Genomic DNA, 132723 nt, shown 5'->3' on the forward strand with positions numbered 1-132723 from the left:
TTAATTTATGTGCTCTTCAATTCATACTTTTGGTTTTTCGCTGTTGGATAGTGTATTATTCATTTCGTCGTTTATAAGATATGCTTAAAATTCGACGTTTAATAACCAAGTTATCGTGAAATAAACACCTTTAAAATAAGTTTAACAACCTTGCTCTCTATTAACCGGACAAAAGTGGGCGTTTGTTCGACAGGGATTTCAGATCGTACCAGAAAATCCGTAGCTTAATTGTCTTGCTTCAAACAAAAAACCAGTCCAAAATAAACGAGAAGAACAATGCATAAGAAATTATGGCAAAAATTGTAGAATAAGATGACATATATTGTTCTTAATTTCAGTGGAATTTCCGAATCAGTTTCACTCCTAGGGAGGGGGCCTCGTAATACATTCTCTTGCTTACATTGATGGTAGTCGTGGTCTGAGGCATGTGGCTCATCAATTAAGTTTCCGATACAATCTTTTTCCGATTGATTAAGAAGTCGTCCGCCGTTGTTAAACTACCGTTTTATCTAGTTTAAAAATGTCGACACAATGCTCCCTTACGACACTGTTCGCTATCGTGATGGGATTGAATGATAAACAAAAATGCGCGAAATAGATAGCCTGGCTCGGGTGATGGGTTTGAATGCTAAACAAAATGCTCGAAATAGATAGCCCGGCTCAGGTCATTGCGCTCCCACTCTTGCAATGGTAAGATTTCTTGACGCGACTTCCGCTTGCAATCGAAAACGTTATGTGGAAACGGGGAAAACAACACGAAATAGTAGCTTTACAGCTCGGTCGATAAAAGCGTGGTTTTTGAAGCTAACCCACCCTTGCTCTCTGCAATGCAACCACATGGCTTCTTTGACTGCTCACCGGCCATCGATGTTTCCTCGTAGTGCAACTGATCTGGAGCTCAAGGACGACATGGCAACAAAGCCTATCCAAAACAGGATGATCACGAAGCTTTGAGTTGATCACTGCAGCCTGCAAAATGTTCGAAAACATCAAATAACCAAGCCATTGGCTTAACATTACTAAACAAGCATGAATATTTGTATCCGCTTGCTCTCCATCAAGTACTGCCCTCGAAGCTTTGTGACACGTTTAAACTCTTGCTTAATCATAATATGATATTGAATTATGAATAATTGAATCGATTAATAACATTTAAACTACTATTATACTAGAAACCGAAACGGGTGACCTGATGAACAAACATGGTCGAGGCAAAAACGTAATGGTGGTAGCCCAGAGTAGCCAAACCTTTCTATAAAAGGTAACTTTAGAGTCCAAATCCTCCTACCAAAGTATCGAAACAAGCAATGTTACAGGATTACACGAGAAAGTTCGGTAAACAGTCTGAGCCGATATTGTTGCGGAAGACGGCTATCGGATAGAGCAAAATCGCAACTGATAATTTGAGAAAATAAAAATGAAGATAAAAGAGACACAAAATTTACGTGAAAACCCCCTGAATAATATAGGGTAAAAACCACGGGCAACGGTAGAAGAATTTCACTATAAGAAAATAGGAATTACAACTTCTCTCATCTACCAAGGAGAAAACAATGATAATTCTCTCTTGATAAAAAGAAGAAAACAACTCTCAAGAAACTCTCTAAATTCTCTCTAGTATTGGAAGAAAGCTAGAATTCTTTGGGATGATTTTGAAGCTAAATGAGCTAGGATATTTATAGTTGAAACTTAAGGACTGATCTTATACCCTAAATTACAATGACTAAAATTAATTATCCCATTACCCAATTTCAACAAAAATTAGGTGCCTAATTTTTGACTTTGACAAAGCACCATTTAGTGCCTAATTTGGTGCCTAAATTATTTGACTTTTAACAATCTCCCATTTGAAGATTTGATTGGAATAATCATATCTTCACACCATTCTTTCTACCTTGTACCTTCATGTTGCTTACGTTTCTGACAGGCCACAGGAGGATCGACACCAGGTAAATTTATCAGCATTGATTGCCTTCGTCATGAAATCTGCTATGTTGTCTTTGGTATGGATTTTCTGCATATCTACCGTTCCTTCTTCCACTTTTTCACGAATGAAATGGTACTGAACTCGTATGTGCTTTGTCCTTGAATGAAATGCTGGATTCCTTGCTAGATGCAAGGCGCTTTGACTGTCACAAAACAGAGAGACATACTCTTGATTGTGCCCAAGCTCCTCCAATAGCATCTTCAACCAAATTGCTTCTTTACTGGCTTTTGTAGCTGCTACATATTATGCCTCTGTTGTGGATGTAGCCACAACTGACTGCAATTTTGAAACTCAGCTTACAGCTCCACCAGCAATTTTGAACACATATCCTGTAGTAGATTTGCTTTTATCCAAATCCCCTGCATAGTCAGAATCTACATAACCATTGATTAGTAAGTTTGATCCTCCGTAACATAATGCAACATTTGAGGTCTCTTTGATGTATATGAGGATCCTCTTTACAATATTCCAATGCTCTTTGCATGGATTTGCCATGTACCGACTAACCACTCCCACTGCTTGTGCAATGTCTGGTCTTGTGTATATCATAGCGAACATTAAACTTCCCACTACTGATGCATACGATACTCGAGACATCTTCATCCTCTCTTCTTCACTGCTAGGACTCATACTGGAGGATAATTTGAAGTTAATAGGAAGAGGGGTATAAATTGGCTTACAATCTTGCATGTTGAATCCTGACAAGATCTTCTTCAAGTAATTCTTTTGTGAAAGCCAAATCTTCCTATTACTTCTGTCTCGGTGAATTTACATCCCTAGAATCTTGTTTGCTGATCCCAAGTCCTTCATTTCAAATTCCCTAGCCAGTTGTGCCTTCAATTCTTCAATATAATCTTTGTTGGGTCCTGCAACCAACATGTCATCCACATATAACAGCAATATAACAAAATCGTTATCACCAGACCTCTTAAAATAAGCACAAGGGTCTGCATTAAGTATGTTGTATCCAAGGCACATAATGAAGGAATCAAATCTCTTATACCAACACCTCGGCGCCTGCTTTAAACCGTACAAAGATTTGTTCAACCTGCAAACCAAGTTATTCTTTTCTTTTTCTTCAAAACCTTCAGGCTGGAGCATGTAAATCTATTCTTCAAGATTTCAATGAAGAAAAGTTGTTTTAACATCTAGCTGCTCTAGATGTAAGTTCAATGTAGCACACATTGCCAAAACTACTCGAACTGTTGTTAGTCGAACCACAGGAGAAAATATTTCATTGAAATCAATACATTCTTTTTGAGCATATCCTTTGACCACCAGTCTTGCACGATACCTCTCAACTTGATCGTCACCATTTCGCTTGATTTTGAGGACCCATTTGTTACCAATTGGCTTCCTTCCTTGTGGTAGTGACGCAAGGTCCCATGTATTATTTTTATGAAGGGCTTCGATTTCTTCTTGCATCGCCATCATCCACAGTGAAGCATCTGAGCTGTTTATTGCCTCCTGGTATGTTGATGGCTCACCGTCCTCTGTTAAAAGGCAGTATGCAATATTACCTTCTATAACATAATCTGAGTGCCAATTGGGACGTCTTCTCAAACGATCTGATTGACGAGTTGTTGGAGCTTCTGAACTCTCTGGTTCTTGTTCATCATGTATTGGTTCTGCTTCAGAAGAATCTCATTCTTCAAACTCTTTTTCCACATGTATCTGAGTAGTCTCTGACTTTTCAGCGCTATCATCGTCTTCTTTTCTTTGTAGTTTATCTTATACAAAGATAACATCTCTACTAATGATCACTTTACGGGCAGTGGGATCCCACAAGCGATACCCCTTTACTCCATCAGCATACCCCAAGAATTTGCATTTCCTGGATTTTGGATCCAACTTTGAAATTTCTTGGGAGTTGTACATCATGTACACTATACTTCCAAATATATGGAGGTTTGAATAATCAGCTGGTTTTCCAGTCCACATCTCCATTGGTGTATTCAGCTCTATTGCAGTTGATGGAGCTCGATTCACCAAATAACAGGCGGTATTGACTGCTTCTGCCCAGAATGATTTTTCTAGGCCTGCATCCCTCAACATTGCTCTTGTTCTTTCTAACAAGGTTCTGTTCATCCGCTCTGCCACTCCATTTTGTTGAGGAGTGTTCGCCACTGTGAACTGTCTTTTGATGCCTTCTTTCCTGCAAAAGTCATCAAATTCTTCGCTTGTGTATTCTCCTCCATTATATGTTCTGAAACACTTGATCTTATTTCTAGAATCAAGTTCCACCCGCGCTTTGAAGATTTTGAAAGTTGAAAACACGTCTGACTTCTTCTTAATAGGGTGCACCCAACATCTCCTGGAGTAGTCATCAATAAATGAGACAAAGTATTTTGCTCCACCTAGGAACGTTACTGGTGCTTGCCATACGTCAGAATGAACTAATTCTAGAACACTTTTGCCTCTAGAATTTGATGTGTTGAATTTCAACCGGTGCTGCTTACTTGTTATGCAATGCTCACACAAAGGAAGTGATACATTTGTTAAGCCTGGAAGTAGCTTTTGCTCCACAAGGACTTTCATTCTTTGTTCTGACATGTGTCCAAGTTTCTGATGCCATAGCATTGCTGAATCTGAACTACATGAGGCAACAGAGGCTTCTGCTTCTACCAAAGTCTCTCCCTTCAGCATGTACAAGTTTGCAGCTATTTTTTCGCCTTTCAGCACCACAAGCTATCCACGGAACACTTTCATGATTCCTTTCCGTGTTTCAATCTTGCTTGCATTATTATCCAACAATCCGTAGGATAATAAATTTTTCTTCAGGCCTTTCACTTACCGCACATCTCGAACAACTTTAATTGTTCCGTCATACATCTTCAATTTGATGGTTCCCACGCCAACGATCTCTAAGGCATGATCATTGCAACTATAAACAGATCCTCTTGAGACAGGTTCATAATGATGGAACCATTCTCTTCTTGAGGTCATGTGATATGTTGCTCCCGAATCAATGAGCCATATATCTGCAAATCGTTTTCTTCCTTCCACGGTGGTTGACGCTTCACAACATAGAGCATCTCCATCATCTGAAGTGTTTGCGGTATTGCCTTGTGGATTGGAGTTTTTATTTAGACTCCAACAATCATTCTTCAAATGACCCTTCTTTCCACAGTTGTAACACTTTAAATTCTTCTTGCTCCTCGACTTCGATCTACCATGTTTGTGACTGCTGCTTTGGCCACGTTCTGTTGATCTCCCTCTCATCGTTGTCAACGCTTCTGCTTGTTGCAGATTTACTTGTCTGTCTTCCTTGTTCTTGCGCCGATTTTCTTCTTGTAGAACAGCAGCTGCAACATCATCAAAGACTAGACTAGTGACATTACTGTTTGTCAAGTTGATGATGAGTTGATCATACGAATCCGGTAGACTTTGAAGTAAAAGTTCAACACGTTCTTGTTCTCATATTTTACAGCTTAAGGATGTAAGCTGAGAAAATAAAGTATTCAGTGTATTTAAGTGCTTCGTCACTGAAGTAGATTCTGGCATACGGAGAGTGTACAATTTTCTCTTAAGGAAAATTTTATTGTGCAGCGATATGGCCTCGTACAATTTGGTGAGATGGTCTCATATCTCCTTAGCTGTCTTCTTCTCCTTGATGCTTGACAATACTTCATCTGCTAATGCTAGATGAAAGTTTGCCATATCATTCCCGTCCATTTCGATCCATTTGTTGTCATCTGTGAAATCCACTGGCCTTTCACTGATAGTTGTTAGACAATCGTCTTTCCTCAGGATGGCCTTCATCTTCAATTTCCACAATGAGAAATTTCTCCCATTGAATTTTTCAATATCAAATTTCGTTGCCATAGCTTCTATTATTGATAGCTCCCACTATTTCACTATTGTGAATAGTTTTCTAGAACCTTAAAGAATGGGTAATAACTTCTTACTTTCTTATGTTGGAGGATCCACCTTTTGGTGGCAACCACAAAGACAATAAGCAGATATTACACACTCTAATCTGGCTCGAATACCAATTGTTGTGGAAGACGGCTATCAGATAGAGTAAAATCGCAACTGATAATTTGAGAAAATAAAAATGAAGATAAAAGAGACACAAAATTTACGTAAAAAACCCCTGAATAATATAGGGTAAAAACCACGGGCAACGGTAGAAGAATTTCACTATGAGAAAATAGGAATTACAACTTCTCTCATCTACCAAGGAGAAAACAATGATAATTCTCTCTTGATAAAAAGGAGAAAACAACTCTCAAGAAACTCTCTAAATTCTCTCTAGTATTGGAAGAAAGCTAGAATGCTTTAGGATGATTTTGAAGCTAAATGAGCTAGGGTATTTATAGTTGAAACTTAAGGACTGATCATATAAATACCCTAAATTACAATGACTAAAATTAATTATCCCATTACCCAATTTCAACAAAAATTAGATGCCTAATTTTTGACTTTGACAAAGCACCATTTAGTGCCTAATTTGGTGCCTAAATTATTTGACTTTTAACAAATATGAAGTAAAAGCACGCCGATTGTGGGCAAGAAGGTCACGAGAACGTCCCGGTAGTTTTCCAAGGATTACATTCTTGACACGAGTTGCAGCCGTTTAACCTGATGAACGTGTAGCTAGTTCAAAGTACACTGCAGCTTTCATCATTCCCCCTTCCTGTGTATTATCATTGCAGCTCACATCGGTTTGGATAGCACAAACACAACAGTATTGCCACACAATTATGCCATTGAGAAGGAAGATATAGATCACAACCCCACAGACAAAAAAAATGGTAGACTTGAAACAGAATCAATCTTCCATTAACACATCAAATTTTGTGCATATACTTATCTCAGCCATTATTGTTTATATATTTAAACAAAGATGTCGCTAAGTTTAGACGAACGGCGGAGTCCGCAAAAGAGTCGATCCGAGACTATTTGAGTAATTGGAGGGGGACAAGAGAAGGCGGTTCACGAGGAATCGTATATCGAGCTCAGAAAAGCGATCGGGTCTTTGGCCAGTTTCGACTCCAAGGAAGGTCCCTCTGCTCCATTACGGGAAGAGATTAAGATTGAAATATTGAATGATTTGAACGCAGATTTGTAGCATATACCGTGAGGCATAAAAATCTTGGTCGTGTACACTTGAATAAAATTCGATTTGGCTCGAATTATTTTCTTTGACTTTTGATTTATTCAAGTGAAGTTGCTTGAGTTTAACTTTGAGTTTTGATTAATCTATGTAAAAGAGAAAACAATTGCCTTTATTGATAAAATTAACTGGATTTTGTATGATCGCTACCTATCTAGTTCCTATACATTCCGAAACAAATAAAACTAAAACCAGACGCTCGATAAAACTAAAACAATTGATTTAAAATTTTAGCCAAATTAATAGAATGTATAATTATTGAGGACCAAATATGTAATTATAATAAGTTTTTTAACTGCCACATCTTCTCCATTATAAGTTAATGGCTAGTGGCTTAATTGAAGCATTTAAATAGTTGAGTGATCTGATTGATCAAATCTAAACATTGGTGGTCAAAGTGAAATGAGGCAATAATTGGGTGGTCACCAGTGTAGTTTGCCCTATTTTTAATTTTCTTCCGCATTACCTTTGGCGAGAGTGATAGGTTGTTCACAAAGTGTGTATGTGCTTTTGTTACGAAACATATATTGTGTGGTTGCTTTTGTTATGGACAGTGGCACTTATACCACTGTATATATAAGCACTCAAGTATGCTCTCCTCCAACGTTCTATTCTCCTCCTCCAAGTCAAAACAAAAGCATGGAAGGTTTCGTTTCTTCATCTATTCTCCTCCTCATCCTATTCTTTCCTATCATCACGCACATCCCTCTGTCGACAAATTCATGATGGATTGTTGGCGATAGAGGACGACGAGTGAAACTGGCATGTGTGAACTGGTTGTCTCGCTCGGAATTGATGGTCGCCAAAGGGCTCATCAAGCAGCCTATGTCAACAGTGTTAGGTATACCTGGCCAGTCTACCTGATCACCCATGACACCTTGGCATCACTCACTGTTAGACAAATCATTTCAATGACTCGGCTTCGTTGAATCCAAGCCAACAACCCCTCAATCATTGCAAGAAAAAGGACATGAAAAATCTGCGATACCTTGCAAGCTTTGATGAGGGGAACATCGATGATGGAAGGGTTGTCAGTTTGGATTACCGCGATGGATACAATGAAGCGGGATCGTTGAAATGATTGTCTAACGGTGAGGGATGCCAACATGTCACCGGTGATGAGATAGACTGGCCAATTGTACCTATCGCAGTTGAACCCCATTGACACAATCCATTTGGCAATTGTATCCATAGGCTGCTTGCTGAGCCCTTCGGCAACCATCAATTCCAAGTGAGATGACCAGTTTACACACGCCAGTTTCACGCGTCGTCCTCCCTCGCCAACAATCTATCGTGAATTCATCGACAGAGGGAGGGACACTACGATGGGAAATAATAGGAAGACTAGGAGAATAGGCGATGAAACATAACTTGCCATGCTTTGGTTTTGACTTCAAGGAGAACTTACTTGAGTGTGGCTTATTTATACAATGGCAATGGGTGACCAGACGAAAACCGTGTTCACCCTCCTTGCATTGGAAGAGTCTCTGGTTAGCTTTTGGAAGACTCTTACATTCCGATCAAGAGAAGCAACAGAGGGACAAGATTTCATTCCGAGCAAACCCGGGACCTGAAGGACTCTTGTGGATTTTCGATTCTGGTGGTTAGGTGTTTATTGTTCACATACACTATACTAAGATTTTAGATGCATGCTTTATATATTACTTAAATATCAAACCACGGGTCTACATGTTAAATCTAAAATTAGAATGTTTGGAATATGATAGGGTTTAGGAGAATATAATATTACTCGAAAGTAAATTTAATTAGATTGTTCTTATGATATTTTTCATGACAAGCTAATTTGTTTTTATTTAAATAAACTATATTTACAATAGGGTAAACTACAGAGTTGATCACTTTTATTTCAGTTTTATAAACATATGGTCACTCGTTTCAAAAACATTATATTCGGAAAAGGAATCACACGGAAACGAATCATGGATATGCAATACCTCCACCATGATCATCTGCCATAAGAACTATACAGGCATACTTGACAACCCCAATGAGAGTAAGAATCCAAAGCTTGATGCTATAGATCCCCAAGAAGTCTTCTTTAGTTGGAGAATTCAAATGCATGGATGGATATACATACAATGGGGATTTCACAAGCCCTCCAAACACAACTCCTAAAGTCTTGTATGCAAGCAGCAGATGGCTCCATTTACTACTCTCCCTGATTTTCCAAGAAAAATCAGGTCAACATACACACAAATTTGATTTCAAAACCCATTGGATTTCTAAACCCAAAGATTAAATCCATTAAATTTCTAAACCCAGAGATTGAATCCATAGCAAAAAAGTGTAACGGACATGACATGAGAAGTGGGTGTAACCGTAAGAGAAAACTACCTTGTTGTTGGAAGAGTGAAGCACTAGTGTGTCGGTGGTGGTGGTGGTGTGGTGAGGGAACTAGTGGTGTCGGAAGCATAAGCAATAACAAGTCAAAGGGTTAAAACAAAAATTAAACCATTTCATTAGCGTGTCACATCATCAAATCGTTAAATTATTAGCGACTGATTAGAGTATTTGACCACATCTTAATTAAACCGAAACGAAAGTGACCACATCTTAATTAAAACGAAACGAAAGTGACTACGAATTAACTTTTTTGAATCGAGTGACCATATGTTTAAAAAATGAAACAAAAGTGGCCAATTTTATAGTTTTCCCTTTACAATATTAACCGAAGGTGGCATCAGAACGAACAATATCAAGTATATATTCCGAACAATCATAAGAGAAATAAATAACGGATCGAATGGAGGCAACCCAACGAACGAGGGTGTCGGCTGCAACATTCTCTGATCGCCGGACATTTCAAAGATGGATGTGGTCATTTTTGTCGAGCATTCGTCGCGCTTCAACGACGTCCACTTCATTCTGAAATCAAGCGCCTCTCAGGAAGAAGACGAATTTCATGAATGAAATGGTTGCTACGATTTCATGTAGCCCATGACTAGACTCACCTTATCTAAATTTTGGGGAAAAATATATTTAACATATAATTATTATATCGCACGTATATTTTAAACAATTCTCATAAGTATTATTATTATTATTTACATATAATATGAAAAAAATAATGTTGTGGCCTCGAGTCACAAATATATTGTCTTTCAATGTATTTTACTTTTAATAACCTAAAGTTAGATTTGAATTCTGATTTAATTGTCAGATTATATTAATTATATTGACTAATCTCGTTTATATTTTAGGGATATGTGATAAATTTTATTTTCGGTTGTTAAAATTATATTTTTATACTATTAACTATGTTGATGATAGAATTGTGGCGGTGACAACTTTCGACGACTTACTCTGGGTGGAGAGTCGGTGGGATCCTAAAAGATAGTTATATCTCTCTAAAATAATTCTTCTTTCATAATTTTAAACTTTAAAACCTACCCAATATTTATAGAGTCAAATATTTAGTCACCAAGAAACATAAGTTTATAATACTTCGTACTAAAATAAATATTTACTGGCGATTGGGAATGGAGTGAATTGGGTTGGGAGGGTCACCCTTACCACTGCAGTATCCGATCCAGATTAGTTAATCAATAGATCGGACACCAGTGGTTATACAAAAATAAATATTTACTATTTAAATAAATGAATTACAACTATAATTAACGTAAAAATTCATCTTAATTTTTTAATTAAATTTTGAGTTGATATCCAACAATATCGTTTTAGTCATAGAAAGTTGCTAAATGCAATAAATCTCAAAATTATACATGAAAATTGGTCAAGTGTATAAACTTTGAATTTTTGTACAATTATGTACTTGAACTTTTGATTTGGTTGAATTTTAACAAACATGTAAGACTATTGTGATGTAATACCATTTGACGTTTTTACAAGTTGGGTGTATTCACTGTCGTTAAGAGGTGGTTTTTATTTGAAGGTCTTTAGTTGGGAAATTTTCTCATCGATTCCCAAGAATCAAAGGTCGGTAGGATGTAGAGGAGTTTTAAGATCTTCTTGTAGAGTCATGATCGCCTTGATCTGTAGGCAAATCTCAGTTGTTCGTTTCCAGAGTATGCAAGTGTTAAAGAGGTGAAGTAGCTCTATTTGAGTAACTGAAGGGGGGAACAAGAGAAGGCGGTTTCTCGAGGAATCGTATATCAAGCTCGGAAAGGCGATCGGGTCTTTGGCCAGTTTCGACTCCAAGGAAGGTCCCTCTCCTCAATTACCGGGAGAGATTAAGACTGAAATATTGAATGATTTGAACACAGGTCTGTAGCATATACCGTGAGGCATAAAAATCTTGGTCGTGTACGCTTGAATAAAATTCGATTTGGCTCGAATTATTTTCTTTTTCTTTTGATTTATTCAGGTGAAGTTGCTTGAGTTTAACTTTGAGTTTTGATTAATCTATGTAAAAGAGAAAACAATTGCCTTTATTGATAAAATTAACTGGATCTTGTATGATCGCTACCTATCTAATTCCTATTCATTCGAAACAAATAAAACTAAAACCAGACGCTCGATAGAACTAAACGCTTGTGCTGCTCCTTGTGCTATCCACGAGTTTGAACCATTGGCTCGAAGGGTCGCATGTGTTGTCTTTATTTATACATTTGCAACTGCTTGTGATGATAGTGTTGTCCGACGCTACGTCGAGACAAACGGATTTGCCATCCCTGAGTTTAGCCGAGAGATGCATCTTGGAATCTGATATCATTTCCCACTTCGAATTCGAGCTGGTGCAGAAGATGCCGAGCTTCGCCGATGTCCCGGATTCGTCAGCTTGTAAACATAAATGTGTCCTTGTTGCTAGTAAAGTCTTATGGGGGGAATAACTCCAAGCGTAGGACTCGGAGCAGGGACCTAACCGCAACCGGTGGGCGAATGGTTTCCTTGTGATACAGAGCCCCGTTAAGGGGTGGAAGATAACTTTGTGCGGTTTGGCTTCCGACAAACCTGGACCTGCATATGTCGTTGCGGAATAGTAAAAGATTTGCATCAAATTTTTGGTTGACATCATCAATCTCGAATAAAACAAAAACTAATATACGTCGACTTACCTCGGAAAGGAGCTTGGAGACCTGAAATTCTTTGTATAAAGCTCGAATTTCTGGGTGCGCACCAGTTATAATCCAAGACTCCGTAGTACTCGTTTAACCCGACAACTCCTGCTCTCACATAGTAGCTCCCGGTGAGTGTCCACAAGGCCCAATCCAGGTCAAGCTCAGCTGCCACGCCAAAGAAGCAATTCAAGTACCTATTGCCATTGACATTGGCTCCTGTTTGGTCGATCCCGAACTCGCTAATGAACAACGGGTATCCTTGATCAACCAAATACCCAGACGTCTTCAACATGTAAGTCGCAACTCTGCCACAAACTTCGTTTGGGTTTCCGGTCACCCATGTTCGCGGCCCATCGGAGAATCCATACCAATGCGCCTCGAATACTAGTTTCCCACTGAACGTGAGTTTTACGAATTGAGTCTTGATGAATGACAAGTCTCTGTCAAAATCAAATCCAGAAAGTATAACGAGGACATCCGGGTTTGCCGAGTGCACTGCTTCGGCTCCTTTCTGCATGTACTTGTACCAGTCGTTGACGTTCTGTTTCGGGCCTCTTAGCTCGTTCCTCAAGCTCATGCCGACTACGTTGGTGACACCGTTGAATAAGGTGGCCATCCGAGTCAGCCCGGTGATCCATTGATCCGGGTTGAAGTACTTGTCACCGAAGAAACCGTTATCGTCTAAATTATTGCAGCACCAACCGGGTTTGCTGATGTGATTGTCAAGTATGACCATCAAATTGTTTTCCCCTAAGCTTGACACCACTGCCTGGAATATAAACACCAATTAATAATTGAATGGCGTAGATTAAGTTTGAGACGTTTATTCAATTGTAATAGGAGAGTTGAAAAATATGTGATACCTGGTAAGCTTTGATGAGGGGAACATCGATGATGGAAGGGTTGTTGGCTTGAATTCCAGCGATGGATTCAACGAAACCGAGTCGTTGAAACGACTGTCTAACCGTAAGTGATGCTAAGGAGTCATTGGTGATCAGATAGACCGGCCAAGTGTACCTGACGCAGTTGAATCCCATGGACGCAATCCGTTTGGCGATCGTATCCATAGGCTGCTTGCTGAGCCCTTCGGCAACCATCAGTTCCGAGTGAGCTGACCAGTTCACGCACGCCAGCTTTACACGTCGTCCTCCCTCATCAACAATCCAACGTGAATTCGTTGACAAGGGCAGGGGCATGACGATGGGAGAGAACATGAAGAGGAGGAGAATAGCCGAGGAAACAAAACTTGCCATACTGCTTTTGTTTCGACTTTGAAGGAGAATAGACGTTGAAGGAGAAGTTACTTGGGTGGCTTGTTTATATAGTGGTGTACGTGTATCCATAACAAAAGTAGAGACCTATTCTAATTACACTTGTTAATTACAAAAGCACAGCCCTATTCTAATTCTAATTAAACTCTAACATATCTATTTATTAAGATATATTATCTGTAATCATAAAAGATTGATTTGGACATCCCAAAACGGGATAAGTACACAGTTCAACTCCGACCACCTTGGAATAAAATATTAATTTGGTTTTGCACTTTACTGTTTATTGTACATCTATTGTTTGGTTCAATGATAACATCTGCTGTTTACTCTTTAATTTATGTGCTCTTCAATTCATACTTTTGGTTTTTCGCTGTTGGATAGTGTATTATTCATTTCGTCGTTTACAAGATATGCTTAAAATTCGACGTTTAATAACCAAGTTATCGTGAAATAAACACCTTTAAAATAAGTTTAACAGCCTTGCTCTCTACTAACCCGACAAAAGAGGGCGTGTTTTATTTTTTGTTCGACACGGATTTCAGATCGTACCAGAAAATCCATAGCTTAATCATCTTGCTTCAAACAAAAAACCAGTCCAAAATAAACGAGAAGAACAATGTATAAGAAATGATGGCAAAAATTGTAGAATAAGATGACATATTGTTCTTAATTTCGGTGGAATTTCCGAATCAGTTTCACTCCTAGGGAGTGGGCCTGGTCATACATTCTCTTACTTACGTTGATGGCAGTCGTGGTCTGAGGCATGTGGCTCATAAAAAGTTTCTGATACAATCTTTTTCCGATTGATTATGAAGTCGTCCGCCGTTGTTAAACTACCGTTTTATATAGTTTAAAAATGTCGACACAATGCTCCCTTACGTCTACCGGTGGGCGAATGGTTTCCTTGTGATACAGAGCCCCGTTAAGGGGTGGAAGATAAATTTGTGCAGTTTGCCTTCCGGCAAACCTGGACCCGCATATGTCGTTGCAGAATAACAAAAGATTTGCATCAAATTTTCGGTTGACATCATCAATCTCGAATAAAAAGAAACTAATATACGTCACTTACCTAGGAAAGGAGCTTGGAGAGCTGAAATTCTTTGTATGAAGCTCGAATTTCTGGGTGCACACCAGTTATAATCCAAGACTCCGTAGTTCTCGTTTAACCCCACAACTCCTGCTCTCACATAGTAGCTCCCGGTGAGTGTCCACAAGGCCCAATCCAGGTCGAGCTCAGCTGCCACGCCCAAGAAGCAATTCAAGTACCTATTGCCATTGACATTGGCTCCTGTTTGGTCGATCCCAAACTCGCCCAAGGTCACGAGATCGTCTCGGTAGTTGATTTGAGGCCTGCAACTATTTATGATATAGTCTATGGTCCAAACAACATAGGCATGTTGACGCCATTTTCATCCAGCATTTAGTTTTATTTTATTTTCGAAATGCATAGAATTAGATTCCAGTTGATTTGATCAATAAATTCAATTATTTACTAGAAAAAAACAGTATTCAATTCAAAGAATCGGTTGGCCTAAACAAAACATTTGAATTGAGATCTTAGATAGACCAGCATGGATGATGTAAGCAAAGATCCCCGACATACCAAAATCAGATTCTAACCCTGAAATTAGCATTCAATTGATGATTGAGGTCAAATTCAATCCCCTCACGGAGAAGCAAAAAATAGATTCCTATCCTCATGTTAACTTACAGCCACAATTTGATGCGTATATACAGGCAAAAGTAGTATGATCTCGACGAGTTGATTTAAAAGGAACACTACTGGTGATTTCCGAGTAGAGGTGAGGCAAGGCTCGGCCATTTCAACTGGCTCTTCAAAACTTGTTCGACACTGGTTGTTCAAATCCATAGCAAAATGTTTTAGATGGATGACAAGTCAGCCTTTCTCTGTTTTGAATTTAGAATATAGCAAAATGTGTCTTCGTGCATGTTTGTAAGTGCACAAATATATATATTCCAACTCCTGCTTTTTTATTGATGAAATGGAAACAGGGGTTTACTTAATCCATCATAACAACAAAATTGGACCATAAATTACTCTACTGGGAACTAATCATAACAACAAAATTAGACCAAGTGTATGATACCTGTGAGATTTCATTCTCCACCTTTTTGACTATAATGGATTTTATTTTTACTTAAAAATACTTATTTTGATGCATTTCCCCTTGAAGAAATAAAGTTGAATTTCATAGACAAGAGAATTATGAAAAGATCCAGAATCCAATAGATTTGAAAACAAAAACAGGAGGAGAATCAACTAATAAATATACCAGGAGACAGGTAGCGCAATGCTTGCAAGTAAATAAACGCACAGCGCTGTTTAAAATTGGCTAAAAATGAATTAATCTATGCTTCGGAAACATGAACGTCCCTCACTGAAAATCTGAGAGCGTTCACCAGTAAGAAGCAACTTAAAACACACATAAAAGACGAGAAAATCAAATTGCAGAAACAAATTTTTGAAGAACAGATCTGATTGATATTTGAGCTTTTTTTAAAAAAAAATGGCAGATCCAACACATTACAAGCTACAATTCGCAGTGAAAGCGTGTAGCGTGCGGGATTTTTAAAATGAATCGTTGGAGATGAAGGTGATTTACGCTTTCGTTGACGCGCCCTTTGGGATTCTGATAACTTATAACAGCCACTGAAGAACGCAACGCCTAAAGCGATTGAATTGGAAAAAAAAGATTGAAACAAAATCAGAGATAACATCAAGAGGATTGAGCCATAATTTGAAGGGCAGAGTTCGCGTTGCGGGGCAGCAAATTGATGTGTGAAACGCGAAGGGTGGACTTTTATAGTGGTGGTTGGGAAACTGAAAATCATAAGAGTTCGTTTGGTTCACATAATATAAGATTACTAATGAGAATAAAAGATTACTAGGGAATATAATTACTAGGAATGTTGTATTTTGTGTTTGGTTGATTTAGCAGGAATGTAATATTACTGTGTTTGGTTAAAGGAATAAAAGATTATTGAAATATATAATTGACCAAATTGTCCTTATTATATATTTATTTTTTTAACTAGTTGAAAAATATTTATATATTTTATTTAAAATATTTAAATTCATAAAATTTATATAAATTTTTTTACAAAATTAAAAATATAAAAAGGTTTAATGAAAGGGTAAAATTTTATTTTAACTCTTGAACTTCATATAAAATTTTAATTATAGCTTTTTTTGTAAATCTAAAATAGTTTAAGAATAAATTTGTAATTTAACATTCGTAGAATTTTTATTATTCAATGATAGAATAAGAATATTTTTGAAGAAGAAAAATTTAAGGGCATTTTAATCCAAAACGCCGGTAATCCAACAATACCTAAGGAAAGTGAGGTAATGACATTCCCGATAATATACCCAAAAAAATCTACTATTAGTAATGAAAGATTACCGGTAATAAAATTATCGGCCAACCAAACGGGACAATGTGGATTTCATTCCCATGATAATCCTATATTCTCTCAACCAAACACATCCTAATTGTTTCCAAAAAGCAATTAATCTTGAGTTTACTTAACGGATCGCATGATGGGCCCAGAATTAAAAAGTTCTGGGCTCTTGAGGCAAAATAGGAAATTGATGTAAAAGTAGAAAAAATAGGGTAAAATAAATAAATGAGATTCCTACTATAGGCATTGTTTTTTTAGTACCTTAATTATTCAAAGTTGTAAAATAGCTCTTTAATTATAGGAGACTATGTTGTTTAATCTTGACTTTTAAAAGTTATAAAATTGTCATTCAACTATTCATATGTTCTAAGCTCGTTCTTTTTTTGTTAAAGAATTGGAAGTTGTATTTTATGAATCGAATATTCGTTTACATTATTTCGTACAACTAATGTTTATCATATCATGTCGTCGAACTAATTCTTAAAAGCAACGACTATGTCAATAAATAACATTAACAACTATGTCAATATTGATGTATCCAAGCACATCATATTTATGTCAATGCATTTATGATTGTTAACAGTTGAACGATTGGTTTATTATAAAGAGAAAATAACCTCATTGACCAAAAATGCTTTATAATATACGATTTTAACCAACTTTTTTTGGATTTGCCAAAATGACCAACTAAATCGCAATGCGATCGATAATTCGTAACGCGATCTCCGGTATCGCAAATCAGTTTCCAGATTCGCAACGCGAACTTCGACTATCGCAATGCGAACTTGGACTATCGCAATGCGAATATGTAAATCGCAATGCGATAGTCGAAGTTCGCATTGCGATAGTCGACTATCGCATTGCGATTTACATATTCGCATTGCGATAGTCCAAGTTCGCGTTGCGATTTATTCCAAATTCGCAACGACTGGTGGTATTGCATTTGTTTCTTAATAATTTTCTCTAAAAAGATAGTATTCGCGCGGACGTGTCGAAGACACGTATGACCACGACCACGACCACGACCACGACCACGACCACTACCCGACCCGAGACGGACGGCGGCGGCGACAGCGCTCGAGAGTCCCCCTTGTTCTCTATCACTCAACAAGGAAGTGGGAAAGCCAAGCCTTAAATACCATTCCCAATAGTGTTTCCAATACTATGTGGGATTGAGCATTACCAACACTTGTTTCCAATACAATGTGATTATTCAAGAAACAATTAACAATCATGCACCTTAAAACAACTGAATCAGCAACCAATTGCATTAGTATTATACGATTAAATATGTCATAATTAAAAGTCAATCTACAATCAATCGCGATTATTGCAATTTTAAGCAAAACATTCAAAAATAATATCACTATTTAAGGCTCAATCCCACATAGTATTGGGAACAAGTGTTGGTAATGCTCAATCCCACATAGTATTGGAAACACTATTGGGAATGGTATTTAAGGCTTGGCTTTCCCACTTCCTTGTTGAGTGATAGAGAACAAGGGGGACTCTCGGCCGCCGCCGCCGTCCGTCTCGGGTCAGGTCGGGTCGTGGTCGTGGTCGTGGTAATACGTGTCTTCGACACGTCCGCGCGAATACTATCTTTTTAGAGAAAATTCTTAAGAAACAAATGCAATACCACCAGTCGTTGCGATTTTGGACTATCGCAACGAATTTGGAATAAATCGCAACGCGAATTTCGACTATCGAATTGCGATTTACATATTCGCATTGCGATAGTCGACTATCGCATTGCGATTTACATATTCGCATTGCGATAGTCCAAGTTCGCAAGTTCGCATTGCGATAGTCGAAGTTCGCGTTGCGATAGTCCAAGTTCGCATTGCGACAGTCGACTATCGCATTGCGATTTACATATTCGCATTGCGATAGTCCAAGTTCGCATTGCGATAGTCGAAGTTCGTATTGCGATAGTCGAAGTTCGCATTGCGATAGTCGAAGTTCGCGTTGCGAATCTGGAAACTGATTTGCGATATCGGAGATCGCGTTGCGAATTATCGATCACATTGCGATTTAGTTGGTCATTTTGACAAATCCAAAAAAAGTTGATTAAAATCATATATTATAAGGCATTTTTGGTCACTGAGGTTATTTTCTCTATTATAAAACAATAATATTAATAATTGTCTCATTATTTTTAAAATTCAAGTATTAAAAACAAAAAAAAATTATTAATACTCAAATAATCATTTATGCAGTTCACCTTTAATTAATACACATAGGATGGTCTACTGATCATGCGGCGTCGTCTAGCAATTCGGATCTTTAAGTAAAGCATTGAATGTCGATTTAGGAACTGGGTGATCAAAATTTGCTGAGAATCCTAGCCTCGAAAGACCAGTCCGAGCAGCCGGTGAAGCGGAGAAGACAAAGAAATGGTGAGAGTAGCCACTTACTTCGCGATGTCATTAGGCGCCTTCGTTTTCTGGCAATCGATGGAAAAAGTCCACGTTTGGATCGCCCTCCATCAAGACGAGAAGGTCCAGCAAAACCCCTTTTCTTTCATTTCGATTTTTAAATAAATGTTTTTGATTTGTTATTGTAGATTGATTAAAATTTGAGGGGAAAAAACCCTAGATTGTTTCATTATTATGTTTTGGCATGCTGTTGTGCTTGCAGAAAGAGAGATTGGAAAGCGAAGCGGAGATTAGGAGAATGAGGGAAGAGCTGCTTCAGCAAGCCAAGCTGAATAAGCGTCTCGCCTAAATTCTGCGTTTCAAGTCTTTGACTTGTTCTTGTCATTTTGTTTTAGCTCCGATTTGTTTTAATTTAGTCTCGGTGGAATTGTGGCGAAGAACCATAATAGTTTCCTTTTAAAATGAGCTGGATAAGATAACCCCATGATATGCCCATGGACGAATTGTTGTTTCCTTCTATGAATGCCGATCTGTTTGAAATTGATGAGTTTTCTGTTTGTTTTGTGCTTCTCAAATGTTCATTTGTTATGATAAAGATGAATTGGGAAATGATGAATTCCATTACATTGGTTATTGAATGCATTTCGTTCCTAATTTTGTAGGACTTTGACTGTCGCTCTTTCTTGTGGGATGAGTGAGAATCAGAGTCTAGTTTTTGTTTTCAGATGAAGTCTTAACTTATTCAAAGTATGATAGGGGGGAAGAAAAAAATTTGTACATTCTTTTGCTACCTTACTAGCTGACCTGTTGCTCTGAGTTTTCATTTTTTTTAAGTCTTCGTGTCCGACACATATGCGGACATCATTATGTCGATATAATCCCAAATATATGAAAAAAAAACTTCTCAAGGAGTTGAACATTATTATGTCAGTCAGATGCTCTAATTCAACACTTATATCCGAGTCTGAGTGATTTAGCTTGATGATATTTGATAATGTACACCACCTTCCTACTCCAACTTGATTTTTCAGTCTTTAGTCCTTACCTGAAACTAGCCAGCTGTTTTTGTTGGCCACCAGTTCTTTTCCATTTTCATGCAGGTAGTATTTGAATGTTTAGACACGACAAATTCTACAAAGCAAATATTACTTTATTTGATATGGGGTATGTTATATTTAATCAAAGGCTTACGGATACTCTTAAGTCTAGCCTGAAAAGTACACGTAAATAAATACTTGAGTTTCTTAATGTTGTCATCTTTTGATGTTGTTTGTTATAGACTTATAGTCGAGCGTCAGAGATCAGATCTTGCCTAAAAACACATTTATATTGGCATTATCGTACCTAGGTCTGTTTTTAAGATATTGAAAACACTTTCTGATATAACAATCATATTCTCTGTTAGACGTGTGGTATTACCGTCAACAACTTTGCCATACTAATTTTGTTCATTGTGAACGATTAATGGGTTACTACCTTGCTAACATGTTTAGACAAAGCATACCTTGCTGGTGCAGAATCTGCTAAGAACTTGCTAGTTCGTTTTTGTTTAAGCAGTTCGTACCAACTGCTAAAACCAGACTGTTGTAAGTTCACTTCTAAGCATTCTTTTCAAGGCAATCTTTTAGAATTCATTTTCGATCTTGAGCCATGTACCTTTTTTACCATCGTGATGTCTGTATAGGCATTGGATTTTGTTATGTCTTCTTTCAAAGCTAACTAACCTCGTGTTGCTTCTTGGCATGCTCTACCATGTATTTTGACCGTTGCGAAGTAGATGTGTTTCAGACTTTCAGTCATTGATCTCTATTTGTTTATTATAGCAATGAAATGCCTTGGATATGCATGGATCAGTCCTTGGATATCACTCTAAAGAATATATTCTTATTTTCCTACCAATGTTCGATTAAGTGGTATGAGATAAAAATGAGTGGTAACTAGTAAGCTTTTGAATGTATGCTCTTTCTGATGAAAATAACAGATGTGCTGCACATTCCCTGCATAATATCATTTTTTCTGCTCTTCACTACTATCCAAATGTTACATATGAGTATCACGTGTATATGCAACGCGTATAAATTTCAGATCTTCGGAAGAAAAGTTGTGGCAGCTTTTAAGCATTGTTTATCTCCAGGACTTGCAAGAAATCATGATCTGAATCGACTGGCAACCACCAAGTACGTAATCAACTTGTCTGCTACGAACAAGTTAAAGCAAAGGCAGCGTGGGTTAGCATGTAATTGTGGTATTTACACACAAAAGTGTAATAAACTGCCTATCAAAACAGGTGCAAATTTGTTTTCTTCAAAATCTGTGTATCCTTTTTACCTTAATTTCTGCTTAAAGTTTTGTAAAGTTAAGATGCCAACACCCTACCTTTATTACCATAAAAGGGCACGCTTCCATCTCTGGACAAACAAGGAATTAAATCTTCGTAGAGGATTCACCTAATATGGATATGTGGAAATTAATAGTGGTTGTGTTTTCCTTGGCTCTGGCCTTTTGGCTAGCCGAGAGCTTCGATTATCATGAGAGTGATTTGGCTTCGGAAGAGAGCCTGTGGGATTTGTATGAGAGATGGAGGAGCCACCATACAATCTCCCGTGACGCAAAGGAGAAGCAAAAGCGTTTCAATGTGTTCAAGGAGAATCTGAAACACATCCACAACGTGAACCAGATGGACAGGCCTTATAAGTTGAAACTGAACAAGTTTGCAGATATGACAAACTATGAGTTCATGAGTACAAGGAGCTCGAAGATTAGCCATTACCGGATGTTACATGGTCCGAGGCGGATGACTGATTTCCAGCACTGCGAAGTTGACAACCTTCCTCAGTCCATTGATTGGAGGAAGAAAGGAGCAGTTACTGGTATCAAGGACCAAGGCAAATGTGGTAAGGAATGGTTATTATCATTTAATGTCTATTTAAATTCAACAGACACTTCACAAATCAACACAAATCACATGTTGATCTGAAGTAACTCGAGGTCATTGATGTTGCAGGAAGCTGTTGGGCATTTTCAACTGTAGTTGCAGTGGAGGGTGTAAACAAAATCAAAACGGGGGAGCTTGTTAATTTATCTGAACAAGAGCTAGTTGATTGTGATAAGGAGAACCAAGGATGTGATGGAGGATTGATGGAACAAGCATTCGAGTTCATCAAGCAAAGTGATGGACTAACTACTGAGAAAATCTACCCATACGAAGCCAAAGACGAGTCCTGTGACTCGGCCAAGGTAACAAAAGAAAGCTCTTAATACTGTTTATATACATATATGATGATGAGTTTGAATATGCCTGGATGCCGATTTTCAGTTGAATGGTCCTGTGGTGATCATTGATGGCTATGAAATGGTACCAGAAAAGGATGAGAAAGCTCTGATGAAAGCTGTTGCAAAACAACCTGTGTCTATTGCTATAGATGCCGGTGGCAAGGATTTCCAGTTCTACTCGGAGGTAATAGAAATCTTCAAACCATAAAACTGATAAAGATTAAATTACACGGTTTGGGACCGATTTACGTATTTGTTCGGCAGGGCATATTCATTGGAGACTGTGGCACGGAGCTGAACCATGGGGTGGCAGTGGTAGGCTACGGCGCAACTCATGACGGGACAAAGTACTGGATTGTGAAGAACTCGTGGGGCGAAGACTGGGGAGAAAAGGGTTACATAAGGATGCGACGAGACGTCGAAGCTCAAGAAGGCCTTTGTGGTTTAACCTTGGAAGCCTCTTACCCTGTCAAGTTGCATTCCAACAACGATAGGAAAGCTTCCCAACAGGCCAAGGATGAACTCTGAATTCAGCACATCGTTTTGCTGGTCAAGTTTGTTATAGATGCTGCAGTGAGTGATGTTGCAGTGTTATGGTATACAAGTTAGGTGTTTTACTATGTTATGTTGTTGTGAAATGCTTTGAAATGATAATAAAACTTGATAGCTAAATTTTATATAATTCTTTTTAAATTTTATGTCATTTTTTTTCTTCTATCAAATTCGATTGAACTCCAATTTGAACCAAAAATTTTCAATATTATATATATACATACGTATATAAAACTCGAAGTCAATAACAGTTTTATGCAATTAATCACATGTAAAATCATAAATAGAGCAAATAGGCTTTTCTCAAATAGAATAGAAAGTCTTAATTTATGATTTTATTATTAAATTATATTCATACCAACAATTGGTTGGTCTAGTGGGATGAAACACTAGATCCCTTAAGTAAGATCAGGAGTCTGAATCTTGACATTTGTGAATGGAGCAAGCTAGGTGGGGATGGTCGCTCTCGCCTATGTAGTACCGGATTCGGGTTAGTTGATCAGCAGATCAGAATAGTTATAAAAATGAGATTATAAAAAATTTAATGGGTAAACTATGCATTTAGTACTTAAACTATCAATTTTGGTCCGTTTTAGTACCTAAACTTCCAATTTTTTCAAAATCATACCTAAAGTTTAATTTTTTGTTTCATTTTAGTACCTCATCGTTAAAAACTTAGAGTGTTTAGTACTTCAACTATAAGTTTTGGTCAGTTTTAGTATCTAAGCTTTCAATTTTTTTTAAAAAAATAACGTTAAAATTTGAATTGGGGTACTAAAATGAAACAAAAATTAAACTTTGGGTCTGATTTTGAAAAAATTAAAAGTTTGTATACTAAAATGGACCAAACTGATAATTTAGGTAATAAACACGGAATTTACCCAAAATATCAAATACTCTCAATTGTCAGAGTATTTGAACACTTTTCAGAATATTTGTTTCAAAGACACTCAATCATTTAACAACGAATTGAAATCTATGGTGATAATAATCACCTCTTTAACCAGTGATATAGTTTGGTTCGCGCAATTATGAATTGAAGTTAACTAACTATTGTTTGAGAAACTTTGATTATAAGAACATTGTTATACCATTAATAAATATATATCAACATAATTCGTCGGAAATTTTATCTATCATTATCGACAAACTATCCTACTCTTACGCTTATGACTTAAGGGACAAGACAATAATCTTATCATTCTTCTCCAACACTTGCATTGTCCATCATAATGAAGAAATTTTTTAATCAATACATGTGATGTTATTAATAGGGTGACGTGGCACATATAGAAAAACAGCATGTTCACTATTATACGATCATTAGCAAATTTTAATGGATAATGATTTAACTAAAGCATATTTGTCATGTGGTGAAAGGATTCGCCCATGTGCCATAGCCGTCATAGCAATTTGTTTGTTTTGCAGACGCCGATTGACACGTGTTTGATTGGTTTTTAATATATATCCATCTAAGTTATCGTGTAATGATTTGGCTAAATAAATTCATTTTTTAAAACGTGAAAATATTATAAATAATTAACATTTTCACAATTTTAATCATAGTTTATCACTAAATTAAAATAAAATATTTAAATCTTTATTCTTGAAATGATAACATGTCCATGAAAATTGTCTTAGTACTTACATGGCAGTGATACATGCATGCATCCTTGTCCCTAAGATCTGTCTAGGTGATCGAGTTATCATGTTTACTAGAACATTTTCGAAAATCGAACATGCGTTATCCCCGACATCATGATCTAAAGTGTCTACATTTGCACGAACCAAATTATCTATATGGTTAAAAGAATCGTTATTGTTCTAAGAGAATATAAGTTTGAGCACTAACGACTGTAAAGATGGTTAAATATTTATTATCAAATAGTTGAGAGTAATCACCTTAACTTAATAAAAAAAACATCTCCCTTTGTTTACACGTAACCTTGAACGTAAATAGAAAATACTAATAAATTGTTTAAGTTATATGAAAATTTTTAAAAAAAATTTAGGAAGGTGATCGCTCACTCCCCGTGAATCCCTCAGTCCATCCCGGCATGCATCCTCTTCATAGTTTAACCAAGGGCCAACCACCATGAAAACGACAAACCCTAGCTAGAGTCTGCAACTTTTTCTTTGGGGAATGCCAATGTTGATTGAGCTGGAAAATTAAGGTCCACCCAAAGCTTACAATATATCCTTGTATTGAATAAGGTAAGTTGGAGAAAGAACAATCCAGGGTGTTTTCATTATTATTTTTTTGAGAGTAATGAAAGGTGGTTGCATGTTAATTGAGTTGGAGAACATGCTGAAAGCAAACTACCCCCATTTAAGTACACACTAACACTTGGCTATTTCTTATTCATTCCTCCCCATTCCCTTGCACACCTTCCATGAAACTCCCCATTTATGTGTTCCCCCTCACCCCTTTCGTGTTGTCCTTATATGTGATCATTCCTTCAATGCCCCCATCACCGGTCGAAAGCATGCCCGAGTTCGATATTTCATTGGTAAAGCGCCGTTCGAGGCGTAGGAGGTCCGTTTCGATGAAGAGGGGGGAGCGGATAGACGTTCGTAAAAGGGGTTCGAATCCGTTCTGGAGGAAGGTAGAGGCGTTGAAGGAGCTGATTCCGGATAGGGAAGCCGTGGATTTGGACGGTCTGTTCAGGGAGACGGCTGAGTATATTACGTGTCTGCAAATGAGGGTCAAGGTGATGAGGATTATGGTGGAAGTTTTGACAGGTTCTGATGAGTGATGATATTCATTTGTAAAGGCTGATGATGATATTCATGTTCTTTCATTTTTCTCTTTTATGTTGTTCAATAGTAATACGAGTTTGTTTTCATTATAAATATGGGGATATGGATTTATGTGGTTAAGATTTACTTGTAGCCTTGATCATTTTGTTTGTGTGGATATGAATTCGAATTGAATTTGAAAATATTTTATACGTTTTAAGGTTTTATCTTGACTAATCCGGATCGACCGGCATCCCACACTTAGTTTTGATAGGTGAGTCTCCAAGTAAATATTTTTAGTATACATAAGAACTCGAACTTTAGACTTTACTTAAATGATATCAAATTGTTTACCACTTAAGCCAACTCAATCCCGTTGGTTTTGAATATATAAATATTGTAAGGATAAATTTATATTAATACTATCATTTCACATTGATTATCAAAATTATTTTTTATTACCGGAGTTTATGTCATTTAATAAATCTAGCAGTTGTCACTTTTCTGTTTATCATTATTTTTAGACTTAAATATAAAATAAGTTTTCAAACTATATCGTTTTCACGAATAAATGCTTAAAGTATTTTTTGACTCACTGTGATGCCTAACGTTACAAACGTTGCCACTTTAAGTACTCAGGCCCTCAACAATATTATTTCATCCGTTAAGTGACATGTGTCAAGGTATAGTAATTTTGAAATAATTTAAAAAAAATTAAAAATATTATATTTATATAAAAACCCTATTTTTTCTTCTAAAATTACAAAAAAAACTAAAATCCCTAAAATCCTCAAAACCTAACCATAACCCTAATTCCAGCACCATTTCCGACCACGACCACTGCCTCCAACACCTTCCTTGCCATCTCTATAGTCATTCGACACCGTCATTGCTGTGGAGTCGTTGTGGTCTTTGCGATGGTAGTTGTTTTATCTCGTTCGACGGGGTATTTTCGGGGTTGATTTCGTCACTTTTATGGCGATTGCTCATCAGAGAATAGGTCTTCGGTGGAGGCATGTCCAGTTGGAAGTCTAGTCGACAACAATGACATCAACAGGTGACAGCGAGCACGTTGTAGGGACTATATTTAGGATTTTTAAAGTTTGGGGGAGGTTTTCAAGTTTTTTAAAAATTTTGGGGTTTTTTAAATATACTTTTTATTTTTTAAATAAAAATTTCAAAATACTAGATCGTGACACATGTCATTTAACGGAGGAAATTACCGTCACTGATGGCCCGAACACCTAAAATGGTAAAGTTTATATCGTTGAGCACCATAATAAGTAAAAATATTTTAGACACCTATTCGTGAAAAATTATATAGTTTGGACACTTATTTTATATTTAAGCCTTATTTTTTATTATCGTTCAACGAAATTGTTGGTCGAAAAAATTATCAAACTAATTTTCTTCTTTTTTATCATTCTTTTTTGGTTCAAACTTGTTAAAAAAATATTACAATTTCTTCAACTTCTGTCCAAAAGTAAAAAAAAAATTATAGTATGATACTATTAACCATCAAATAAACTTAAAATCAAATTATGTTAATATTTTGGTCAAATATAATCTTTTCATAATTGAAATTGATCAATTAGTCAAAAACTTAACATTTACGGTGACCACCCTAAAATTTTTGACGTGCCACATCTTATTCTTTTTAACGGTAATAAATATAATGAAAATGGATTAAAATTTAATGACTATAACATAAATTCTAAAATAGTTATGTGAAAAAAAGCTTAATGCCCAAATAAGTGTCTAAATTATATCTTTTGTGTTAAATAAGTGTATACATTTTTTTGGCCAAACCGGGTGCCTAACGTTACAAACGTTAGTACTTTAGGTACTCGAGCCGTCAACGACATTAGTTTTTTCCATTAATAACACGTGTCATAACCTGTTAATTTTGAAATTTCTTTTTAAAAAAAAATCGTAAAAATATTATTATATTTATAAAAAAACCTTAATTTTTCTTATATTATAAAATAACCCCGAAGGCCCAAATCTTAACCTTAATTCGTCGTTGTCCTCCTCTACGGCCACGACCACCGTCATTGACGTAGTCCTTGCCATCATCCTAGTTATATGCCGCCGTAGATGTTGTCGATTCACTATCATAATCGCATGGATCACAATTTTCATACTAGGGTTTGCGAGATTTAAAACATTGATTTGTCGTCGATCGGTCTTCAATTGATCACGATTTCATAGGGTTTTTGATCGTCGGGGGAATGGGAGGTCGAGTGGAGCTTCTTTGATGTCAAAGGGTGGTGCTCGGCTATGGTTTAAGGGTTATTTCGAAATTTATGTGCTTTCTTTTTATAAAATATATAATTTTATTTTTTAAATTTATATAAAATTTTTAAAATTACCAAATTATGACATGTTTCACTTAAAGGGAAAAACTAACGCTGTTAACGTCCTGAGCACCTAAACTGCTAACGTTTGTAACGTTAGACACTCGGAAGGACAAAAAAATATAGACACTTATTTGACACAAAATGTATAGTTTGGACACTTATTTCAGCATTAAGTCAAAAAAAAAATTGTCTAACGAAGTGTTATTTGAGAGCCGCGTGTCGACCTATGAACAATATGTACAATTTAGGGTTTATCACTATCTCCGAAAGCCCTAGAAACAGAAAAGGGAGAAATCAATTTCAAGCAATGGTTTCGCTGGTCAGTGGAACGGCGGAGCCGCTCTCTGCCTCGGGTCGGAGCTCCGAGAAGCTTAGCCTTCCGTCCCTGCAGTCAAAAATGAAAACTGATCCGGAAGGGTATGGAACGGAGCTCCATCTCATCCGCAGCCAATTCTATTCCGCTCTCGAGCTCTTCCAGCAGCAAGCAGCTCTCAACTTCTCCTCCATAAGCGTTGTGGGAGCCGATCCAACTGTGGCCAAGGACCTCGGCGACCGCGCAATGTTCTTGGCCCACGTCACGCCGTTCTATCCCAAGCAGCTCGGCGTGTTCCCTTCTGATCTCGCTGCTTTTCTCAAATCATCTGCAAGGACTCTTCCATCGGGGCTAAGGTTCCACGTCACTCAAGCTCTCATTCTCCTTGTTAACCGGAAGGTGAATTAGAAAATTAGTTAGTTCTTTTTGTTATTAATATTAAAAAGTTTAAAATTGTCGAGAATTAATCTCAGATGTTTTGAATTCGACTTGAAAAATGGAATTTTGGCATTTGGCAGATTATTGATATCAAAGACACTCTAGCGTTGTTCATGGAGTTGCAGACACTAGATGATAGGAATTTGAGGAAGTTGGCCTTTTCTCATGTTGTTCATAGTATTAGAAGAATGAACAAGAATCATAAGAATGAGGCCCAGAATCGCTCCCTCCAGAACGTCTTGTTTGCCTTATTGCAGGTCTTTAAACAATGCCATTTCAATCTGAGATTTTCTGTTCTATAATGATGGTTTTTTTAAATATATTTCCTATATTTGTTATAGCAAGAAGATGAAGCAAAAGCAAAAAGGTCACTTATTACATTATGCGAGCTTCATCGGAGAAAGGTTTGGTTTGATGATAGAACAGCAAATGCAATTTGTATGGCATGTTTTCATTCATCTTCTAGGTATATATGATTTTTCTATGGTTAATCTTTTGTTTATGTTGTTGAGTTTTAGACTTAGTAAATTGTTTGTATTTGATTTTGCAGAATAATGATTGCTGTGCTCTCTTTTCTTCTTGATTATGAGAAAATTGAAGATGATGATGAGGATATGGATGCTTTAAGTAGTGAAGATGAAATGGCCAAAAATCCCCAAGTTGTCATCAACAAGGAGACCGCCTACAAGGTTATTTTCATCATCTAATTCATTATTTTTTTCTTTGAACTGCTCTTTTGCTGTTAGTGCTAACTCTGTGAAATTTCCTTGATTCTACCATGGGTTCTATGCCTTACCTTAGCTTTTTTAGGTTCATGATGATACAGATAAGTTTTAGGTAATTGAAATACACACCCATATGCATGGCTGATGTCTGGTTTTTTTCTCTTTAAAGAATGGTAGCTGCTTCCTGTTTTCTTTAGATTACAATATGTGGTTGGTTTTATTGTATTTTCAGGCACACCATAAGGGTACAACTGCTAGCAAGAAGAAAAAGAAAGCAAAACTACAGCGTGCTATTCGTAGCATGAAAAGGCAGCAACGCCTGTCATCAGAAAGTAGCAATAATAGCTATTATTCACCCCTTTACCATCTAAAAGATGCACAGGTTTTACCCTTTTCACACATTTTATTAATTGCATTTGATGTAATATTGTTTTTCTTAGAAAGCTTAAAATTCTGTTTTCGACACAGGGATTTGCAGAAAAACTATTTTCTCGCCTTCAAACCTGCAATGAACGATTTGAGGTGAATGCTTGTGAGCTGTTCCCGATGTTTCTAATTTGGCAGATTTTACCCGACCTCCTATGACAGATTCAACCTTCTGTAGAAATTGTACCTTTTTCATTTTCTTTATCTTCACCTGACTGTTTAGTTTTTATATTTTCTTGTGAATTGAACATCTGACTCCAGGTTATGAAAGTTTTAGTTAGGTTTATATGTAGTTTGCTTTCATCCGTTACTAAACTCTTATATTAATTGCCTTATTGATTTTGAGTTCCCTCCTTTGTTTAACTTCAGGTTAAAATGATGGTGTTGAAAGTGATTGCTAGAACAGTTGGCCTTCACCGCCTGATGTTATTAAATTTCTACCCTTTTCTTCAAAGGTATGTTCAGGTATGCTATCTTCACTCGAGTGTTCCATCATAAACATAAGACTTTTGTTAAGACGAGCTGGATATCTTTGCAGCCTCATCAGAAAGATATCACTAATTTACTTGCAGCAGCAGTTCAGGCCTGCCATGATATGGTATGGTGTTCCATTTGATTGTTTGAATGTTTCATTCTAACTGTTATCTTCTTATTTCCCTTCTTACTTTAGCTAGCTTTCTCTGGTTTCATACCACCTATTTGAATTTTGTTTAAACAGGTTCCTCCTGATGCAGTTGAGCCACTTTTCAAACAAATAGTAAATCAATTTGTACATGATCGTTCACGCCCAGAGGTATTGCTTGTTACTTGAAAGATGCTTTATAAATCAATTTTCTTTTTACTGATTGATTAAAAATTTTCATGATGTTGTAGGCAATTGCTGTTGGACTGAATGTGATAAGGGAAATATGTTTGCGCATGCCATTGGTAAATATCTGTCATTTGGTTTCTGAACCCATGTACTCACAAATACTTCTTTCAGCCATCCCCTGGACAACACAGACATATACACAACCTAAAATCAACCCTATTAAATATCGTTAAAAGTTTGATATATTTTAGGTGCTCCTGTTAAAGTGAATCAATTGCTATAAAATATGACTTTTTCATTAGTGTAAGTGTATTCATTCATGCATGTTACATTGCTTAAAATCTTTTAAGCCAATAATTTGCTTATTGATCCCAGTTGATGAATGAAGATTTGCTGCAAGATCTTGTATTGTATAAGAAGTCACATGAGAAGGCAGTTTCAGCTGCAGCTCGCTCACTCATTACTTTGTTTAGAGAGGTATATCTTTGTCATACTATTCTGTGTGCACATGCCTACTTCTCTAATATTATACTTTCATTTTTGTCTTCATGCACCCTCACTTCATAATTCTCCACTTGTTTTATTATCAGATTTTCCCTTCACTGTTGGTCAAGAAAGACCGTGGCCGTCCAGTGGACCCTAAGGCAAAACCAAAAGCATATGGAGAAGTCAATGTCCTTAGCAATGTTCCTGACATTGAATTATTGGAACATTATGATATCGATGGCAGCGAAGATGATGAAAGTGGAGAAGAGGCTGCATCTATTAGTTCTGATGATGGCAATGTAGACAGTGATGATGAGAAAAGCCAGTTTACCACTGATGGTGTAAGTGAGGATGAGGATATAGTTGATGAAGAAGAAGACGAGAATGGAAGTATTGATGAGGATGAGAGTGATAGTGTTGATGCCAACGAGGATGAGGTTGAGACTGAGGAGTTGGATGCCGAAGAGGATAATTACTATGAAGAAGTTGGTGATTCTTCAAAACCAGATGACAGTGCCGGAGATGGTGGGAATGAAGATACAAAGGAAAAGACAAGAAAGAGAAAATTGTATGATTTCAAGGGTCAACTTATTACTGCTGATACTAGTCTTCGAGCTTTAAAAAAGTTGGCAGAAGCAAAGATGAGTGGTTCATCAGACTTAGCAGATGGTATTCTCTCCGACCAGCATTTCCAAAAGATCAAGAAACTTAAGGTATGTTGATTTTGTTCTAACAGATCTCATCCCTAGTTGATGCCTTAGGTGTGTTCTTCCATTATTTTTCTGTTCTATTTCGTACGCTTTCTATGAAATATATAATTTGTTGCACAAGATGGGACATGGAAAACTCATATTTTTTGGATGGTTCTTCGTTTATCTTATCAGGCTAAGAAGGAAGCAAAAACTGCTTTGGCTCAACAAGGGTTTAAGATTCCGAGTTCTGATCAACTGAGTTTCAAACGAGTGGATCCTTCGAAGCTTGAAGTATGTCTTCTCCGTCTTTACCAATAAACACATTTTCCCCCCCAATGAAGGACTGTTCCTTGCAACTCGTGTTCACAAAGTTCTTTGCGTTCTTTACAGGCCCATGTTCGACTCAAGCTTAACAAGGAGGAAAGACTGGCATTAGTAAAAGCAGGAAGGGAGGATAGAGGACAGTACCAGGCTCGAACTGCTATAAAACAGAATAAGGTAAACAATTTATGGGTCAATTTTCCAGGATGTTAGCAACTCAGTTTAGTAAAACCAGTCAAGTATAAGATTTAAAATTTCCGCTTTTCAACTTGCGGAAGTTTTAGAAATCTTAATTTTACCTGTAAGAGGAGTGTTTGCACTAAGAAAGCTTCGAAATCATGGCGGTAGTCGGATCATTTGTATATTCCGCTGATATTTGTTTTGTGAATGCAGACGGGTGGTCTAAGCAACCGGCAGAAAGAACACAAGAAGTACATGCCGCTTGCGGCAAAGAAAGCAAAGGCTCAAAGATCTCGTCAGGAGAAAAATAAGAAGAGGCTGCGCTCCGGCAAACAATTCCGAGGGAAGAAGGCTTGGAAGCAATGAGTAACATTAACATTCATACCATTTTTCCGTACAACACTGCAAGCTGGTTAGAAGCTAAATCTTTTACTTAAATTGATTTACTAAATATAAATGTTTGACCAATTTGAGTGGTTTAAAAATAATATTATTCTATTAAAAAAGAAATAATATTATTTAATTTAAATTTATATACATATGGTTTTAATATGGTTACAATTTTATTTTGAAAGTTTAATAATTACTGAAAATTGCCCAGGAATTATAGGTACAATGATTAAGATTATTTGTGTGTGTGTGTTTTTTTTAATTTTTGTTTAGTTTGTTATAATTTTCTTTATAAACAAGTTAATAAAATAGGAGGTAATTAATATGGGCATTTAAAGAGACCCTAAATTGTTCAAATTTTAAGAATTCATTAAGTGGTTAAAGGGTTTTTTTTAGATAAAGAATTCGAACAGTTTATATGTGTATTATCAATGATTATAAATAAATATTATCTCATAGTAATTAAATGGAAAAATATTAAAGAATACAACCAATCCAGATTGATATGGCTGAGATTAATTATTGAAATGGTAGAAAAGTTAATTCTTCATACAAACGTTAAGTTATTTTGACATAATAATATTTGACTTACTAAAATTTATTTATCTTTAAAATTTATTAAAAAAAACTTATTTAAAATTATATAAGAATTCTAAAAAAACTAAATTAATGAATGAATGAAGAAATTAAAAAAAACTCATCTGAAAACGCATACCTCATTTCATTTCTTTATTAATAAAATAAATTTGACAAAATTTTAATGTAATTTTTTCAAGTTAAAAATAATAATAAAATGTTATTACATTGTTAAACGTTTTAAACCAGAAGGTAGCCGGTAACGGCGGCCGCTCCAAGTCCAACAAGTGTTGAAACTTTCAAAGTGGTACCACCGCTGGGAACGGGAGCAGGAGCAGAACCTTCAGAAGGCGGAGAATTAGGATGGACGGCAGCGCTAGCACCGCCAGGTGCGGGGGCTTGCGAAGAGCTAGCCTTGGAATCAGAAGCATGGGGGGCAGCAGAAACCAAACCCACGAAAGCAACCAAGATCAAAGCAATAACAACGATTTGGCGTGCCATTCTTTTATTAGCAAGAAAAAAAAATGCGGTTATTCTCTAGGATTTATTTTATTAAGACGAGAGAATCACCACACTATCCAAGAAAAGAAGAGTTCCAAGGTTTATATAACAATTAAAATTCTAATTTAAGGTCTGTTATTCAAACGAAAAATCATGCATGCTTTTTTCTAACTTCCTATCAATTCAGTTTTTTTTTTGAGTATTTGTAGCATGGTTGCTAATGCCTTATGAAATAGTATGCAAATGTTGTGTAAAATAATATTTTAGTGGTTAAAATACTTGTTATCTCTTAAAGTTTATAGTTTAGGTACAATATATGTAAGAGGTGTGAGTGTTCATTGTCAAATGATTAAATCTTTGAACAAATATAATTTATATTGCATTCGCCATAGATTTATATAAAAAAAGGATAAATTACACATTTAACACCTAAACTATCAATTTTGGTCCGTTTTACTACCTAAATTTTAATATTTTCAAAATTTAACGTTAAATTTTGAACGATGCTCTAAAATGAAACAAAAACTAAAGTTTTTGACGGTAAGATGCTAAAATGAAACAAAAAATTAAACTTTAAGTATGGTTTTGAAAAAAATTGAAAGTTTAGGTACAAAAATGGACAAAAACTAATAGTCGGACCAAAACTAATAGTTTTGTGTACTAAATGCATAATTTACCTTAAAAAACATTCATGACCTTCGAGCAAGTCGATCGCGAGTTGGGTAGTGCTCGACTCGTGCTCATTAAAAAATTTTGTTGCTCAACTCGGCTCGTTGATCGTTAAGCTCGTTAAAATTTTGCTCGACTCATGCTCGTTAAGAAAACTTGTTGTTTGATTCGTTGCTCGTTAAGTTCGTTGCTGATTAAGCTCATTACTCGTTAAGCTCGATGCTCATTGCTCGCCTCATTATTCGGTAAACTCACTGAAATATTTACCTTATTTTTTAACTATAGGTGTAACATCCTAGACCAGTACGACACATAGTCGACCAATAAAAAATGCTATACGGAACCACTAGAGTGACTAGCAAAAAAATTTCCTTTTAACTTTCCATTTAAAACAACCATTTGTAATATTCATGTTAAGATAAATCAAACACAATTTAAACAGAATAGTTTACATCAAGAGCTCTCAAAAATAATAATTCAAATCATACATACCACCGTTTAAAATAAGTTACAATTTTGAATATACAAAACATGGTTTACCAATATACATGCCCTATAAAGATGAACTCGAGACGTACTCCGCACTAGTTTGATCTGGACCACTGTTGACAAAAAGGTCCTCGGACTGCTCCTCGAATAACCTGCATAAGGAAACAAATTTTAAACGCTGAGCTAACTAGCCCAGTGCCACACTAACAACTAAGTCATACTAAAAGTGTCCGTGTCATGCTCAAGCTAACTGATAAACTGCAATTAAGAGTATCCTCGTATACTGCACTCTCTAATCTATAGTAGATATCATGGTGCGGCTGAGAGTTCAGGATCTCGAAGCTCACACACCCCTCTAGTCTACTAAGGATAGTGCCTAAAATTCATGCATTGGTCAACACCCTCGACTAGCTCACTCCTTGAGTGTCGGACCTCGCACCCAAGCTAGTCAGCTTAAAGTGCCTCACATACTACCTAAGGATATATCTAGACTGATTCTATACTTCGACAACATAATCTTGCCAAAGGAACTTAGGTGTCCTGATTATTTCTCGAGCATCAATCAAGGCTAGTTTTATGTCACCCTAATTAATCTTGTTTCTAACTGTGATTAAACATCCTTAATGTTCTCACTTGTAGTCTTATTTGATGATATATTGAAGTGTTGGGGTACCTGGAGTCTAATTCCCTTAAAAAACTGACTTTTTTGCCCAAAATTGATTGTTGGGTACAATCTAAATAAACTCCCTATAACCCAAATCCACCCAAGTCATAACTAGAATCCATTGATTCCCATAAACCTCTCCAAACCCATTTTTTGTTCAATGCTTAAAAACTTGTGAAATGGAGCTCAAAATGAAGCTAGAAGGATGAGGGTTAATAATCTTACCTTGGATTGATCCAACTAGATTTTAATTTCTTTGAGTTTCAGACTTTAGAAAGGATGAAGAAAAGAGAAAGAGGATAAGATGGGAAAAGTATTTTGGTGAGCTAAGTAAGGGGGCGGTTCACATGAAAAACATAATTTAAGGAGGGGTTTTTAGCTTTCAAAACAATCAAGGGGAAAACTACACTTTTATCCCCTAAACTCCTATTTCATACAAAACTCATCACCCCTTATTAAAACTCTTAGGCCCAAACTCAAGCCCACTAACACTAATCTTGGTCCAACTATCTTATAGGGTTCTTTAGGCTCAAACTTTAGGTTTCAGGTTGACTCGAACTACTAACCCGGTATCCGGGGCGTTACAATAGGTAAAATCTACTAATACTATATAGAACTTAATATAAACATAAATATAAATTTAACAAAAAAACTTATCAAAAGAGTGTATGAAGTAATTTTAAAGTCTAAACTCCAAAGTAAAATCCACAAATACATTAAAATAACAAATAAGTTTTGATTTTAGAGTGTATAAAATATTTTTTAAGACATCTACTAAAGAATTATATAAAAAACAATTAATGAGTTGCTCGCGAACTTATCGAGTCGAGTTAGAATTTGCTCGACTCAACTCGTTAAGGTCTCGAGTTGAATCTATCCGAGTCGAGTTTTTATCTAGTTTTGACAGAGTCGAGTTTGAACTGCTCAACTCATTAATCACCCTAATGCTAATCTTTGTTTAGTCAAAAGTGATTAGGTAAAAGTGTTGGCATCATTTGTACTAAAAAGGGGTACGTTTGATAATAAATTTAAATTATAAAAATCTTGAAGATCAAGAAAAGTTATCAATATTCACGTTATGTATCAATCTTCATGAACTAACTTATTTCAGCGGTTAAATAAATCGTTGTTGTTGTTAGAGGTCACGGGTTCGAGCATCAGCGGCTGTAGCAGAGTGATTGAGCTTTTATTATCAAATGGTTGAGAGTATTTAAAATAAATACTATTTTATAATTACTTTAGTTAAATAAAAAAAAGTATCGATAAATTTTATAACAACAATACTTTAAATTAAAATGTTACTTTTCGGAAGTTCCAAACTTTAAATCGAATTGAATCGAATCGAATCTTCTTAAGGTATTAATAGTTGTCTAAGAGCATTGGTACCTTTGAGATAGTTTCGATGCATGCTTCTGAAATTGGTCAAATTATTATTAATACCTGTATTTGAATCTAGTTTGCATGTTTGCCTACATTATTGATATATTTTATAAATTGGTCCTTTCACTTTGATTATTCACATGGATTTTTTTATTAAATGTTAAATTATGATTCGTTTATTACCGTTCTTACTGTCAAATATAACATTTCTGATCTGATTTACGATTAAATAAAATATAAATTGTTACATTTCTGGATTGAATCAAGGCTCATAATATCATATATCTATTATATTTTCTGATCTAATTCTTACAATTTTCTAATTATCAAAGAACTATTTTATTGTTATAATATATTATCTTTATCACAACCATTATTTGTTGTTAATTGATCTCATAGTTTCAAATGTTTAAGGTTTTACCCTCTTATTTCCCTACAAATAATGGGCAAATTATGCATTTAGTACATAAACTATTGGTTTTGATCTATTTTAGTATCTAAACTTTCATTTTTTTGAAATCATACCTAACGTTTAGTTTTTATTTTTTTTAGTACCCCGCTATTAAAAAGTTAATGCTTTTAGTACCTAAACTATCAATTGTGGTCCATCTTAGTATCTAAATTTTCAAAAAAAAAATCAAAATTTAATGTTAAATTTTGAACGGGATACTAAAATGAAAAAAACTCAACTTTAGATATAGTTTTAAAAAAATTGAAAGTTTATGCACTAAAACGAATCAAAATGATAGTTTAGATACTAAACACATAATTTACAGTGTACTATATTATACTAAATGTTTAGTGGGAATGCCTTCATCGATTAATTTTTCATTCCAAAAAAATCAAATTACACAACTCAAAAATAATTGAAAAATGGTATTTTTTTTCTCTATACAAAACTAAACAAGCCGGTTACATTCTTGAACGCATTTAAAGTATAAGGTAACCGGCAACATCGGCTGCTCCGACGACAACCGTCGAAACTTTCAGAATGGCACCGCCGTCGGGATTGGAAGCGTGACTAGAAGCATCGGGAGGAGCAAATTTTGTTTTATTTTGTTTATTGATTTGTTAACTCTAGTTAGTTTAATAACATGATACATTAGTAAAAATGGTTAATTATTGAGTTGATCCTTGAACTTTATTCAAAATACTATTTTAACTCTTAAATTTTGTTTGCATACAAATTTCACATGCGAGCAAAGAAGTCTTTGGTTATTGTTGCATCGTATCATTCAACACATTGCTTAACATTAAACAAGAAACTAATACGAATAATTCTGGAGTGATATAATTAGAACAAAACATAATAAGAAAATACTTTATTTTTAGAATGCACCAATCCATCCCATTTATTTATTGATGAACAACAATTTGTGTAAATCATAACATGATTAACAAATGTCACTTCTTCTCATACCAAAATGAGAAAAGCATTCCCATTTTCAAACGTATTTAAAACATAAAGTAGCCGGCAACGATGGCTGCTCCGACTCCTCCGATAGCCGAGACATCAAGCGCGGCGGTGGCATCGCTGCTAGGACTAGGAGCAGAAGCAAGGGATGAAGGAGAACCGGCAACGCTACCGCCTGCAGCAGCTCCGATTGAAGCAGCAGCACCGGGTGCGGGGGCGGCTGAGTCGCCGGACTTAGGCTTGGAAGCCGGAGAAGCGGCGGAAACCAACCCAACAAGGGCAATCAAGACCAAAGCAACAACAACAACAGCAATTTGGCGAGCCATTTGGTCTTGGATGTTTGTTGAAGAGAATCAAAAAGAGAACAGATTGGTGGTGGTGAAATGCAGTTTTTCTCTAGAGTTGTTGTCTTTAACAATAGAGAATCACTGCTTGTTGGTTTTACTATTCTATTCTCATCATGCATTTATAAGCTTCACCATTGCAAAAATAGATTGCATGAGTGAACTGCATTAAATTTCGGGTTCCTGTTATTTCTTTTACGTGGTTAAATTTTCTAAAATGACTAGGGATTGCATGAACCGTAGGCACATGGACGGTATCAAGATTAAATATTAGGAGGAGTAAGGTACTTAATTTCAACATAGTAACGACTTATTATATATTTAATCTAAAAATTTGGGAAGACAAAAGTCTATTTTACCTTAAATGTAAACTGATAAAGACCTAAATGCTTTTAAACCAAAAATTCCGGCCAAGAATATGAATTCGTAAGCCAATTTGTGGGAAACCGGGTGGTGATATTCGAGGAAACCGGATGGTCTGAAAAACTGAGCTTGATCGTTGAATTAGATTCTCGGGTAGCGTTGAATTGGATCGGAAATCTATCACTGCGGCCTTGGCGATGGTGGGATCTTTTCAACGAGATTGATAGGTTGTCAAGACAAACGCCGAAGGTGGAGTTGGTTTACGTTCCAAGAGAGGGGGATGTCTTCGAGGACCATCTTGCAAAACAAGACTTGTCCCGATCAAAGCTATTTAGAGCTTGGTGGGACTAACAGACTATATTTGTATGTTTATAGGATTGCTCACAGGTTTGAATGTGAACTGTGATGGTCTTTAAATCAGGGGTGGTGGACTATGAGGATAGGAACCGAGACCCAAGTTTTTTGGATTGAATTTGACCTCAATGAATGCTAATTTCTTCTGCAATGATTTTGTTATGTGGGAAATCTTTGCTAAATTCATTTATTAAGATCCATCATCCATGCTACTCTATCTAACAGATAAAACTCTTGGTTGATGTTCGGGAAATAATTCGAACACCTGAGTTCCTCTAGTTTAGGGTGTTGAAAGTATAGATACAGTCCAGATATCCATAGGTAGGATACACGTCACTTAAAACTAACAAGCTAGGTCGCAAGGTCCGACACTCGCAAGAGGTGGACTAGTTGGGGGTGTGGTGTCCAATGCAGTGATTTCGGGGGCCACATCCTCGATAGACTAGAGGGGTGCGTGAACTCCGAGAAGCAAAAATCCTTCAACCACACTATGATGTCTATCATAGCGTAGAGAGTGAGTATCGCAACGATACTCACAAATGTTGTATTGATGATGCATGATATTGTTTTCGGTTATTAAAGCATGTTGTAAATGTACCCTCTGTTAGTATATTTTAGTTGTTAGTGTGGCACTGAGCTAATTAGCTTAGCGTTTGAAATTTGTTTCCTTGCGCATATTAGGTGAAGATCAGTAGAAGACCTTTTTGACTAGAAGAAACCTAGACCAAACAACAGAGTAGTGTATGTCTCAAATTTCTAAAGGGCATGTATATCCAAAGCTCTATTTTGTAAATTTGAGTCGTAAATTATTTTAAATACATGGTCTGTATATTTTGATTTATTTTGTAATTGTGGGAGCTCCCAATTGTAAACTATTTTTACATGAATTTTATTTTTATTTTAGTGCAAGTATTTACACATGAAGCTTTAATTTCAAGTGAGTATGATAAGGAAATTTGTTGATTAGCCACTCTGGTGGTTTTGTGTGTCACTCTCATTGGTCTACTGTCTGTCGTACTGGTGCAGGGTGTTACATTTTATTTATGTCTCGGCTACTTTACTGAACTTTTCGAAGTTTACTCTACTTGTTTAACTATTATCACAGGATTTCAATTATATTATAATGTTTGAGTTTGTATTCTATGATTCACAAATCAATTATCAATATCCTATTAGTGTAAATTCATTTGTTTTTAGAATTCTTTGGAATGTAACATATATTTGACGCCTTTGTGCTCATATAAGTTGCATGAACTATTACATCAATATTACAGATCGCCATATCAGTACTCTGAATTATCATATCAACTGTATAACAATCAACGAAGGTTTTCATTAGTCAAAGAACCGGGCTGATTTTTTCTTCTCAGTTCAAGGATTACACTGGATTAAAAATATCTTTAGGGACTATTTTGATTCTTTTTCAAAAGTTTGAATTTCTCAAATATCATTAGGGACTATTTTAGAAACTAAAATGAGTAATTCTAGCGTGATATAATTAAAATAAAACTTGATAAGAAAATACTTTATTTTCAGCAAGCACCAATCCATCCCATTTATTTACTGACGAAAAACAATTTTTGTAAATCTCAACATGATTAATAAAGCTTTCTTCTCATATCAAAATGAGAAAAGCTATGGCATTCTTAAACGAATTTAAAACATAAAGTATCCGGCAACGACGGCTGCTCCGACTCCTCCGATCGCCGAGACATCGAGCACGGCGGTGGCATCACTGCTAGGACTAGGAGCGGAAGCAAGAGAAGAAGGAGAACCGGCTGGGCCGCCGCCTGCAGCAGCTCCGATCGAACTAGCACCACCGGGTGCGGGGGCGAGTGAGTCGCCAGACGTAGGCTTGGAAGCAGGAGAAGCGGCGGAAACCGACCCAACAAGGGCAATCAAGACCAAAGCAACAGCAACAACAATAATTTGGCGAGCCATTTGATCTTGGATGTTTGTTAAAGGGAGAAGAGATTGGTGGTGGTGCAATGCAGTTTTTCTCTAGAGTTATTGTCTTTAACAATAGAGAATCACTGCTTAATGCACAAGATGCTTGTTGGTTTCACTGTTCTATTCTAATCATGCATTTATAAGTTTCACCATTGCAAAAATAGATTGTACCAGTGAATTAGATTAAATTTCGGATTCTTGTTATTTTTGTTACATGCTTGAATTTTCAATTAAATAACTAAATTCTAAATTAAATCAAAAAGTTGTATCGATGGACGAGCATTCAATCGAATTAAATTAAAATTAAATAATGATATTTTGAATTGGATAATTTTGTGAATTTTATTTGTTTAATCAAATCTAATTATAAATTTATACCAATATACGGACGGAAAGATATTCAACTCGGATTAAATAAGTCTATTCAAGAGGCCAAAGCGTGGGAGGGGACAATCATGAAAGCGCTCCAAAGTTAGGCGTGCAGATTAACGCCCGAGGAGCATTTCATAATTCGGAAGTCTTCTACAGAAGCTGCTCTCAACTTAGTGTTGGGGGCAGCCTACTATCTTATCTCCCCCTTACCCCATTACATATGGGAACAAGGGACATCCATTTATTAACGCCCCATTACTTGGTCTGCAGTGATTTTACATTATTACAAAAAATAAATATGTGACTTTAGAATTCACTTAAATTTTATAAATCATTACTAACATGAACACATAACTTTAAATAAAATATAAAATTATATATAGATATAAAACATTACTAACACGAGACCCATACTTTTAAATAAAATGTAATATTATATATAGATATAAAAACAATTTGAATATATCATTAACATCATCCTCGGCATGTTTAAAACAAAAAGAATATTAAATTTTAAATAGTACATTGTTTATAATTATAGTATTAAACTTTTATTTTAATTTTAAATTCTTTAATTATGTCAAAACTATTAAATTTTAACGATTTAATGACTCCACTCAGATATAATCTAATTACTTTTTAAAGAGTTTGGTTTCAGTCATTCTTCCCCCTCATTTTCTCATAATTTTATTTTAAAATATAATTATATTATACAAATATATAACAGGTTAGATTAAATATAGATAATTATGTTAAAATAAAATTACTTTTTAATAATTTTTTTTTTGAAAAACCGTTTAGTTCATGATTTTTCATATTTTATTCAATTATAATGATATAATGGTGAATCTATAAAGGATCTCAGTAATTAAAGAGATTGGTGTTCTTCATAAAGATTTTGGGTAAAAACAACTGTATATGTATGTGTATTGCCAGTAACTAATAAAATATTATAAACATATATTACCTTGTAATTACGTCATATCATTAAAAAATTATAAAATGATATAATGCACTCTAAGGCCTAAAGTAAGGAGAGTAAGGTTTCTGATTTTTTTGGCACATTACCACAACCGAAATAATTATTTGGCCCAATAGGGCATATACCGACGTTGTTATTAATACATCTGACAAAATATGTCTTTTGGTCCTACTCCACAACGGTGAATTCAATATGAGCTTTCATACAAAACTCTTTCACAGCTAATTGCGCATTCTTCTTACTCCCAAACTGTGACTCAACTCCAAGCTCCATCGATCCTTCATCTGAGGTCCCCTGGTGGGCTGTGCAGATATCGATCATATCAGGAATCTCAGGATACCTTATGGCATCATAGTTTATCTCATGCATTGCAACTGCATGATGATATTGAGGCATCTGGGGTACAAACTTTCTGCTTGCATGGCTGTTGGTGGATGTGCCCAAACTGGCGAAGAATTCTACATTGTTTGGCCATGAGAAACAACTGCCTCCCAGAAATCACCCTCTATGTCAAAGACTTGTACCCCTGAAGCAACCTCGGTGATATCAAATTCATCGAGTATTAGTGTGTCATCATCTATCCTAAGCGGAACAAAAGTTTTCATCGTCCTCGTTAAAATCAGCAAGGATTTCACCAAATCACCCGATGAGCTTATCTATATCTTCTGATTGTCTTGTTTCTGCGATCACCGGTGCAACAGTTGAGGAAGTATGAACATATATGGTTTTGAAAATAATCTTAATCATCTGATTACCGAAAGATATATGAAGATCAATCATAACAGTTACACCGACATCATCATCAAGCACGATTAATCCATATTTCAGTGGAGTCTCTGAAATGATGTGTCGATATCTCAAACTTGAAACAGAAGCTCTGATTTTGTTTTCGATTTTCATCTTCATTTGCCAATGACTTACATTTGTTGGGAACATCATGTTCACGGGACTTTGTGACATGAACTGAACACCATCTTTAGCTTCAACAACTTGGCTATTTGAGTGGACGATTGCGAAAAACTTGTTTTTCATAGCTTCAGAGAGAGATTGAGTTTTGCTTGTTCAAAATAAGTGTAGCAAAATAACGAGGTTGTGAAGATTCATCAGAAGTGAACCAATTTAAAACGAATACCAAAAACTCTGCAGTGAAATGTCATCTCAATCTTTAATCTTTCAACTACTTTTTAGCTACTTTTCAGAGGTCATTTATTGCAACAATAATGCACTGTTTCAACTACTTTTAGGGGCCATTTAATGCTGGTGAAAATAGTATTGCATTATCATATTCTGCTACTTCTCATTGATATATCAACTCAAATCAGAAAACTTTTCAGTGTTGAATTATCACTTTAAATCATAAAAAAATGTGTATTTTAACTAGGCCAAATTATTCACTACTTCAGCTACTTTTCGGTGCTCAATTAATGCACCGTTTCAGCTACTTTTCAGATGTCATTTATTGCAACAATAATGAACCGTTTCAGTTACTTTTCAGAGGCCATTTAATGCAGGATTCAAGCAACTGTTGAGACAACGGGTGAAATAGTGGTGCATTAACATCTTCAACAACAATTAATATGTTTGAGTTGAAAGCCATTTAACTCTGATATTGAAGAAAAAAACAACAAAAAGCCTACCACCTTCCATCTTTCACTTCCAAAGCTTGAGTTTTTTCAAACATGTCAACTCTTTGCGCACCTATTTTTTACGATTGCAAATCTACAAGCACGTGTTTCCCAAAAAATATCCAACTACACGAGTTGAAGTCAAGTATAGAAACAAGAGTTGTACTCGGAAGCAGTAGAAGAGTATCTTCCATATATTATAAATTTCCAGTATCATGCATGAGATTCATCTAAGCGATGATGCATGATGCAGACCTTGCTGGCATGATTAAGCCATATTTCTATCACTCTTTGTCTAATGTCGATTTGTTTGTAGATTTCGATGATCTCGACCTTGCTCGTACCATTGAGGATGTTGCTTCTAGCTCGAATATCCAGCCAACTCAGACAAATGACCAAGAAAAAAACATAGATGATAGAGACCAGAAGCATGGTTCCAATTCGTATGTGAACGACAACAACAAAAAGAATGGTGAATGGAAGAACTTAATCTCACTTCTGATGAGTCTATTGATTACGAAAATTAAAACTTCTTAATCAATATTGTTATGTTAATGATTTTATTTAATATTTATGGTGTTCGTAAGATTAGTCCTATCTACGTCTTCAATGTTAAAGTACTAAGTTTGTAGTTTTTTTTTCTGTTCAGCATAGTCTACCACATTTTGGAGAGCTAGGAAAAAAAATACGTGGAACTTCCACGTTTTTTTTAAAATAAACTCATATAATAATCTTGCCAAAGGAAATATTAAAATATTGGGCCCGGGAAAAAAATTATATCTCATGACGAGTTTGTCCCGCACTGTAGTAAATATCGTAGATCCCAAAATAATTTGTGGTACCCTATTGGGCCAAATAATATTCCCACCTGCCGCATTGGGCCAAAAACCTAAGGTTTCCCAATAAATGAGCCTAAGCCCAACCAAATACAAACAAAGCCCAAAGACCAAAGAGAAATGAAATTACGGGACAGGGCCATTGGGCTATTTAGGGCATTCAAGATACAGAGCGAAATGAAAAGCGAGCCAACATTCTGCTCCAAATCCTATCAAAGTGACCGAAACACTGAAGAAGAAGAAGAAGAAGAAGAAGAAGAACCGGAAGCAGTAAAGAAAGCTTTTGAGTAAATGGCGTTGGCTTTCGATGAGTACGGGAGGCCCTTCATTATACTCAAGGAGCAAGACCAGAAAACCAGGCTGAGAGGGATCGAAGCACAGAAAGCCAACATTTCCGCCGGTAAAGCCGTCGCACGGATCCTCCGAACCTCTCTCGGACCCAAGGGAATGGATAAGATTCTCCAAAGCCCGGACGGCGATGTCACCATCAGTTAACTCCTTTCCAACACATTCCTTTCTGTTTTTAGCTTAAATGTTTAGCTCGATTGTTAAGCTTCTGGTTACTCGATTTGGATTTGTAAATGATTTTCGGTAATGGATCTGTTTGACTTCGAGTTTCGTTATAAGAATTTAGTTAAAGTGAACTATTTGAGAAGAAGAATGTAGGCTTTTTTTTGTTTTGTAATTTTAGTAGTTCGTAGTTACTTCATTGAATTTTCTAGTTTTTGAACTGGAAGCTTTGGTATATAGGTAGGACTTTGCTAGCATAAGGTTACGAGATTACTGTTTCCGTAGAAAGCTTCGAGAAGTTTATATATCTGGATGTTATATTTGTTGGTGAAGTTCCCTTATATGTATTTCTTCTTTATTTCATGGATTTTTTTACAGCAAATGATGGGGCGACCATATTGGAACAGATGGATGTTGACAACCAAATTGCTAAGCTGATGGTTGAACTGTCTCGGAGTCAGGATTACGAAATTGGTGATGGAACGACTGGTGTTGTTGTCATGGCTGGAGCACTTCTTGAGCAGGCAGAGCGGTTACTAGAACGTGGGATTCATCCCATACGGATTGCAGAGGGGTATGAATTGGCTTCAAGAATTGCTGTTGAACATTTGGAGCACATATCTCAGAAGTTTGATTTTGGAACAGAAGATATAGAACCTTTGGTTCAAACTTGCATGACCACTTTGTCCTCTAAAATGTAAATTCTTAGCTCTTTTCCTTGGTCTGTTTCTTTACTTTACGTTCTCTGTTGTTGCCCTTAGCAGTGTTCAGGTCTCCATAATGCATTATTAGAAAAACATTCAAACTGTAACTAAACGGGCATTATGCTAATTTCTTATGTGGTCATGGCTAAATGTTAATTTGTTTCAAGATAGTGGTTTTCTATCTGAAGGTTAATTAATATGTATATGATGTCTATCCTGGATTATACTATCTAGTATCTCCACTTCTAGGATTTGCCACATCAGATTTCATAATCATGATTGCCTTATTTCATATATTTCTTTGAGTATTGTAGCTTGCAGTTGAATAAAGATTTTTTCCTTAAGACATACCTTGATCAGTACAAGGTTCCATTAATAATCATTTTAGCAAATTCTGTCATGGAAGCTGTTAAACAGATGACTGATGGTAATATCATTTTTTATTGGAAAGAACAGTGTTTAAATGGTTGTTCAATGCCTTACCTTGCTAGGACGTTAGTTAATCTTTTTGATCGGTCGATTTTTGGGGCTTACCGGTCCTCAAATAAAATCTGTTTTGATTTATTGTGATGTTTGCAAACCAGAATTGGCCAAGGTTGTTTTGACTGTGGCTAGGGTGTTAATGCATGGCCATTGAACCATCAGAGTTATGCAGTGGTTCAATTGAAATAGCTCCTGCTGTCAGCTAGCAGTTCATAAACTTGTTAGTATTGAGAGGCTGACTTGTAGCTATTTTTGTTGTTTTGCAGTGTGAATCGATGCAAGCGCCATTTGGCTGAGATTTCTGTTAAAGCAGTTCTCTCTGTTGCTGATCTAGAGAGGAAAGATGTCAATTTAGATATGATCAAGGTCGAGGGGAAAGTTGGGGGTAAATTAGAGGATACTGAGCTAATATATGGAATTACTGTTGATAAGGACATGAGTCATCCACAGATGCCAAAGCAAATTGAAGATGCAAAAATTGCCATATTAACTTGTCCATTTGAGCCACCGAAGCCAAAGACCAAGCATAAGGTAGACATTGATACAGTGGAAAAGTTTCAAACTTTGCGTCTGCAAGAGCAAAAGTATTTTGATGACATGGTTCAGAAGTGCAAGGTATGGATTTGTGTTTATGTGGAGTCTCTTTTTCAATTTAGGTTGATCTTTCACGTTCTGTTTCTTTATATTATTCTCTTTGGGAGACAGGGAAGCAGGTGGATAATTGTTACAGTCATCTTTGCAGTTTTGCAGTCGAAAACTTTTATGATTGTAATTTTGTTGCAGGATGTTGGTGCAACCTTGGTTATCTGTCAATGGGGTTTCGATGATGAGGCAAATCACTTATTAATGCACAGGAACTTGCCTGCTGTCAGATGGGTTGGTGGCGTGGAGTTGGAGCTCATAGCAATAGCTACAGGTTTGTTTCTGTTTTTCTTATTTTCATTTGAAGCCATGGTAACCTAATTCATGATAGGTAAATTTTTAGCTGCTGAGATGCAGTGCAACCTTATGAGCAATCTAATTATATTTATCTCTATAGGAGGAAGGATTGTGCCAAGGTTCCAGGAGTTGACCCCAGAAAAGCTGGGAAGGGTATGTTGGCTCCATTATTTCTTTTTTTGTACTACATTGCTTAGAAATATGTGTTGGATAAATTCCTTCCTAAGAAAATGCTTTTATGCAATAGATAGAGAGGACAACTGCTGAAGCTAAAGTGAGATGATTTAACATTTGATCACTTTTCGTTTAACCACTAAAACATTGCTCATTTGGACTAGCAATTTAGGTTTGATGAAGTATTTACATTGTAAAATTTCAGCTTAATCCCCAGGTATTGCATCTCTCTTATGGCAAACACTTGTTTCTTATTTAACTCTATTCTTTTTAGGCTGGTCTGGTCAGAGAGAGGTCTTTTGGCACCACAAAAGATAAAATGTTGTACATTGAACACTGTGCAAATTCAAGGGCTGTGACCATATTTATTCGTGGAGGTAGATTCTATTCCCTTCAGTTTGATTTATGTTCTGTTATCTTTTATTCAGTCATCGTATTTTGATTTTGTATCCTGGTTAGGCCTACGTGACTGGTTATCTAAATGAGTTAGTTTTGTTTTTAATTTCCTATTCCTATGTAGTTAGATATAAAATATGCCACCTAGTCTCAATGGTAAAGACTTGTTGATATATTCTTTGAGACAGTATCTCCTACCCAAAAAAAAATCTTGGACAATTTTAGAGCATGGATTATTTTACCAGCAAATTGTTATAACCAAATAAGCAAATGGGAAAAATGACTTGGTTGAAGAGTAATGTAAGGATGAAACTTACATGACACTTTGACATGTGAAGAGATCTCTTGCTTCCTCTTGGTATGCAATTTATGTGCTCCATTCTTGTTTTGAGTTGTTTGGACATCTTTTTTTGATTGATTTAGAACTGGTTGGCCATTTACATATATTTATCATAAAATGGAGCTATGCAGGGATATGCAGTAACTTTATAATGCTGTAGTTGTAGAGAGCCAAAAGTAACAAAAATTAGAATATTCCAAGGTTAATGCAAGCTGAATTGATATGGATTAGTCATATAAATTGTAAATCTCATAAAGGATTTCCTTTGTGGTTAATGATTCCTTAGGCAACAAGATGATGATTGAGGAGACAAAGCGCAGTATCCATGATGCATTGTGTGTGGCCAGGAATCTCATTCGCAATAATTCTATCGTCTACGGTGGTGGCTCAACTGAGATTTCTTGCTCAATTGCTGTAGAGGCAGCTTCTGATAAATATCCAGGAGTTGAGCAGGTAGGAAGCACATATAATCCTCTAAATTTCGTTATATTCTTTTTTTCATGTTCTTATTCTTGAGTAATTATATAATATCAAAAATTTGTTTTTATCTGCAGTATGCAATCCGGGCATTTGCAGATGCTCTAGACTCGATCCCCATGGCCCTGGCTGAGAATAGTGGTCTCCAACCCATCGAGACACTATCGGCAGTGAAATCTCAGCAAATTAAGGTAACTACTATAATTTGTATGATAATAACTTTGATCTTATTATATAATCTCACCACCGCGTTGTATATCGTTAATTTTGTTTTGCTTATATCCATGTGCAGGAGAACAATCCACACTATGGAATAGACTGCAACGATGTTGGGACTAATGATATGCGGCAACAAGATGTTTTTGAAACGCTGATCGGGAAGCAGCAACAGATCTTACTGGCAACACAAGTTGTAAAGATGATCTTGAAAATTGATGATGTCATTTCTCCATCACACTACTGAGGTATAATTTTGAAACTGTTTCACCCCGAAGATTATTACTGCTTTGATTGTGTTGTATGATTTATCTGGAACATTTTCTGTTTGCTCGAGAGAAACATATTTTACATGCATATTTTTGAACTGCTAAGCCCTTTGTTGGTTGAAGTAGAACGATGAACTTATGATATTGGCAATGGTTATTTCTTTTCTTCATCTACTTCATTCAATCAACAATTGATCAATTTTCATATTCCCCTTTTATTCTTCCTGCCTCGAAACGACATCATTTTCATTTCCAAACCGCCGTTTATCTATGTTTATAGCATGCATGGGTCATCGGATGCTCGTCGGTGGAAGCATTTCTCTAATATTAGCCGACCTCCGGATTTCTGAGTACTTTTCTTGAAGATTACATGAAAAAAAGAGTAAAGTTCTGAGCTTTTGGTTGAAGGTAGATGAGAGACCGGGATTGAGTTGCCAAGATGTTGGTGTCGCACCATGTTAGAGTGTCGTCAAGTTATATTTTCAGAAATATATTATTTTTTTTAAATAAGACTTATTTTAGAATTTTGATTTTTTTAAAAGAAATTTAAAAATTTCACTTGACATAATGTGTTATGCAGCAATAATTAATATTTATTTGTTAAAAAATAAAGCTTATCACTAATTTTTGAAAAAGAAAATACTCCTAAAATGTAATTGAACAAAGTTGGATTAATTTCGGTCAGTTTTTCAATTAATTAAAACTTATTATAACCTTTTTAATTTGACTAATTTGGGTTTAATATAGATAAGGTTTAATAGTTTAGTAGGTTTAATATGATTAATAAAAAAAATAGAATATTGATTCTTAATATGACAAAAACTTAGTATAATCTTAATTATATAAAATATTTAATGCTTTTATTATTTTAGTTAATTCAATTTATTAATTGATTTTAAATAAATAATCAAATTTAAAAAATCAATTGATATATAATTACTTAATCAATTAATGAAATTAAATTTTAGTTGAGACAGCTAATTAATTTTTGTTCAGTCAGATAATTAGAGAGCAATGAACCTTATGCCATATGAAGGGGGACATCAATGTTTTAGAAATGGGTAAATTATGAGTTTAATATCTAAATTATCAATTTTTGTCTAATTTAGTATCTAAACTTTTAATTTTTTAAATCATACCTAATGTTTAGTTTTCATTTTGTTTCATTTTAATACTCCGTCGTTAAAAACTTAATATGTTTAGTACCTAAACTATCAATTTTAACCCGTTTTAATATTTATACTTTCAATTTTTTTAAAATTTAATGTTAATGTTAAATTTTAAAGGATACTAAAATAAAATCAAAATCAAAATTTTTAACGATAGATTATTAAAATGAAATAAAATAAAATTTTATATATGATTTTAAAAAATTTAAATACTAAAACGATTAAAACTATAATTTAGATCCTACGTACGTAAATTATCTTTTAGAAATTGAGGTATGGAGGAGATAATAAACTTGTGATGGGGATGAGGTCCATATCTGAGCTAGGATAATAGAAGAATCCATAAATCTTCATTTAATTGGACAATATTGATTTGCTTCAGATTAAATCACTGTCCCATATCCCACATCGTCAACCTTTGTGTGCCACAAAATCTCCTCCCTCTGGGATCAGCAGCACGAACCTAAACACAAACACACAAAGAGAATGGCGGCAAGCGTAGCAACAATGGCGATGCTGAATGCAAAATGCTTAAGCATCAGCTCAACCAAGATGACCAACCCAGCTAAACCAAACCCAAAACCCATCTCTCTCCTCTCCATGCGAAACCTCCCCAAGGGTCTCACCCTCTCAAAAACCAACATCCCTCCTCCTTCACTAGCCGGCACCACCATTGCCGGTGCTATCTTCTCCATCCTCAGCTCATGCGATCCCGCCTTCGCCGCCCAACAGATAGCCGAGATAGCCGAGGGAGACAACCGTGGTTTAGCCCTATTGCTTCCCATAATCCCCGCCATAGCTTGGGTCCTCTTCAACATCCTTCAACCGGCACTCAACCAGCTGAACCGAATGAGGAGCATAAAGGGGGTGATCATCGGGTTAGGCCTCGGTGGGTTGGCTGCTTCGGGCTTCGTGTTTTCACCGGAGGCGTCGGCGAGTGAAATCGCCACGGTTGCCGACGCTGCTTCGAGTGACAACCGGGGGACACTTCTCCTCTTCGTGGTGGCTCCGGCCCTTCTTTGGGTGGCCTACAATATTCTGCAACCGGCTCTGAACCAGCTTAACAGGATGAGATCCCAGTGAGCTAGTGTGGATCTTTGTACGAGGGTGTAGTAGCATGTAAATTGCCTGTAATTGCACCATGTTAATGGAACTTTCTCTTTTACTACTTTTAAAAAAATAAACAAAATTTTCATGTCATTTTTTAGTGGTTTTACTCAAAATTCACACAAACAATCAATAATTATATGTCAAATACACTTTCTTCAAATATTATCGATTTAGTATTCTTTATGATAGAGAGATAATTAAGCACGTTTCAGGATATGCGTCTTAAAGACGTAGATGGAAGGCGCAAATAATAAAGCTCATCTTTCTAGGTTTTTTTTTCGAGCTAGCGTCACGGGAGAAAAACGTGGATTGTAATCCGTATCTTAGCGAGTAACTTGACATTAAATTACCTCTCCCTTTTAATATCGTCTAAACTCCCGTCCCCTTCCCCTCGCTCCTATAAATACTCTCTCATACAACACTCAAATTACACTAAATTTTTTTATTATATTCCTTATCAATTCTTATAGCAAGCTTTAAATAAGTTTTTCTATCATTTTTAGAAGCTATAATTTTTTTATTATATTATAATTATTTAATAGTTTATTATTTAATTTACTAATTTTCTTATTACTTTTTGTAGTTATAAAATGGAAGGTGAGTTGTTGCATTTAGATACAGTAACAATTTCAAATTGTGTTATTTTAATTATTGTGAATGATTTATTTATTGTAACACCCTTAACTCATATCCGACCCGAATATGAGTCCGAGGTGTCACATTGACTTTTCAAACTTTGACACTTAAAGAAAAATAGGAAAATTTTAAACTTTCATTAAAACCAAATACATTAATTTACATAAAAGAGACCACAAAATACAAAATCGATCAGAGCATTCGTAATTAACCACTTATTACATGCCAACACTCTATACACAACTAAAATACCTACTTTGTCAATTACTTCTGATCTGATCTTTTAGTAGTGATGTTGTCCTTGCCGCCTCTATTACTGCTCCTCTTGATTCTTGGTACCTACGTATAAATCACTTACACGCTAAGTCATAGACTTAGTGAGGCATAATATATATATATATATATATATATAAATATAACAATGCATTCATGAACATGCATTCTTACCATGACATCATGATGCATCTATTTCATATCATATATGATAACATGCACATATAAACCATATATTCTTATGCTAATTCCACTTTAACTTATCTTTGAATTGCCCATGTACATTATGGAGAACAAAGGTATGTGAGTACATAGAGGTTGTGCACTATGCTGTCACCACAGCTCGTATAATTCCCTCAAGGGGCACTGAATATTTGTCCCGAATGACCACTATGTCCCGAAGGACCACTGATTGTTCCGAAGAACCACTATGTCCCGAAGGACCACTGATAATTCCTCGACTCTTGGCATGCCAATTATACCTATAGCTCTCATATTAAATAACATGGGCTTAATTATAAATACATTTCTCATTTCATATCTCTTTCATCACTGTCCATGTAAACACATAAGTCACTTCATATGATCATTTTCATTATTTCACATATCTGGAAGAATTCTCTGATAATGCCATTCATTCATATAATACCATGTTAATCATGAATGAAAAATGCATGAAATCACTATAACATTAACAAATATATGTATGCATGTTCATGAATATAAAATCATAAATTCAATGATAAGAGATAGACTTATCGCAAGTCTTGTCTCAATTCCATTTCATCTAGGATATGCACTCACCTTGGCCTTGCTTATTTTGACTTGATCCTAATCCTTTGTTTGTTCCGGAACGAAATTACGTTCTATATCTACATAGTAATACATTGATACTAATCAATATACTAATTAATATATTCTAAACTATCACTCCTTAGGCTAAAAAGAAATCTATTTTCATCTTTTAATGAAGGTATACATCGATGCACTACAACATGTATTGATGCACCCCTTGACTGGTGCATCGATGCACAATCTATGCATCGGTACATAAATCCCATTCGATGTTTTGTATTTTAAGGGGGTGTATCGATGCACTACTTATGCATCGATACACTAATGACATTCGATGTTTTTATTTTAAAGGAGTGCATCGATACACCTCATGTGCATCGATACACCTTGAACAATTTCTGGGATTTTACCCTTGATGCATCGGTACACATTGAATGTGCATCGATGCACACAACCCAGAAATGTTATTTTAGCACGAAAATCTCTTCATAATCCTCTCAACACTTCATATTTCCCATCTTTTTATCTCCTTAACTTGCATACATCTACTTAAACTAATTAATACCCATTCAATACCTCTTATTCTTAAAAATTCAATCCTCCACATAGATTTCAAGAATCTCCCTCAAATTCCAACATGTTCTAAATCTAATTCTAACACTTCGTATGTCTTAATTAAGTCGATAACAAGTCAAATTCAACATCCGATTCCAAATATGAACTCTTTTTCAAAATTTCATTCAAGCACTACTAATCTTTAATTCTTCCTACACTCTTTATCTTGTTGTTTTAAAGCAAATTAAGCTTTCCTTAAGCTTAATTAACATCTAAGGAGCAAAACCAAACTTAAATTTCAGCAAACAATTAGCTTATGAAAAATCTCACATTTGCTATAAGTCTTCACGTTTGGGAGAAAAGAAGAGAAGAAGAGAACTCTGGAACCTTTGTTTTTCTTTCTTCTTAGCCATGTGGAGCTAATATATATATAAATTCCTTCTTTAATTATTTTCCATGCAAAAGACCATTCTATCATTCCATTTTTTCTTCTTTATAATTTGATCCTACACAACATTTCATATAAGTCTTGCACTAATCAATTATTATACTTTAAATCACCAAATTCTGAAACTTTACAATTTAGTCACTAACCCGGTATTGAGGATGTTACAAATCTCCCCCTAAAGAAAATTCGTCCTCGAATTTTCATTGCACGAAGAGATGGGGGTACTGATTCCTCATATCCTCTTCAGGCTCCCATGTTGCTTCCTCTACTTTGTGATTTCTCCACAATACTTTGACTAATGGAATAATCTTGTTCCTCAATTGCTTAATCTCATGAGCTAAGATTTGGACCGGTTCTTTCTCATATGTTAAATTCGATTGAATCTCGATCTCTTCTGGAGTCACAATATGGGAGGGATCAGATCGATACTTCCGAAGCATTGAGACATGGAAGACATCATGAATCTTTTCCGTTTCATGTGGCAATGTCAATTGATATGCCACTGGTCCAACTCTCTTTATAATCTCATAAGGTCCAATGAATCGAGGACTTAACTTTCCTCTTCGACCAAATCTCAAAACCTTCTTCCAAGGAGACACTTTGAGAAACACTTTATCTCCTATTTGATATTCGATCTCTTTTCTCTTTAGATCCGCGTATGATTTCTGTCTATCAACTGCTACTTTGAGATTACTTTGAATTACTTGAACCTTTTCTTCCATTTCCTGGATCAACTCCGGACCAAGAATTTCTTTGTCTTTAAGCTCGAACCAATTTAGAGGTGTACAACATCTTCTTCCATAAAGAGCTTCATAAGGTACCATTTTGATGATTGATTGATAACAATTGTTGTACTCGAATTCAGCAAGAGGCAAGTACATTTCCCATGATCCTTTGAAATCGATAACACAAGCTCTCAACATATCCTCCAAAATTTGGATTATTCTCTCGGATTGCCCATCGGTTTATGGATGAAACGTTGTACTAAAGTTCAACCGAGTTCTTAGCACTTTATGTAATGATTTCCAAAACCGTGAAGTAAATCTAGGATCTCGATCCGAAACAATAAAAATAGGTACACCATGTAGACGTATAATCTCCCTGATATATAACTCAACATATTTATCCATGGAAAAGTCAACTCGTACTGGTATAAAATGAGTTGACTTAGTCAATCTGTCTACAATCACCCAAATGAAATCTCTTTTATTCGGGGTCAAAGGAAACGCTGTTACAAAATCCATTGTTACATTCTCTCATTTTCACTGAGAAATAGACATAGGTTGCAACAGTCCGGATGAAACCTGATGTTCAGCTTTGACTTGCTGACACGTTAAACATTTGGATACGATTTTTCGTAATGTCTCTCTTCATTCCATGCCACCAATATCGACTCTTGAGATCCATATACATTTTATTTCCTCCCGGATGCATAGTCAATGGACTACAATGAGCTTCCATTAACAAGTCTTTCTTTCACTCATCATCATATGGAATCACTAGTCTCCCTTGATAATATAGGTTCCCATCAGCTTTCACTTCATAATTCGTAACCTCTCCATTCCTTATATGTTATAACTTCTTTAAACATTTTTCATCTCTAGCTTGCAATTCTTTAATTCGATCTAGCCATGATGGCTTGAGAGTCAATTCTACACATATGGCACCGTCTCCTCTTAATGATAGTCTGGTATCCAAAGCTCTTAAGGCTGCAAACATCTTTCGACTTAAGGCATCCGCTACCACATTCGCTTTCCCCGGGATGGAAATCGATCACTACATCATAATCCTTTAAGAATTTCACCCATCTTCGTTGTCTTAAATTTAACTCCTTCTGTCATCAAATATTTCAAACTCTTATGATCTGTATACAAGTAGCATCGCTCACCATACAAATAGTGACGCCAGATCTTAAGAGCGAACACTACTGTCGCCATCTCCAGATCATGTGTTGGATAATTCTTCTCATGTGGTTTTAATTGCCTCGAAGCATAGTCCACCACTTTGCCTTCTTGCATTAACACGCATCCCAACCCGTTATGAGATGCATCACTGTACACTACAAAGTTTTTGTCAGACTCGGGTTGAACCAAGACTGGAGCTTCTGTCAAAATCTTCTTTTAACTTTTCAAAACTCTCTTGGCACTCCGGAGTCCAAGCAAATTTTACCTATTTCCTCAATAACTTGGTTAGGGGTAATGCTATTATCGAAAAGTTTTTAACGAACCTTCGGTAATAGCCAGCTAACCCTATAAAACTCTGAACTTCTGATATATTCTTTGGAACTTCCCACTCTAAAATAACTTTAATCTTTTGGGGATCTACTCGAATTTCTTCTGCAGAAATTACATGTCCAAGAAATATCACTTCTTTCAACCAGAATTCACATTTGGAGAGTTTGTCATAAAGCTTCATTTCTCTCAAAGTCTGTAGAACGATCTTCAAATGCGAATTATGCTCTTCTTTCGACTTCGAATACACTAAAATATCGTCAATGAATACCACAACGAATCGATCCAAATAAAGTTGAAATATTTGGTTCATGAGATCCATAAAAGCAGCTGAGGCATTCGTAACTCCAAACGGTATCACGATAAACTCATAATGATCATACCTCATTTTGAATGTCGTCTTTGGAATATCTTTATCTTGAATCTTCAATTGATGGTACCCATAACGTAAATCAATCTTCGAAAACACTGAAGCTCCCTTTAACTGATCAAATAAATCATCAATTCGGGGGAGGGGATACTTATTCTTGATGGTCACTTTATTAATTTGCCTATAATCAATGCAAAGACGCATGGATCCATCATTCTTTTTGACGAACAAAACTGGAGCTCCCCATGATGAGACACTCGGTCAGATAAACCCTTTGTCCAGTAATTCTTGTAATTGAATCTTTAATTCTTGTAACTCTTTTGGGTTCATTCTGTATGGTGACATGGCAATATGTATAGTTCCCGGCATTACTTCAATCTGAAATTCTACCTCTCTGTCTGGAGGAAAACCCGGTAACTCTGTAGGAAAAACGTCAAAAAACTCTCTGACTATAGGAATTTCTTTAATCCTCTTCTCTTTTGGTCTCACATCTAGCACACTTACAATAAACCCTTGACATCCCTGTAGCAATAACTTCTTTGCCGACATCACTGATATTACATTAGCCAATGGATTCCATCCTTCCCTAAATACAATAACTTCTATATCTTCTAAACTTCTCAACGTTACTCTTTTCAGTCTACAGTCAACATTAGAATAATAACAATATAACCAGTCCATTCTCAGTATCACCTCGAATTCATCAAAAGGTAATTCCATCAGATTAGCAGGGAATTCAATTCCCTGAATCTGTATGGGACACCCTCGACATACCATATTAAATCGAGCACTGCGTCCTAACGGATTAGTCCCTATTACCTCACTGCTAGTAGATTCTAACGAAATCTTCAATTCTTTCACTAACTTACTACAAATGTAAGAATATGTAGACCCCGAATCAATCAATACAAACACATTCTTGTCATACAACTGAAAGATACATGTTATTATTTATGGGTCATCTCTATCCTCTCTAGTCTTGAGATTATACACCCGAGCTGTGGAGTGTATCGCTTGTAGAGTCGAGGATTCTGAATAACTTCTTCATTTACCTCTACCTCTTCCTATTTGAGTAGCCGAGGCAGACCTCTCTGGCTGAGAGATTCACCCGCTAACATGGAACAATCCCGAACAAAATATCCGGTGTCCCCACATTTAAAACAAGCTCCAGAAATCATTCTACATATCCCCAAATGGTTCCTTCCACAATGTGGACATTGTCTGACTTGGCTCGGGTTAGATCTCCCAGCTCCAAATCCCACTGACTGTGTATGTCGACCCTTCATCTGATTTGATCCCCTTGTAGAAGATGTAACTGACTCTGATCTCGCTTGGGGTCAAAAACTCACATCTATGCCCCTTTTTGATGGTGCAACACTCGATGATGCGCCCGATCTTTTCGAAGTCTGAACTCAGGAATCCCCGAACCTCTTATTTTGAGCTCTTTCTAGAGCTTTAGCACGGTTCACCAGTTCTTGAAACGAAGATAAATTCAACATAATAAGAATCTCTTTCAGACGAGGACGCAATCCCTCAACAAACCAATCGTAAACATCATTCTCTGTAGGAATTAACTCTGCAGCAAAACGAATCAACTTGTTGAATTCACATTCGTGCTCATACACTGTACGATTCAATTGCTTCAAACTCATGAACTCTTGCTTCATCTGTCGGATGAACTGGTCTCCGATATATTTATGCTTGAACTCTTCTAAGAACAAAGACCAAGTTACTTGATCACCGGGCATTCTCAATGTAACGTTGGTTCACCAAATCCTTGCTTGCCCTCGGAGCAATGAAACTATTCCATCCAGCTTCTCTGGATCAGAACAATGAAGTCCCTCAAGCATGATTTTTATATCATTAAGCCAAAGGTCCGCAGTAACAGGACATTCTTCGGCTTCACCTCTAAACTCTGGTGCTCCTAAACCCTTCAACTCCTTTGCAACATTCATTCTTAGAGTTGAAGTAACAAAAGGTTGAAAACGCGCCAATACCGCGTCCAGTGTTATGAAGAACACATCTTGATCACTTACAAGCACTCCAGAGGGTGCCTGATCTTCACTCTACCTGGCCAGGGTAGGTGAATTACTGCTTTCAGCGGGTCTATCATCTCCCGCTTCACTTCTAGAGCTACCATGTCCGGACATCTATAAAAATATACCCATATCATTCTATCAGCAAAACACCATACTTACTATGGCCAGGGTAGGTGAATTACTGCTTTCAGCGGGCCAAATATGTATACTTTATAAGACACTCTAGACTTCTGTTTATGCCGAGAATCGACTAAACCGTAGCTCTGATACCATTAAATGTAACACTCTTAACCTATATCCGACCCGAACATGAGTCTGAGGTGTCACATTGACTTTTCAAACTTTGACACTTAAAGAAAAACAGGGAAATTTTAAACTATCATTAAAACCAAATACATTAATTTACATAAAAGAGACCACAAAATACAAAATCGATCAAAGCATTCATAATTAACCACTTATTACATGCCAACACTCTATACACAACCAAAATACCTACTTTGTCAATTACTTCTGATCTGATCTTTTAGTAGTGATGTTGTCATTGCCGCCTCTATTACTGCACCTCTTGATTCTTGGTACCTACGTGTAAATCACTTACACGCTAAGTCATAGACTTAGTGAGGCATATTATAAATATATATATATAACAATACATTCATGAACATGCATTCTTACCATCTGATCATGACATCTTTATTTGTATGCATCTATTTCACTATAACATATATGACGGTAACATGCACATATAAATCATATATTCTTATGCTAATTCCACTTTAAATTATCTTTGAATTGCCCATGTACATTATGGAGAACAAAGGTATGTGAGTACATAGAGGTTGTACACTATGTTATCACCACAACTCGTATAATTCCCTCAAGGGGCACTGAATATTTGTTCCGAAGGACCACTATATCCCGAAGGACCACTGATTGTTCCGAAGAACCACTATGTCCCGAATGACCACTGATAATCCCTCGACTCTTGGCATGCCAATTATACCTATAGCTCTCATATTAAATAACATGGGCTTAATTATAAATACATTTCTCATTTCATATCTCTTTCATCACTGTCCATGTAAACACATAAGTCACTTCATATGATTATTTTCATTATTTCACATATCTGGAAGAATTCTCTGATAATGACATTCATTCATATAATACCATGTTAATCATGAATGAAAAATGCATGAAATCACTATAACATTAACACATATATATGTATGCATGTTCATGAATATAAAATCATAAATTCAATGATAAGAGATAGACTTATCACAAGTCTTGTCTCAATTCCATTTCATCTAGGATATGCACTCACCTTGGCCTTGTTTATTTTGACTTGATCCTAATCCTTTGTTTTTTCCGGAACGAAATTACGTTTTATATCTACATAGTAATACATTGATACTAATCAGTATACTAATTAATATATTCTAAACTATCACTCCTTAGGCTAAAAAGAAAGTTATTTTCATCTTTTAATGAAGGTATGTATCGATGCACTATACCATGTATCGATGCATCCGTGATGCATCCCTTGACGGATGCATTGATGCACAATCTATGCATTCGATGTTTATATTTTAAGGGGGTACATCGATGCACTACTTGTGCATCGATACACTAATGGCATTCGATGTTTTTATTTTAAAAGAGTGCATCGATACACCTTGAACAATTTTTGGGATTTTACCCTTGATGCATCGGTACACATTGAATGTGCATCGATGCACACAACCCATAAATGTTATTTTAGCACAAAACTCTCTTCATAATCCTCTCAACACTTCATATTTCCCATATTTTTATCTCCTTAACTTGCATACATCTACTTAAACTAATTAATACCCATTCAATACCTCTTATACTTAAAAATTCAATCATCCACATAGATTTCAAGAATCTCCCTCAAATTCCAACATGTTCTAAATCTAATTCTAACACTTCATATGTCTTAATTAAGTCGATAACAAGTCAAATTCAACATTTGATTCCAAATATGAACTCTTTTTCAAAATTTCATTCAAGCACTACTAATCTTTAATTCTTCCTACACTCTTTATCTTGTTGTTTTAAAGCAAATTAAGCTTTCCTTAAGCTTAATTAATATCTAAGGAGCAAAACCAAACTTAAATTTCAGCAAACAATTAGTTTATGAAAAATCTCACCTTTGCTATAAGTCTTCACGTTTGGGAGAAAAGAAGAGAAGAAGAGAACTCTGGAACCTTTGTTTTTTTTTCTTCTCTTTCACGTGGAGCTCATATATATAAATCCCTTCTTTAATTATTTTCCTTGAAAAAGACCATTCTATCATTCCATTCTTTCTTCTTTATAATTTGATCCTACACAATATTTCATATAAGTCCTTGCACTAATCAATTATTATACTTTAAATCACCAAATTCTAAAACTTTACAATTTAGTCACTAACCCAGTATTGAGGATGTTACATTTATTTTTTAGTATTAGTTTATATTTTAATTTGTATATTATTTATTTAATTAGGGAAATGATCATATATTAGATTAATTTATTCGTAACATTAAGTTAGAGATACTGAGTCGTGTCTAGTCGTATCTAGCTAAGGTTGGATTCAGTTACACAGCGAAATATGAAGGGCACTGTAACCTTGAATCCAACCTTATTTTTGTACTGATTGAGAGGTGGAGACTAGAGAAACACATATTTCATATTCCGTGTGGGAAGTGCACTATTACACTAACGGATATTTTTTATAAATTTAGGGCTTTCGGTAGATGGGGATGTTATTTCTGGTGTGACGGATGGTAATTGACATTCTTTGTGCAATGAGCATCTTAGAGGTATCTCGCCTAATTTCAACGGTGATCGAATATCGTTATCATGGTTGGCTATAAATTTCCAACATTTAAGTGAAGGCTATTCCGAGGAACAAGATAAAATATTTGCCCATGATTGCATATTACAACTCATATGAGAGATCATAATACCTAATAAATCTCGCAACCAAGTTTATTGTATGTGGTTGTGTCACCTCGAAGATTTTCACGTTACCGAAAGACTTAGTTGGAGCTCCGTAGTTTTGACTTCTCTATATAGAGAAATGTATTAGGCAACTGATTATCAAAAAAATGCTATCGGCGGATGTCTCATTCTTCTCCAATCATGGGCGTAGTATCGCATATAAATAAATTTCAATACTGAGTTCGTATATAAATAAGTTTTTTAGTATATAATGAAATATTTTTTACATTGAATAGGTGGTCATGTACAAAGAAAAATCATTGTGATATAGCAAATGAAGAAATTCGGCTACTCATTAATCAGAAGGCTGGTACAGATGCATATATTTAAATTTTATTATTTACCTTTAATTATCGTTATATAATTATAATATTATTTTGATAAGAATTATATATATTTGTTTTAGTTTGAATTGACTCGTTATTCTACTCAAGAAATGAGTCTTTGCATCCCACCTCACTTGAGTGGTTCATTAGATGTATGGATGATGATGGTCCCTCTGATATGTTATGTTTTTGTCGAGTGGAATCATATTGATCACGTGCTCCGCCAATTTTGTTTTGTGCAACACATTCTTGAAACACCTAAGAATATTGACAATATGCATAATATCAATAGACGGGGCAAAAAATGTCAATTGGCTGCTAAAGCATAGCAAGTGGATAATGATCTAGGAAGATCGACGTGGCCACATTCCCTCTAGGGAGCCTCTTTATGTGGATCATTATTCGGTTACATGTGACTATTATGAGTGGTTCAACATGAACGGGAAGACATTCCTACTTTCCGAGAAATCACGAGGCGAGAGTATTCATTGCGTCGAGAAAAGCGTCTGCTATCACAACATCATCGTCCCCCCGACTCGTGGACGGAAAGCATATGCTTTTGACTCGTCCTCAACTACAGTATTGAAACCATCATAACAACCACCGTCTATACTGGTTTATATTCCTAGCTCGTCACTAAACATGGGTACACTGCAGCCGTTTCAGATGGTATCACATCTATTTCAGATACCACCGCAGTCGGTTCATACGCCACTGCAATCAATTCAGATGCCATCACCGTAGGGTTTTATGATAACTCTTGCAAATATTATACTGCCATGCTTATAGATCCAGCGTAGGCTTCATATGTTGCTTATTTGGTGGGTGTGATTCACCACAGACACATACACCTCCGACTCAATATGGATCACAGTCATAGATGCCAATGTTTTCCCAATTTTCACAGTTTTTTATGAGCGGTGGGATGGTTAGTCATACACCTCGAGGGTCCTTATTCTATGGAAGTTCTACATCGTCATCATTCGCTCATCAACAAAATGTAGCTGCTACTGTTGTTGATGATTATGATGAGAGTGAGGAGGAAGAGTAAGTTATATGAAGAAACCCTCATCGAAATAGATAGTTGTACCCCTATGGAACACATTCAAGATGCAAACATCGATAGACTTATTTAGTTTGTAATTTTTTCATCTAATTTTCTTTGTTTATCAGCAAATGTATTGAATTGTGGACTTCTTATTTATTTTGTTTCTTAACGTTGTTATTACTTAATTGTTTGAATTGTAACATTTCTATTTAATGTTTCTATTAATTTGTTTTAATTGTTTTTACTATTTAGTTTGTAATGTTTTTATGTAATTTTCACTTGAGCAGCCCATTACTTGTTGTGCTCAAATGACATTAATTGAAAGTAAAAGAAAATGAAATAACACAAACTGATATTTCAGAAACTACAATTACATTGTGACGCTCAACGGTTACGTGATAATAAAATAGATGAACATTTTTTCCATTGTGGCCTAGGTTTCTACCATGCACACATCTTTTGTTTTTTTTTGGATGTCTCACGAATATCCATATCACAATGAATTTGAGTGGATTTTGGATGATATGTCTCTCTCAATAAGGATGGATCTGGTATAATAAGATTTTGGAGGTAATAGTTCGTATCATGCACGTCAAATGTAGTACTCACTGTTAAATTCCCATAAAAAATGAAAATAATTGAGAAATGAAATTAGGCATTGTAACATACCCATGTGCACAAGTACTTGGCGTTTATCATTCTGCTTAAATTTTTCATGATAGTTCGAGGAAATATGTCAGATACAATACCAATGTTCAACATATGGTGGTTTCCACATTAGACCAAAAGAGTTCATTGCTACTTTGATCTCAACTCTACGGTCTGAAATGATGCAGATTTTTCCCCTCATGACAACATGTAAGTTTAAGTTTCTGAGAAAAAAATCCAAGAATTTGTATCTTCACCTTCAACAAGGGAAAAACCAACTGGAAGAATGTTGCGATTACAATCTTGGACAACTATCAATAGTAAAACTTGCTTGTATTTTCCATACAAGAATATCCCATCAATTTGGAACACGGGCTTGTGGTATTTCACAGCATTAATGCATTGTGGGTAAGTCCAAAAAAGCTAATAGAATTGGCATCGATCGTGAAACACTCGATCATTGTCGTATGCATGACAAGTTTCAAAGTTGACTATTATCCCAGGATTCAGTCTGACACTATCCTAAACCAACTTGGTAGTTTGTTGTAAGATGAATCTCACTCGCCATGAAGTTTTTTAATAACATTCTGTTTTGCCTTCCATGCTTTCCTGTAGGAGACAATGTACCCATATTGAGACTGTATGGCTGAAATCAACATCACAATAACTATATGGGAGCTTGCTTTGACCATGGGCATGATGACATGAAAAATAATGACAGGGTCCAAGTTCGGATAGTCCTGGTTAATCCCTCTAGCTCAACATGTATGAGAACCGTTTTATATTGTTAGTTCCCATATATTGTTTTTCCTCTTCCTCTTCGATACATGAATCATCCAGTTGCATCTGTTATCACGTTAGACACAGTGGAAGACATACTTTTCGGTGGTGGACCGATCGACTCTAAAGTAAACAAAATTATGAATATTGTAATTCTTAATTGCAATCATCGCTTCTTCTTTGGATGAAAACTTCATTCTGATATATAACTCACCATTATTAACTGGTGAGTTAAATCCGTAGTCAATAATATTAGGCATATCTGTAAATTCTGACTCGTACATTACATCATTGTAACCTTTATACATGTGTACTGGAGGTTCAGTGTGTATCGTATTCGTGGGAACTTCATCTACATCATCATCATCAGAGACCATGTTGAACTGCTGGTGATTCTGGCTCAATGAATAGTCCAATCTCAGCACCATCTGTACATGGCTCACGAAGAGGTTCTTCTGGTAGAGATAAGGATTTCTCTGTGATGTCGATATTTAGGTCGAACAAGTTGGTAGTTGAATGTCGATATTTAGGTCGAACAAGTTGGTAGTTAAATGCCTCCCCATGGAATTTGAAGGCATCGTGTCAAATGGGTACTAAACAAATTGTTGTGTCGAGGGCATCACCATATTAAGGCCAAAAAAATTGGTTAGATGAACGTATTTTCCTTGAACTGGAAGCAATGTTATCATACGGATTGTTCGTGGAGCCACCTCGGTAGAGATCGTAACAAGTTGTTGATGAATATCTCCCCATTAAACTTGATGGAATGGTACCAGGATGTGGAGTTCCCATTAACAAGTTAAAATCATTACACATTACTTGAGTTGGGCTATCAACTTGATCATCTTGGTGAGTCAGCCCATATTGGGAGCATAATGACATACCACGAACCGCAAACACTTCAACAAATATGGCATACATTTTTGTAACAACGTCTGAATTTTAATTTTGAGCATCAACCATTATAGCAACATCGTCATCGTTGTAGAGTTCGAACGCTGTATAAGTTAACGAAAATAGTGCAGTTGGAAATCTATACTGAAGTGAGGACAGTCTTCTAGTACTTCCAGTATAAATCTTCCTTGAAATTTTAGTGATCAGCTCCTCAAGGGTGATATTTCTCTTGAAGGATAAGGTGACAAAATAATTTGATGCGAAGATAACGCCAATTTCATTTTCCTGAATTTCTCCATCATAATAAACAATAGTTGAAATATGTCTCATTTTGAGAGTTTGATAGTTTAAAAGATTGAAGGTCTTATATATGCAAAAACGAATAATTGTTTCTAATATAAAATCATTCTTCTAATTAAATAAATAATATACGAATTAAAATATAAACTAATACTAAAAAATAAAAAAAAAATATTCACAATCATTTAAATAACCCAATTTAATATTTTTACCGTATCAGCAAAATATCTCGAGATATGATATCGCCTTCCATTTTACAACCACAAAAAGTAATAAAATAATTAGTACAATAAAATTTGGTAAATAAATTAAATATGAAATAAATATAATATAATAAAAAAATAATTTTACCTTCTAAAAACTGTAACAAATCTACTTGATAAAAGAAATTTATAGAAGAAATAATGTGAATATAATTTTGGTGTGGTTTGATATTTGAATTTGGGAGCATTTATAGGGGAAAGAGATGGGTCATTCAGGATTTAAGGCAGCTGCGGTAATAATAGAACGAGCAATAATTGAGGGAGAATAATCTAAGGCTCGGACAGAACCCCAGTAAGGCATACTTCATGATCCGCACTTTCCGTCCACGTCTGTAAGGGGCGTATCCTGAAAAGCGCTTTATTATCACTCTGTCAGAATGGGTGCTAGATCATTAATATTTGGAGAAATGGTGCATGACATATAATTATTTATTGTTTGGGTGATTTTTGAGTAAAAAAACTTCAATTTTTTCCTCTCATCTTAGATTAATTGACGAATAAATTAAATACGAAAAGTATTATAAAAAATATTAAAGGAATGAACTTCTTTTCCAAATTAATAAATTTTGCTTAATATGTATATTAATTTAAATTTACATGAAGCAATAAATTATTAAGTTAATAAAAATTCATAGCAACACATGACATTTTGCATAGTATATATATGTCTTATCATATAGCAATCCTTTAACACATGAATCATCTATATGGGAATATCACAAATATTGAATGTCACACATTATAAGATACTTGTATCTGATCTAATTAAATTTTTTAGTTTAAATTGATACTTAAATTTAGTTTTTAAATACATGATTAGAGACATGCCTATCCCGATTACCAGCAACGAGCAAGACCAAGACAAAATCCTCCGGCACCGATGGCTACTTGCAGAAGCATAACCAAGACCAATGTGGGTTAGCTGGAAGACACCTCCGGAAGGTAGTTGGATTCTGAATACGGATGGAGCTTATAAAACGACTACGGGATTAACTGCAGCGGGAGGCCTAACCCACAACAAAGAAGGTGTTTCGATGGGTGGCTCTATGATGAAGATTGGGACAACGAGTAGTGCCCCAGCTGAAGGTTGGGGTGTGAGACAAGGCCTCGTCCTAGCAAAGTCCTAGGGGCGACAAGACTCATCATCGAGATGGACGCGAAATGGGTTGTTGGCTGGGGATATTAGAGATTAGAGAATCCTAGAGGAAATAAATGCGCGAACCAGATAAAAACTAACTCCATATGTAAGGCTCATAACCTTGTGGTCGTGGGATCGAGTCTTACGGTGGGCAATTCATAATTCTGACTGCCGGAAGTCTCTTACGGAAGTTGCTCTCAACTTGGCGTTGGGGGCAACCTACTATCCTATCTCCCCTTATCCTATTACATATGGGAATAGGGTCAGTTAATTTAATTTAATTTTAATTTTAATTTAAAATTTATATAAAAACTATAACGTCTATACTTGAAGTTAGAAAAAAAAGGTCGTGTTTATATTCCTTAAAGGAAAATATATAATAATCATTTAAAAGCATTATTTTAAATAAATAAACAAATATATAAAAATAGATAAAAACTAACCCCGCATGCATGGGAAAGTACAATTGAAGATTTGGGGTTTCTATTTCTGAGCCATAACAATTAATTGGATGCCTTGAGAGTTCTTTTTCCGAGTACTCTTTGAAAATAATTCTTCAACAAATTAATTTAACTTTCAATTGAAAACCCAGATTTTAATCAAATTCGCCGCACCTACTACAATTATTTGGTGTATAAATACATGCATAAAGTACATAAATGGTCTTATGATTATATGATATTGTCTTATTAAGTCCTTATACTATTAGAAATTATAAAACAGTCCCTTAATTATAAGATACTACTTTTTGAGTCCCCCAGCTATTAAAATTGTAACATGGTCATCCGACTATTTATATATTCAAAACTCGTCCTTTTCTGCTTGAAAATTGAACATCATCTGAGTTGGATGTTAATATGTTGACTATGATATGATAAAATCTTGTCACAAAATCGTTGGAGTTGTATTTTGTGGATTGATTCTCCGTTTACATTATGCTGACAAGCGAGTGGTTGAAAAATTATGTCATTGCTTCAGTGCTTGAAAGCAACTATAATACTAGTAGATATCATTAAAATATGATTTTATCATATCGCAGATTCGTAGTCTGCGGGTTGTCCTCTAGCTCAGAGGACCATCTATTTTTACAGGAAAAATATGAGTTTGGAACATCTGGATAGTCGAATGATCATTTTGTAACTTTTAATAGTTAGGAGACTCAACAAATTAATGCCCTGTAATTGAGGGCTCAATTTATAATTTTTAATAGTCAGAAAATTCAACAAAATAACTCTATATAGTCGAGGGACCGTTTTTATACTTTGCCCTAAATACAATTATTTGAAATCTTAAAATAATGAACTACACTACAGGTGTCGGAAAGGGAATAGGCAATTATGAAGTCCGCCCCTTCAGCCACATTATTTCCAGCCTACGCCACATGCACCGCCGTAGGCCCACACCCAACTAATTTCCAGCCATTTTGACTCTTTTCTCTTTTCTTAATAAATAAAGAATAAGTTAAGCTTTCATTTCTGAAAAAATTAAATAAATTGTCTGATTTAAGATTAAGGAATTATAAAAAATACGATGATCTAAAACATTAACTTTTTTATTATAATATTTTTAGTTTAATCGAAAATTTTAGAAAAAGTTAATGTGTTAAATTATATCCAACAAAAAATATTATTTTTTTATCATATTTTCGGTTACGCTCGTTTCCTAATTATTTTAGTATATTCATTCTTTCTTTTTGATTAAGCTAAGATGATTATAAAATTGTATTTATTCTAAATATTTTTAACCACTTCACAATGAACGCTCAATCACCCTGCTGCAGTCTGGTACTCGAACTCATGACCTCTAAAAATAACAACGATTCATTTAACCAATTTTAAGTCAACGGATGATTCCTATTTTACGTTTATATTTTCTTTGAAATTGAAAAATTCGTTCGTGGCAATAATAATAATAATTGTATAACAATCAAACTTTTAACGAGGTGGAGTACTATTCTTGATCGTTTAAGACAATGAATCATTTTATTAGTATTTCATTTAATTCAACCAAAATAAATTTGTTAGAATGGGACTAAAAAGATAGAATCAAATCTTACACAAGACATGATAAATTTATATAAAAGATGATAATTTAATTATTTTTCAATTAAATATTTATTAAACAAATAGAAGAAAAATTATATCTCCGTAAAATTAAAAATAGCTTTATATAATAAATATTATATGATAAAGGATATTAGTAATCAAATCATCTATTGTCATCGACAGGGAATGTCTCAGGTATGACAGCCTTAATATACGGCTAAGGAAATACGTTATCGGAAATATTATTATTTTTTAATATTTTCGGTAAAACGCTACCTAAAACATTGTTTTTTTTTTCTACTGAAAATTAGTTAGTAAAATTAACATTTTCGGTAAAAAAATAATGTTTTAGGTAACACTTTACCGAAAATGTTAAAAAATAATAATATTTTCAGTAAGAATTTTCTTTAGCCGTATATTAAAGTTGTCGTACATCATAACTATCGAAATAAAAAAATGAAAGAGAAAAGAGGGAGAAAAGAAATAATGGATCAACAGTTACAATGATATATTCATATTTAATTTATTGAAAATAAATTATATAATGTCAATTCTCAAATATTAATTTATAAATATATACTTTAATGTATTTATTTTATTTATATGATCCCGTTGCCGTTGATGCTCCATCCAATAATAGTATATAACTTAAATACTCGAGTATAATGTGCTTTATTATTTGACTACAAAGATTAATACATTGATATGGTTAAAATATAGAATGTAATGATTGGATTATTAAAATACAAATAGTATAAATATTTTATAAAATACTTAATATGGTAAATTACGCGTTTAGTACCTAAGCTATCAATTTTGATCCGTTTTAGTACCTAAACTTTCAAAATCATACCTAGAATTTAGTTTTTGTTTCATTTTAGTAGCTCGCTGTTAAAATCTTTAGTTTTTGTTTCATTTTAGTACCCCGTTCAAAATTTAACGTTAAATTTTGAAAAAATTTGAAAGTTTAGGTACTAAAACGGGCAAAACTAATAGTTTAGATTCTAAACGAGTTAAAGTTTTAATGACGGGTACTAAAATGAAATGAAAATTAAACGTAGATATGATTTTGAAAAGAACTAAAAGTTTAAGTACTAAAATTTGATCGATAGTTTGAGTACTAAATGTATAATTTATATCACGCTTAATATTAGGTGGTTAGGTTTTAGAGGGTAAGCAGAAGTAATATATAAAGCGTTGAAATAAGAATTAAACAAGAAGCAACCAATTTGATCGGTGGTTTCGTCTTCCAAACTGTTTTTACGTACAAACAGTTATTTCTTCAACCTTTCTTCTTCTTCAAATTTGTTATGTTTGTTCATTTCATGCAAGTATGAAAGCTGCAAAAACAATACCTTCTATATTAAAATACGTCCTCGTAATCTCCGTTTCTCTCTTGGTCTTTGTTTCTCTTCAGAATCGCCGCTCTAATACCCTACTCGCCACCACTATCACCGTCACCGGCGTCACCACCTCCAACGACCACTACACTACTTCTTTTTCTTCCGCTCTGGACTTCTCCGATGACCTCAAAATCAGGGCTGGCTACACCACCTACGACGCCTACATCCAACGCCAACTCAATAAAACCCTCAACCCAAAGCTACGGAAAATATGGACGACCCGAGATTGGGACCGGAAAATCAAGGTCTTCTCCAGATTCTTCAACGAAATGAAGCTCGAAAACTTGCTATCCAACTCCTCGAAATCTCTCTCCATCGGCGCCCGCGTCGGCCAGGAGGTGGAGGCTCTCAAACGCGTCGGCGTCACCGATGCCGTCGGCATCGACCTCGTCCCCTTCCCGCCGCTCGTCGTTAAAGGCGACTTCCACAACCAACCTTTCGGCAACGACACCTTCGATTTCGAGTTCTCCAACGTCTTCGACCACGCGCTTTACCCGGAAAAGTTCGTCGCCGAGATCGAACGGACGCTAAAGCCTAACGGCGTCTGTATTTTACACGTGGCGTTATCGAGACGGGGTGACAAGTACTCGGCTAACGATTTGTACAGCATTAAACCATTGAGTAAGCTTTTCCGGCGATCGGAACTGGTACGTGTGCGTAAAGTTGACGGGTTCGGGTTGGACACCGAAGTTGTATTTCGTAAGAAGAAAATGATCCGACGGTCCTAATTTGATTTGTTACTTATTTAGTTATAACAAAAAAAACAAATTATTGAGGATAAGTAATTAATTTTTATGGCCAAATAAATATTTTTATTGTTTATTATAAATAATTATACACAAATTTGTTGTTTATTATTTGGATTTGTATTATTTTGAAAAGGTAGGTATAGACGGTTATCATGTAATACTTTATTTGTTACAAAATTCTAGACATTTCTTTTGTTTTACACGTAATAATAATAATAATAATAATAACAATAATAATAACAACAATTATAATAACAATAATAATAATAATAATCCATTCAATGTACATATAAAAAAGTATAGAGAAATATAATCAAGGGTAAATTATATAGTTTCTCACTTAATTTTATTCTCTCCTATTTTACTCAATGTACTTTTAATTTTTCTAATTTGCTCATTGAACTTTACGGAGTGAATAATTTTGCTCATTCAACTATTAACTTTTTAACGGTGTTATGACATAGCACAAGCATCAAAACAAAGTCGTTTTTGAAAATCAAATATATATCAAAACGACGTCGTTTCAAATCCTCTTTTTCCCCCCATTTTCTCTCTACTTTGCAAATAAAGTGACTGATTGCCGTCGTCAACCACCATGTTATTTTTCATTCCGGCTATCGTCTACTGTCGTTGATGGTGGCCATTCAGTCTCAAAATTCATAGGTCCATTTATCTCGACCCACTGAGTTCGAATATGATGGTTTGTTTCATCAAAAAATGTCTCAAAATCTGTGAATCTCGACTGAAACATTTTGACTTCCTTGCTTTCAATCTCTGATTCGTGGACTTCGAAGCAAGTTCCGACAAAACAAATGTCAGATTCGGACTCAAGGTGTCGAGGTGAAACGACCCATGAAATATGGGATCGAACGACCACCATCTACAGTGGCCAACGGTGACCGACGGTGGCATCCGACCACCTTCTATTTTTATTTTATAGTTGGGTAAGCAAAATAGGAGAAATAATAAAGTTTAGTGGGGAACGGTGTAATTTAACCTTTATATTTTCAATTATTTTATATTAAATAAAAAAACATATTATCACAACGTTAGAAAGATAACGGTAGAGTGAGCAAAATGATTCAATATGTAAAGTTCAACGGTAGAGTGAGCAAAATGATTCAATATGTAAAGTTCAGTGAGCAAATTAAAAAAATTAAAAGTTTGGTGAATAAAATAAGAGAGAGAGAGTAATCCACGGCTGTGGGCGCTTTATTTCCAGCTTATGCTAAAAGCCTAAATCCGAATTTTCCAACTTTCCCTGTAGGCCCAACGTAAAGTACACCCAACTTAATAATAAATGAAATAATTTGTTTTACAAAAAGAAATCATTATATTATTAATAGAGTTTTTAGACTTTACAAGTAATATATTGACAAAAAAGAAAGCATCAAAACATTGGTTGAATTAGGTTTCTTGTTACTAATACCTTACAATATAAATAAGGGTCAATTGCGCGTTTAGTAATTAAACTATTAATTTTAACCCATTTTAATACTTAAAATTTCAATTTTTTTCAAAATCATACCTAAAATTTAATTTTTGTTTACTTAAACGGACCAAAACTAATGTTTTAGGTACTAAACACATTAAGTTTTTAATAGCAGAAAACTAAAATGAAACAAAAACTAAACTTTACGTACTGTTGTGAGAAAATTGAAAGTTTAAGTACTAAAATGAATCACAATTGATAATTTAGGTACTAAAACGCTTAATTTACCCTATAAACAATTCAGGATTCTAGCTTTCTTATATAACATTATATACATTGAGATCAAATACAATCTCATATTTAAAAATTTCAAATTTTCATATAATTTAGAAAAATCGAGCATGTAGAAATGGGTTCTTAGGTATCTGTAATTTCATCCACAAACCATGTCCTAATACATAATGGAAGTGTCACAATGCCGACAGGAACAGAAAATGGTACATCTCAGAAAGTTTAAATGAGCCAAAAGCTCATTGATCCCAATGAACTTTGAACTACATCAATAGAGAAACAGAAGAGACTCATCGAGTTGTTTTCATTCATTCTTCATAGAATCTTTGAGATGTCCCCTCTTTCTAATGCCGAGACAAAAGTGCAAACGCCATGCATCGACTACGCTCTCCGGCAGTGAATAAGCCAAGCCCCAGAGGATGGAATGGGGCCAGTAGGGCGTGCAACGAGGTTCGTAGCCTATCCAGCGCATGGCTGCACGAGCATAACCATCTGTCGACGGAACAAAGAAAGAAGACCTTCTGATTGATGCCATTTTTGTTGCCACGTATAACGGAACCTGCATTTAGAAACCCCTTGGTTGATTAGAGAAGGTCGATGCATAGAGTCAAGCAGGTCTCGATATTTGCAACAACGTTAAGGCACGAAATCTTTCTAAGCCGACCTAAATACAACAAATTCATAGATGTTCAACTTTTATCTTGTGATCATACAAATGAATAGACTTCCTACCCCCGATTTAACAATAACCCTCCCTTTTATTTTGACAATAGAACACAATGTGACCTTGGATGTCGATACTGAAAATATTCTTACAACTCATTTAAAAGTATAAACAGTATAAGAGAGGGGAACACAAGAGTTACGGATTGAATGAACGGAAAAAGGGGATGCTAAGAAACACTCATATCGAAAGGAGTATTCAGAAAAGAAATCCTAAGATATAGAAAACGATATGATATCGGGGAGTATGCCGGTATGGAGAATCATAAAACTAATGTGAAAATTGATGACCTATTGATGACAATATTGCATGTAATTGAGTAGCATGAATGAACGATGGTGTCATATTCCTGGTATTAAACTAATATCATAAGAAAACGCATAGAAACATTATTGAATCAGCTTTCTTATTCATCGTCTTGCAGTGAAAGCAGCGTTTAATATATTCATGATGCTAACACCCCATAAGATGAGAGCGAAAGTGATTGAAAAATTGCAGGGTTGAAAACAGTAAATCTTTTCTTCTCCCAAAAGAAATTTCCAAATCAAATTTTTTGTCAACATTTCTGGTCAAGTAGATTGAAAAAGATGCCTTCTGAAACAAGAAAACAAGATAATGATATATAGCTAATTTCCAAAAACAGGAGTAGCATGCATGGCCAACACACATTTGTAAAAATCTATGTTTCAGAACAAGAGTCCATTTTCACTAAAACGTTCACAAATCAGGTTGTTTACACATAGAATATCGAACTGTAATACACTACATATAGAGGTAATTCGTTGTTGAAGACACATCAATTTACCACTGAATCACTTTTACTTATGAGCAGCAGTTTCTAACAAATGAAAAAGCGGCAATGCACTTCAACCAATAGAAGTTTGAAATAGTAAAAACACATAGCCAAGACATTTAGACCTGCGTTTCTCTAGTCTCTACCCTCACGTCACGTGTGTGCTAAACGGGTGAAGCTCTCATCCATTACCATTCAATACAAACTTAATCAAAATTCATCACTATCCATAAGACAGATTTACACAATCCAAGGCAGGTCCTACACATATGATGGCAATGGTTGATGTATTGAAAAGTAATGGACAAAATACTAATGAATTGGATCTCAACCTGTGTCAAACACGTATATGGTGATATGACCTCTAAGGATCATCCAAATACATGAAAGAAAACATAGAAAAGACTGATCACACCGAGTCAAATGCATACCCGTATCTAACACTCGCACCCGAATCCAAGTAACATGGATATAGAATAATTCGTATCTAGAATCTCGGTTCAAGTTTCAACCTTTACATGAAAATGTCTTCATTATGTAGAACACCTAGACTAAACCATTGGCATATATTAGCAAACATTACCTGGCACTGAACATCAATCCCACTGTTCTTGTATTCGACATAAAGGCACCTAGAGAATTGGTCAATATACCTGAAAACAATCCCCAAAAAATCAACTTCAGTTGCCAAAAAGAAATAAAACCCAATTAAAATTTCAAATATCAGAGCACTCACGCCTTAGTAGCAGCATAAACAGCATAAAGTGGATCAGAAGGTATAACAATGGCGGCACCAGAGCCAATATTCACAATAGCACCTTTCTTCTTCTTCACCATCCCAGGCAAAACAGCTTGAGTAACCTTTGTGGTGCCTTCAACATTAACCTTAATCAAATTCCTCAACAACTCGTCATCAACCTCATGGAAGAATCGAGCATAAGGATACGAAATCCCGACATTGTTAATCAAAACCCCAACATCCAACCCTTCGATTGTCTCTTTAATCTTCTTCACACCTTCATCGAGATTGCCGGTGAAGTCCACTACCACGGTCTTGATCTGAATCTTGCCATGCTTGGCCAAGATCGAATCGGAAACATCTTTGAGTTTATCGGGATTACGGCCCACCAAGACGAGATTAAGCCCTTTCTTCGCCAGCTGAAAGGCGAAGCCTTTGCCTATACCGTCGGTTGGTCCGGTAACAAGACCCCATGAGCCGTATTTCTTGAGGTTCTTACCGGGTCTGAGGAAATTGACCCAGACCCATCTGAGGAAAACAAAAGAGAATTTGAAGATTGATAAAGAACCCAGAGTGAAAAGGAAAATGACCCAGATAGGTTGAGCCTTGAGAGTATCGAAGAAACAGGTTCCCATGGATTATTTCGAGTGAAAACTTGAAATTGTGTGAAAATAACAAAGAGAGATCTAATGGGGAATATAAATAGAGTGCACAGAATAAAATAAAAAAGGAATCTTTAGCAATCCTGGTAGGCAGAAACAGTTGGGGGGGAAACTGGAAAGGATTGATTATCTATAAATGAAAAGGGCAATAAGTGGATGAAGTAGATGCTGAAAACCACCATAATTAACTACTCAAGAATTTACTCAACGCTGGGACTTGGGAGAGCTTATTATGTCCTGTTTTGACTGTTCCGATATTGTTATCATCATTTTGTAAAAAAAAAATATTGTTATCATCCAAATCACGAATAAGTAAATTTAGTGGTTAAGAAAAATTTTATCTTTAAAAGTTTTCGATTTAAATATGATATTTATGTACATATTTAAATATTTATTATTAAATAATTGATAATTTTTTAAATAAATATTACTCCGCCTTATAAATTATAATCAAGTAATTTTAAATTTTAATTAAAAAAAGTTAAAATATTTTATTTGCGAAAACCCTATTTTTTTCTAAAATATCAAAAAAAACTAAACTCTTAAATCATATTTTATCTCATTTACTTCAATCATCAATCATCTTCGGCCACCTATATGACGCGACATACAACCTATACGTCGTCAACCAACCATTAACTATTTACAATTCTTAATATCATTTCAAAACCTAAAATTTTCAAATTCTTAAATTTCAATCCCTAATCCTTAAAATTTCAATACACGATCCCTTAAAATCATTTAATATATCGTGGTAATTGACTGTGAAAACCATCTCCTTATCCATTTGATTGGTCGACCGATTGAATTTTGGTCGTTTGGCCATGAATATTAAAATAACGAAAGGAGAGGGGAGGAAGCACGCGTTTTTAATAATATGTTTATTTTTTTTAAATTAAATATTTTAAAATTCGAGATTTATTATACGTGTCATTTAACGAAATTTTTTTAATGATTATTAACACCAAGGCACCTAAAGTGATAACGTTTGTAACGTTAGGCACCTAAAATGATAACATTTATAACTTTATACACCTGGATGAGCCGAAAAATACTTTAGACAACCACTAAAAAAATAATATATTTTAGACACTTATTTTATACTTAATATTTTTTTTGTTAAAAATTATTGATGTAAATTGTTAAAAAAAAGTTTCTCTAATAAACTTTATTTAAAAAAAATAGAAGTCAGTCATAAAAGTCTACCTTTTGACTAACTTAACATCATCGGAAACAATTAAAAGCCGATACAAATATTTTTTTTATTTTTTCAACTTTTTCTATTTTATATATATTTTTTAAAATTTTGATAAAATATATTAATACCATTAAAGACATGAAAGATCCAGATGAAATTTAATGACTACGTATACATTCTAGCATGTCGAGCAAGTATGAGTTTTGAGTCTTTTTCACATGGTGGCTTAATGGGTTCATTGCATTTCTGTTAAGAAGATGAGATAATAAACGAGTAGAGTTCAGTTGATGAAGATGAATGCAGGGTGTATTTTCCTCAAGTATTTACATTCAATATTTGTGTTAGATATACACTTAAAAGGATATACAATAAAGTCGAAACTTAAATGTACGTATGAATGCATGGTATGAATCGGACTTTCATTTAATCTTCACCCCACCCAACCTGACTCGAACCTAATTCTATAAAACCCGTTAGATTTGGATCTTATGCCCATCCCCACACTTAAATGATTAATTTGTAACATTTTATACTTTAAAGTTTAAAACTAATTTAAAATTGTAGTTATAGTTTAAATATCTTTTGTATAATTAACTCGAAGTTATGGTATAGATAAAATTATTTTAAATTACATACATCTTAGTCATGAAAATAATATTTGAGGTTATTCACATAAAACATTATATGCATCCAATATACTAAAAATATTCTCTTGTTTCATTTTTTATATATAAAACTTCAATAAAAATATGTAAATGCTAAGAATTTAATACTGTGATCCAATATATCACTTTAAGTAATGGTAAGAATTATGAATTTCATAAATCAATTAGACTAAATTCGATTTTCAATAAGAGGTGTATTTACAGTTTCAGTAATAAGGATGATAATAAGATAATTTAAGAATAAAAGAATTTGATATACATCATCATCATCATCATCATCATCATCATCATTTAAAGGGAAAAAGAAAGAAATAATAGAAAATGCTAAACCACAAACTCCTGTAAGCACTGGAGAACTCTACGTTATCCTAAAACCAATGACACTCCATTTACCCCTTCCATGTATACTATATTAAGCAGGAACGATACGTATAAAGAACTCCGAATACACACAAACTTAAAGCAAGAAAAAATAAAAATAAATAAACATCTTCATTTGAAACATATAAAAACAAGACGATGATTTTGAAGCACGTCTTTCGGGCATTATCTATTGCTTTTTACGTATCATTGTCATTCCCCTCCGCACATTTTCACGATGTGAACCCGATTCCGGGCATGCCTGATCCACTTCATGCAAAGTTGGATTCTGCTTCCTATTCGCATTCTGGTTCTATCTCGCATTCGAGTTCTGCCGCAGCTTCCCATGCTTTCTCGGGTTCGCAATCCTTTTCGGCAAAACATGATGATGGCCGGGGCTCTTCTTCTTCTGTATCACATTCAAGTTCGGCTTCTGGCGCATCCTCCCATTCTAATTCGGCTTCACATTCTGCTTCTTTTCATCATTCTGGTTCTATTGAAGGTTCTGGTTCTGCTGAGACTTCTAAGTCTTCAACGGGTTCCGGGGCTTCTAGTTCCTCCACAAGTTATGGGATTTCAAAGGGTTCTGACGAATCCTCACAACCTGCCTCTGCAAATCAAGGTGGTGCTATGGGTCATAGTTCTGCATCTTTTTCACTTTCAGGTTCAGCTTCTAGCGCATCCTCACATTCTAGTTCAGCTTCACATTCCGCTTCTTTTCATCATTCTGGTTCTGTTGAAGGTTCTAGCACTATTGCAAATTCTAATGATTCTAAAGGTTCCGGTGAATCTTCACAATCTAGTTCAGCAAATCAAGGTGGTACTACGGGTCATGGCTCTTCATCTTTCTCACATTCAAGTTCAGCTTCTAGCTTATCCTCGCATTCCGGTTCAGCTTCACATTCCGCTTCTTTTAATCACTCTGGTTCTATTAAAGGTTCTGGAGCAACAACAGATGTTAATGATTCCAAAGGTTTAGGTTCTGTTGTGACTTATAACTCTTCATCAGGTTCCGGGGCTTCTGGTTCCATAACAAGTTCTGGTTCTTCATCAGGTTCTGGGGTTTCTAAGGGTTCTAACAAATCCTCACAATCTGGTTCTGCAAATCAAGGTGGTGCTATGGGTCACAACTCTGTATCTTTCTCACATGCAGGTTCAGCTTCTAGTGCATCCTCACATTCCAGTTCAGCTTCACATTCTGCTGCTTTTCATCATTCCGGATCTATTGAAGGTTCTGGCACTACTGCAAATTCTAAGGGTTCTGGCGAAACTTTACAATCCAGATCAGCAAATCAAGGTGGTATTACGGGTCATGGCTCTTCATCTTTCTCACATTCAAGTTCAACTTCTAGCTCATCCTCGCATTCCGGTTCAGCTTCACATTCCGCATCTTTTAATCACTCTGGTTCTATTAAAGGTTCTGGAACTACAACGGATATTGATGATTCTAAAGGTTTAGGTTCTGTTGTGACTTCTAACTCTCCATCAGGTTTCGGGGCTTCCGGTTTCACAACAAGTTCTGGTTCTTCATCAGGTTCTGGCCCTGGGGTTTCTAAGGGTTCCGACAAATCCTCACAATATGGTTATACAAATCAAGGTGGTGCTATGGGTCACAACTCTGTATCTTTCTCACATGCAGGCTCAGCTTCTAGCGCATCCTCACATTCCAGTTCAGCTTCACATTCTGCTTCTTTTCATCATTCCGGTTCTATTGAAGGTTCTGGCACTACTGCAAAGTCTAATGATTCTAAGGGTTCTGGCGAAACTTTACAATCCAGATCAGCAAATCAAGTTGGTATTACGAGTCATGGTTCTTCATCTTTCTCACATTCAAGTTCAGCTTCTAGATCATCCTCGCATTCCAGTTCAGCTTCACATTCCGAATCTTTTAATCACTCTGGTTCTATTAAAGGTTCTGGAACTAAAACAGACGTTGATGATTCTAAAGGTTTAGGTTCTGTTGTGACTTCTAACTCTTCATCAGGTTTCGGGGCTTCCGGTTCCACAACAAGTTCTGGTTCTTCATCAGGTTCTGGGGTTTCTAAGGGCTCCGACAAATCTTCACAATCTAGTTCTGCAAGTCAAGGTGGTGCTATGGGTCACAACTCTGTATCTTTCTCACATGCAAGTTCAGCTTCTATTGAAGGTTCTGGCACTACTGCAAATTATAATGATTCTAAGGGTTCTGGCGAAACTTCACAATCCAGTTCAACAAATCAAGGTGGTATTACGGGTCATGGCTCTTCATCTTTCTCACATGCAAGTTCAGCTTCTAGCTCATCCTCGCATTCCGGTTCAGCTTCACATTCCGCATCTTTTAATCACTCTGGTTCTATTAATGGTTCTGGAACGACAACGGATGTTGATGATTCTAAAGGTTCAGGTTCTGTTTTGACTTCTAACTCTTCATCAGGTTCCGGGGCTTCCGGTTCCACAACAAGTTTTGGTTCTTCATCAGGTTCTAGGGTTTCTAAGGGTTCCGACAAATCCTCACAATCTGGTTCTGCAAATCAAGGTGGTGCTATGGGTCAAAACTCTGTATCTTTCTCACATACAGTTTCAGCTTCTAGCGCATCCTCACATTCCAGTTCAGCTTCACGTTCTGCTTCTTTTCATCATTCCGGTTCTATTGAAGGTTCTGGCACTACTGTAAATTCTAATGATTCTAAGGGTTCTGGTGAAACTTTACAATCCAGATCAGCAAATCAAGGTGGTATTACGGGTCATGGCTCTTCATCTTTCTCAAATTCAAGTTCAGCTTCTAGCTCATCTTCGCATTCCGGTTCAGTTTCCCATTCCGTTTCTTTTAATCACTCTGGTTCTTTTAAAGGTTCTGGAACTACAATGGATATTGATAATTCTAAAGGTTCAGGTTCTGTTGTGACTTCTAACTCTTCAATAGGTTCCGGGGCTTCTGGTTCCACAACAAGTTCTGGTTCTTCATCAGGTTCTGGGGTTTCTAAGGGCTCCAACAAATCCTCACAATCTGGTTCTGCAAATCAAGGTGGTGCTATGGGTCACAACTCTGTATCTTTCTCACATGCAGGTTCAGCTTCTAGCGCATCCTCACATTCCAGTTCAGCTTCACATTCTTCTTCTTTTCATCGTTCTGGTTCTATTGAAGGTTCTGGCACTACTGCAAATTATAATGATTCTAAGGGTTCTGGCGAAACTTCACAATTCAGTTCAGCAAATCAAGGTAGTATTACGGGTCATGGCTCTTCATCTTTCTCACATGCAAGTTCAGTTTCTAGCTCATTCTCGCATTCCGGTTCAGCTTCACATTCCGCATCTTTTAATCACTCTGGTTCTATTAAAGGTTCTGGAACTACAACGGATGTTGATGATTCTAAAGGTTCAGGTTCCGGGGCTTCCGGTTCCACATCAAGTTCTGGGGTTTCAAAGGGTTCCGATGAACCCTCACAGTCTGGTTCTGCAAATCAAGGTGGTGCTACAGGTCACAGCTCTGTATCTTTCTCACATGCAAGTTCAGCTTCTGGCGGGTCCTCGCATTCCAATTTAACTTCACATTCTGCTTCTTTTCATCATTCTGGTTCTATTGAAGGTTCTAGCACTACTGCATATTCTAATTTTTCTAAGGGTTCTGGCGAACCGTCACAATCCAATTCAACAAATCAAGGTGGTATTACGGGTCATGGCTCTTCATCTTTTTCACATTTTGGCTCTAATGCTGATTCTAGAAAGTTTAATGATTCAGATTCTGCTACGACTTCTAAAGGTTCTAACTCTTTCGTAAATTCAAACAAATCAATGGATTCCAGTTATACAGGGACTTCCCAGTCTTCATTAGGTTTTGGGGCTTCAAAATCCTCTGAAAGTTCTAGTTCATCATTAGCTTCTAGCGATCATAAGGGTTATGGCTCATCCTCACACACCAATTCTGCAACTCATGATGGTGCTATGAGCCATGGCTCTTCATCTTTATCACATTCAAGTTCAACTTCAGGATCATCCTCACATTCCAGTTTATTTTCACATTCTGCTTCTTCTAAAGGTCATGACTCTTTTGCGGATTTTAACAATTCTAAAGATTCTGATACTGCTACTACTTCTAAAGGTTCTAACTCTCCGGTGGATTCAAACAATTCAAAGGATTCCAATTCTACAGGGACTTCTCAGTCTTCATTAGGTTCCGAGGCTACAAATTCCTCTGAAAATTCTGGTTCATTATCAACTTCTAACGATTCTAAGGGTTCTGGCCCATCCTCACATATCAGTTCTGCAACTCACGCTGGAGCTACGAGTCATGGCTCTTCATCTTTCTCACATTCAAGTTCAGCTTCAGGATCATCCTTACTTTCCAGTTTATTTTCACATAACACTTCTTTGGAAGGTTCTGACTCTTCAGCAAATTCTAACAAGTCTAATTATTCTAATTCCGCTAAGACATCTAAAGGTTCTGAATCTTCCTCAGATTCAAACAATTCAAAGGATTCTGGTTCTACTGAGACATCCGAGTCATCATTACCTTCCGGAGCTTTGAATTCCTCTTCAAGTTCTGGTTCATCATCAACTTCTAGTGATTTTAAGGGTTTAGGCTCATCCTCACATTCTAGTTCCGCACCTCATGCTGATGCTACGAGTCATGGCTCTTCATCTTTCTCACATTCAAGTTCAGCTTCAGGATCATCCTTACATTCTGGTTCATTTTCGCATTCTGTTTCTTCTGAAGGTTCTGACTCTTTCACAGATTCTAACAAGTCTAATGATTTTGATTCTGCTACAACTTCTAAAGTTTCTGACTTTTCCACAGGTTCAAGCAAGTCAATGGCTCCGAATACCACTGTGATTTCTGGTTCATCATCAGCTTCTAGCAATTCTAAGGGTTCTGGCTCATCCTCACAATTCAGCTCCGCAACTCACGGTGGTGCTACAAGTCATGGCTCTTCATCTTTCTCACATTCAATTTCAGGTTCAGGATCATCCTCACATTCAAGTTTATTTTCACATTCCGCTTCTTCTAGAGGTTCTGGGTCTTCTGCAGATTCTATCAAGTCCAAAGATTCTGATTCTGATACAACATCTAAAGGTTCTGACTCTTCCGTGGATTCAAACAACTCAAATGATTTTGGTTCTACAAAGACTTCCCAATCTTCAGTAGGTTCCGGGGCTTCAAATTCCTCTATAAGTTCTGGTTTATCATCAGCTTCTAGTGGTTCTAAGGGTTCTGGCTCATCCTCACATTCCAGCTCCTCAACTCACGTTAGTGCTACGAGTCATGGCTCTTTTTCTTTCTCACATTCAGGTTCAGGATCAGGATCATCCTCATATTCGCTTCTTCTAAAGGTTCTGGATCTTCCGGTGACTCTAACAAGTCTAAGGATTCTGATTCTGCTAAGACTTCTAAAGGTTCTAGATCTTCCACAGATTCAAACAATTCAAAAGATTTTGGTTCTACCGAGACTTCCCAATCGTCATTAGGTTCCGGGGCTTCTAATACCTCTATAAGTTCTAGTTTATCATTAGCTTCTAGTGGTTCTATGGGTTCTGGATCATCCTCCCATTCTAATTCTGCAACTCATACTGGTGTTACAAGTCATGGCTCTTCATCTTTCTCACATTCAAGTTCAACTTTAGGATCATCCTCACATTCCGGTTCATTTTCACATTTCGCTTCTTCAAAAGGTTATGGCTCTTCAACAGATTTTAACAAATCTAAGGACTCTGGTTCTTGTACGACTTCTCACTCTTCATCAGGTTCTTGCGATTCTAAGGGTTCCAGTTCATCTTCACATTCTGGTTCTGCTATGACTTCTCACTCTTCATCTGGTTGTGAGGCTTCAAGTTCCTCTACAAGTTCTGGTTCTTCATCATGTTCCAACAATTCTAAGGATTCTGGCTCGTCTTCACAATCCGGTTCTACAAGTCATAGTGTTGCCACAAGTCACGGCTCTTCATCTTTGTCACATTTAAGTTCAGCTTCTGGATCATCCTCACATTCCGCTTCTTCTAAAGGTTCTGGCTCTTCCACAGATTCCAAAAAGTCCAAGGATTCTGGTTCTTCTACAACTTCTCGCTCTTTATCAGGTTCCGGGGCTTTAAGCTCCTCTTCAAGTTCTGGTTCTTCATCAGGTTCTAATGATTCTAAGCGTTCTGGCTCGTCTTCGCATTTCAGTTCTGCAAGTCATATTGTTGCTACGGGTCATGGCTCTTCATCTTTCTCACATTTAAGTGCAGCTTCTGGATCATCTTCACATTCCAGTTCATTTACACATTCCGCTTCTTCTAAAGGTTCTGGCTCTTCCACAGATTCTAAAAAGTCTAAGGATTCTGGTTCTGCTACGACTTCTCATTCTTCATCAGGTTCTGGGGCTTCAAGTTCTAGTTCTTTATCGGATTCTAATGATTCTAAGCATTCTGGCTCGTCTTCACATTTTGGTTCTGCAAGTCATAGTGTTGCTACGGGTCATGGTTCTTCAACTTTCTCACATTCAAGTGCAGCTTCTGGATCATCCTCACATTCCAATTCATTTTCACATTTTGCTTCTTCTAAAGGTTCAGACTCTTCCGCAGATTCAAACAAGTTTGATGATTCCGGTTCTGCTATGACTTCTCACTCTTCATCAGGTTTCGGGGCTTCAAGTTCTGGTTCTTCATCAGGTTCTAATGATTCTAAGCGTTCTGGCTCATCTTCACATTTCGGTTCTGCAAGTCATAGTGTTGCTATGGGTCATGACTCTTCATCTCTCTCACATTCAAGTGCAGCTTCTGGATCATCCTCACATTCCAGTTCATTTTCACATTCCGCTTCTTCTAAAGGTTTTGGATCTTCCACAGATTCTAAAAAGTCTAAGGATTCTGATTTTGCTACGACTTCTCACTCTTCATCAGGTTCCGGGGCTTCAAGTTCCTCTTTAAGTTCTGGTTCTTCATCAGGTTCTAATGATTCTAAACATTCTGGCTCGTCTTCACATTTCGATTCTGCAAGTCATAGTGTTGCTACGGGTCATGGCTCTTCATCTTCCTCAAATTCAAGTGCAACTTCTGGATCATCCTTACATTCCAGTTCATTTTCACATTCCGCTTCTTCTAAAGGTTCTGGCTCTTCCACAGATTCTAAAAAGTCCAAGGCTTCTGGTTCTACTACGACTTCTCACTCTTCATCAGGTTTCGGGGCTTCAAGTTCCTCTTCAAGTTCTGGTTCTTCATCAGGTACTAATGAATCTAAGCGTTCTGGCTCGTCTTCACATTTCGGTTCTGCAAGTCATAGTGTTGCTATAGGTCATGGCTCTTCATCTTTCTCACATTCAAGTGCAGCTTCTGGATCATCCTCACATTCCGGTTCATTTTCACATTCCGCTTCTTCTAAAGGTTCTGGCTCTTCCACAGATTCTAAAAAGTCTAAAGATTCTGGTTCTGCTACGACTTCTCACTCTTCATCAGGTTCCGGGGCTTCAAGTTCCTCTTCAAGTTCTGGTTCTTCATCAGGTTCTAATGTTTCTAAGCATTCTGGCTCGTCTTCACATTTCGATTCTGCAAGTCATAGTGTTGCTACAGGTCATGGCTCTTCATCTTCCTCACATTCAAGTGCAACTTCTGGATCATCCTTACATTCCAGTTCATTTTCACATTCCGCTTCTTCTAAAGGTTCTGGCTATTCCACAGATTCTAAAAGGTCTAAGGCTTCTGGTTCTACTACGACTTCTCTCTCTTCATCAGGTTTCGGGGCTTCAAGTTCTGGTTCTTCATCAGGTTCTAGCAATTCTAAGGGTTTTGGCTCATCTTCACAATCTGGTTCTACAAGTCACAATGTGGCTATGGGTCACGGCTCTTCATCTTTCTCACATTCAAGTGCAACTTCTGGATCATCTTCACATTCTAGTTCATTTTCACATTCCGCTTCTTCTAAAAGTTTTGGCTCTTCATCGGGTTCTAGCACTTCTGAGGGTTCAGGCTCATCCTCACATTCTAGTTCAACTTCCGGGTCATTGTCCCATTACAATTCATCTTCACACACTGGTTCTTTTAACCATTTTAGTTCCTTTAATGGTTCCGATGCTTCTAACTCTGCCACAAACTCTAGTACGTACACAAGTTCAGATAAGTTATCATGTTGTAAATATTCTAAGGATTCTAATAATTTGAATTGCACATCAGGTTCCGGTGATTCAAGCTTTTCCACAGGTTCAAGTTCTGGTGATTTTAAAGATTCACATGCTTTATCACCTTCTGGTGATTCCAGTTCTTCTACGTCTTCTAGTTCTGCCATGAGCCCTTCCACAGCTGTTGATTCTCCTAACGGTGATAGCCTTACAACTTTAGGCTCTTCCGCACACATTGGTTCTTCTTCAACATCTAGTCACTCTACGACACAAATCGGTTCTTCTGCGAGATCTAGACACTCTACGGCACAAATCGGTTCTTCTGCTATATCTAGTCACTCAGCCGCACACAGCAGTTCTTCTGCAACATCTAGCTACTCAGCGGCACACACCGGTTCTTCTGCAACATCTGGACACTCTGCGATACACACTGGTTCTTTGAGAGGCACCAATTCTTACGATGCTCAAGGTTCTACAAACTCTGGTTCTTCAATAAGTTATGATATTTCCACGGGTTCTGACAAAAGCCAATTTGCTCATAGTTTCTCTAAGGTTTTTGCTTTTGGAGACTCGTACACTGACACCGGAAATGCCCAATCATTAGGCATTATGAAAAGCTTTGTGAGTGAATTTTTATCAGAATTCGATCAAGCCATGCACTCAAACCTCGAGTTTACTGGTAGATCAAGTAATGGTCGCTTGGTTATTGATTTTCTTTGTGATTCTCTCAACATATCTATGTTGCCACCATTTGAAGTTGCTTCTAAGAACCGTTCTATCAAAGAAAACTGTGGAGTGAATTTTGCAGTCGGAGGTTCGACGTCTCTTTCGGGTGACTTTTTTAGTGCTCACAAGGTTTCCAATAACTTTGTGTGGCAAGGCACTCCATTAGGTTTCCAGACACAAATAGAATGGTTCAACCAGTTCTTCACAGAAAAAGCCTGCAATGGGAAAATCACAGAACAATGCAAGGCACAAATGGCAAACAACCTCATTTGGATTGGGCAAATGGGTGCAGATGACTTTGCCCGTGTTATCGGGTCTTCTGTTTCCTTGCGGTGGCTCACCGATATAACTCTCGATCAAATCTCCAAAATCCTCACGGTACTTATATCTTGTCTGATATTATCAGGTTTAGCATCAAACATCCTGAAATATGAACAAGAAACTTTGTTGTTTTTTTGTTGCAGACGGTGTTGGACAGTGGTGCAAAGTTCATCGTGGTTCAAGGACTACCACCGGTGGGGTGTTGGCCATTAGCCAAGTTATTAACTCCCCATTTTGCCAAGGACGACATGGGGTGTTCCGAGGTTATCAATAAAGCAGTAATGGCTCACAATGATCTCTTACAGAAGACACTGGATGAATTCCAGAAAATACATCCCGCCGCTATAATCGCATATGCCGACTATTACAATGCATTCAAGACAATCTTGGGAAACCTCACTGCTTTTGGTTTTTCAAATGGAGTCAACACATGTTGCGGCATCGGGGGTGGACTCAACTTCAACTTGGACATTCTATGTGGCATGCCTGGCACCAACACTTGCAGCAACCCTAATAGTTACATTAATTGGGATGGAGTTCATCTTACAGAAGCGATGCATAGACAAATCACTCGCCTCTTCCTCCAGGACGGCTATTGCAAACCACCTTTCGCCGACCTCGTCAACAAGCATCATAGCTTACTTCAAACCTCTCATCCATAGGCTCACTATTGTATATACATTTTCTCAATAAGATAGTCCTTAGACATCCCTTCTTCACATTGGCGAAGCAAGAGTGATGTATCATAGACTTCAAGATTTAATAAATATGTATCATTCTACACTTTATTAGATGATACGGTGGCGGCTTTTGTCACCCTTTCTTATTCGACACTTCCATTTCTCCAAATATTTAATATCATTGAAACTAAAACAAAACAAATTAGACTAAACAGAAAAAATATGAGGCAACATTACAACTTCCATTATTAATTAATGATTCTTAAACTTATAGTCGTTGATGATTGAAAAGTGTAAGATGGTACTGATTATTTTCTATAAGAGGGTGATAGATTTAACTTACTTGACCCTGTTCACATTTGATGGCCGACATTTTCTATCCGTACACCATTTTCTCAGCTACTTCGTATCAATTTAAGTGCTCATAATATACCAATAATAGGTCCATCTAAGAAATTCTTAGGAAGGTTGTTGATGTAGAGGTAGAATGGCAACAAGGACAGGACTCCGATTTCATGTTCCAGTAATTTGGAATGATAACCATCAAGGGCAGAAACTGGGAAAGAATAGAAATGCAAGAGGTATAGTGGGTGGTTTCCAGTTACCAATTCCCGTAGCATTTGATGCACATTGCATGACAACAACTCAGAAAGACCATTTTGGTGCAAGGCTCCAAGCAAATCCCACATTCATCTTCCCTCTCCAAGTCAATATGCTAGAATCATCTCTTACCGGAACTCTCTATTGTAAAACGCCTTTCCTTATCATCATCCAACCACCCCAAGCAACCATGAGGCCTTTGAATAGATGACAATATAACACCTACAACGCGATCAATTAGATAACCGGACATTGATAAGGCAAACGAATCATGAAAGCAGAAAATTTTAAATCATAAAACTACAAACACACACACATACTCAAAAATAATCATATGCATACCATAAAATTCCCTAACCGTTGCCTTCCTTCCATGTGTAGATATCTTTAATCTCCCATCTGCATATACCTATGGCACATTATAAGACATAGGGCTCATGTAAATACATAAGGAAATAACATGAATCGTCTTTAAGGATCAAAATAATCCAGGGGAAGATGGCCGAACTTCGTATAGAAGTACGTGGAAGAGGTCTACATATCTAGGGAGTAGACACATTCATGAACTATCCATCCATTGTAGCAAAAACAGAAAGAGAGGAGCCAAATGGTCGTACACCGATTTCATTCGAAGATGTGCACCGCTCTCGGCGTTTGGAATTGCGGCGGTCCTGAAACCGCAATAACACGGTCGCGCTTAGAAGAACGAAAGTGGAGGCGTGTAAATGACATTCAAAACCAATCATCCAAGCAGCAAAATAGCCAAAAGTAAGATTAAAGATTAAAGGCCAAATTCCCCAACTTGTATTCGTTTTTGAAGTAAAACCTGTTCATAAACATACAGCATTAATATAACATTAAATAGAAGAAATCAAATTCAGTTCCTATCAGCTAAACAAACATCAAAATACCAGCAAGTCCCGCAAAAAGTCAGAGATTTTAGCTGGTATAAGAATTGTTAGGCTGATAATTTACCCTACCAAAGATTATGAAGTAAATGGAAACAAGAGCAAGTAAAAAAAACATTACAGGGATGAAGAAAAAGAAATCAAAGAACAAAACTCGCCAGCAAAATGAAAACCCAGATAAGAAAACTCACATGGAATTTGCATATAGATGCTATAAATTTATTTTCATGGTAAAAATGCTATAAATCTCTTTTCATGGGCAAGAAAGTAAGCTGGTTATCGGGCAAAAAACACTTCAGAAACTTACCACATGACTATCAAAATCTCTGGATGCGGGAAAGATTTCAAGAAAATGGGAAGGCTCTTATAATAATTTTAACTGTTCAACATCAGTAAAGCAACATTAATTTCTTTTCTTTTTCATCAAGAACAAGAAAAATCCATTTTTTCGGAGACTTGAAACTATGGGTTTGGTGAGTGAATGAATGAAAGAAGTTTAATATACATAAGGGACGTGTACGTGTACATGTACATGCACATGCAATGCACGTAATGTCGAACAAATAAGTCAAAATGTATAAAATCTTACCACATATGTTTTGATTCTTTTTATTCAATTATATTTTTTATTAATCTAGATAAACACAAGATAATATATGTTTAAAGATAATTCTTTACCATTTGACGTTGAATGTTCATACCCTAAAATTCTTGGTGCTCAAACCTGAGCCCTCGCAAAATAATAACAACTCTTTTACTGTATATTTCTTTTAAACAAATGAATTTAAGATAAAAGCTTCTCGACAACTTAGAATTAAAAATGGAATGAATGCGTTTATATAAATGAAAAGGTACATGAGTTTTATTTGCGATGTTTTTATTATAGCAAGAGGTCTAGGGACAGAATCATAATTAAAGTGGGTAAAATATAACTAAAAATAGGAAATGAGAGAGAGAAAATCAAAATAAATAAAAATGGGAAACAAAATTTAAACAAATCAAATTTAAATCATACAAATTAAGTAAAGAATTTTACCAGCTACTTAAGATTTACATATACATGTAAATAATGAAGATGATAAATAAAATAATCACTCATCATTTTATGAAAGACCAAAATCGACTAAAATAATAATAATCAATTAAATTTAATCATAAAAATATAATATAAGATCGAAATATAACGTTTGATATGTTTTTAACAGCATCATCAACGTTAATTTTCGATACTTGTAATATGAACAAATGAATATTCCTAGTGAGGAAAAGGGAAGGAATTGCACCTGAAATCCAAAGAATATGGACAAAACGGAGCTCAAACCGATATGCATTCGAAACGAACGAGCCCGTGACCGGAAACTATATACCCTCGTCGTGCAAAATCGCGGATCTCGTTGCTGCGATACGGGTTGTTTTACGCTTTCTCGATTTTTCTTTTCCGATTTTTCTTTTCCGATCTACTCAGTAAGAAAACTCATGGCCTCTGAGTGATATGTATTTCTTGACCCATATGGCAATATCTTCAGCACAGGCTTGTGCCTGTGGTGTCTGCAGGAGGACGTCTAGCGTTGCAAATTCATGAACTGCGTCCTTGTATTTGAGAAGCGGGGCGTCTATGTTAACCTTCCGAAGTTCCTCGGAGTAAGAAATGGCCCGATCCTTCATCCAGTCTTGTTCTGCGACGACCGTTAGTGTCGGGGGCATGAACTTCAGAGGAGGCTCTCTCCCTGGGATCAAAGGGTTGGCAGCTGGATGATCGAGGTCGAATTTTTCCTCGGGTAGAAAAAGCTTCCATGCCCGCAGGCATGTTGACTTGTCATAGACGTACGAGTTTGCGAGTTTAATTTCCGAAGCTGTCGGATTCCTCCCGACGAAAAACGGATACATCAGGACTTGTGCCACCACCTTAACCAGATCCAAAAGCTTCCCTGCCTCAACAGCCTTTCGAGCCACGTAGTCCGCCATGTTCGCACCACAGCTTACCCCTAGAAGTACGCATCTGCTCCGACGTCAAGACCAAGAGAGCCGATTAAAACGAGAGAAAATACCACAGCCAGCATGATTAACTGACAAGCAAGGCACAAGTTAACCACAAGAACTCGAACTATATAACCTTGTTGAATCATGTCATAGAGTCTATAATTTGAATAAACACATCTACAATCCCTTTCTCTATTCCGAGATCGGATCGAACAAAAAAAACTCGAATCATCTAAGATTCAGATAAGGAATTTTCAGCTAAATCACTAGTTATTCTTGATTGTAACTTCATTCCGTAATGAACAAGCAAATGATGCATTAGTTTAACATGTTCTTACTTCAATGACACTCAAATAAACAACATAAACACGATATCGGCACGACGTGATCGAATAGAAATGAATCGAATTGATCGAAAAGCGAAGAACTAAGTTCATACCTAGAGGGATCTCCATGAGCAGCTAACCAAGGTTCAGCCATGGAAGCACCGAACCCATTGAAAACATGAGCATCCATTCTCCTCCTCCCATTCCCCATCCACTTCCCACACTCCGCCAAATTTGCCTCCTTCACCAACCAATTCAACACCTTCAAGCCGTCGTCGAATGCGGCCGGATACCGGCTCTCTGGCGCCAGCCTATAGCCGACAGCAACGACGATCACGTCGCAGAGCTTGGCAATCGTCCGACAAAACAAGCCGATCCTCACGCTATCGTTGCTGCCGCCGACGAAAGCCCCGCCGTGAAATTGTAACACCACGGGTAATTTCCTGTGCTTTGTTTCCGGCTGAGGACAATATCCACTGTAAACAAAATCACCATCTTTGCTTCCGTCTTCGTATATCGCCGGGGTGTCGGGACTAACCACCGTATCCGGCAGGAAAATCCGGACGCAAAGAGACGAAAAAGGGTCGATGTGGATGTCTTTGGTGGCGACGCCGTCGGTGAAGGAAGGGTTGCTAGCAGCAGCAGATTCCTCACGCCGCGAACTCACACCGAAAGGATCGGCGCAGTCGATCGGAGCTCTCGCTATATTATAAAGAGCATATCTTTGCTGCAACTTGAACAAGATGCTGTAGAGTTTCACGGGTAAACTCGGCATATTCGATTAAAACAAACAAAAACAAGAACAGAGAACGAATAGATAAGTTCGAACTATAATGGAGTTCAAAATTTGCGGGATTGATTTGACGCCATTGATGACTACCGGAGAAGGATTCAACTCGTAGAAATCCTTGAAGGTGTCTTCTTTAATGGCTGCTTGGGTAAATAGTCAGAGATGATTCGAGAACTTTCTTAGTTGAATTGAATGATCATAGGGAAATACAAATAAAGTGATGGGTTCAGTTTTACTTACCTGAAATGTCAACCCAGTCTGAATCTTCGATTTTGATTTCAAATTTTGTGAAAGAAGTTTAAAGATTGAAACTTTCTGTGATAAAGTACAAGGATTAATTTCATCAAACACCCTCAAACTATGCCTTATATTTTATATTGGTTCCTAATTGTGCAAAAATTTTAATTAAACTGTTAAAATATCATTATTATATCAATTAAGTTCTTCTCTCAATTCAATTATTAATTTAAACATTTTTTAATTAAAATATGGTTTGATGTATATTTGAAATCTATGAATCAAATTATAATGATATAAGTATCAAACAAGCACAAGTCAACTAATATTTACAGCTTGATCTGTATATTTTATATCATATTTGAAACGACATTTGTATAACAAATGACGTTGAAATCAATGGTCGGACTAATAAAATAGTTTATGGATTTAATTAGAATCGGGACATTTTGGAATTTAGAACAAATTCAGAATCCTTATCATAGTTTAAGGACGTGTAGTTAAATTAACCCCGGAAAGAAGCATATTGGTGAAGAGGCGCCGATCGGGAATGGGATCGTTGTGGCACGTAGGACCAGGTTTAATCAAACACCGTCACTGCTAAATCATTGTTCATTAAAATATAATTTCTCATGTATTTATGGAATCGAAACTCGAATATAAATGAGCATGAAGACTTGAATTAATTAGATTCTTTTATATATATATATATATATATATATATATATATATATATATTACAATTGCTATGTGTAGACACTCATTTTCGTCCTTATTTATTTATCTTTTTTTATCTTATTTATATATATATATATATATTATAGTTTGAAATCATTTTAAGAAATATATAATATATAGTCTTTAAAAATATTTTGAAAATATATAATATATGGTTTTTAAAACATTTTAAAAAATTATATAATATATAATATTGAAATCATTTTGAAAATATATATTTTATATGGTTTTTTAAACATTTTTGACAACTATATAATATATAGTTTTGAAAAAAAAAAATTTGAAAATTTATATAATTTGCTTAAATCATTTTTGAAAATTATATAATATATAGTTTTGAAAACTTTTTTAAAAATATATTATACAGTTTAAAAAATATTTTTGAAATATATATTATAGAGTTTATATTATATATAATATATTATTATTATTATTATTTCTTATTTTTATTTTTTTTGTTTGTTTTCTGTCTAGGGTCCAGTCCAATAGTCCAAACAGTTCGAAAACTGGGCTTGAACCAGTCCAACAGGCATTAGGGTTTCATGTTTCATCTTAGCGCTGCACTACAAGAGACCGTTAGATCGAGGGAGGATCAACGGTCAGGAAGCTAGGGTTTTATTTAACCCTCATATTATCATCACGCCGCAGCCGCACGGGAACCGTTAGATCTGGTCGTTTGATCTAACGGTCAGAATCCATCAAGAACAACTAAGTCACTGACTGACCGAAATCCTCAATCAAATCGCAGGAAAATCGAAACCAAGATCAACTATTCAAGCACGACCACCGGGATTGAACCATCCCGGAAAATCGACGAGCACCCCAAAATATCAGGAGCCACAATGGCGATTACGGGGTTATAAAAGCCCCAAAGGGAACGAACATCGAGGGCCAAAACCACAACAATCATCAAACACAGTAAGTCAACCCTCAATGGGGAACAAAGGAACCCATCACAACGAATAAAGAGCATCATTGAGAGCCACCGAAACCAAAAAACACAGTGAACCACATCAACACAATCAACCAATATCAAACCCATCAACCACACCCACAACCAAAAAACCAGAGTGAAACGTAAGCCAAACACAACAAAACCCAACATCACAATATAACAAAAGGCACACAAAAAAACCAAAAAACACAAAAACAACCCCGATCTAAGCCCGAAGAGGAGAAAGCGACCGGAAAACAGAAAGGTCGTCGCGAAAAAGGGTGAGATCGGAAGTTCCTTTTTTAGATCTACGAGTGTTGGGGTCTATTTTGGGGATTCAGAGACCAGATTTGGTATTGGGAAGGTCGGGAAAGCGTTTTGAGGGATTTGGGTTTTTTTTGGCCGCCGATGATGGCGGCCAGAGCGACGGCGATACAGTGGAAAAGCCATTGGAGTGGTGCCGGCCATCTCCTTCGGCAAGGAAAGCTTGAGAGAGTTGAGAGGGGGAGGGTTGTTTAATTTTGAGAGAAGAGGAGAAAATGATAATTTTGGGCAAAAAATGGGGTTTTATAGTAACCCGTTAGGCCAAACCTACATGCTCGCGCGACCTGATCCAACCCCTAGGGTCCGCACATTTTCAAGCGAAATGGGTAAATTATGTTGTTGGTCCTCTCCTCTTTTTTAAACATTTCATTTGGATCCCTCATTTCAGTTTTGTAACCCGATTTACTCTATATTTTTATTATTATTGCAATTCAGTCATTTCTTTCCATGTTTTATTTTATATTGTCTTAAGTTTTTTTATTTAATTTATATTACTTTTATATATATTTTATTTATTTCTTTTCATTTCTATTTTCTTTATATATATATATATATATTTTATCTTAATCTTCTTTTAACAAACCTTCTTTTTTTATATTATTATTATTATTATATTATTTTCTATTTCTTTTTTAACGTTTATTTATCTTTGCCATTTATTTTATTTTATTTATATTAATGTATATATATACATTTTTCTATTTTTCTTCTTCGTATTTATTTTTATTTTACCAGCTAACATTTTTTTACATTTTGAGTGGTAATTTCAATCGAAGGTAAGCAATTTGAATCGGGCAATTTTAATTTTAATTTTTTAATTTTTGCAAATAAAGACAACGACAAATTAATTGGTACCGAAAGGGCAGTTCAAGGGTGCTAATCATTCATTGACCGTAACTGACTCCAGAACCCGATACATTTCTGGTAAAACGCAGATAAGATAAGATGATATATGATCTACCTAAATATCGTTTTAAAATGATCGGTGACGACTACAATCCATTTAATCCAAGTCGAAGCCCAATTCCGGACTCAACCGAAAGACTGTCACGACACCATGTATTTTTCTTGTTTCCATTGGTATTCAATTTATTAAACCAATTTTATTTACATATGTAAAAGAAGATTTAGCTGAATCGCATGTACCCAAATTATAACACCCTCATCTTAAATTGGTCTTTAAATGTTTGATATTTTAATTTTATCTGTAAATTATGACTTTTATTTTAAATCAGTCCTTAAACTTTTGAATATTCTGATTTCATCCCTAAACTATGGTGTTGTTTTTAAATTAGTCCCTAAACTTTTGAATATTCCAATTTTATTCCCAATTTCATCCAAATATGTAATTAATTTCAACCATAATTTAATCTAAATTATGTTCTTTCAAACATATAATAATATGACTTGGTCTAACGATTTTATTAACAAGAGATGTGATTAGCATATACGTATAGTTTGGGATGAAATTGAAATATTTAAAAAGTTTAGGGACCAATTTAGAATGGAAGTCATAGTTTAGGGATGAAATTGAAATGTTTAAATAGTTTAGGAATCAATTTAGAATGAAAGTCAAAGTTTAGGGATGAAATTGAAATGTTCAAAGGTTTAAGGACTAATTTAGAATGATAATCATAGTTTAGGGAAGAAATTAGAACATTTAAAAGTTTAAGAACCAATTTAAAATAAGAGTTATACTTTGAGGACATGTGATTCAAATAACTCATAAAAGAAATATGATTATATATATCATACATCAATATAATTAGAAATAATGGTTTAATTAAATAAATTGATATCATAATATTACAAGTAATTATGTTAAAATTTGGACAGTAATTTAAATAAATATATTCGATTCGACTCGTATTTAATGAATTCATCTTAATTCGAAAAAACTTCATATAAGAATTGAATGATAAAATCATACTCATAAACTCATTTTTTTTCTCTTAACCAAATATTGATGTTCAATCGATATTACATCCAAAGATGTAGCGTACGAGAGATGAACTTGTAAAATTAGGAGATGAAAATATATTGTTAATAGGAAATATAAAAATATATTTAAATTATATGAAAATTTAAAAATTTTAAAGCACAGTCAACCTGTCAGCCCCTCTAGATCCATCCCTATTTACAACGGAGCAACCTCCACTTTGATATGTTCATTCTATGCATAGAGTAAGTGTTTCTATGGATATACAAATATGATGCACAAGAAGCATTAAATAAGGCAAGGAACTCGTCATACAGCAATCTCCGATTCCATTTCCGTACCGGGCAAGAAATCGACAACATCCGAACACCCAGACACGCCTATATCTCGATCCCGATATAAAATCCGACTCCTAAGAGTGTCGACAAGCGTCTATCAATATCAAACCCGGCGAGGCGTTGGCATTTGCCGTGTGGGGAACGGCATTGCTTTTGCTGCTTTCTTCTCAGCAAGTTCTTCCAAACGCTTCCATGCACAGTTTTGCGTCTCGCTTCAATATCATCTCCGTTTGATTCGTCTTCCCGGAACTTATGCAAGCATTCCTAGGCCTATGTTACTCGGACTCTTCGTTTTTATTTAACCACCCATGTCCGACACGTAGATACGGGGATATGACGTCCAAAGATCCTCCGAATACATGAAAAAACTTCGAAAAATCTAATCATACCCGTGCTGGATACATAACCGTATTCGACACTCACACCGAGTCCAAGTAACACAGTCCTGAGCTATTCCAACTTGCCAATATGATCATCAAACACCAAAGCACTCCAAGACAGGAACAACTGATATGAAAATGATTCATCCAATCAACTAAAAGATTTTGCTTTCAAGACCATGGAACATTTTATAGGGACTTGACATTCGGAAATCCCGGATTTCTTTAAATTCGAATCGATGCCACAGCCTGCCACGGTTCGAAAGATCCTACAATTTTCTGCAACACGAGAGGAGAGAAAAACTGAACGTCGACGACAGTGGCAGCAAGGGGAAAACAATCAGAAAAATGGTCTAACCAATGCCACAAACAATACATACAGAATGAACCCACAATATGGCATATATGATGCATTCAATTGTAAGTAAAACAATAAGATCCCCAAGTCCGAGATATGAAACAAGCAAATCTAGAACATCATCCACAATAGAAATACTTTCGGAAACTTCTCACCTGAAAGTGCATAGAGTTCAAACAGCAAGCAAATTGGCGAAATAACGGCACCATGCAGCAATGGAATTCGAGCGCCTGAGTTGCTTCTAAAGCTTCCTCCTATTCGTTCAGGAACATGACTTCCTTTGCACTGTTCGTGATAGGCCAATACTTCAATAACCCCCTAATGACGGAATCAGCAAGCTTGCAGTCTTTCTTCACGAGTAATGCAATAAGATAATTGTCGATGATACATCGCTAAGCATTTCGGCTTATGCAATGGAATTAGTACCCGGACAAGGAACACTTTGTGTTCTTCCTTCAGCGGCAGCGCAAATTCATTAATAATGCTACCCAAAATCTCTAGAAGTTCACCAATTCCATTATGTTTCTCAGTCTCAAAAATGAAACCGAAGAAATGTTGTTCATAGCTTTCTCTAGGATCTTCGGAATAAAATAAGTCGAGCAACCGGATGATGAAGGACTGATCAACACATCTTTTGGCCAATTTCGTATCAGTCTCAGGTGAGGCTACAAACCTCAAAAGAAATATTCAATTCGCAAATGTGGCCAAGCAGGATCCATTGAAGGTTCCTCCTCTTCCAAATCAACTCCTACATAAGTTTTCCGATACCATTTCAACAATTCCTTGCGGAACATCCTCGGAAAATTTCGCATTCGCTGAGGTTACGTACTCGACAAGCCTCTAGCAACGTCTCTCGCTTGATCTCCTCTTTGAGGTACTTGGTGGGGTAATTGAAATCAAATACAACACAACACAACACAACTGAATCTTTTTTATGGACAAGTTGTGCCTATCCGAAGCCGGAACATCTTTGAAAACAGGCAATGATTCATAACCAGAGAACACATTATTCTCACTAGGCTTCATATTGGAACTTTTCCATCCAACATCAGCACAAGAATTAGGTGCCTGAGACTAGTACGAAACACTCGAATTCTTCAATGACTTCTGGGGAAGCTTACTTAAAATATGTTCGAACATGATTCACCTCCCCTTCTCTCTCAACCCCACCAATGAAAATCTAAAAACTAATCAAAATCCATGAAATACCAAACCCTTTGTTCAGCTAAAACAGAGACCCTTTATATTCAGGTTTTTCTCTCTAATCCCAATTGTCCAAATCACAGACCCTTTGTTCAGCATCAAGCACCATGCCCGGAATTCAGCCCAAACATTGCAAAAATCCAAGCTTTCTGGCTTAAAGAGCAAAACCCAGTAAGGAGAAACTCACCCAAAACTAAAAATCATCAGCACAACCTTCTCTGTTCTTCAACCAAGGAAAGCAACAAAGGAAAAGAACAAGAATAAACTAGGTGAAATCCAGGATATTCCATATTCCAAATTATCTATATAAGCTGAACTGAAACAATCAAAGCACTCTATCCAATATAGAAAGTTTATTTTTCTTCCCTTTTCTTCATTAATTAAAGAAAAACAAACACATGCAGTAAAATACAGACATAAATAATTGAGAATTAGAAAGAATGGAGGGTTGCTAGAAAACAATCTGCGAACGTTTCCATCTTGGTTCGGTAGCTGTGCTTTGTTGACTGTGTTCTCTTTCATTCTTCCTTGATTGACTTCTCAATCTCTGTAATTTTTTTTTTAATTTTTTTTCTACTCATTTCGGTGCCATCTTATACCGATTCGATCAAAGTTTGATAAATATTTAAATCGAGCTTTTTTGAAATTTTGTTGGCTTCAATTCAATTTATGATTTTGAGTACAAATCAAACTTAAAAATTTTAACACTAATCAATTTTTGAGTCGAAATTCATTTTAAAGTTTTCAAATTCAGTCGACTCAACAATACTCAAATTGAAGTATGATTTACAACTAATCGTAGACAAAGGTCAAATCCGAAACAAGAATCAGAAAATCCAAAACTTGCCTTCTACGACGTCGTCCTTCTTTTTCATTATACGAGAAAAATCAAGTTCTGTCGATTTAGGTATAATTTAGTGATGAAGAATCAAATTATGTTTCTCAACGGGTTGAAGACTACAAACTTAGCATGGGATGACATGGTTGCACTGGCTACCTCAACATGGAAAGGGAAGTCTCTTCTCACCACAATCTTAAAGGCTGATATAGAGCAATTGAAGACATGCTCAAAGCTATTAAAGAAGCTATGGGGATTCAACTTAAGAGGAAAAAATTAATAGACTAGATAGTACTAATTATAATCTTTAGAGACAGCTGGAGTATTAAGAGAATTGGGAAGCTTCGTACTACTGCTCTTCCCATTCTTAGTGCAGGAGCCAAAACTACTAAAGAGATTTGTGAAGCAGTTAGGGACAAAAGAACCAAGGTACATTGGCATAAAATCATGTGGTTTCCTTCCCACATTCCAAAAATCAGTATGATTGTTTAGATGGCCATCTTAAACAGACTTCCAACTCGGAAAAGACTGTCTCGGATGGGATTTTTTCTTGATCAAAGCTGCGTGTTATGTAATGAGACCATTGAAACAAGGGATCACCTTTTTGTTGAGTGCAGCTTTGCCAAAACCCTATGGAGTCTCATTCTCAATCTTACTCACCTGAGAGTAACTCACATGACTTGGGGAGAATTGATTAATTGGGCGTCAGACAATTGAAAAGGTAAATCACTCCTTTTAACTATATTGAAACTTGCTTGGACCTCGTCCATCTATCTGTTATGGGAGGAGAGGAATAGAAGAATTTTTCGTCGAGAATCAAGAGATGCTGAACAAATTCTGTCTACAATCAAAGAGCTTGTCCGAATCCAACTCAGAGGAAAAAATATAAATATAATTGATAATGTTAATTGTAATTTATGCTACAATTGGGGTATAGTTTAACCATTTGTTGCTGTAAGTATTGGTTTTTCTCCCTTTTGGGATTGTTGTTGCTACTTTGCTATTTGGATAATAAAAGTTAAATTATCCAAAAAAAATTATAATCATTGTAATGCTTGGGGTTTAGTCTAACCAATCTTTGATTTTGTAAGTAGGTTGTTAATAGTTCTTTTGTTGTTGATTGGTTGATTGGTTTTGTAGCAGAACACTGCTCTTTGGACAATAAAATCTGATTTATCCAAAAAAAAATAGTGATGAAGAAGAAATAATTTTTTGGGATCTAGCTATTTTTTACAATACAGAGCGAATTCGTCACCACGATATGACGAGTTTCATGAGAAATAATTTTTTATTTCAGACCAAATATTTTAATATATACCTTGAAACTCGTCACCTCGAGGTGACGAGTCTCATTAAAAAATTAATTTTTTAAAGATTATTATATAAATTTTTATTTAAAAAATATAGTGAAATTCGTCACCAGGTTTAAAATTTTGTAGTCGTTTTAAATTTGAAAAATAGCCGTTAGAACTAGTCACCTCGAGGTGACGAGTTCCAACGTTCATTTTTTCAAGTTTTAACTATAAATATGAGTTGTGTTAGTTGATAGGGATATAAGAGAACCAAAACATGCATTTGTGGAAAGAATATTTCAAGCAATTTTCGGAATATCATCTTTGGTTTGATTATTCTTCAAATGATTCAGATTCAAGCTCATCTTCATATGAGGAGTGAGTTAAAGAATCAATAAAGTCTATCATTGATCAATATAAGGAGTTGAAAATGGAAGAGGATAAGAAGAAGGAGAAGGAGATGAAAAAAAATAAAGAGTTAGCAAGGCGACGCAACAAACGACTCATCGAAAGGAATGACAACAAGAAAAATAATGTAAAAGTTGAGAAGAAAATATGTTTATTTTGTTGAACAAATTTTTAAATAAATGTATGAATTTGACTTTAGTTAAGCGCTACAGTTTACAATTATATATGAAACGTAAAAACTGAAAAATTATCATTGATATTTGTAAAATTGGTACAACATGGGAATACGATTAGAAAGGATTTATCGACCTGTTAGACATCTTGGGAGATGTGGACAATGCTTCCTATTGTGGCCTTCACCTCTGTAGTGGCCACATAGCTTCGGTAGACCCTGCTCTCCTTGAGGGTCATCTATATCAATATGAATTCGACTAGGTTTAGTACGACCCCTCAACTTCATTCGTAATTGCGGATTGGGAAATCATTCTTCAGAGACAGTAGGTGGCCAATATGTATTGTTCGGGAGGTACTTAAACTCGTAATTGTATATGTTATGCATAGTATGTAAGCTATAACAATCATTAGTGTAAATGTATGGGTCTACATTTACATGCATACATGCAGTAACCGCGCGAGTGCATGGGTATCTGAAGGCTTGAAATCGACTACAATCACACAATCTTATATTCAAATTACCAGTATATGTGGCAGAAGTCTCACCCTCGTGTGGTCAAACAAGTTTTTGGACAATATAATTAGATTTCAGTATGGTAAAATTACGAACATGCATTGATGTTCATGAGTTTGATTTTTGGTAATTGTTTTCTCAAGATCTGGAGCACAATTTCTACCTTCGTTGAGCATTGCCTCTACTTGGGCACTTTTGTCTGCCCAAACTTTACCCAACCTGAAGTATGTCTCACGAACAATACTTATCACCGGAAGATGTCTAGTCCCTTTTAGCACTGAATTGATACACTCTATAAGATTAGTTGTCATATGACCATAATGTCGACCTTGATCGTCATATGATTGTGCCCATCTTTCCCAATATATATCAGCTGTAAAGTTATACACCTCTTCTCCATACTTTCTCAAATTTTCTAGTCTTGCACGGAAGCTCGATTGCAGTAATACATAGCCTGGAAAAATAATTAGGTGTAAGTATAATAATTTTAAACGAAGGCCGAGACAAAAAATGAAAGGTGAAACCGAATAAGTTACCCATGATAATAATTTTTTCTTTATCTTCTTATTTTTGAACCTCGTCATAACATTTGAAGTAATATGGCATATGCAATACGCAAGGAATGCATGAAGAGGCGACACCTACTTTTTAGTCTGTTGATCGTGGCCAACAACCCATGTGAACAGTTTGAGATCATATAACGGAGAAAAAAATCCACGTTTCTTAGGACTCATTTTTTACAACAGAGAAGGCAATGAAAAAGATATTTCTATCACCATCTTGTGCAACAGTTATCATAAGGACGTGTTTGTATAAGTCGTACAGAAAAGTGTCATCAAATGTTTACAGTCTTTAATTTGTGACTTGAAAGCACATAATAAGCCTTTGAAAACTCTCTTTTCAGTTATAACTTGTCCATCAAATATGGTTGCAAGATAAATGTAGGAGCGAACAATGGTTCCTGGGATGAAATATTTCATTGTGTACAACAGATGTGGCAGCTCATTGTACTACTGATCCCAATCACCTTACAGTAGTGTCAATTTTCCGTTTAACCATATAGGACTTGTAATAAGACAAAATATAACCAAATGTATTCCGTATTGATGCCACAATCACTGATACCAGGATCTTCAGATTTTTCTCGACCAGTAACTTCACATAAGCACATATGACATCGGAGTCTAAGTGTTTGTGGTATTGTGACAAGGAACTGAACGTGCAACTGTGTTGGCTATGGAACCTTGTGACTTTCCATGACATCTTTCGTTGTAGGTATGAGACTCGTATCCTCTACTTACAGCCGATATTGTTGTTAATACAACTGAAAAAATATGTCTTCTGGTCATATTCCACAACGGTGAATTCTATATGAGTTTTTATACAAAACTCCTTCACAACTAGTTATACATCATTCTTACTCCTAAATTGTGACCCAACTCCAAACTCCATCGATACATCATCCAAGGTCCTTCAGTGGATTGCACATTTATCAGGTATATCAGGAATCTCATGATTACTCATGACATCATAGTTTATCTCATGCATTGCAACTACATGACGATATTAAGGCATCTAGTGGTACAAACTTTTTGTTTGCATGGCTGTTGGTGGATGTACCCAAATTGACAGAGCATTTTGCATTGCTTGGCCACGAGAAACGACTGTCTCTCATACATCACCCTCTAATATCAAAGACTTGTTCCTCTGAAGCAGCTTTGACGATATCAGATTCGTCGATTATTGGTGTGTCATCGTCCATCGTAAGCGGAATAAAAGTTTTATCGTCCTCGGTAAAATCAATAAGGATTTAACCCAATCGCCCGATGATGTTATTTACATATGATGGTCCTACTTCTGCGAACATCGGTGTAACAGTTGAGGAAGTATGAACATCTGTAGTTTTGACAATAATCTCAACCATTTGATTATTGGAAAATTGATGAATGTCAACCATCACATCTATATCATCATCATCATCGAGTAGGATTGCTCCATATTTGAGTGGAGACTATAAAACAATGTGTCAATATTTCAAACTTGAAGCATAAGTTCTGATTTTGTTTTCAATTTTCATATTCATTTGCCCATGAGTTACATTTGCCGGGAACATCATGTTCATGGGATTTTGTGACATGAATTGAACACCATCTTCAGTTTCAACAACTTGACCATTTAGGTGGACAACTGTGAAAAACTTGTTTATCATAGTTTCAAAGAGAGGTTGATTTTTGCTTGTTAAATACAATTGAAAAAATAACAAGCCTTGTGAAGATTTATCTGAAGTGAGCCAATTCAAAACAAATACGACCCTGCATTAATTACCTTCCAACAACTCTCAAGTGAAATGTCAGTTCAATATTCAATGATTCAACTACTTTTCGATGCTCAATCAATGCACCATTTAAGGTACTTTTCAGAGGTCATTCATTGCAGCAATAATGCACTATTTCAGTTTTTTTAAAGCTCATTCAATGTAGAATTCAAGAAACAATTAAAAAAACGGGTGAAAATAATGGTGTGCTATCATCTTCTGTAACTTTTCAATGATATATCAATTCAAATCAGAAACATTTTTTTTGTTGAATTATCACTTCAAATCATAAAAAATGTGTATTTTAACCAGACCAAGTTTTTCACTGTTTCATATACTTTTTGGTTCTCAATCAATGCACCATTTCAGCTACATTTCAGAAGTCATTCATTACAACAATAATGCATCATTTCAGCTTTTTCAGAGCTCATTCAATGCAGAATTCAATCAACTATTCAGAAAATGAGTGAAAATAGTGGTGCATTATCATCTTCTGCAACTTTTAAATGATATATAAACTCAAATCAGAAACTTTTTCAGTGTTGAATTATCACTTCAAATCATAAAAAATATTTATTTTAACCATGCCGAAATTTTCATTGTTTCAATTACTTTTCGGTGCTCAATCAATGCACCGTTTCAGCTACTTTTCAAAGGTCATTCACTGCAGTAATAATGCATCATTTCAGCAACTTTTCAGAGGTCATTTATCGTAGCAATACTGCATTGGTTGGTTTTTTCAGAGCTCATTCAATGCAAAATCCAAACAATGTTTCACCAACTTTCCAATGCTCATTTAATCATCTTCAACAACTATTAATATGTGTTAGTTAAAAGCATTTTCACTCTGATATTAAAGCAAAAAAAAAAACCAAAACACCTTCAATATTTCATTTCAAAAACTTGATTTTTTTCAAACATGTCAACAGTTTGTATACTTGTTTTTTACGATTGCAAATCTATAATCATGTGTTTCCCAAAAAACATTCAACTACACGAGTTGAAGTTCAATATAGAAACAAAAGTTCTACTCGGAAGAAGTAGAAGTGTATATTCCTTATATTATAAATTTCCAGTATAATGCACGAGATTTCATCTAAGCGATGATGTAGACCTTGTTGACATGATTAAGACATATTTCTATCACTCTTTGTTTAATGTCGGTTTGTTTGTAGAGTTCGATGATCTGGACCTTTCTCGTACCATTGAGAATGTTGCTTCCAACTCGAATATCCCACCAACTCAGACAAATGACCAAGAAAAAAACATAGGTGATGGAGACCTAGAAGCATGGTTCCAATTCGTATGTGAACGGCAACAACAAAAAGAATAGAGAATTGAATAACTTAATATTACTTCTGACGAGTCTACTGATTACGAAGATTAAAATTTCTTAATTAATATTTTATTTAATGTTTATGATGTTCGTAAGGTTAGTTTTATTTATGTTATTATATTAATGTATTAAGTTTGTAGTTTTTCTTCCTAATGTGCACTTCTGAATGTATACTCTAATGTTCATAGTTTATTATTCTTTTCAGCAAAAAAAATATATTTAAAGTTTCGTTGTATTTTTTTAAATAAAAATTCACATAATAATATTGAAAAAAATAATAATGTTTTAATAGGACTCGTCACTTCGAGGTGACGAGTTCCAGGGGATATATTAAAATATTGGGCCTGAAATAAAAAAAATATTTCTTATGAAACTTATCACTTTGATATGACGAGTTCACTCTGTACTGTATAAAATACTGTAGATCCCAAATAATTATTCCGGGTGCCGTGTTGGAAAAAAACCCATAAATCGTGGCCCTTGGATTTTGTCATATAATAGATTAAAATTCCATCTTATATAAATATTTATATGTTTTTATTCAACTTCATATTTACATATTTTTATAGTGTATTGTATTTTTATTTGATAATTTATTTTATATAGAATAAAACCTATCAAATAGTAGGATATTTCTTGAGATGGATATGAGATTCAAATTTAATAATTTTCAACGTGATATTTTAAGGATCAAATTTGTTTTTAAAATTTTGAATTAAATTCAAATCGAGTCAAAAAATTGAAGAATAATATCATATTATATTAGATTCATGTTTATGTTAAAAAAAATTGATCTAACCCCACTTAAAATAATAATATAATTATTACTTTTATATTAGAAAAAATTACAATAATATCTCTTCTCTATATATTTATATTTAAAGATACTTATAATCTTCGAATATTTTTTCAATTACATCCATATTTATCAAATAAAATGATAATTATATATATTTGGATCTAGTCAGATTAGATATAGATTACTATCCTATTAACAGACCCGCCTACTAAAATCAGGATTAGGCACATATTAGTCCGGATTAATCAAGATGAAACTTTAAAATCAGGAGGATAAAAAAATCAATAGCAATTATGAAAAAGAGAAGTGCAGTGACTAATGAGAGGTTCCAACTAAGGATCACCTATAAAATTCAATATGACCTGCAATCTCCCTACAAAACATCTTTGCTTCACTAGCTAACTTTATGCTCTTCGAGATTGCAAGCCCGGTTTTCTTATGCGTGGATGCAGGTTCATATGTATTAGCATCCGCTTCCTTGCCCGACGACAAGGCTTCTCTAGCGGGCACTACGTTCCCCCACCAAAACTCCTGTAAAATGTCGTGTATAAGATCCCAGTAACTGCGTTCCCTACACACGCGGAATATCGTGCTCCCGTTTTGTGTCCAGCAATATAAATCGACCCATTCTCGGTCCATTATCTCCATTTGACCCTGAACCTGAGGCATGTAATAGAATGGCATGGTTGACCATGGCAGAGCAGTCTCGGGTTTGCCTTTGTTGTATGGGCACTTCACTTCCAGGATGCCACCTCCTGGAAAGCAACCGAGAAGACCGTCGGGTGATGCACCAAGCCAGTCGAACTGCTCCTTAGAATGGATAGCGAATCCTAATGAGCTGACCTCACGACCCGTAATACTTCTGTACCGCTCAATAGCAGCGGCTTCATTGAGAACACCCCACGCCATAGCACACTTTTTAGAAGATTCCACAACCTGCATTTCCGATTCAAAAACTTTTTCATGCCAGAGCTCAGAGCGGCGCTTTCCTTTCCAAAACCCCAAAGCAGTACTGAAGGTGCTTGTGGTCAACCTGTTCCTCCGAAGGGCAAACCATTCATCTGAGCGCTGAGGTGCATCAAATGGGGTGAGGTTCACAGCTAACACAATCGACGTCGGGGCACGGACAATACTTGAAGTGTTCTGGGAGAAACGCGTTAAAGTGCTGGCGGTAAGGGTTCTTTGACATCCATGTTTACATCTTCTACTCATCGACAAGGGAGCCACGGCTTTACGGTGAACGGCGCAAAATCTAGTCATGTTGCAATTGCTCATTCTTGAACTAAAACTTTCGATAGCAGCTTTGTTCTGATACAGAATCAAATGAAAAACAATGCAAATTTTAGACATTTAAGCATACATAACTGTGATCAACACACACTATATGTTAAAATGTGTTGATGCAATTTTGGATATCCCTGACATTTAAGCTTACGTAACTGGAAAAAAAACCCAAAACTTTCAATTAGCCATAAACATTAAGCTTCAAATATGATAAAAACTACTATAAAATCACCTAATTGTTTCCTTATCTGATGAAGTAGTCCCTAAAATCAAATGCATACAGAAAGTAGCAATGTCAGAGCATAGTTGCAAATAGCGAATATTACATAAAAGCAAATGACCCAATTTTCTTTGAAAGATTAGTGAGCAAAATAAACGTTATCCAGACTACAAGCTAAATCAAACCAAATCATGGAGTTTCAATCAGCCAATGAAAATTACCAATAAGGAAAATGAAAACATTACTCCACCTGTACGGTCTGTACCGCAAAACTCGTGAGAACCGAGCAAAACCATGACTTTTAAATTTAAAAATAGATGAGTAAATAAAATGGCCAACAGGTGTTTGATTATATACCTGAAAGAGACCTCAAGTGGCCAAAATAAAGCTGAAATGGGAGCTGAAAGAATGGGAATTGAAATTTCAGGATATCAAATACGGGACTTGAATAAGCTTGACGAACATAATTGGATTATAACCATCGTTTTTAAATAATAATGATGAATAAATTGATGGATATTTTTATCTGGTATGTTAGGGTTTGGCTCCCAAAACGAAAACCCAAAACAAATTGGTACCGAAGTCTTGAACGCGTCGTTGTTGTCATTCCCTATGGAACGACGTCGTTGCTTATGAATATTGGAATTTACCTATAACAACAAAATATCCCAATGATTCAATCCAGTCCCTTGGATCCACTTTTATATATATTGCAACAAATTTGTCTACCACTAAAATCTCATTAGAGGATTTAAAATATCGACATGTATTTTATAATATATGGATAGGGACGGTAATTTAACTCGAATTCGACGTGTTTTGATCTGACCCGATTCGATATGGTCAGATTTTTTTTAAAATCAGTTCGAGTCGAGTCAGATTTTTTAAGGGGTGAGATCAGGTCAGGTTGAGTTTGAGTAGAGGGTAAAAAACTCTGACCCGAGAATAATAATATAATTTCTTTAAAATTTTATTATTTTTTAATTAAATCTTTAATTTATATTGGTCGGATTGAGTAGGGCAGATTTATATTCTAAAAATCAGGTCGGTCAGATTCAGGTGGAGGATATAAAATTTTTAAGTTAGCTTAGGTCGGATGTAGGATATAATTTTTTTTATCAAATGGGTTGTCATCCCTAAAACCCGACCCGTTGCCATCCCTATATATGGAATAAGGTATTAGTTCATAATTTTTTAATAATATGTGGTAATTATAAAAAAGTATTTATTTATACTTTTTTGATAATTGATGATGCAAATACGTCTTATAAACGCAATTAGATAATAACAATTCTTTTTATCATTGAGGTTGTCAATTAGTTTTAGTCAAAAATTTAAATTTATATGTTATAAATAAAATACATTAAGTTAGAAAAGTTACCTTTAAAATGAACATCATAGTACCCTATCCAAATTAAATTAGGTGATATTATAAAAAAAATTAGTATCGAGCGATTAAAATAGAAATACAATAAAAATTGAATGAAAATATTAAGTGACTAAAATAGAAATATAATAAAAACAAGTGACTAAGTGCATAGTTTATCCTTTTTTTGTTTTACTTAAGATGATTAAAGTAACATTATTGTTTGGATAGAGTTAAAGGCCAAGAGGCAACGCAGACGGCAGAAGGCCTAAAAAGACAGAAAACAAGGCAAAATACACCTCAAGCCCTTTTTACTCGACGCTCACGGCTGCTGCGTCTTTAATCTTCAATCTTTGCCGACTAAAACCCTGAAAAGGGGAACAAAAAAGATCAATTCATTGTCAAAATTAGATCCAACCCATGATTTTTCTTCTCCTCCTTGTCAAAATCCTCACTCTTTCAGCTCTTAAAAAGCCTTAAATCCCCTAAAAGCCAAGCAACAAAAAACATTTCCTTATTCAGATTCAAAGCTGCCATGTACTTATCGGAGAAGCCTCGTCCACTCGATTTATACAAGGATGAAGGTCCTTCCACGGCTCGTGACATGATCATCGAGGTCCCCACCAATGGGGATTTGCCACATCACCTCCACCACCACCAACAGCAGCAACAATCTCAACCTCTCCAACAACAGCAGCAGCAAATGATGTTGGGTGAAAGCAGCGGCGATGACCCAGAAATCAAAGCTCCCAAGAAACGAGCCGAGACCTGGGTCCAAGAAGAAACCCGAAGCCTCATCTGTTTACGAGGAGAAATGGACGGCCGTTTCAATACTTCCAAATCGAACAAGCACCTCTGGGAGCAGATATCAGCTAAGATGAGGGAAAAAGGGTTCGATCGATCCCCGACTATGTGTACCGATAAGTGGAGGAACTTGTTGAAGGAGTTCAAGAAAGCTAAGCACCAAGATAGGGGGAGTGGGTCAGCTAAGATGTCTTATTATAAGGAAATTGAAGAGATTTTAAGGAGAGGACGAAGACTGCTTATAAGAGTCCAACTCCTCCTTCTCCTCCTAAGCTTGATTCCTTTATGCAATTTTCTGATAAGGGTATGTTCTAAATTCTAGATTTAGCTCTCTTTTTCATTTAAAAACTATAAATTACGTTTAATTGTTGTTTGTTGTTACTATGGTTTGATGAGTGAGGCTTTCTATTTAAAGCCTTTACTTGAGCTTAAGAAAAGTTTTTTGTGTGATATGGCTTTAATGAATTTACAACTAAGCACCGATGTTTAGCTTCAGATTTTCATCTTTTCTTCTTCTTCTTGTTATTTGGGGACTGAAGTCTGTAATTTTCCGAATTGAATTTGTTATTAAGTTACTTTGTGAAAGTGAGTTAAGATGGCATTATGAATTGTAGTTGAGAAAAGAAATTAATTTTGTTCTTTCACTGCCGGGGTTTCTTTGATTGCAAATAATTTTGAGATATGAACATATTTAACATTTATTGTATCTATTTATGGTTCAAGTCGTCATGCTTAGTGAAACAAAGGGTTAATTCAAAATACGATATGGGGTTCGAGGTGTTTGAAGCATGAACCAAGCTGCGCCGAACATTATGAATTTTATGCGAAGCAAACTTGAAGATAAAGGCAGCAGGCTTCTCCCATTTCTTTAAATTTTGGGAGAGATTATTATCTATATGTTGTCCATTTATTCCTCTGTTTTTTATGTGGTTTGATCCAATTTCCACTACATTCATTCTACTTCTACAGGGTTTACCTGGGGCGTATTTACTTAAGACATGATAACTTGTTGTTGCATATTTCATGAAAGTGGCATATAAGTTTTTTTTTTCTCTCTCCTGCTTTTGTAGATTTAAATGCCCATTCTCTTTTACTCTCTTCCTTTCATTAGCAGACTGGCAGAGTGCTCATGTGGATTACCTGATGGGTTATTGCTGCATATACTAATTCTTTCTTTCTATTATCGCGACCTTAATAATTGTCACTGTTATGGTTGGACCCTTGCAGGTTTTGAGGATACCGGCATTACATTTGGTCCTCTTGAAGGTATGTTGTTGCTGTTGTTATTTGAGCTTGCTTATCTTCTGTTTTAACTTGATCTCTGTTTCATTCCTTTATAAGCTTGCTGTAATATTTTCTCTCAAATTAATTTGGGCGAAATCATAGAATTTATTGGATGCAATGTTATTAATCTCATCAATCTTATAAGCTTGTTGTTAGAACTTTTTCTTTTTACCGTAACCTCCCTTTTCAGCATCCTTAGCCAAGATCCATGGACAGATTTGCTCGTTTCTTTACCTTCATTCTCAACTTGCTGTAGTGTTCGAAGGTTCTAACCTGGACAGCATGTCTCTGTTCTTTACAGTTAGATTCAGGCTATCAAAATGGTTTTTAGCCAAGTTTCCTACGGTTAATATTCAGGAGGATTTGCTGATTGGCAATCCATCTCTAGCAGATGGGTTTTCTCTAACTTTAGCAAAAGCTGGTCATAACCTGCGTTGGATTCCCCCCCCCCTGTTGATTTTTTTAAGATGAACGTTGATGGAGCAGTTAAGCTTGGAGGGCCGGGTGGAGGTATAGGAGGTATATTGAGAGATTGGGAGTGTCGCACACTTTTGACTTTTTCTGAGAAAGTTGACCAAGGTACTCCTCTAGCTGAATTAAAGGCTATTAAAAGGGGTATTGAAATTTTTCTGGCTTCAGTTTGGGTTTCTGTTGGGAGATTGATTGTTGAGAGTGATTGTAAGTCGGTAGTGGATTGGATTAAATCACCGGCTATGGCTCCTGTTTTCTACTCGTCTTTGGTTAATCAGATTTTGACACTTTCTAATGGCAAGTTTCATTCAGTGAGGTGGATTCCAAGAGCGAGCAATGGGGAGGCTGATAGCTTAGCTAAGAAAGGGATAGGTTGACTGTAAAGCCCTGTCACTGGATTTTCTAGTCCAGCGAGACGGTCTATTAGAAAAATTTTGTTAAGTTTTATGGGATGTATTGTGGTGTAGTGTTTAAATTTTATGTAAGATTGTATTATCAATAAAGTTTTTAAGGCACTCTTTTCCTCCTTCCGCTGATTAAGGAGCTTACCCCTAAGCTCCCTTAATCAAGAAGGGGGTTTTTAACGAGGCCTTCCATTTCTATCAAAAAAAAAAATATGACCTTTTAATTGCGGTAACAGTGTCATCAGCCTTGCTGTGAGCCTACATAACACCTGCTACCACCCAGGATAAGTTCGTATGAGAGTGAAACGGCATGTACTGATAGATACTTGTTATCCCCACTAGCATGTACTGATAGAAACCTTTTGGTAGTCACTTTCTTATCATAATACTGTCCTTATTTCTTTGAGTATTCAAATTATATCAGATGGAACATCTCTGACAAGGTCTTTTCCTATGGCGCCAATCGATACTACTAGAGATTCGATAGTATATTCCATCATATATCACTTAACTTTCCATTTGAACAAGTGGATGCAATTTAACTCATGTGCATCCATCATTGTAGTTCATAAGCATGCAATCTGTGTTATGTGGTTATGCAATCTTATGTCTTCTATTAATTTTCAATCCCAATGGAATTATTATTTATTAGGAATATTTAGAATGGGGAATTAAACAATGGAAAGAAAACCAATTGTGCGTTTTCATGTGCTTCCACACTGAATCGGCATTTAAGTTGTAGAATTTCTGCCTGATTTGAAGTGAACTACTTTTTACTGATGTGTGTCTTACATTTATTCAGGATAGACGCTTGCTTCATTTCCATGCTGCCTTTTTTCAATTTTAAAAAAGTTATGCATCTCCTCCTTTTTATGATATTTGGTATACAGCTAGTGGTAGACCGACTCTTAATCTTGAGAGAGGTTTAGATCATGAAGGACATCCTCTAGCTATCACCGCAGCTGATGCAGTAGCAGCCAGTGGAGTTCCTCCTTGGAATTGGAGAGAGACCCCTGGAAATGGTAAGGTTCTGTTAGGAGTTTTTGCTAAACCGATTTTATCCCCAAGAAAAATGATCCTTTTGCATGTAGAACAATGTTTGAGTGCTCTAGTGCTTGATTATGAGAAGTGGTTCTCCCATCTTTTCTCGACTGAAAAGTTTAATTCTGATTGTATTATTTATATCTACTTATCTTTCACGCCCTCTTTCGTAGGCGGGATTGTCAGCCATATGGAGGCAGAGTTATAACTGTCAAATATGGGGACTACACCCGTAGGATCGGTATTGATGGTACCACTGAAGCCATCAGAGAGGCAATTAAATCTGCTTTTAGATTGAGAACTAAACGTGCATTTTGGTTGGAGGATGAAGACCATGTAGTTCGTAGTCTCGACAGGGAAATGCCTCTAGGAAATTATACACTCCATCTTGATGAAGGTAAGATCGACATGCATGCTTCTCTACGAATTCTGACCATGAAAAATCTGTAGTAAGCTGTTCCATAAAAAGTGTAGTAGGTGAAAGATACCGCTCCAGATAATGTATTAATCTTCAACCATATACTAAGCATGGGTAAGGTAAAACATATGGATGTCTAACCCTTACAAGATGCGACGATGCGAGTGCCCTAAGTTAGCCACCCTCTGATCTGTTGTCAATTGATATGAAAGAGACATTAAGAACAGAATAAAGGGTGACCCTTTTTTTTCCAAATACCTTCGATCAGGTTTGGCTGTGAAAGTGTGCCTCTACGATGAGTCAGATCATATACCAGTCCACACGGAGGAAAAGACTTTTTACACAGAAGATGATTACCGTGAATATCTAGTCCGTCGCGGCTTCACGAGTCTCAGGGAGATTGACGGATATAGAAACATCGACAATATGGATGACCTTCAAACCAATGCTATATATCGAGGCGTGAGCTGAAAGCTGGTGCATCTTGCTTGCGCAAGTGCAATGCTCTCAGAGGTCTAGAACGAAATTGCCTTGGATTATGTTGTTTGGATTATCACCTACTAAAACATGAACCCTATAGTTCTTGCTGTGAATAGCATGTCGTGTAGCATTTTCTGGGTTATTCACTACAGTGTCGTATGCATCTTGACTGTACATATACTTTCGGGTTGAAAACAGTGTATTTGTAGCGATGTTTACAAATGGGGCTCCATTTTTGAGAGTTTTTTTTATTAAATAACATCACGTATTTGATTGCGAGAGATCGAGAGAGGTTACCCTAAACCTCTCATTCTCCCAAAACACAGTCTATCACCGCCTTTCAGATTAGGGATGAGATGGGATGGGATGGGATGGGCTGGGATGGGATGGGCGGAGCGGATGCAAATACTTTTATCTTCATACTAACATAATATTTTTGTATTTATCAATTAGATCTTACTCATCTAAAATAAACCTCACATATTATATAAGTAATAAAATACAAAACAAACACATCCACTAAGAAGTATAATAAAATGAACTAAGGATTGATTGAGTTTATACCTTAACATTTGGTTAAATTATAAGTTATGTCCTATAAAATCTTTAGATTTATAGAATATTTTATAAAATTATACTTAAATTCATAATAGTCTAAAATTTACATGGTAGGTAATTAGTGGAATGACAAATGTGAGATGGGTAGATACGAAGCGGGTAAGGTATTAAATCCATCACCTACTCACTATCCACAACGAGTATGACTTTTAAAAATTATATTTTTATCCCTAAACTTTTTAAACTTTAAACTTTATACTTTAGACACTAATTTTTTGAAACTTACATTTTGGTCACTACTAAAAAAATTTGGGGCATTATATTTTTTGAAACTGGGTCACATACTCGCCGTAACATGCACGCATATTTCCCACTAAGCAAATTTAAAGGGTGATATTAGTCTCAATTAGGGTGTTAATTATATCCAATTCGTCGTATTTTAATTAAATTAAAATTTATAAGATTTTATTTTTTAATTTAAATTTAGATCGGGTTAAATTTTATAAATATGGAAGTTAGATTAGATCAAGTTAAGAATAATATAAAAATCTATTTTATTAAATAAAAATGATTTTTTATTTATACCGAATTAGGTGAGTTTTAATTCTAAAACACTACATATTTAAAATCAAAGTCAAAAGGCAATGAATGAATGGCATGAGTTGTGTGGCATGAGTTGTGTGACATGAGAGTATCCGGCGTGATAAATTATATACTTTAAAACTCTATAAATTAATAATGTCAGGATCGGAGAAATTTATTAATTTAAAGAGTTATTAATTTATCGATAAATAATAATTATTAATTTAAAGAGTTTTTAAGTAATTATACTATACATACCAAACAAAAGGTAACTTAGTCTATGCCTCTTAGAATACGTTGCAAGAGATGAGTTAAATTAACAATGAGCTCCAAATAGACTTGAACTTTAAAGGAAAACAGACAACTATTGAATCATATTTCAATAGAGTGTAATATATTTTTTTTCAGTTTCTATGAATTATTAATTTATGATTTTCTTGGGACGTAAAATTATAAAGGGATCTCATGAAAAATTATATCTATTATTTTATCGAGTTTTTTAATTTTTTACATTGGCCCAAGTCGGGACCGGACAAATTTATTATTTTAAAGTGTTTATTAATTATCGAGTATTAATTTAAAGAGTTTCTATTATATACCATTTATATTCCTTCTTTTTATAAAATATACTTCAATTACATATGAAGTCTGCTTGAATGGAACAGAGTAATGTCAAAGTACATGCTCCATATCACATATTAACTTATATTAATTCTACTTAATAGCGGTTCCAAAATATTCTTCAGAGTGGACACATACATATATGTTAACAACATAAAGTTTTAAATAGGATTGGCACTAAAAATTTTAAGATCGACACCGTCCGTAAATAAATAACTAATCGAAGAAAACTCAGAATTTATGTGGACATCATTAATAAAATAAGTAATTGATCGGAAAAAAATTCAAATTTTAAAATGGGCACGTATCCATCCTCTCGTTAAGGTGTGGCTGATTCTACTTCGACATGTCAACTAATTAAATGAGTGGAAAAGTATAACTTTAAATCTAAGTATTTGATGAAATATTGTGGCAATAAATTAACTAATTTAGTTGTATTTATTTAATTTAAATTATTTAATCTTAAGTTCTAATCATAATATTAAAATTATAACATATAAAAGAGTTAAATAATTTAGCAAGACAACCGCTCTCGAGTTCTGACAATAAAAATTAAGCTCTATCTACTGATTTAGTAGTTAAAAAAGTGTTTATTCCCATATATATCATGAGTTCAAGCAGATTTGTGTTTATATTATAAATGACTATGAAATATATGAACGCATACTACCTTATAATGTAATAATTATTTTAGTTAAAAAAATTTAAAAATTAGTAAGATAAATTTAAATTTATTATAACACAAGTGGTGATTACATAATTATCTTATTCAATTTATAAACAAAGTTATCATAAGTAGGGATGAGTATGAGTCGGGTTTCAGCCAACCTGACCTGACCTAATTTAAAAAAAAAACTCGACCAATCAGATCTAATTGAACCCATCGAATTCCCTAAGGGTGCGTTTGGTTCACGGAATGTAAGATTACCAGTAGGAATAAAAGATTACCAGGGAATAAGATTACTGAGATATTGTATTTTGTGTTTGGTTGATTTAGCAGGAATGTAAGATTACCGTGTTTGATTAAAAGAATAAAAGATTATTGGAATGTATATTTAACCAAATTGTCCTTATTATATATTTGTATAATATTACAAATTATAAAATATTTATATATTTTCTTTAAAAAAATTAAATTCATAATATTTATATAATATTTTTACAAAATTAAAAATATAAAAAAGGTTTAATGAAAGGGTAAAAAAAAATTAACCCTTGAACTTCATATAAAATTTTAAGAGAAAATAATCTCAGTGACCAAAAATCCCATATAATACGATTTTAACCAACTTTTTCCGGATTTTCCAAAATGACCAACAAAATATCAATGCGATCGCTAATTCGCAACGCGATCTCCATTATCGCAAATCAGTTTCCAGATTCGCAACGCGATTATTATTATCGCAATGCGATTTTCCCAATTCGCATTGCGATTAAGTAAATCGCAATGCGAATTTGAAAAATCGCAATGCGATACTGACTATCGCAATGCGATACTGACTTTCGCAACACGATACTTACTTTCGCAACTAGATACTGACTTTCGCAACGAGATAATACATAATCGCAATGCGATTTTCAAAGCGCCATTAGTATTGCAAAGCGTATTTTATTTTCAAATTCCAAACACGAATATTATATATTGGAACACTGAACCATCCACAGTATATCCCGTAATCGCAACTCATAACCTAAAACCTAAAATCACAACTCAGTCCCATCTCCATCTCTCACTCTCTCACCATCTCCGACGAAACCCGTCCCCATCTCCGGCGAAATCCGTCTATCTCCATCTCTCAGAGCCACCCTCACAATCAGAATGGAAAATCAACCAAATCAACCACCGAGGGTTAGTTTTTTTAATTATTTTCTTTTTGAAATTTTTGCATTATTATTAGGTTTTTCATATTGAAATTGATGATAAGTTTACTGGTAATTTCAATAATAGATTAACCATTTCACTTAGATTGCTTATTAAATCAACCGAGAATCGCAACGCGAAATGAAAATCGCAACGCGATTTTATTCTCTCGTTGTGATAATCAAATTCGCGTTGCGATTGTCATTTTCGTGTTGCGATTTTCATTTTCAGAAACTATTCTTCTTCTGCAAATTGAAACTTGAATGAATTGTTACTTCAACCAAAAAACAAAGACAAATAAGAAATTCACAGTGTTGCAAATTTAAGTTTGAAGAATAAACTACTACTCTTTATGTTTATTATTATTTTTGGTATATCTTCACAGTGTAGTTTTTGATATATCTAACTTAGTATGTTTATTGTTTTTGTAGAACTTTATTCGGCTCAATTGACCTTAAGAATAAAGTTAGCCTGGCCAAAATAATTGCGTCGAAGCTTTCACCTGCACAAAGAAAAATGCTTGAGGATACTTGCTTTGGGCCATGGCTGAAAGTACAACATCCCGGTGGAGATGCGATGTTGACACACCTGTTTCTTCAAACCATGACTAGGGATCTACCAGATACTATACAACGTCGTGATGAAGATATATGGTTTGATTTTCCACCGGCGTATACGTGTTTTGGGCGGGAGGAGTTTTACATAATCACCGGTCTACGCTTCGGACACGATGATGTAGGTCGGTACACTAGACACATTACCCGCCCATCATGGTTATCCCGGGTTTTTCCTGAGCTGGAGAGGCCGAATCTACACGTGGAAGACCTGACGAGCTTATTGAATAAGAAAGATGGTTTTACTCGGATGGATGACGTCGATGTTGTCCGAGTATGCCTTCTAATACTTTTGCATGCCGGCTTTTTAGGCAGAGAGGCCAGACAACCTATTCCGAATGATCTAATCAAATTGGTAGAAGACCTAAATGCGTGGAACCTATTTTCGTGGGGCTCGTATTTATGGAAAGCTACATGGAATAAGTTATCGTCTGCCTTGGATGATCGAAAAAGTTTGCATGGCGATGGTTCCAAATACACTTTGACAGGCTTTATTTGGACCTTTAAGGTAAGAATTTGTATACAATGTTTCCAAAATTATAAGTAATTATTTAACAATTACTAATGTTTGTTATTATATTGTTTGTAGATTTGGATATTTGAGGCCTTTCCCGCCATGAAGACATATGCAATAAAAACTTCAAATGATATTCCTAGGGCTATTTCCTGGAAGAGGAAACGGACCTTGCAATGGGAAGATTTACTACGGTATACGACAATAAATAATGTAAGTTAACATAAATACTACCATATGTTTATAAACAAGTTATTACTACACGTTTAACTTTATTTGAGCTTTTATATTGTTAGGAGGCCAACACTCCATTACAGAGGCTGACACCCTCAGAAGCTGAGCTTGCCACTGATTGGTGTGGCAAGCTAGTAAGCGTTTTTTTGATGGCACGGATGATGAGCAACCTCCACTTCGGGAGCCATCACCTCACCCAGAGCCATCACCTAATCGACCCGACTATACACCTCCACAACGACAGCCATCACCTATTCTGTCACATCATCGAGCCTCTTCTCCACCATCACCGCAAGATATGCGACCGGCAAAGATGCCACGACGTTTATCTCCCTGTTCTCCATCTCCACCTCCACGGGATGAGTTAGGGGAGTTACGTGATGACGTCAATGACTTGTGTGAGGAGGTCGGTACTTTACGCAAAGACGATGGTGCATGGCGTATTGAGGTGTCTACTTTACGCGGTGAGGTAGCCGCTCTACGTGAGATGGTAGCATCGCTGCAGAATGAGGTTCATACTCTACGCAATGAGGTAAGTTTAAGATTTTTCATATTTAACTTGATGATAAATTTACTCGTAATTTCACTTAGATTAACCATTTCACTTAGATTGCTTAATAAATTCATTCGGTTGCTGCCAATACTGCTAAACTGTTTTTGTTAGTATTTGTTTTTGGTTTTGTTTTTGTCTTTTGGTTGAAGTAATGCAATCCATTCAAGTTTCAATTTGCAGAAGAAGAATAGTTTACTTTCGCAACACAAAAATGACTATCGCAACGGGGAAATGGCTATTGCAATGCGAAATGAAAATCGCAACGACAAGATCGCAATGCGAAATGAAAATCGCAACGACAAGATCACAACGCGAAATGAAAATCGCAATGCGATTTATGTTTCGCGTTGCGATTTTGTTGTTGCGATTTTCATTTCGCATTGCGATCTTGTCGTTGCGATTTTCATTTCGCATTGCGATAGCCATTTCCGCGTTGCGATAGCCATTTCCGCGTTGCGAAAGTATGTTTCGTGTTGCGAAAGTAAACTATTCTTCTTCTTGAATGTTTATATGTTGTCCTTTTAAATGTTTATAAGTGCTTACTTCTGGAATGTTGTCTGATGCATTTTGTGAACTGATATAATGACTTGGGTGAATACAATGCAAGTTTGAAACATATTTGTCTTTGTTTAATATCATGTCTGTTTATTTACTGATTTATGTATTAATTTTTTTAGCGGCCCGATAAGGTGGATGCTTTACGTCGGGTTTTCCTTGCACGACGGAGTTCACGCATCAGACGGCGTGCACGTGCTATTACGTCTCCGTTCACCCCAATGGTGCGAAGACTCCGCAAGAAGAAGCCCGACTCACCTGTCATCCCTCAAGAGTCCCCTCCAATCGTTCAAAAGGCCCCTATAATCCCTCAAGAGTCTCCCCCCACCGTTCAAGAGGCCACTGTCATTGTTGAAGAGGTCTCTCCTACCATTCCAGAGCCCGATTCACATGGGGTAATATATCGAATTATTGAGAAACCCCCACCGTTGCCGGACATGATGGATGAGAGTTGACTCTCGTATGAGTTACCGGCTAGTACCCTTTCGGTCTCTGAAGTGGAGAGGAGACAACTACCGGAAACAATTCTGGATAATACCCTTTGGGCTAAGACCGCAGTTGATTTTTATCTACATGAGCGGAGCCAAGGGTGTTACACTGACATAAGCAAACTCAACGATGAGATGTATTTGTTGCTTAATCGGTCTTGGTGGGGTGTGTTATTAGGGGTTGAAGATAGTGGCTATTTCGATGGGGAGGTAAGTCTTATATTTGTCTTATATATAATTTTGATTAATTTTTTAAAAAATTAATGTAATTCACTAATATATGTCTTTTTTGTAAAACAACATATCGATGCGTGGGTGTCACGTCTTCTAATAATAAGGAAGCTTAGGAAAAATAAAAAAAATTTGCGATACAATAATGCCTACGGCTTTTCACGCAGTTCACTTGAAGAATCAACGAGATGAATCATTTTCGTTGGGCAATGGACAAGCTAAACTTTATCCTGCATGGTGGGAGGTCGATAAAGTTAGTGTTTATTTTTTAAATTTTTTAAAGGTGTTCATAAATAAGTGCGCAAATAAATAAATTATTACTTATGATTGCAGGTGTTTATCCCTGTTTTGGAACGTCGTCATTGGCTTCTCGTCCAACTTCAGCTCCTATCCTTGAAGATAATAGTATATGACAGCATGATAAATTACATATCACTGTCTGATTTGAGAGATATTAACAAGGGATGGAGCTCTCATTTGGCTAAATTCTTGGTTGGGATTAATTATTGGACTCATTCTGGACACAAGAAGCCAAAGAAGTTCAATGTCACAGTTTTCAGAGACGAGTCCGTGCCACAACAATCGTCGGGAGCCAGAGGGGATTGTGGTCCTCTCGTATGCATGTGCTTGGCGCGTTTGACGACGGGAAGCACAGAGTTTCTACCTCCCACCGATAGAGATAGAGCTGCAGTAGGCTTGTGGTTTCGACATTATATGGCTAGAGCGATATATTCGAGACGCTGCCTACCTGCATCCGCGTTATGAAAGTATTCATTGTTAATTGGTAAGTCAAATGCAAGTTTTGTTAACATATATACTCCTTTTGGTTTGAAAATGTTTGGTTAAGTACCTAGAATTCAATAATTTGCTGTTTGTAGGTTTTAGATGTGTAGGAAGTCTTGTTTGAGCAAATGTTTGGTTTATGCAGGTTAATCCTTAAGTGAGCTGCGTGAAATGGATGTACGGGTGCAAAAGTTGATTCATTGATTCAATAATTGATGAGCAAATAAGAATTATTATTATTTTTTGATTGTTTAATTGATTTGTAAAAAATGATTTGTAAATGTTCATTTGTTTAATTGATGTGTACATAATTCTTATTTGTGCTTGTTTAATTGATTGAAATGTAATAGTTGATTTGTTGATTTTCAATCTGCATTATGTTGAAGGCAAAACAGACTGTCGCAACACGAAACTGACTATCGCAACGAGAGAATCACAATGCGAAATGAAAATCGCAATGCGAAATGAAAATCGCAACGAGAAAATCGCAATGCGATTTTCATTTCGCATTGCGATTCTCTCGTTGCGATAGTCATTTTCGCGTTGCGATAGCCATTTTCACGTTGCGATAGTCATTTTCGCGTTGCGATTTCCCCGTTGCGATAGTCAAATGAATGTTTAATAAGTGATAACAACTGAACATATCATAGCAATGTTCAAACTCAAGTTACTAATACATGCCTAACTGAAAATGTTAAAAGTGCACACATAAATACACATAATACAACGTTTGCATTTAAAAATCACCTAAGTTAACAGTCCCAAAAGGTGAAGCCGGTTGTGATTGGGATTTGAAGATGATTGCGATTTTGATTGCCTTTTGCTTGACACCATATGAGCTTTGGATTTTGATGAGGATCCATATTTTGGTAGAGGAAAAGATGATTGTGATGGCACTGGTGAACCACATGTCAACCTTTGAAAATCGCATTGCGATTCTGTATTATCTCGTTGTGATAGTCAGAATCTCGTTGCGAAAGTCAGAATCGCGTTGCGAAAGTCAGAATCGCATTGCGAAAGTCAGAATCGCGATTTTTGTGTATATATCTACGCAGCAGCAACAACTCATAACCTAAATCCCTAAATCACAACTCATTCCATCTCCATCTATCACTCTCTCCGGCGATATCTGTACCTATATCCAACGACATCTGTTCCTATATCCAACGACATCCTTCCTCATCCGGCAACAGGTCTTAGTTTCGCAGCTCGTTTGTTTAGTAAATTAATTTACAACCATGAAATCATCTAATGTTGATCATGTTTGGATAGATTTGTGTTTTGGAGGGTTATGGGAGAATGTTCATGGTGTTTTACAATATTTGCCTTTACCCATGAATCTTCAACTAAAACTGTCATTAAAAAAGTTAACTTATGAAACTCTAATGTTACGTGTTTCAAAGAAATTGAATTTAGAGCCCCTAAGTGGATTTAGGCTATCTTATCAGAGAAATGGTAAAGTTATTTGTTAACCGACAATGAAGATGTTGAACGATTCATTGCTGACATTAGTGTTTCAAGTGATGATGTTACATTGTATGTTGTTGAACCTAGAAGTAGTATTGTTGGGTCAGTAGCGGGTAGTAATCAACTAAGTTTTTCTCAAAACCCACAACCTTTCTCTAATCCAAATCCCAATCAACTTTCAGCACCAAATTCCAGTTTTCGTATTGACCAATTAGACGATGATGAGCCAAGAGAAAAAATTGTGAGTACTAGTCAGTATTCGAAATTTGATCTTGGTCAATACCCAGACTTTGATATTGGTCAATACTCGGATTTTGATGATGTTTAGAAGAAGAAACAGACCCTGCGTGTAATGATTTTGATATTGGTCAATACCCGAATTTTGATGATGAAACAGCCGTTGCCGAGGAAGATGTTGTTGATGATAATGAGGAGGAAGTTACGACTGTGAATGAACATGTTGAACATCCATTCTGTAATTTATATAAACCTGAAGAAGAAAAAGAAAAAGTCCCCGAAGAAAAGAAAATGCCACGGGAGTATAACTGGAATATGCCAGAATTACTTCAGCTACCGGAAGAAGAGTTGGTAAAGAAAGCAGTTGATTGTTACACAAAAGTTATTCGTATCAAGAAAGATGATTGTTTTGATACAAAGGAAGACTTGAAGATAGCTTTGTATACGGAATGTGTGGAAGATGGCTATCAACTAAAAGTTAACAAATCAAGCAAAGATCGTTTCGAAACAAGGTGTATGATTGACAAAAACTGTACGTGGCGTATGATTGCAAAGAGGATAAAAGATTGCGAAATGTTTCAAGTTAGGACTTTTATTGATAAACATACATGTTCAAGAACCCAAGTTTTTCCTCACCATAGACAGGCAAACAAAAAGGTGTTGGGTGGTTTTCTGGCTGAGTTAATGTTTTTGAATGACAGGGTATATCGGGGACATGAAATTATGACTGATATGAATGCTCGGTTCAAGATTAGTATATCATATTCTCAAGCTTGGAGAGCCAAATGTTATGCCTTGGAATTGTTGAGGGGGTCGCCAGAAGCATCGTTTGCCCAACTATCGGCTTATTGTCACAATTTAAAGCTGAAAAATCTTGGGTCGGTAACTCATATCAAAACAGATAGAGATTGACGCTTTGAGTTGTTGTTTATCGCCATTGGTGATGCGGTTAGTAAATCAATATAATTCTGTTGACTCATTTTTGTTAGTTACATGCATTTCACATTTAAATGATTATATTTCTTGTGTATATTATTTTGTAGATTCGTTCGTTTATTACTTGCATGCGCCCAGTTATTATAGTTGACGGAGCACATTTGAAAGGTCTATACCTTGGAGTAAACTTATTAGCAGTAGCCATAGATGCTAACAATGGGATACTGCCAATAGCTTACGGGGTTGGTAAATCTGAAACCTCTGATTCATGGATATGGTTTATGGGGCATCTTAGGGATTGCATAGGTCATATTAGCAATCTGACAATCATATCCGATAGGGCAAACTCAATTGACAACGCTGTTAGAAGGTGTTTCCCAAATGCTTTTCATGGACTTTGTGGTGTTCATTTGTATAGAAATCTAAAATCAAGGTCTGCTGGTATAAAAAAATCACAAATAGACATATTGTAAGGCTGTAAAAGCTTATCGGGAAGTGGATTTTAATAAGCTTATAAACTGTTTAAGACGTGTTTTGCCTCAGTGTGCTCAAACACTAGAAGATGTCGGGTTTGAAAGATGGTCAAGAGTACATCAACTTGGAGCAAGATATGGTTTCATGACGTCTAATAGTGCAGAATCAATCAACGCTCTAAGTCGTCATTCCCAGAAATTACCCATTACTATGTTAATGGAGTTTTTTTGAGCCTCTATTCAACAGTGGTACTACAAGAAAAGAAACCATGCAGGTATTATTTCTTTAAATTCGTAACTTATCATATATTTTACTAAGTATTATTTATTTAAATTTACAGGAACATTAGAACATCGTGTTACACCATGGACAGAAAAAAAAGATAACGAAACGTGTTGTGAAGTCAACGTCATGGAGAGTTGAACCATGTTCAAACACTTTGTTTGAAGTACTGGATAATAACTTAAATGGGCTTGTCGATCTAAATGCAAAGACGTGTAGTTGTATGAAATGGAAAACATCTGGTTATCCGTGTGGCCATGTTATAAAAGTTTCTCTTCATCTAAACCAAGATGATTCAAGCGCATACGCTATGGATTGCTACACTACAGAAGTATATCGACAGACTTATGCCGAGATTGTCTACCCTATTCCATATCCTTCTGAGTGGGACATACCAGATGACTTACAAACAGTTTTGCCACCAGCCATGGACAGAAGGCTACCTGACCGACCAAAAAGTCACGATCGTATACCGTCTAAGGGTGAAGAGAAGAAGAGATCGACATGTAGTCGGTGCAAAGAAAGTGGTCATACAAGGTTGACATGTGGATCACCAGTGCCATCACAATCATCTTTTCCTCTACCAAAATATGGATCCTCATCAAAATCTAAAGCTCATATGGTGTCAAGCAAAAGGCAATCAAAATCGCAATCATCTTCAAAATCCCAATCACAACCGGCTTCACCTTTTGGGACTGTTAACTTAGGTGATTTTTAAATGCAAACGTTGTATTATGTGTATTTTATGTGTGCACTTTTAACATTTTCAGTTAGGCATGTATTAGTAACTTGAGTTTGAACATTGCTATGATCTGTTCAGTTGTTATCACTTATTAGACATTCATTTGACTATCGCAACACAGAAATGACGTTCGCAATCATCTTAATGTCTATCGCAATGCGGAAATGACTATCGCAATGCGAAATAAAAATTGCAACGAGAGAATCGCAATGCGAAATGAAAACCGCAACGCGATAATCGCAATGCGAAATGAAAAATCGCAATGAGGGAATCGCAAAGCGAAATGAAAATCGCAACGCGATTTTAGTTTCGCGTTGCGATTTTGTCGTTGCGATTTTCATTTCGCGTTGCGATTTTCATTTCGCATTGCGATAGTCATTTTTGCTTTCAACATAATGTAGATTGAAACCAACAAAATCAACCATTACATTTCAATCAATTAAACAAGCACAAATAAGAATTATGTTCACATCAATTAAACAAATCAACTTTTACAAATCATATTTTACAAATCAATTAAACAATAAAAAAATAAGCAATAATTCTTATTTCCTCATCTACTATTGAATCAACTTTTGCAGCCATACATCATTTTAACGCAGCTCACTTCTGAGATTAACCTACATAAACCAAACATTTGCTCAAACAACACTTTCTACACATCTAAAACCTACAAACAGCAAATTATTGAATTCTAGGTACTTAACCAAACATTTTCAAGCCACAAGCCTATAAACTTACCAATTGTTTATGGACATTTTTATAACGCGGATGCAGGTAGGTAGCGTCTCGTATATATCGATCTAGCCATATAATGCCGAAACCACAAGCCTACTGCAGCTCTATCTCTATCGGTGGGAGGTAGATACTTTATACTTCCTGTGATCAAACGATCCAACGCCAAGCATACGAGAGGACCACAATCCCCTCTGGGTCCTTTCGTTTGTTGTGGTGCAGTCTCGTCTCTGCTAACTGTAATATTGAGCTTCTTTGGCTTCTTGTTTCCAGAACGAGTCCAATAATTTATCGCATCCAAGAATTTAGCCAAATGAGAGCTCCATCCCTTAATAATATCTCTTAAATCAGCCAATGATATGTAATTTAGCATGCTGTCATATACTATTGCCTTAAGGGATGGGAGCTGAAGCTCGACGAGAAGCCAATGTTTACGTTCCAAAACAGGGATAAACACCTGCAATCATAAGTAATAATTCATTCATTTGCGCACTTATTTATGAATACCTTTAAACTCAATCTAAAATAAATACTAACCTTATCGACCTCCCACCATGCAGGATAAAGTTTAGCTTGTCCATTGCCCAAAGCAAATGATTCATCTCATTGATTCTTCAAGTGAACGGCGTTAAAAGACGTCGGCATAATTGTATATCGTGTATTTATTTTATTTTCCTTAAGTTTCCTAATTATTAGAAGACGTGACACCCACGCATCGATATGCTGTTTTACAAAAAAAGACATATATTAGTAACTTACATAAATTTAAAAAAAATCAAATTAAAATATAAGAAAAATATAAGACTTACCCCTCCATCGAAATAGTCATTGTCTTCGACCCCTAATAATACGCCCCACCAAGACTGATCAAGCAACAAATAGATATCATCGTTGAGCTTGCATATGTCAGTGAAACACCCCTGGCTCCGCTCATGTAGATAAAAATCAACTGCGGTCTTAGCCCAAAGGGTGTTATCCAGAATTGTGTCCGGTAGTTGTCTCATCTCCACTTCAGATACCGGTATGGTATTGGCCGGTAACTCATACGAGTGCCAACTTGAATCCACCATGTCCGACACGTCAGAGGGTTTCTCAAGAATCCTACATATAACGCCATGTGAATCGGGCTCTTGAATGGTGGGAGGGACCTCTTCAACGATGACAGTGACCTCTGAACGGTGGGAGGGGACTCTCGAGGAATGATAAGGGCCTCTTCAACGATAGGAGTGGACTCTTGAGGGATGACAGGCGAGTCGGGCTTCTTCTTGCGGTGTCTTCGCACTATTGGGGTTTACGGAGACTTAATAGCACGTGCACGCCGTCTGATGCGTGAACTCTGTCGTGCAATAAAAACCCGACGTAAAGCATCCACCTTATCGGTCCGCTAAATAATTAAATACAAATATCAGTAAATAAACAGATATGATATTTAAACAGTGAAAACAAAGACAAATATGTTTCAAACTTGCATTGAATTCACCCAAGTAATTATTCTATCATAGTTCACAAAATGCATCAGATAACAAAGGCAAATATGTTTCAAACTTGCAACATTGTCAACTTAGTATTTGTCTTTGTCTATTGGTTGAAGTAATGCAATTCATTCAAGTTTCAATTTGCAGAAGAAGAATAGTTTCAATTGGCAGCAAATGAACAAATTTACTTTCAACCAAAAGATAAAACAAAAGACAACTACTAACTTCACAGTGTTAATAAACAGTTTAGCAGTATTGGCAGCAACCGAATAAATTTACTAAGCAATCTAAGTGAAATGGTTAATCTAAGTGAAATTACGAGTAAATTTATCATCAAGTTAAATATGGAAAATCTTAAACTTACCTCGTTGCGTAGAGTATGAACCTCATTCTGCAACGATACTACCATCTCACGTAGAGCGGCAACCTCAACACATAAAGTAGACACCTCCACACGCCATGCCCCATCGTTATCGCATAGAGTACCGATCTCCTCACGCAAGGCATTGACCTCATCACGTAACTCCCTTGACTCATCCCGTGGAGGTGGAGAACAGGGAGATAGAAGTCGTGGCATCTTTGTCGGTCGCCTATCATGAGGTGATGGTGGAGATGAGGCTCGATGATGTGACGGGATAGGTGATGGCTCTCGTTGTAGAGGTGTATAGTCGGGTCGATCAGGTGATGGGTCTGGGTGAGGTGATGGCTCTCGAAGTGGAGGAAATGGAGGCTGCTCATCGTTCATGCCATCAAAAAAACGCTGACTAGCTTGCCACTAATCAGTGGCAAGCTCAGCCTCCGTGGGTGTCAGTCTCATTAATGGAGTGTTGGCCTCCTAAAAATATAAAAACTCAAACAAAGTTAAATGTCTACTATTAATAACTTGTTTATATATGATAGTATTTGTGTTAACTTACATTATTTATTGTCACATATGGTATTAAGTCTTCCCAATCCAACAGACGTTTCCTCTTCCAGGAAATAGCCCTAGGAACATCATTTGAGGTTTTTAATGCATATGTCCGCATGCTGGGGAAAGCCTCGAATATCCAAATCTACAAACAATATAATAACAAACATTAGTAATTGTTAAATAATTAATTATAATTTTGAAAACATTATATAGAAATTCTTACCTTAAAGGCCCAAACAAAGCCTGACAAAGTGTATTTCGACCCATCGCCCCGCAAACTTTTGCGGTCATCAAAGGCAGACGACAACTTAGTCCAGGTAGCTTTCCATATATACGAACCCCACAGAAACAGATTCCATGCATTTAGGTCCTCTACCAATAATATTAGCTCCTGAGGAATAGGTTGTCTGGCCTCTCTGCCTAAAAAGCCGGCATACAAAAGTAGTAGAAGGCATAATCGGACAACATCGACGTCATTCATCCGAGTAAAACCATCTTTTTATTAAACAATTTCTTCATGTCGTCGACGTGTAAGTTCGGCTTCTCTATTGACTCATCAGGAAAAACCCTGGATAACCATGATGGGCGGGTGATATGACGAGTGTACCGGCCTACATCATCGTGTCCAAATCGTAGACCAGTGATTAAGCAGAACTCCTTCCGCCCAAAACAAGTATACTCCGGTGGAAAATAAAACCATATCTCTTCCTCACCACGTTGTATACTGTCGGGTAGATCGCTAGTCATGGTCTGAAGCCACAAATGGGTCAAATTAACATCTCCACCCGGATGTTGTACTCTCAGCCATGGCCCGAAGCAGGTTTCCTCAAACAATTTTCTTTGTGCAGGTGAAAGCTTCGAAGCAATTGTAGTGGCTAGGCTAACTTTATTCCTTAATGTTAATGAAGCCGAAAAAAATTTCTACAAAAACAATAAACATACCAAGTTAGATATACCAAAAACTACACTGTGAAGATATACCAAAAACAATAAACATAAATAGTAGTTTATTCTTGAAACTAAAATTTGCAACACTGTTTTATCTTTTGGTTGAACTGAAAATCGCAACGAGAGAATGAAAATCGCAACGCGAAATGAAAATCGCAACGAGATAATCGCAACGCGAAATGAAAATCGCAATCATTTCGCGTTGCGATTATCTCGTTGCGATTTTCATTTCGCGTTGCGATTATCTCGTTGCGATAGTCATTTCCGCGTTGCGATTTTCATTCTCGAAACTATTCTTCTTCTGCATTACTTCAACCAAAAGACAAAACAAAGACAAATACTAACTTCACAAGGTTAAATACTAAACAGTTTAGCAGTATTGGCAGCAATCGAATGAATTTAATAAGAAATCTAAGTGAAATGATTAATCTATTATTGAAATTACCAGTAAACTTATCATCAATTTCAATATGAAAAACCTAAAATAATGCAAAAATTTCAAAATAAAAATAATTAAAAAAACTAACCATCGGAGGTTGATTTTCCATTTCTGAATGATTGTGAGGGATTTCTGACCGTGAATGGTTGTGAGGGATTTCGCCGGCGATGGGGACAGAAATCTTCGGAGATGGGGACGGATTTCGCCGTAGAGAGTGAGAGATGGAGATGGGACTGAGTGTTGTGATTTTAGGTTTGAGGTTATGAGTTGTGATTACTGTGGACGGTTCAGTTTCTGATATATTAAGAAAAAATTTGTGTTTGGAATTTGAAAAAAAATACGCGTTAATACGAATGGCGCTATGTAAATCGCATTGCGATAGTCAGATTCGCATTGCGATTTACGTATTTGCATTGCGATTTTCCTAATTCGCATTGCGATTTACTTAATCGCGTTGCGATTTACGTATTCGCATTGCGAATTATGAAAATCGCAACGCGAATACGTAAATCGCATTGCGATTTTGTATTATCGCGTTGCGATAGTCAGTATCGCATTGCGATTTTCTAAATTCGCAATGCGAAATTGGAAAATCGCATTGCGATAGTAATAATCGCGTTGCGAATCTGGAAACTGATTTGCGATAATGGAGATCGCGTTGCGAATTAGCGATCGCATTGCGATTTTGTTGGTCATTTTGGCAAATCCGAAAAAAATTGGTTAAAATCGTATATTATATGGGATTTTTGGTCACTGAGGTTATTTTCTCAAATTTTAATTATATATATATTGTTTGTAAATCTAAAATAATTTAAGGATAAATTTGTAATTTAACCTTCGTGGAATTTTTATTATTCAATGACATAAGAATGATATTTTTGAAAAAAAATAAAAATTTAAGGGCATTTTAGTCCAAAACATCGGTAATGTTACAATACCTAAGGGAATGGAGGTAATGACATTCCCGGTAATATACCCTAAAAAATCTACTATTGATAATAAAACATTACCAAAAATAAGATTCCCAGCCAACCAAACATGAGAATGTGGGATTCCCATTTCATGGTAATCCACAATCATTAAACCAAACACCCCTAAAAGTGCGGCTCACGTGATCCAAAAGCCAATGCAAACTAC

The 132723-nt window shown here is 35.9% G+C and overlaps 11 protein-coding genes, 2 long non-coding RNA genes, 1 other non-coding gene and 2 pseudogenes across 15 annotated transcripts; 9 read left to right on the top strand and 7 right to left on the bottom strand.

Annotated features, from left to right (window-relative positions):
- Positions 1-11610: 11610 nt before the first annotated feature.
- On the bottom strand, positions 11611-13376 carry LOC120211356 (glycosyl hydrolase 5 family protein-like). Its single transcript, XM_039209905.1, has 3 exons — positions 13009-13376; positions 12143-12914; positions 11611-12044 (listed from the first exon to the last, which is right to left on the bottom strand). Exons 1-3 carry the CDS (start codon positions 13357-13359, stop codon positions 11611-11613), a joined length of 1557 nt encoding a protein of 518 aa, XP_039065836.1. The 5' UTR covers positions 13360-13376.
- Positions 13377-15705: 2329 nt separating this feature from the next.
- Positions 15706-15854, bottom strand: LOC120211578. Its single transcript, XR_005524615.1, has one exon. It is a non-coding gene; the product is annotated as a small nucleolar RNA snoR137 (small nucleolar RNA).
- Positions 15855-19104: 3250 nt separating this feature from the next.
- On the top strand, positions 19105-19871 carry LOC120211546. The gene is made up of 3 exons (XM_039210057.1): positions 19105-19343; positions 19483-19558; positions 19636-19871. Exons 1-3 carry the CDS (start codon positions 19239-19241, stop codon positions 19683-19685), a joined length of 231 nt encoding a protein of 76 aa, XP_039065988.1. The 5' UTR covers positions 19105-19238; the 3' UTR covers positions 19686-19871.
- Positions 19872-19975: 104 nt separating this feature from the next.
- Positions 19976-23154, top strand: LOC120211545 (vignain-like). 2 transcript variants are annotated; one of them, XM_039210055.1, is made up of 6 exons: positions 19976-20806; positions 21355-21507; positions 21614-22114; positions 22225-22457; positions 22537-22677; positions 22758-23021. In XM_039210055.1, exons 3-6 carry the CDS (start codon positions 21673-21675, stop codon positions 23019-23021), a joined length of 1080 nt encoding a protein of 359 aa, XP_039065986.1. In that variant the 5' UTR covers positions 19976-20806; positions 21355-21507; positions 21614-21672. The 2 variants fall into 2 exon arrangements, with proteins under 2 accessions (XP_039065986.1, XP_039065987.1); XM_039210056.1 differs by having other exon boundaries at positions 20404-20806; positions 21355-22114; positions 22758-23154.
- Positions 23155-28421: 5267 nt separating this feature from the next.
- On the top strand, positions 28422-32953 carry LOC120211547 (protein SDA1 homolog). Its single transcript, XM_039210058.1, has 15 exons — positions 28422-28856; positions 28976-29152; positions 29237-29361; positions 29446-29584; positions 29853-30002; positions 30089-30142; positions 30416-30511; positions 30585-30644; positions 30765-30839; positions 30920-30973; positions 31233-31334; positions 31448-32056; positions 32228-32326; positions 32426-32533; positions 32750-32953. Exons 1-15 carry the CDS (start codon positions 28452-28454, stop codon positions 32900-32902), a joined length of 2406 nt encoding a protein of 801 aa, XP_039065989.1. The 5' UTR covers positions 28422-28451; the 3' UTR covers positions 32903-32953.
- Positions 32954-45610: 12657 nt separating this feature from the next.
- LOC120211548 (T-complex protein 1 subunit epsilon-like) lies at positions 45611-50118 on the top strand. Its single transcript, XM_039210059.1, has 9 exons — positions 45611-45935; positions 46334-46652; positions 47409-47757; positions 47926-48058; positions 48182-48234; positions 48530-48632; positions 49278-49444; positions 49546-49659; positions 49761-50118. The coding sequence occupies exons 1-9, from the start codon at positions 45737-45739 to the stop codon at positions 49929-49931; spliced, it is 1608 nt and encodes a 535-aa protein (XP_039065990.1). The 5' UTR covers positions 45611-45736; the 3' UTR covers positions 49932-50118.
- Positions 50119-51522: 1404 nt separating this feature from the next.
- Positions 51523-52286, top strand: LOC120211550 (photosystem II core complex proteins psbY, chloroplastic-like). The gene has a single exon (XM_039210060.1). It carries the CDS (start codon positions 51609-51611, stop codon positions 52203-52205), a length of 597 nt encoding a protein of 198 aa, XP_039065991.1. The 5' UTR covers positions 51523-51608; the 3' UTR covers positions 52206-52286.
- Positions 52287-71323: 19037 nt separating this feature from the next.
- Positions 71324-72192, top strand: LOC120211551. Its single transcript, XM_039210061.1, has one exon. The coding sequence runs from the start codon at positions 71370-71372 to the stop codon at positions 72165-72167; it is 798 nt and encodes a 265-aa protein (XP_039065992.1). The 5' UTR covers positions 71324-71369; the 3' UTR covers positions 72168-72192.
- A 1908-nt stretch (positions 72193-74100) lies between these two features.
- Positions 74101-77016, bottom strand: LOC120211552 (very-long-chain 3-oxoacyl-CoA reductase 1-like). Its single transcript, XM_039210062.1, has 3 exons — positions 76165-77016; positions 76012-76081; positions 74101-74470 (listed from the first exon to the last, which is right to left on the bottom strand). Exons 1-3 carry the CDS (start codon positions 76800-76802, stop codon positions 74216-74218), a joined length of 963 nt encoding a protein of 320 aa, XP_039065993.1. The 5' UTR covers positions 76803-77016; the 3' UTR covers positions 74101-74215.
- Positions 77017-79554: 2538 nt separating this feature from the next.
- LOC120211553 lies at positions 79555-81157 on the top strand. Its single transcript, XR_005524607.1, has 3 exons — positions 79555-79590; positions 80107-80148; positions 81082-81157. It is a non-coding gene; the product is annotated as an uncharacterized LOC120211553 (long non-coding RNA).
- A 2418-nt stretch (positions 81158-83575) lies between these two features.
- LOC120211358 (serine-rich adhesin for platelets-like) lies at positions 83576-88834 on the top strand. Its single transcript, XM_039209906.1, has 7 exons — positions 83576-83781; positions 84807-84842; positions 85101-85376; positions 85641-85735; positions 86138-86661; positions 86749-88219; positions 88306-88834. Exons 2-7 carry the CDS (start codon positions 84821-84823, stop codon positions 88822-88824), a joined length of 2907 nt encoding a protein of 968 aa, XP_039065837.1. The 5' UTR covers positions 83576-83781; positions 84807-84820; the 3' UTR covers positions 88825-88834.
- Positions 88835-89371: 537 nt separating this feature from the next.
- On the bottom strand, positions 89372-90253 carry LOC120211554. Its single transcript, XR_005524608.1, has 3 exons — positions 89951-90253; positions 89785-89851; positions 89372-89664 (listed from the first exon to the last, which is right to left on the bottom strand). It is a non-coding gene; the product is annotated as an uncharacterized LOC120211554 (long non-coding RNA).
- Positions 90254-91715: 1462 nt separating this feature from the next.
- Positions 91716-93566, bottom strand: LOC120211555 (probable carboxylesterase 16). The gene is made up of 2 exons (XM_039210064.1): positions 92770-93566; positions 91716-92349 (listed from the first exon to the last, which is right to left on the bottom strand). Exons 1-2 carry the CDS (start codon positions 93429-93431, stop codon positions 91812-91814), a joined length of 1200 nt encoding a protein of 399 aa, XP_039065995.1. The 5' UTR covers positions 93432-93566; the 3' UTR covers positions 91716-91811.
- Positions 93567-98652: 5086 nt separating this feature from the next.
- Positions 98653-99849, bottom strand: LOC120211251 (annotated as a pseudogene).
- An 8047-nt stretch (positions 99850-107896) lies between these two features.
- On the bottom strand, positions 107897-109530 carry LOC120211557. The gene is made up of 2 exons (XM_039210065.1): positions 109434-109530; positions 107897-108880 (listed from the first exon to the last, which is right to left on the bottom strand). The coding sequence occupies exon 2, from the start codon at positions 108845-108847 to the stop codon at positions 107912-107914; it is 936 nt and encodes a 311-aa protein (XP_039065996.1). The 5' UTR covers positions 108848-108880; positions 109434-109530; the 3' UTR covers positions 107897-107911.
- Positions 109531-110705: 1175 nt separating this feature from the next.
- Positions 110706-115595, top strand: LOC120211556 (annotated as a pseudogene).
- Positions 115596-132723: the final 17128 nt, after the last annotated feature.

The sequence above is a fragment of the Hibiscus syriacus genome, unplaced genomic scaffold, assembly GCF_006381635.1.
Source record: "Hibiscus syriacus cultivar Baekdansim isolate YM2019G1 unplaced genomic scaffold, ASM638163v2 tig00109972_pilon, whole genome shotgun sequence".
NCBI classification, from domain to species: Eukaryota; Viridiplantae; Streptophyta; class Magnoliopsida; order Malvales; family Malvaceae; genus Hibiscus; species Hibiscus syriacus.

Bases quoted from the DNA above. Each gene is read 5' to 3' on its own strand.
- LOC120211356 (XM_039209905.1), bottom strand. From the start codon at position 13,359: ATGTTCTCTCCCATCGTCATGCCCCTGCCCTTGTCAACGAATTCACGT. The intron at 12,915-13,008 runs GTATCACATATT...TTTATATTCCAG, and splicing joins CCCTCATCAAAGCTTACCAG to GCAGTGGTGTCAAGCTTAGG. The intron at 12,045-12,142 runs GTAAGTCGACGT...CGACATATGCAG, and splicing joins TCTCCAAGCTCCTTTCCGAG to GTCCAGGTTTGTCGGAAGCC.
- LOC120211546 (XM_039210057.1), top strand. From the start codon at position 19,239: ATGGTGAGAGTAGCCACTTACTTCGCGATGTCATTAGGCGCCTTCGTT. The intron at 19,344-19,482 runs GTCCAGCAAAAC...TTGTGCTTGCAG, and splicing joins CCCTCCATCAAGACGAGAAG to AAAGAGAGATTGGAAAGCGA. The intron at 19,559-19,635 runs GTCTCGCCTAAA...TGTTTTAATTTA, and splicing joins GCAAGCCAAGCTGAATAAGC to GTCTCGGTGGAATTGTGGCG.
- LOC120211545 (XM_039210055.1), top strand. From the start codon at position 21,673: ATGGATATGTGGAAATTAATAGTGGTTGTGTTTTCCTTGGCTCTGGCC. The intron at 22,458-22,536 runs GTAACAAAAGAA...GCCGATTTTCAG, and splicing joins AGTCCTGTGACTCGGCCAAG to TTGAATGGTCCTGTGGTGAT. The intron at 22,678-22,757 runs GTAATAGAAATC...TTTGTTCGGCAG, and splicing joins ATTTCCAGTTCTACTCGGAG to GGCATATTCATTGGAGACTG.
- LOC120211547 (XM_039210058.1), top strand. From the start codon at position 28,452: ATGGTTTCGCTGGTCAGTGGAACGGCGGAGCCGCTCTCTGCCTCGGGT. The intron at 29,362-29,445 runs GTATATATGATT...TTGATTTTGCAG, and splicing joins TGTTTTCATTCATCTTCTAG to AATAATGATTGCTGTGCTCT. The intron at 32,534-32,749 runs GTAAACAATTTA...TTGTGAATGCAG, and splicing joins CTGCTATAAAACAGAATAAG to ACGGGTGGTCTAAGCAACCG.
- LOC120211548 (XM_039210059.1), top strand. From the start codon at position 45,737: ATGGCGTTGGCTTTCGATGAGTACGGGAGGCCCTTCATTATACTCAAG. The intron at 48,059-48,181 runs GTTTGTTTCTGT...TTATCTCTATAG, and splicing joins GCTCATAGCAATAGCTACAG to GAGGAAGGATTGTGCCAAGG. The intron at 49,660-49,760 runs GTAACTACTATA...ATCCATGTGCAG, and splicing joins TGAAATCTCAGCAAATTAAG to GAGAACAATCCACACTATGG.
- LOC120211550 (XM_039210060.1), top strand. From the start codon at position 51,609: ATGGCGGCAAGCGTAGCAACAATGGCGATGCTGAATGCAAAATGCTTA.
- LOC120211551 (XM_039210061.1), top strand. From the start codon at position 71,370: ATGAAAGCTGCAAAAACAATACCTTCTATATTAAAATACGTCCTCGTA.
- LOC120211552 (XM_039210062.1), bottom strand. From the start codon at position 76,802: ATGGGAACCTGTTTCTTCGATACTCTCAAGGCTCAACCTATCTGGGTC. The intron at 76,082-76,164 runs GTGAGTGCTCTG...GATTGTTTTCAG, and splicing joins GTTTATGCTGCTACTAAGGC to GTATATTGACCAATTCTCTA. The intron at 74,471-76,011 runs GTAATGTTTGCT...TTCTAAATGCAG, and splicing joins GGATTGATGTTCAGTGCCAG to GTTCCGTTATACGTGGCAAC.
- LOC120211358 (XM_039209906.1), top strand. From the start codon at position 84,821: ATGACTTCTCACTCTTCATCTG. The intron at 84,843-85,100 runs GTTGTGAGGCTT...GCTCTTTATCAG, and splicing joins GACTTCTCACTCTTCATCTG to GTTCCGGGGCTTTAAGCTCC. The intron at 85,377-85,640 runs GTTCTGGGGCTT...ACTCTTCATCAG, and splicing joins GACTTCTCATTCTTCATCAG to GTTTCGGGGCTTCAAGTTCT.
- LOC120211555 (XM_039210064.1), bottom strand. From the start codon at position 93,431: ATGCCGAGTTTACCCGTGAAACTCTACAGCATCTTGTTCAAGTTGCAG. The intron at 92,350-92,769 runs GTATGAACTTAG...ACGTCGGAGCAG, and splicing joins GCTCATGGAGATCCCTCTAG to ATGCGTACTTCTAGGGGTAA.
- LOC120211557 (XM_039210065.1), bottom strand. From the start codon at position 108,847: ATGAGCAATTGCAACATGACTAGATTTTGCGCCGTTCACCGTAAAGCC.